A 120,625-nucleotide genomic window follows, 5' to 3' on the forward strand; every position below is an offset into this window, starting at 1 on the left:
TTTTTCCCCCCAAAGCCCCAGTGGATAGTTGTATGTCGTAGCTGCACATCCTTCTAGTTGCTGTATGTGGGACTCGGCCTCAGGATGAACGGAGAAGCGGTGCCTTGATGCGCACCCGGGATCCGAACCCGGGCCACCAGCATCGCAGCGCGCGCACTTAACCACCAAGCCACAGGGCCGGCCCATAAAGTATTTCTTGATATGTGTAAATCCAACTATGCTTTCTTCACCATATCTAATGCTGTGATATTCGTATTGTAAGTATACTTTTATAGAGTTAATAATGTTTTGAATAAATTATAATAATCATCTATCAGTGAAAAGCTTAACTTGATACTGTATAGTAAATTTTTTTTTTTTTAAGATTTTATTTATTTACTTTCCTCCCAAAGCCCCAGTAGATAGTTGTATGTCATAGTTGCACATCCTTCTAGTTGCTGTATGTGGGACACGGCCTCAGCATGGCCCGAGAAGCGGTGCGTCGGTGCGCGCCCCGGATCCGAACCCCGGCCGCCAGCAGCGGAGCGTGCACACTTAACTGCTAAGCCACGGGACTGGCCCTGTATAGTAAATTTTACAGTATATTTTTCACTACCTACTGAGTTAGCTTTCTTATGAGATTATTGTATTAAATGTTTACATGTTTTCTTTTTATAAAATTATGATCAGCCATGGTTACGGATGTATCTCTTTTTTCATAATTTATGATTAATAAAAGAAAAAGTATAGCCGCATTTGTTCTCAATATAAATACATTTTTCTGTGCAACTGCAATTCAAAACAATATTAAAAATAATCTAGGTCAGCATTAAATTTTTTATGAGATTATTTCTAATTACACACTTTGTAGAGCATTTAAAATGGAAAAGATAAATGAAGAATACTAAGATCACTTAGATTGTGTCATTGCTTTTATTTAGTTAATATAAGATCCAGTAGTATTAATAAATCTTTAACACTGGGATTTTTAATTAAGCTCAACAATATCTGCATTTGACCATCTTTGTATTCAGGCTCTCTCAAGATCCCTCTAAGTTTAATATTCTATGAGCCTCACAGTGTTATATTGCTAAAGGATTCACACCCAGTCTGCAACTGTAAGGGAACTAATAAAGTATTAAAAGCACACAGAATAGAAAATGAAAAAGTACTCAAGATAGGCATCTAAGTACATTTTCATCTATAGCTATATCTACATGGAAGGCCAACATGTAATCATAGGATTGCTTTTAAGCATGAAATCAGAGCAAAGAAAGTTAGTGGGATAATCTTGATAGCTCTGTCATTAAGCCATTTTGCTCTGGTTCATCTGGTTCCCAATAGGGAAGACCTACTGGAAGGATGATATCCACAGGCGGGGACATCTGCTCCTGTGTACATTGTTGGAGCTTTCCTATAAAATTTGGATACTGTTCTTTCTCCTATTCTCCACCCTTAAAAAATGCAGCACACAAAATCCACTAAAAGAATAGCAATTTATTAATTACCTTCTGAAATTGAGCATGGTATATTTTGACTATGCTCACTAGATTTACCCTAGATTGACCAAAGAATTAAAAAATGACAATTTTCCACAGAATTACCAGAGAAAAATCTATCAAGTTTTTTTGTTTTGTTTTGTTTGTCTTTATTGCAAACCTGAACCCCCTTCCTTCCATTATTGCAGCATAAAGGATGTAAGGGAACAGGAAAGTGGTGTTGATAACAATTTCAGTAAGAGCAAGATGTATTTAAGATGAAGCAACAGCACTCCCGCTAATCTTTCAACAAAATTCTACTCTCTAACACTGCAAGTGTGGAGGTTTCTCCTTAGTATGGACTTAAGTGCATGATGATTATGCTACTTTGATCTTGATAGTATAGTTTGAATTTGTTAATTCAAACCTGCAAATAGTCTTAAGCCCTGACTGTCTTCAACCACATCTCATCAAGGCAAAATTTGCTCATTGGTTAAAGTACTTCAGATGGCATAGATCAAATGGTGATCATGTCTATTTACACCTTTAGGCACCTTCTTTAAGTCCATTTCTGCTGATAGAAGGCTTAGGAGGATTACATACCAAGCCTAATCTGGATATCTGCAAAATCTAGGGTATTCAGAGCAGCATTAGTCTTTAAACCTCATCAACATCAGAGAAACGTGTTTTGATCTCTCAGAATTGCCATGCAATAATTGTAACCGACAGAGATAGGCCGAAATTAAATTAAAAGAGAGAGAATGAGAAGGCCAGAAAGGACATCTAACTGAGAGAACTAAGTTCAAATCCTTAATCAGTGGCAGGCTACTTATTAGCTATATGACTTTGGGAGAGTTACTAATCCTCTCTGGAATGTAGTTTCCTTAATATGTAAAATGTAGTTAACAATAGCCACTGCTCTTGTAAGGATTAATAAAGGGATATATGGCAGAAATTTAAAAAATGTTAGTTCCTACTTCTACTCTTTCCCTATGTTCTAGGCCAGTCTAGACCTTTCTTGATTATGAAGGAACAAGGAATAGGATGTAGGTCTGTTCAAAGTTTAAGATATATATTTTATGCACTATGTATTTTCTTTCTTCTGAACTCTAGTTTATTTCAATAAGAAGTAATAGTGTTTGAAAAACATTCTTCTAGGCCATCTTAAATGAGCCTAGTGACTGCAGTTAGAAGAAATAAAAACATCTTGTTTCAGGATGAGAGGTAACATTTCCATCACCATATTCTCTTTGGGTTTAAGGCTACACTTGGATATGGCATCACAAGCTAGCAAATCATTGCTATTTGACAGGTATTATCACTGAATCTAGAAGTAGCTTCTCGGGCAGGCAATCAGTCAGGTGTTAAATGAAGACAGCAAGACTTGAAAACTCTCTCTAGAACTTGATAGCATGAGTAATTAATATTTATTGAAGTTCTCTAACTTTTAATGAAAGGACTCATAAATGAATAATAGTACTAGTGTACTGAAAACAATATAGCGGAGCAGTATATTATCCAGTAACATCTGAGACCTCTATTAACTTTGCTAAAGGCAGTCCAGACATATTGTTTTGAGACGTTTTATAATCAAGAATTAGGTTTGAGGAAGTAGGTTCCTAAACACTCTGTAGTCTTATGAAGCATGGCAGCTTTGTGTACCTAGCTGTGATTACATAGCATAAAAGAAATATACGTGGTTTTTATTATGTTCCTTATTGGAATAAAAGTTTAATTTAAGATAAACATTCTGAGATCTTGATATATAGTTTTAAAAACGTCTTTGTTTAAAAGTTATTACTTTGGGCTGTAATAATCTATCTTCAGAAGGGCAGAGAGAAAGGATCTTTTGCAAACCTAATCATGTCATGATCCTGTCACTCCTGGCTCCAAACCTTCCTATTTCCCTCACAGTAAAAGCCAAAGTCCTTATCCTCGCCTACAAGGTCTGGTCTCAATCACTTCTCCTCCCCGCACCTGCACCCCTTTCCCTGCCCTCAACTCCTACTGCTCTCCAACCATCTCAATCCACCCCAGCCACTCTATTTCCCCAACATACCAGGCTCCCTCCCTTACCTCCTTTAGGTCTTTGCTCACATGTCACCTTTTCAGTGAGGCCTCCCCTGACCACCCTATTCAAAATTGCATGGAATTCTCTCCCCTCCCCCAGCACACACACCTTCTAGCCTGTCCTTGCTGTACTTTTTTCCATAGCACTTATCACCACGAGATGTATTACATATTTATTACCACTTTTTGTCTGTCTCCTTTTAGAATGTCACACCCTAAGGGTAGGAGTATTTGTCCTTGTGCACTCTTGTACCCCCAGAGCCTAGAACAGTGTTTGGCACCCAGGAAATAAATAATTTTTGATGAATGAATGAAAGAATGAACGAAGAGTAACTAGCACTATTGCCAACTGGTGTTCAGTTCTTCAAAGTGTTTTTCTTATTTATTCCACTGGTAGAAATTATTTACATGCTTATCACCACCGTTGATCTTTGATATGCAATATACAGCAGAAAGAATATCATACATATGCTTTTAAAGTTTCTTAACTTCTATTCCTCCAGTTTTGAGGAAGTAAAAGCAAAGAGGTGGTTAGGTTGTGATGTTAATGGCGGTGGTGACGGAGGGCAGGCGGGTGGGGATTTCCGTTTTTAGGGAAGATGGCAGGTAAAAGTCTTACCATGATGCTCATGGAATCCTAAGTATTGTACCTGTGGCTGCTTGATCCTTGGAGTCCAGACCTAGCCTGGTTTGGTAAGCAGCAAAGGAAGAAAACCCCAGGATATTTCCTTGAACCATCTCCTGATGCAACTGTTTACAGCTTCCCTGTCAGCACCCAGGGGGAGCTTCACGGCCACCAGACTCCCACAACGTCTATTTGCTTCCCTGAACCTGGGCTCCGGGAGGAGCACGGCGGGCTGGCGGCCCTGGCCTGCTCCTCTGGCGGCGGCCGGGTGGCACGCCCACGCCGCGCATTCCGGTTGGTCCCTGCGGCGACAGGTGAGGCGCGGCCGAGCGCCAACTCCAAGGCCAGCGGGCCCGGCGCCCTGCGCCCCCGGCGGCCGCGAGCGGCGAGAGCCCTAGAAGAGGCTCAGCGGGGAGGCGGGAACTCTCCCCGCACGGGGGCGCTGCCACCTGCCCAGGGGAGGAGCCGGAGCGGGACCTGGGTTTTTTGCCGCTCCGACGCGCTGGAGTCGGGAGTACCCATCCTGACCATGAAGGGCCGCAAAGGCATTGAGAACCCGGCTTTCGTCCCCTCCAGCCCAGACACCCCGCGCCGCTCGTCTGCATCGCCCTCTCACGTCGAGGTCTCTGCCTTGGCCACCAACACCCAGAGAGCGGATTCCCAGCCACAGGAGTCTCAGGAGCCCCAGAAGTCACCGGAGCCACTTCTGCCTCCAGCAACTCCCCCCGGCGCCCAGGAGCGGGCCGGGCCGGAGTCGCTGTCCGAGTTTGAGGAGGGGCCCTGCGGCTGGGGGAGCTTCCAACCCCGGTGTCTCCAGCGCTGCAACACTCCCCAGGGCTTTCTGCTTCACTACTGCCTCTTGGCCCTTTCGCAAGGTAATGCCCAGCGCCGGCTCCAGAGGGCGTCGGCCGAGCGGAGGGCGAGGAGGGCGCGGGGAGCTGGCGGGGAGGACGGAGCAGGTGCGCCCGGAGCCCCGGGGGGCGACGCGCCGGGCGAGACGGCCGGGGGCTTGGGACATGAAGGCGTTCCCACTGACGTCAACCAACCAGGTTTAGGCTTCCACATTTTAGCTTCTCCTTTATCGCAACATTTAAACCTTTTCTCTTTTGCTTGCTACCTTAGTTTAGCAGATTCGATTCCTCCAAGGGAGATGGAAACTACGGGAGCCTTCCTTTGGGAGTGGTTTGCCCTGGGGGAATCCCTTCTACATTACAAAAGCTTATAATTTTACTAAACCCGTTATTCAAGGGACTTTTTACATTGTTTCCGGAATGGAATGATTAATAAATTTGCAGATGAGCTTAGGGGGGTTTTCAAAAGGAGAATCTTGTTGACTATATATAGTATAGGTTAGAGATAAGCATTCAGGTTTTGTGAGTATATTTAGTGTGAGTTGTATGTAAGCTCAAGTGGAGCCCAATGAGGAAGTTAGCAAAGGCTTCAGGCATTATTGAAAGGCACTATTCAAACACGAGTTATGCATGATCTGTTTTGTTCAAGGACATCTTTTAGATTCTCATGGGAGTTACTGATAAAGTCCAGGTTTATACCCTCAGGAGTTTGCAATCTAAGCTTGGTTTGGAGGAGTGAGTGGTAGGGTAGGAGAATGGCTCCCAAGAAAGAAAGCATAGAGAAGGTAAAAGCTGCTAGGGTGTTGCATCTAATGCAGGGGATGGAAGAAATGGAAAGTTACTCTAAGGTGACAAATTGAGGAGGGGTGGGCATTAAGGTGGAACATTGAAGGACATGCTGTAGGTTAGTTAGAATTTGATGGTATGTAGATATTTTTTGGTCACTTGAGTCATGGTTTCAAAATATATATACATATATTTTCAAAATATTTTGTAAAGAGGCAATCAAGGACTGAATGGAAGAGATACAACCCAAGAAATATTGGGGGAGGGGGATTGGAAATTGCTTTTTTAAGATTAACAAAAGAACAAATCTAAATATGTCCTTCCTGTTATTCCTGGTCCCCTGTCTCAAAGAAACTCAGTGTCCCTTGCTTTGTTTTGCCCTTAGGTGCTAAGTAAATATTTGTTAATTGCAAGTCAATTGCAGCTTTTCTTTTAACAGTAGTTTTGTGCTAAAGAGTTATTTCCCTTTCCACCTTTCTTGTCCCCACCAAAGTTCACCTACTCTCAATGTCGTGATCTTAGTTGTCCAAAATCAGTGACGGTGAAGGATCTCAGTGTCAAAGGAATGCAAAGTTCAAAGAGTTGGATACAAGTAAAAAATTAATTCTTGTTTCAGTTTAAGTTTAATGACTGAAAACATTGTTACCATGTTTCTCAAACATGATCTTTGGGAAGACCATTTCCATGGTCTTTAATTTTAATAGGTGTTTAATTGGGGGAAAAAAACCCCTAAAATCTGTCCAGCATTTCTCAAAGATAAACACAATTTCTCTTAGCACTTAATTTCCTAATGTGCTTCCTGTCTTCATGCATTTATAATAAAGGGACATAGTACCCAGTATTTCATGGAATTTCTATTTTTTTTAAGCAGAGTTTTTGGAACTGTTGTAGCATAGAATTCACATTGGGATGCATAGGCTTAAAACGCTATCCTTTCATAAGAGTTTACAAATTTTCTTTCCAGAGAGGTTTACCATAAGGGCATTGAGTTCCAATGACTGACTTTTGATCAGTACGGCAAGTATGTTGGGAAGCTGATTGATTTTTGGATGGGGAAATTTTCACATTCTTAGATAACTTTGTCTCCTTATCAACATGTCGTTCCTAGGTACTTTGGATACTTTGTCTTGAAATCTCAGGAATTGTAAATTGGCTTATAGACTTAATAAACTGGCATAGAAATAAAAATCATGTTAGAACTGTTAAAACTTATGTCAATCTTCTGGAAATTTATTTCCAGTTATAGTCTTTTTTTTTTTTTTCGTGAGGAAGATCAGCCCTGAGCTAACATCCATGCTAATCCTCCTCTCTTTGCTGAGGCAGACTGGCTCTGAGCTAACATCTATTGCCAATCCTCCTCCTTTTTTTCCCCCAAAGCCCCAGTAGATAGTCGTATGTCATAGTTGCACATCCTTCTAGTTGCTGTATGTGGGACGCGGCCTCAGCATGGCCGGACAAGCAGTGCGTCAGTGCGCGCCCGGGATCCGAACCCAGGCCGTCAGTAGCGGAGCGTGCGCACTTAACCGCTAAGCCATGGGGCCGGCCCTCCAGTTATAGTCTTGATGAAGCAAAATTTGAAGAGATTGTAGAGATCTTGGCTTGTATATACTCTTTCTATGAATTAATGAATGAAAACAATCCATGGTATTCTCTTAAGTAAAATGTAACTAGTTAAGAACTTTGTAATTTGATCAGATGCTTTTTATTTTTAATGTATAGTAATGTTTAAATTCCTGTAAATTTAATCTTTATCTAGCCAGGACATTTTTGTTAAGTCAGTCAAAGCTGGATTTCCAGCTTTTCCTTGTTTAGTAGATGAAGTGTAAGTTGTTTCGCTTTTACTTTGCATATGATTTAGAATGCCAGTGGTTGAAATAAGAATCTTAGTTTATGTTTATTTTTGCTCCAGGACCTTTCAAATCATAACTTTATTGTCTAGAAGAGTGTTAGACAAAAAAAAGAGTTGAGAGCTCAGTTTCACCTTTCTTGAGACTAAGTCAAGGATCTCTTGTTATAAATAAATATATTTAAGGATTGAGTAACCTTGGGAAGCAATTGAACATTACTCTAATGACCTCTGGAGTCACTTGTACTTTTTGTACTCTTCCAGGTGAGGGCCATGGGAGTCTGCTACCCTTGGAAACTCTAGCAAACCAGCTTCATGAGACTTCACCAGTCTGACTTTTTGTTGTCATTTAGAAAAATGAAGTTAGCTACAATTTAGTATGTGATAAGCATCACTTGTATTTAACACTTGAAAATTCGCAAGTGTACAATTTAAGAGCAAACTGATTTGTAAGGAAGTATGTTTATATTTGAGTTGCCCAGCTTTGAAACTTTGAGACTTTTAAAATTGGTACATTTAAAAATATCAAGAGAAACGAACAACCAAACTTTAGTACGTTGTGTTAATAATCATAATCTATATGGTAAAGCTGGAATAATGCACATAAATTTCTTTTTTTCTCTTTTAGGCGTTGTAGTAAATGGCCTAGTAAATATCAGCATTTCCACGATTGAGAAGCGCTATGAGATGAAGAGTTCCCTGACGGGCCTGATATCATCAAGCTATGATATCTCATTCTGTTTGTTGTCTTTGTTTGTATCATTCTTTGGTGAAAGAGGACACAAACCAAGATGGCTTGCGTTTGCATCCTTTATGATAGGACTGGGAGCACTTGTATTTTCATTGCCAAAATTTTTTAGTGGAGAATACCAATTGGGATCACTTTTTGAAGGTACGTTTCTGTTGTGTTTTTGTTTTACTCTAAGAAGTAGTATGAAACTAGGCCGTTAACTCTATATTGCAACTCACTCATACAGGTAAGTAGGTTAAGAGCTTAAGTCTTTTTCACTGCTCACTGCTTTGTTGTGATGTGAATTGTGTGAAGTAGGAGATTACAGAGACAGAGTGTGTGCATTATTCATGGCTTCAGTGGTTCTCCAAGTTTTTAATCCTCTGATACTCATTCCCAGTATTACACACAGTCCTCAAAAAGTGACGACCAGTTTTCCTTTGCAGGTGTTGTGACCTCATTGGGGTTCTAAGATCTATACTTTTTCCCTTTGTGGTTTTATTTGTTGAGCTTACAGCTCTACACCCTGAACATGTTGACTCCTGATTTGAGATAAAGAGAGGTGAAGTTTATAGGAGTGGGGCTTTTCCTAAAAACTAGAGCTAGCTCTGCTTATGACTCTCTAGTTTAGAGACACAGAACTTCATGAGTTATCTAATGGGTTGCTCTGGTTGGGTGAAGAGGTATGTTATTCAAAGTCTCAAAAAGGAAATTTGATTATTTATATTTTACTTTTTTTCAAAGAATTATTTTTAATAGAAAAACAATTATGATGGAGCCAAAGGAATGTGCTAATGTAAGTAGATCTTAATATTTTTATTGTCCTTCCTGGGACTTTTAATAGCAAATATTGAAATAAAATCAGAGAGCTACAAAATCAGAAGCTTTCAGGGATTAGGTAAGTGAAGAAAAGGCTTGGAGTGGAAGAAGGGAGAATGGGAGTCTGCTGTACTATAGATATTATTTTCAAAAAGTTAAGATTGTTATATATGTGAGTATTAATATTGAAAACCAATATTAAAGTGTTAACATTTCCCAAGACCATTTCCCCAATAGTAGAATGATGACAAATAGGAAAAGCTTTTCAATAACAAAGTATATATTATGCCGCATGGTTTTAGGAGTACGCTTATTAGGTAAGCAGGCTTCATTTTGGAAATAAAAATAGAATATGCAATTATTGGACCAATAGAGGATGTTTTAAAAAATGTAGTACGGTTTGGAATGAATAAGATAAGGAGAATATGTTATGTTATCAGAAGAAAGAGCACTTATGTAGCTTCTAGTTCATTATCTAAGACTGGACAAGATTCCAGAAGGTCAACTTCACGTAATTTCACAGGGACAAGGCACACAGGAATAAGACACATAGGCTTTAGTATAACGCCTCTGAAATCTTAACAGTAAGGGAAAAGCTAATTTTAGTCTGTCACACAAGAAACATGATACTGATTCTGTGTTAGCAAAAATATTATTGTATTTATAGCATTTAGGTGGTAATCTTTGCACTGAATCTAATCCTTCACTCTTCCAGTCGATCAGATGTCCTACATGTTCTTAAAGTGTACAAACTTTAAACAAAATCCCTGACTCTCTAAACTAAAACGTAAACACCTATTCCAGTACAAAAGCCTGATCTGCCCTCAGCAATCTTCTTAGTTTCATTGCTTGCCACACACACCTTGAGTTGCAGCCAATCTGAACAATTTATATTTCCCAAAGGGAAATGGCCACAAATTAAGGTGTATGTGTGTGTGGCCAGAGATGAAGGCCAGAAGATTGCTGAAGCCAGATGATAAACTTTTAGTGTATTATTTTGTACTGTGCAAGTTTTTACGAAATTCTTATTGATCTATCTTATTGATACTTTTCATTATTTTAGTTGAAGTAGATTAGATTGAGGAACTGGCTGATCTATAAAATTTTTACTCTAAATTAAGATTCACAATTTAAATAATAGCTTATGTGTGGCAAATTAAAGAAAACCTTAGGTTACTCTTATGTTATTCTGTCATTCAGCAATGAATATTTATTGATATGGACTATACATGGTGCTGAGATAACAGTGGTGAAACAGTTTCATGCCATCTGGATTTCATGTCCTAGTGGGAAGAAATACAAAATTAATAAGCAAATAAACAAGATAATTGAAGATTGAGGTGAGTGTAGGAAGGGAACAAATAGTATGAAGTAATAGTGTACAAAAGGGAAAATATGTGGGCAAGGAAAAGCTATTGTGATAAGAATTGGAAAATGAGGAGGCTGGAGAAAAACAAGACCAAGGGCTTTGAAGCAGGGAAGAGTTTGGTAGGTTTTAGGAATTGTCAATTTTGGCCAGAATGGTCAAAGCAAGGGAGAACGTAGCGTGAGATGAACTTGGAGAGGCAGGTAGATGCCAGCATGAGGCATTTATATTTTCCTTTAAGTGCAATGGGAAGTCATGAGAGAGTTTTACACAGGGAAGTGCGTGATCTTATTTATGTTTTAAAATGGCCATTTTGGCTTCTCTTGTTCTGAAGGACAAGAGTAAATGGGAGGAATTTACCCAGGAGGTTTTTACTGTAGTCCAGGTGAGAGATAAAGGGGTTGGGACTGGGTCAGTAGCAGTAGGGATCTAGAGGAGTGACTCATTTTCAATGTATTTTAAAGGAAAAAGATAAGGCTTTCTAGTGGAGTGATTGTGAAGGAGGAATGAATAATTACTCCTTGATATTTGGCTTGACCATCTGGGGCCATTTACTAGAATGCGGAAGACTAGGAAGAACAGAAATGAGAGTGGAAATCAAGAAACCAGGTTTGGATTTAGTACGAACTGCGTATTATATATCCAAGGTTGCAATATGTATCTTCGAACATATACTTTTGTTTATGTGAATGTGCAAGTCATTCTTTAGTCTTCATTCCTAGAAGTGCAAATGCCGGGTTTGAAGGGCTTCCTCCTTCTAATTTTTGATAGATAACATCACACTGACTTTTAGGAGGGGATATACCAGTTACTTTCCCACAGTTGGTATATGAAAATGCCTAGTTGTTATTTTGAATTTTTACATTCTTTTTTTCCTGAAAGTTTTCTTTAATAGAGACGTCATTATGGTGAGTTTGTGTGTATGTGTAGGTGTTTACAATATAACAGGTACAAACTCAGGATTGAAATTGCATTACATATCTAAAGGAAATTTAGAAACAGAAGGAACGTCAGAAATTGTAAATCCCTGCTTTTACAATGTGGAACCTTAGGACAAGAGGTGAAGTGACTTTATAGTGATTTCATAGATGGTCAATAATAGCTAAAACTAACACTAGTTTAATTTTTGTTGTTTAGTGTTTAGTTTGATGTTTAATGTTTTTAGATTTTTGTTTATTACTTATAGGTTTATTAACAATAATAATTTATGTGAATTATTTTTATGAATTTAAACCATTTCTTCCTCAGTTTCAAATAGCCAGCTATAATAGTCTGTACTTTCTTGAAAACATAATAGCTTGTTTGCTCAAGTGAATTAATCCACTTTTGCAAATATGTGATCCTGTAACCAAAAATCTAAATTATTTGTCCAATGCTAAGGAGAGTGTAGAAGAAAACTGGAGATTTAAGTGGGAAAAGGAAAATGAATGAGTTGAAACTTCCTGTATCTAAATTAACAGCAAGGAAATGTACAATCTTCTTAGGTAACATAACATAAAGAACCTAACAATAAGAAATCATTTTATTAATTGAAATCATACATATAATTTAATTTGAAACTGACATTGAGAGAATTTACGTGTTCTCTTGTGTGCTTTTGTTTTGTTGTTGTTGTTTTTTGATGAGATGATCTCTGTAACAGGAGATTAAAGTAATGTAATATAGTTGGGGAGTAGAAGAAAACAAAATATGAAATATGATAAACTTGTATAATTTCCACAGGTGTTAGAATAACACGAAAGAAGGTTAAGAGTTAGCACAAGGTAGAAAAGTGTGTTTGGAAGCAGGTTTAATTTTCTATTGTTCTGTAAAAAAGTAAATTCAAGTAGGTTTGGGAAAGTATTTTTTTCAGGGAAACTTTTATGGAGACATAAGAGTTAGAGATGATTATCTAACTTTGAATGGAGATAACATTTTTCAAAGGGAAGTTTTGGTTGTTGTTATTGGATACAAAGAAAGGAAGAATTAAAATTAAGAGAAATAAATGCTTCTGGGGGCTAATTATTGTATATGTTTACCTGAAAATAGAGTAGTGTCATAAAACATTTTCAAGTAAATCATATTTGACACTCACTTTGGATATGTTTTAACATAACATTAACATACCACAACATATTTTAATATAACTTTTAAATATTTAAAAGTGTCCTAAATAAAGAAATCTTTACCACATAACATTTTATTTTCATCCAAGCCCTTTTTAATTCCTTTTGGATTAGTGTTAATTTAATGTCATTAAGCAAAATAATCTTTTTGTCTCTTTGAGACTTCGGGAGGGGGGTCATTAGTAAATACTTAGGAATTGTAGAGAAGTAATTACTAAATTCAGTAAAGCTCTTTTTCTAAATTGACCAATAGATGGATAACTTTTCCTAAATTGTATTATTTTCTTGTTTTTCTTTTCCATCCCTTTCTCTCAAAAAAAGGTAGCTCTCAACACTTTCCATTTGCTTTGGCACTAAATTTCTAATGGTTTAGATTGGTATTTCGGGGAGAACTCTACACCAAAGAAATTTGGTTACTCAGAGTGACTACTTAAAAAAGTTGAACTAGGAAAATGATTAGAAAGGGGCTCAAAGTTGGACTTAATTTTTAGTTAGTTTTGTCTTTTATCTTGTATCCTTAAGATTTTTTTTTTTAGTATAGCATGCTTGCCTAGATTGGAGAAGATATAGGGCCAAGAACCTTAAGAGTTTTTCAACCACTAATTCAACACAAGATGCTTTAATTTTGCTCGGCCTCTGAGTGTTTTTCCTTCTTGATCTTACTTCTTCCTTATGGAAATCACTTTTATTTTTCTTATATTTCAATTTTATTATAACTGAAATGGATAAAGAGGAGAGGTGATTTCTTAGGTTAGAAGATATAATGGTGTAATAAAACAAATTATCAAAAAGATTTTTAAATTTAATACACACTATAAAAGATCTAGAGCTAACTTTTAGCGATAGTCAGTGGTTCCAGATGAAACTATACACTTTAATATCAGGGGCTCTTCGTCTTCCCCAAGCTTTCTAGATAAAATGAATTGCCCTGGATGGTTGCCACCCTTATTTAATGCCCCTTGGAGATCCTGATTCAGTAGGTCTGGAGTAGGACTCAGGAATTTATATTTTTTAAAATTACCCAGATTATCTTATCAGTCTATTTTGGGAAATACATGCTCAATTTAGTCTTTAATTATTTTGTAAAGTTTCCATTGTGGGCAAAGAGAAAAAGTTTTCTTTTCATTTCAGGGTTATTGCTTTATATCTTCCTTTTAAAACAGGAGTTTCACAACCATCCTGAAATACTAGGTACCTTAATGTAGCAGTTTTGTTGAAATTCAAATGACCAAACTTCTGAAATAGAGGAAACTCACAGAGAAAAATAAGTAGGAAAGCATGTATCAATGATATGTTAGCACAAACTCAGTTCTGCTCACAGCTATGGTTTGCAGATAGGTAGAGATTTAAAAAATCCATGGCCTTGACCAAGGAAAATAATGTTCCAGCATTTCCCAACATATGCTCTGTGGAGCACAGTTTCAGAAGGAATTAAGAGCATATTAAAAATGTGTTCCATGGTTCAATGAGTTGGCGAAAAAATGAAAGTTAAGGAGATATCTCTATTGCATCATGTGAATCTTTAGTCAGGGGATATGGTATGTAGAGGTCTAAACTTATTGACCAAGGGACTCCATTGCTGTGCTTGTCCCCTTTACCCTGCTTCCACTGCTCACTCGATGTTTCCTCCTCCAGATTAGTCTTTTGGTGAACAGGCTTTGGGAAAATATGTTCTATGCTGTCTTAACACCTAAGGATGTGATTTTGAAAGTTCTTGTTGAATTTAGAAACTTCATTATGGCAGCACCTGGAAGAGCATGTGATGTATAGTAGGTGCTCAAGAAATGCTTGTTGAGTTGTCAACTGTATTAATGAGTGAATGGATCCCTTCAATGGAGGTGTATTAGGAGGCTGATGACTTGTCCTTCCACAGAAGGTGAAAAGAGTAGGTAAGGGCAGATGAAGGCAGTTTGGGATTCTTTGTTTGCATTTTCCATAAAGTTGGACTAAAGAAAAACAGGGCGTTTTCTCTTTTTTTGGCCACTGAATTGGGAAGAACTGTGTTATCGAGGCAAAATTATTAGCCGTAAAGTGATCTCTATGGGTAAGATTTGGGATCTGAAAAATTTGCAATGTGAAAAAGGAAGCTAAAATGAGAAGGATATTCAGAAATAGTAGCAAAATGTTTTGATATTCTACTTTTGGTTTTCATCTTAATTACTTGGTTAAATATTGATTTCACTACATAACTACTGTACTTCTAAGGTGGTGGGTGCTAAAATGTTGGGATTGTTTTTTGATAGACTATTAGTAGCGATTACCCTTATTAGTCTTCATGTATAAAATAAAAGGAAATGCTCTGATAGGGCATTCAGTTGGACCACAGGTATAGCTGTGTCTAACCGGATATAATGTGTGAGAGGTAATGCTTAGGCAATGCTTTTTGTAGCTTCCCCAGAAAGGTTGGTAAAAATGTGGTTTGTGGTAAGAAAGAAATGAGGAAATTCTATTTTCTTAGTCACTGTTCTTAAAAATGCACATATTAGCCAATGTGAGTTTTAATGTATTTTTTCTCTTTTATTATGCTATTAGCGTTTTACACTGAGTGCAAGTTTGCAGCAGTATATCAGGGATATTAGGGTCAGACAAAACCAGGTTTAAATTTTTGCTTGAACACTGTGTGATAAAGCTATGTGACCCTGGACAAGTTTCTTCAACTTTAAATCATGATGATGATAATAACTGCTACCTTGTAGGAGAATGTGCACATACAGTGATAAGGCAGTGCCTGGTGTGTGGTAAGTGCTCATTAAATAGTAGCAATGAATAATGATGATGTTTATGATAATTAAGTAACAGCTATACTAATGTAAAAAAACTGCCTTTCTTGGTTTGTTTGGTTATTGGCAATGGTAGTTACCAAATAATATGAACAACTAAAAATCTTTCAATATGGTACATATTTTTTTGTAGGTGCCACTAGATAGTGACATATCCCCCAAGTCTGGCCAAACACTTTCAAAGTAACATATTAGAAAAAGTTTTAATTAGATATGTTTCCAGGATTGTATTCTTCCTTCGAGATAAGGAAATAAATTTATTTGGTGTAGCTCAGATTAATCGAATCCACTTAAAATAACATATTAAAATATTGCCTTTTTAAAAAATCTTTTTATCTGTCACCGTACACATGTTCCCTTTTACTCCTTTTGCCCTCCCCCCTCATCCCCCTCCCCTGGTAACCACCAGTGCAATCTCTATATCTCTGTGTTTTGTTGTTATTTTTATCTTCTACATATGAGTGAAATATACAGTAGGTATTTTGCTTTCTCTGTCTGACTTATTTTGCTTAGCATAATACCCTCAAGTATTAGTTAATTTAAAATATTATCTTTTAAATGGCCAAGTTGCCTCTTTTTAAATATCTTTAATTTTTTTTCTAATTTTAAACATATTTCCTTTGTAAGATATTCAGAAGATAGAAAAAAATCTTTAAACTTAAAAATGTTATCATGAGGTGGTTTATAATAGAAAACATTTTAAATGTAAATATTCAACTCTATGAGAATGGTTAAAATATAAAGTGGAAAGAGAAAAATCCCTATTCATTATTATTCTTTTCTCAAGGAAAACAGCTTTGCGATTGTCTTAATGTTCTTACTGTGCCTATTTTTTACAGAGTCAATATACAGTTTTGCATAGTTTGCAACCTGTCAGCATCCTTTTCTTGCATAGCATTCCATTTTATATTTTAACCATTCTCATAGAGTTAAATATTTACATTTAAAAAGTTTTCTATTATAAATTACCTCATGATAATATTTTTATGCTTAAAGATTTTACTATATTTTGATATTTAATATTTTGACAACATTTTGGAATTGGCTTTTTTTCACTTAGAATAATTCTCTGAAGACTTAGTGAGGTTGTGTTTATCAATTGTTCATTCCTTTTTATTGCTAATTAGTAAGTATTTCATGGATTGTATGTACCACGGTTTGTTGAACCATTCACCCCATAAAGGACATCTGGGTTGATCCTAGTATTTTGTCTATTACAAATAAAGTTATGAACATTAGTGTACAGATTTTTGTGCAAACATAGTTTTCATTTCTCTGGGGTAGATGCCCAGGAGTAAAACTACTGGGTCAGATAATAGTTCTATGTTTAGGTTTTTGAGAAACTGTTCAGCTGTTTTCCAGAGTGACTACCACTTTATATTTCCATCAGCAATGTGTGAGTGATCCAGTTAATCTGCATCCTTGCCAGCATTTGGTGCTATCATTATTTTTTATTTTAGCCATTCTGATAGGCTGCAGTGAAATCTTACTGTGGTTTTCATTTTCGTTTCTCTAATGACTAATGATGTTGAGCGTCTTTGCTTGTGCTCGTTTGCCATCTGTTTATCCTCCCTGGTGTAATGTCTGTTCATATTTTTTTGCCCATTTTCTAACTGGATTGTTTATTTTTTACCGTTGAATTGTGAGAATTACTTACGTGCTCTAAGTACTACATCTTTATCAGATAGGTGGTTTGCAGATATTTTCATCCAGTCTGTAGCTTGTATTTTCATCCTCTTAACAGGGCTTGTCACAGAGGAAAAATTTTTTAATTTTGATGAAGTTCAATTTATCAATTTTTCCTTTAATGGATTATGCTTTTGTTGTTAAGTCTGAGAATTCTTTGCCTAGCCCTAGGTCCCAAAGATTTTCTCCTATTTTTTTTTCCAAAAAGTTTTATAGTTTTCCATTTTCCCTTTAAGTCTGTGATACATATTGAGTTAATTTGACTCTCTTTATATTCCCGATTAGCATTTTCTGTTTCCTTCTTTTAATAACGAAAACATATAAGAAATGTATTTGTCACAATAATCATTACCAGTTGGAAAGGGAAATACACACAGGAGTCACTGGTTCAGAGAAATCCTGAAATCCCACTGGGAAAATGTTGTGCTTGCTCCTCAAGTAAACCCTACTTCTGCTTCTTGGGAGGGGCTTCATAGTTCCTTGTTCTCTGTGGGTCCTTTTTTGTTATCATTCTTGGCTACATTTGAAGAGGGCAAATGGAGAATATACCCCTTCAGTGCTTAGAAGCTGTATTACCCCGAAGAAATTTGGGAAGTAAGGGTCATTTTAATAGTCATTCAGTCATAATCTCTCTTAGAGGAGGCTAATGGTTCATTTGGCAGTGCAAATGTTTTGAAAACTGGTTTGTTGTCTAATTGATTCAGGTATTTATGCCAATAACCATACTCATAGTTTTGCTATGTGTCTGATCTTTCTTAACCTCATGCCTCTCTCTGGACTTACTTAAGCCTATCAGACTAATGGGAGAGTCATACCCTTAAGTACTTTTCTCTGAGCCGTGTTTTCCAATTAAAAGGATTTACTTGGTGCCACCTTAATCCATTCAATGGTATTAACAATAGGTAACCTTGATTTGTCCAGGCCACAGTCTGTTTTAATTGATCTTTGTCCTCAAAGGCCTTCTGAGTTTATCTTTTATTGGATTTGGATGAGAAGCAGTTGCTTCTTCCAACTCTAAAGTCCTAGTCTTTCTAGTCCCTTTTATTCCATCCAGAATATTTGGCAAAGATCCGCTGACCACCAAAAATGCCATTACTGTCAGTTATTTGGGTTATTGGCAAGGATCAAAAAGTCAGTGTCCCATAAAGCTCTGTAGGATGTTAAAATGTTACTTAAAAAAGAGTTTTAGCACACGAGCTTGTGCTATTATTCAGTACATTATCTGGCATATAGTAGACAGTTAGTAGATATTTGTTGAGTAAGGGGAGGGATATCCTACAATGCACAGGAGAGCCCCCCACAGCAAAGAAGGGGGAGGGGAGGAAGGAACTATTTCAGAAAGTTAAGGAATAAACAAAGGATTTCTTTATTGAAATAATTCTAAGGCTCTTTAATATTAGTAAATTGTTCATAGGGTCCCTAGCAATAACGTGTGGAAAATATTTCTTTCTTGAAAAATTGGAAAAATTACCTATAGCTATGCCATTTTCTTTTTTGTAAATTCTATTTCCTATCATCTCCATATTGTTATCAATCTAGTCATTTTTCCAATTTCAGTTTTATAAAAGCAATTCATAAGTCTACAGTAAAAAGTATATTAGGGGCCAGCCCTGTGGCCTAGTGGTTAAGTTCAGTGTGCTCCACTTCAGCAGCCTGGGTTCAGTTCCCAGGAACGGACCTATACCTCTTGTCAGCAGCCATGCTGTGGCAGCGACCCACATACAAAATAGAGGAAGAATGGCAACAAAGGTTAGCTCAGGGTGAATCTTCCTCAGGAAAAAAAAAAGTATTTTACCTTTTGTCAGGATTTTTTTTTTTAAAGACTATGTGACATTAAGAAGAGGACATAACTAATAGTGTAAAATATTGGTCTTTTTGTTTTTGCTAAATATGCCATTTTTCAGGATACAATTTTTGTGACAGAATTCTGCTTACTTCAAACTGAAGTATATTCTCAAGTCCTAATGTAGCATTAAAATTTCACTTATTACGTTGCCTGGTCTATGATTTTTATCCACTCTTTTTTATATGAATCTGTTATGTTCTGACATTTTCAATTCTTTTTTTTTTGCATTTCTTCCTAATTTCCTTTTGTTTGTTTTCATTACTATATAATATTTACAGCATATAAATTTGGTATTTGTCAGGTTCTAAATTTTATAATATCAATTACCATTGTTACTATGTCAGACTGAATTTTTTTGGGAGTACTGGAGTCATAATTTGTTCAACTTTTTCAGTAGCTAAAGTATCCCTGGTTTATATTAGCTACTCTGTAAATGGTTAATAAATGGAATTAACATCCAGGGCTTTTTGCTATTGAAGATGAGGAAGACTATCCTCTACCAATCTGGCTCCTTTCTGGCTGGGCTACAAGTTAAATTGACATGAGACTGAATAGTAGGAGAAAATCAAACAAAGCTTTATAACATGTATACATGGGAGAGACCTACTGGGTAACTGAGTATCTTGACAAGATGGCGGAGGTTCTCAGCTTAAATACTACTGTCAGCTAAAGACAAAGGAGGATGTTGGGAGTGGGAGTAGTCAGCTATGGGAGATTACCAGAAAAGCACAGTACACAGGAATAAGGTTAATATGCAGATTTAAGAGATTTAAGTCCTTGCCTTCTGCACTGTTAAGAGTTTCTAGAGATAAGGTCATCCCCCCTGTTTCCTGGTACAGAGAGGGAGATACCTTTACAAATGGAGATTTCCTTACAAATCTAAATGTCTCTTACAAAGGATAATGTCTACTTTTACTTGAAATGGGCTTAGCAAGGACCCTCTCAGTCTATCCATACCCAGAGTTAAATTCTTTTAGGCAGTTAGTGGTGAAGAGAGGTCAGTTTCTTTCAGAGAAAATAATCAAGGTAAAGAGATATATTTGAAGGTGGCCAATTCTGATCCCCCACACTATCACATCTAATTTAACCTTATATTCTTATAGTAACCCTTGCTTTTCACAAATTTGGAAAGACCTATAGGATATACATTGTACTGAATAGTCTTCATGTGCCCATCCAGATCCTGGGGAGATAGAAACTAAGTGGCCATGCTAACTTTCAGAGGCAAGGTTGACTTAATTATCCAAACAAGTTACAGAGACTGAGTTGACATATATAACTAGAAAAATTGTGAGTCTCATGGTCAGAAACCCTATCTGAATCAATATGGTGCAGTTTCACAACCTTTTAACCAATTCCAGGCCTAAGCAAATTCACAGATCCAGACCTCATTACTGATAGGGAGGCTAGATCTCTTTGAAGAACTTTACAACATAGCCAGAAGTATGTTATGTTTCTCTTCCCCCAAACCCAGCCTGAAGCCTTTTATCTGAGTGCTGAGGGGAAATGGTCATATTCAGACTCACTGGAGGTGATTAGATAAGGGCTCTGAACTGATCTGATCTCTGGAGTTCTAGAATACTGCCCTAGTCTGCTGGTGAGAGAGGGACTTACAGAGTTCCAATAATAGAGGTGGTTCAAGACTTCTCTACCTCACAGTGGGTCCAGAGATACCCATCGTGTAGTTATTTCCCTAGTCTTAGGATGTAGAAGGGCTGTAGATATACTAGCTGGCAGAATCCCTCCATTGGTTGCCTGACTTGTGGATTGAGAGATATTATTGTAGGAAAAGCTAAGTAGAAGCCCCTGAATGAGATAGCAAACCAGAAATAATGCTGTGTCCTTAAGGGAATTATAGAGCTTAGTGATACCATCAAAGATTTGAAAAATACAGAGATGGTGATCCCTACTATATTCTCACCTTTTTTTTTTCATGTATTTGGTGCAAATGCAGGATAAAGTCATGGAAAATGACTTTAGATCATTGTAAACGTAATCAGGTGGTGATAGTAATTACAGCCATGGTTCCAGATTTGGTACCTTTTCTGGAGCAAATCAGCCCAGACCCTGACAGCTAATATGTAGCTGTTGATCAAGAAATGTTTTCTTTCACTTCTCAACTGCAAAGACAATCAAGATGATTTGCTTTTCTGTGGAGGAACAAGAGTACACCATCGCTATCTTATCTCAGTACTACATGCATCTTCTTGCTCTTTTTTATAATATGTTCAGGGGCAGTGGTTCTCAACTGGGGCCAATTTCCATTTCTGGAGACATTTTTGATTGTTATGACTGGGATGGAGGGTACTACTGGTGACTAGTGGGTAGAGGCCAGGGACACTGGTAAACATCCTACAAGGCACAGGAGAGCCCACCACAACAAAGAATTATCTGGCCCCAAATGTCAATAGTGCCGAGGTTGTGAACCTCTGGTCTGGAGGTACCATGATCATCTTACTATTCATAGAACATCACACTGGACTTTACATTGATGGTATTAAGTTAACTATTAAGTGTTTTAAATGCCTTAGTAAAGCATATACATGCTAGACAATAGGAGATAAACCACAACAACATTCAAGGGCCCATCATAACAGTAAAATTTCTAGGGATCCAGTGGCCCGGGCCATGTCACAATATCTGCACCTTGCACACTCTGCACTTGCACAGTGCCTGGTATACCTTTTGGGATTTGGCAGACATCATCAACCATACAATCATCAATCATACAACATCATTTGAGTACATTACTCCAGCCCATTTACTGGGTAATGCATAAGGCTGCCAGATTTGAGTGGGAACTAGAACAAGATAAAATTCTTGCAGCAGGTATGGACAGTGTTTATGGCAGACAGGGATGATGTAGGAAGCCTCTGGCAAGTCTCCATAGGGAAATCACAGTGAGGACCTGGAGATTTTTGTAGTAAGAACAAGCTTTTTTTGCCTACGCTATTCTTCATTTGAAAAGCAATGCTTGATTTGCTCCTAGATGCTGGTATGTTAGACATAAACATGATGATGAACACCAGGTGACCTGAATTCCCCATCAGGAAGTATGTGTTATCTACCGTAACAAATTGTAAAATTAGACATGTGAAGTAGCAGTCACTGTTAAATGGTAGGTACAAGTAGGTTTGGAAGGCACAAGTAACTGTATAGGCAGGCATCTCAGACTACTATGCTACTGGTTTTTATTGCTTTGCACTTTCCTCTTTTCAGATGGAGAAAGGTTATCATTATAGGCAGAAGTTAGCATGGCCTTACTACAAAAACCTAGGTGTCTTTATTCTAAGGGCCTCACAGAGTTCTCTGTGCTGGCTAACAGAGGAGGAAGAAGTGTAGCTTGATTTACCGAGGGTTTGCAAGGTATGCTGGCCCCCACCAAAAGTGGACAGCCCTCGAATAACAGCCCCAATCAGGCATGTCCCTAAAGGCAATGGTAAGTGGAAATTCACTTTTGATAGAAGAAGGCCTGAGATACAGATTTAAATTGATTCATGGACAACACTAATAGATAAGCTGACCAATCAGAAGCGTGGAAAAAACACAAATGAAAGTTGTTTACAGGTACAACGAGTTCCAGCTGAGAGATGTGCAATATGCCTCTTGGCATGGACTCAAGAATATAGATATTTTTGCCACTTGTTAATGCTCACATGAGGGCATCCTTTGTGGAAGGGGCTCTCAATCAGGAAGAAAAGATGGTCTGTTCAGTGAATGTCAATCAGTGTTTTTCCCTAGCTGCTGTGGTGCTTGTGGAATTGTCCCATGTAAAAAGTGGCCCTATAGCACAAAAGGAAGCTAAGCATGGGTTCCAAAATATGCCCTTCCCTCATCAAGGCTGGTCCAACTACCTATTTACCAACTGCAGAACGCAGTCCTGAGAGTTCCTGATATGGCAGCATTCCCCAGGGCAACCAGTATACCCCATGGCAACCAAAATATATCTATCTTGGTTGCAGTGCCCCCTGGGATAAATATATACGGTCATGCACTGTATAACGACATTTTGGTCAATGATGGACCGCATATACGATATACGATGGTGGTCCCACAAGATTAGTACCATATATAGCCCAGGTGTATAGTAGGCTATACCATCTAGGTTTGTGTAAGTACACTCTGATGTTTGCACAACGATGAAATTGCCTAGCGATGCATTTCTCAGAATGTATGCCCATCATTAAGCAATGCATGACTGTATTCTAGATAATAATTTGTTTTCACTACCTGCAGTGCTTCTACCAACACGCAGCACTGTTTGACTTACAAAATGCCTTATTCATTATTATAGCCTATACAACATCATTTCTGACCAAGAAACTCATTTGCAGCAAAATAAGTATGGTAACAAACTCCGGCTCATGAAATTCACTTGTGTGTCTTACTATGTACCCCAACACCCAGAAGCTGCTGACTTGCTAGAATGGTGTCTGTTGTGTTAGAACTTTTAAAATAAGATTTCCCTCCCTACAGAACATGGTATATGCATTAAATAAGGCAGAAATCACTCTGTTGCTGGGTCCTCTTGTAGCCAGAATGCACAGGGTAGAGAACTAGGGGGTGGCAATGGATTGGTGCCTCTTGGCAATCATTGGGAATGATTGTTCTTGGTTGAGCTTTGATATAAATTCTCCAGGAAAACCATTTCAGATAGGCTGTTTTTAGAGATAGACTTTTGATTCCCATTTCAATTTATTCCAGAATCATAGCTTCATTCAAATTTTATATCATTTATAGTCAACATTTTTATTTTAGGAGATTTTCACATTTCTTGGTATAAGAGTATGTATAGAATTTTCTAACGTCTTAAGAATTTTTTAAACATTTGTGGTCATTTCTATTATATTCATGGTATTGGATTCTGTTTTTGGGTTAATGAGTTAGTGGCTGTTTGGGTCATGGGTTTGTAATTTAGAGAAGATAAGGAGGTTGACTGTTCAGTCATTTATCAAAAATTTTTGTCTCTTTATTTTATCTTATTAGTGAGAAACCCTTAAAAAAATGTTTTGAATTCACATTCCAAATTATTTGAGTAACTGATTAATTTTACTTTATGTCACCATAAACCATGAAATGAATCTGTTAAAAATTTAGACTCTTATGTCTTAGAGATTTTGGATAAATTAATCTAATCCTGACTTTTCTCATCTGTAAAATGAGGAAAGTAATACTAGTACCTCTTCAATAGGATTTTTCTGGAGATGAGATAATGCATGCCAATGAAGGATCTTGCATAAGATAAGCACTCAGTAAATATTACTATTATTATTGCTATTAACATAAATGAAGATAAGATATAAGTAAGGCATGATAAGTGAGAACCCAGTGAGTCATACAGGCACTTAAAACTTTGGAGCTTATAATCACTGAATGAGGAAAGATACAGTGGTCCCTCCTTATCCACGGTTTCAGTTACTGGCAGTGTCAACCACAGTCCAAAAATACAGTACAATAAGATATTTTGAGAGAGAGGGAGAAACCACATTCTTCACATAACTTATTACAGTATATTGTTATAATTGTTCTATTTTATTTTTAGTTATTATTGTTAATCTCTTACTGTGCCTAACTTATAAATTAAACTTGATCATAGGTATGTATATATAGGAAAAAAACATAGTATCTATAGGGTTCGGTACTATCTGAGATTTCAGGCATCCACTGGGGGTCGTGCAACATATTCCTCATGGATGGGCGGGGGAGACTGCTGTATTTGTTTTTTTTTTTTTTTTTTTTTTTTTTTTTGACTTTAATTTTTTGTTTATTGCAGTAACATTGGTTTATAACATTGTAAAAATTTCAGGTGTACATCATTGTACTTCTATTTCTGCATGGACTACATCATGTTCACCACCAAAATACTAATTACAACCCATCACCACACACATGTACCGAATTATCCCTTTCACCCTCCTCCTCCCCCCTTCCCCTCTGGTAACCACCAATCCAATCTCTGTCCCTATGTGTTTGTTTATTGTTGTTATTATCTACTACTTAATGAAGGAAATCATACGGTATTTGACCTTCTCCCTCTGACTTATTTCACTTTGCATTATACCCTCAATGTCCATCCATGTTGTCACAAATGGCTGGATTTCGTCGTTTCTTATGGCTGAGTAGTATTCCATTGTGTATATATACCACAGCTTCTTTATCCATTCGTCCCTTGATGGGCACTTAGGTTGCTTCCAAGTCTTGGCTATCGTGAATAAGGCTGCAATGAACACAGGGGTGCATGTACCTTTGCAAATTGGTGTTTTCAAGTTCTTTGGATAAATACCCAACAGTGGAATAGCTGGATCATATGGTAGTTCTATCGTTGATTTTTGAGGAATCTCCATACTGTTTTCCATAGTGGCTGCACCAGTTTGCACTCCCACCAGCAGTGTATGAGAGTTCCCTTCTCTCCACATCCTCTCCAACACATGTTGTTTCCTGTCTTGTTAATTATAGCCATTCTGACAGGCGTGAGGTGATATCTCATTGTAGTTTTGATTTGCATTTCCCTGATAGTTAGTGATTTTGAACATCTTTTCATGTGTCTGTTGGCCATCTGTATATCTTCTCTGGAGAAATGTCTGTTCAGGTCTTTTGCCCATTTTTTAATTGGGTTGGAAGTTTTTTTGTTGTTGAGATGCATGAGTTCTTTATATATTTTGGAGATTAAGCCCTTATCAGATGTATGGTTTGCAAATATCTTCTCCCAATTGTTAGGTTGTCTTTTCGTTTTGTTGATGGTTTCCTTTGCTGTGCAGAAGCTTTTTAGTTTGATGTAGTCCCATTTGTTTATTTTTTCTATTGTTTCTCTTGCCCGGTCAGATGTGGTGTTTGAAAAGATGTTGCTAAGACTGATGTGGAAGAGCGTACTGCCTATGTTTTCTTCTAGAAGTTTCACAGTTTCAGGTCTTACATTCAAGTCTTTAATCCATTTGGAGTTAATTTTTGTGTATGGTGTAAGGTAAGGGTCTACTTTCATTTTTTTGCATATGGCTATCCAGTTTTCCCAACACCATTTGTTGAAGAGACTTTCTTTTCCCCATTGTATGTTCTTGGCTCCTTTGTCAAAGATTAGCTGTCCATAGATGTGTGGGTTTATTTCTGGGCTTTCGATTCTATTCCATTGATCTGTGTGTCTGTTTTTGTGCCAGTACCATGCTGTTTTGGTTACTATAGCTTTGTAGTATATTTTGAAATCAGGGAGTGTGATACCTCCAGCTTTGTTCTTTTCTCAGGATTCCTTTAGCTATTCGGGGTCTTTTGTTGTTCCATATAAATTTTAGGATTCTTTGTTCTATTTCTGTGAAAAATGTTGTTGGAACTTTGATAGGGATTGCATTGAATCTATAGATGGCTTTAGGAAGTATGGACATCTTAACTATGTTAATTCTTCCAATCCAAGAGCACGGAATATCTTTCCATTTCTTTGTGTCCTCTTCAATTTCTTTCAGCAATGTTTTATAGTTTTCGGTGTACAGATCTTTCACCTCTTTGGTTAAGTTTATTCCTAGGTATTTTATTCTTTTTGTTGCAATTGTAAATGGGATGGTATTCTTAATTTCTCTTTCTGCTACTTCGTTGTTAGTGTACAGAAATGCAACTGATTTTTGTATGTTGATTTTGTATCCTGCAACTTTACCATAGTCGTCTATTACTTCTAAAAGTTTTCTGGTGGATTCTTTAGGGTTTTCTATATATAAAATCATGTCATCTGCAAATAGTGACAGTTTCACTTCTTCCTTTCCAATTTGGATCCCTTTTATTTCTTTCTCTTGCCTGATTGCTCTGGCTAGGACTTCCAATACTATGTTAAATAGGAGTGGTGACAGTGGGCATCCTTGTCTGGTTCCTGTTCTTAGAGGGATAGCTTTCAGTTTTTCACCATTGAGGATGATATTAGCTGTGGGTTTCTCATATATGGTCTTTATTATGTTGAGGTACTTTCCTTCTATACCCATTTTATTCAGAGTTTTTATCATAAATGGATGCTGGATCTTGTCAAATGCTTTCTCTGCATCTATTGAGATGATCATGTGATTTTTATTCTTCATTTTATTAATGTGGTGTATTACGTTGATTGATTTGCGAATGTTAAACCATCCCTGCATCCCTGGAATAAATCCCACTTGATCATGGTGTATAATCTTTTTACGTATTGTTGTATGCGATTTGCTAGTATTTTGTTGAGGATTTTCGCATCGATGTTCATCAGTGATATTGGCCTGTAATTTTCTTTTTTTGTGTTGTCCTTGTCTGGTTTTGGTATCAGGGTAATGTCAGCTTCGTAGAATGAGTTAGGAGCTTCCCCCTCCTCAATTGTTTGGAAGAGTTTGAGAAGGATAGGTATTAACTCTTCTTTGAATGTTTGGTAGAATTCACCAGGGAAGCCATCTGGTCCTGGACTTTTATTTTTGGGGAGGTTTTTGATTACTGTTTCGATCTCCTTACTGGTGATTGGTCTATTCAAATTCTCTACTTCTTCTTGATCCAGTTTTGGAAGGTTGTATGATTCTAAGAATTTATCCATTTCTTCCAGATTGTCGAATTGGTTGGCATATAGTTTTTCATAGTATTCTCTTATAATCTTTTGTATTTCTGAGGTGTCTGTTGTAACCTCTCCTCTTTCATTTCTGATTTTACTTATTTGTGCCTTCTCTCTTTTCTTCTTGGTGAGTCTAGCTAAAGGTTTGTCAATTTTGTTTATCTTTTCAAAGAACCAGCTCTTGGTTTTATTAATTTTTCTATTGTTTTTGGTCTCTATTTCATTTATTTCTGCTCTGATTTTTATTATTTCCCTTCTTCTACTGATTTTGGGCTTTGTTTGTTCTTCTTTTTCCAGTTCCTTTAGGTGCATTGTTAGACTGTTTATTTGAGATTTTTCTTGTTTGTTGAGATAGGCCTGTATTGCTATAAACTTCCCTCTTAGAACCGCTTTTGCTGTATCCCATAAATTCTGGCATGTCGTATTTTCATTTTCATTTGTCTCCAGGTATTTTTTGATTTCTTCTTTGATTTCTTCGTTAACCCAATCGTTGTTCAGTAGCATTTTGTTTAATCTCCATGTATTTGTGGCTTTTCTGATTTTCTTCCTATAGTTGATTTCTAGTTTCATACCGTTGTGGTCCGAAAAGATGGTTGGTATTATTTCAATCTTCTTAAATTTATGGAGACTTGTTTTGTGGCCTAATATGTGATCAATCCTGGAGAATGTTCCATGTGCATTTGAAAAGAACGTGTATTCTTCGGTTTTTGGATGGAATGCTCTGTATATATCTACTAGGTCCATCTGTTCTAGTGTGTCATTTAAGGCCAGTGTTTCCTTATTGATCTTCTGTTTGGATGATCTATCCGTTGGTGTAAGTGGAGTGTTAAAGTCCCCTACTATTATTGTGTTACTGTCTATTTCTGTTTTTATGTCTGTTAATAATTGCTTTATATATTTAGGTGCACCTAGATTGGGTGCGTAGATATTTACAAGTGTTATATCCTCTTGTTGGATTGTTCCCTTGATCATTATGTAATGCCCTTCTTTGTCTCGTTTTACAGTTTTTGTTTTAAAGTCTATTTTGTCTGATATGAGTACTGCTACCCCTGCTTTCTTTTCATTGCCATTTGCGTGGAGTATCTTTTTCCATCCCTTCACTTTCAGTTTGTGAGTGTCTTTAGGTCTGAAGTGTGTCTCTTGTATGCAGCATATATATGGGTCTTGTTTTTTTATCCAGTCAGCCACCCTATGCCTTTTAATTGGAGCATTTAGTCCATTGACGATTAAAGTAGCTATTGATAAGTATGTACTTACTGCCATTTTTTAACTTTTTTTTTTTTTTTTTTTCCCTCAGTGTTTTAGTAGTCCTTCTCTGTTCCTTACTTCTTCTATACAGAATTGATGGTCACTTTAGTTTGACCTCTGTCTGAAAGCTGTACTCTTTAACTACCCTCCTCCCTCCTTTTGTTTTTGATATCATATCCAACTTCTTTTTTGTGCATTTGTATCCATTACGTTCTAATCGTGGAAATAGATAATTTTTCCTATTTGTGGTCTTCTCTTTTCCCCTTAAATCAGTCCCTTTAACATTTCTTGTAACACTGGTTTCTTGGTGACAAACTCCTTTAATTTTTGCTTGTCTGGGAAATTTTTATCTCTCCTTCCATTTTGAACGATAACCTTGCTGGGTAGAGTATTCTTGGCTGTAAGTTTTTCCTTTTAGCACTTTAAATATATCGTGCCATTCTCTTCTAGCCTGTAAGGTTTCTGCTGAGAAGTCAGCTGATAGCCTTATGGGGTTTCCTTTGTATGTAACTTGACATTCTCTTGTGGCTTTTAGGATTCTCTCTTTATCTTTAATTCTGGACATTTTGATTATGATGTGTCTTGGTGTGGGCCTCTTTGGGTTTATCTTGTTTGGGGCTCTCTGTGCCTCCTGTACCTGGATGTCTGTTTCCTTCCTTAGGTTAGGGAAGTTTTCATCTATTATTTCTTGAAATAGATTCTCTGACCCCTTGTCTCGCTCTTCTCCTTCCGGGACACCTATAACACGGATGTTAGTGCGCTTGATGTTGTCCCAGAGGTCCCTTAGACTGTCCTCACTCTTTTTAATTCTTTTCTCTTTTACCTGTTCACCTTGGGTAATTTCTTCTAGTCTTTCTTCCAGCTCACAGATCCGTTCTTCTGTATCCTCTACTCTGCTTTTGAGTCCCTCTAATGAATTTTTCATTTCCAGTATTGTATTCTTCATTTCTGATTGGTTCTTTTTTATATCTTCCATTTCTTTGTTGACATTCTCACTGAGTTCATCTATTCTTCTCCCCAGATCAGTTAGCATCCTTAACACTCTTAGTTTGAACTCTCTGTCGGGTAGGTTGCTCATTTCTGTTTCACTTAGTTCCTTTTCTGGGGTTTTGTCCTGTTCCCTTACTTGGAATGTATTCTTTTGCCTCCTCATTTTGCCTCTTTCCCTGTGCTTGTGTCTATGTATTAGGTAGGTCAGCTACGTCTCCTGCTCTTGGATAGGTGACCTTATGTAAGTGATGGCTTAGGAGGCTTCCAGTGTGCTTCCCTCAGTTCTCAATGTTCCAGGGGTGGCCCCTATGTGGGCTACGTGTGTGCTTCTATTGTGGCCTGTTAGCTCTCCCTATAGGCGCCCAAGGAGGCTGAGTTATGCTCCTGGCTAGCTGTTGTAATGCTCAGCTGCTTGTAGTTGTTGTGGGCCCTTCAGTCTCTTTATCAGGTGTGAGGAGCCCCAGCACAGTTGGCTGCAAGTTCTAATACCACATCTGTGTTGCAGTATTTCTTTTAAGTGAGTAGGCCCCCAGCGTGGCAGGTTGTTAGGCTCAGGGCCTTAGAATTGCTGTAAACCTCTAGCCTATTAGGTCTCTTGTCAGCTCTCTGAGGATTGCAGCTGGAGTGCGGCTGGCCTCAGGCACAGGAGCACCCAATTGTTTCAGGCTTTGGAAGGTGGGGCAAACCTCCTATGTGGGTCTTTGAGAAGCACAAGTCTTCTGCAGCTGACAAGCCCTGCCGCCCACAGGTCCACACACACAGTCAACACAGTCCTGCCCGTGTGGCGCCCGACCTCCCCAAGCGGACCCAGTCTCTCCACGGCGGGAGCCCCACACACTCCGCCACCACCCCACACTCTCCACCCGCTCCTTGTGCACACCCTGCCCCGCTCAAGTCAGCTCAGTTGCCAGGCTGCAGAAAATCCAGTCACCAATCTATGCAGGCCCACACGTTGCCTGAGGGTTTGTTGTTAGGTGGGGCCAGTCTCTAGGGTGGGCTGCCTGCCCTGGCTGAGCTGGATTAAATCGGTGCTCTAGCGGGTGGAGCAGACCCTGGGCTAGCAGGTCTCAGGGAAAACTCCAATGGCGTCTGTGTCAGCACGCTCACACCAGGCCACAACAATGGCCGCCGCCAATGTCCCAGTCCCTGGAGAGGTCTCACCCTCACCGAGATGCCCTCAGGGCCTATTAGGTGAGTCTCTTGTCACCAAAGCAGTGTGCACCTTTCTTTCTGGTGATTTTAGGATGCTTTCTGGAGCGGGTGAGTTTGTGCGCGGGCCCTTTAAGAGCCAGTTTTAGTTTCTTTGTGAGCCGGGTTTTCTGGGGATGCTACCCAATGCTTTAGTAGCAGCAAAGTCAGATATTATGCCGCTGGTCTCGATTGTGCTGGGTCCACACAATGCCCACAGCGGGGGCGCTCCCCGGCTCAGGGCCCCGCGCCTCCAGGGAGGCTGCGTACCTGTGAGCTGCTCCCGGCGGCCGTGAAGCTGGCGGCTTGTGAAGGCGGCGTTTTTCCTCTCCGGGAGGGAGTCTCTGCCTCTTCCACCCCAGTTAGGATTGTCCGTTGTTGCAGGAGTTCCTCTTATCCAGTTTTCAGCTCTGTCTCAGGGGTAATTTTTCCACGAGTAGTTGTAAATTGGCTGTGTCCACGGGAGGAGGTGAGTTCAGAGTCTGCCTACGCCGCCATCTTGACTCCCTCTCTGCTGTATTTGTAAATGAAGAGAGAATCTCCTTTGGGCAACTGGGAGAACTTTTATTAGAAAGTGGAATTTGAGCTGAGCTTGAACAACGGGTATGAATTCAGTAGGGAAAACATATAGTGTGGTCATTACAGACAAGGAATGTATTGTCGAATGATTTTGATGTTTTAAACTTGATGACTAGAAAATGGATGTTATAAATAGATATTGGAAAATCAGGTAGAGAAGTTGGTTTTGTGAGAAGGATGGTGAGTTTTGTTTTAGAGATTGGAGGTAGAAATTTGGCATTAGAAATATAGCTCTAGAGCATAAGGGATAGTGGAAGTTCAAAACTGAGATATGCAGTGCTCTTCGCAGTTTCTACAGCCATGACAGCGGATGTTCATTCCAAAGGAGAGAAATAGTAAGAGAGAAGGTGAAAGGCAAAATCCTAAATCTTGGCAATGGGAATCATTAAGTGATCATTGATAACACTAACCTTCTAAGATTTAAGTGTATCTATACAAGGGTTAAATTTAAAATTTTTAATTACCTAGGGTGTTTTGTTTTACTTGACACCTTTGTTACACTTCAAACCAGTATTTTTCAAAAGTGTGTTTTATAGAGCACTAGTCTGTGAGATGTTAGACATTAATGGAGAAAAAAAGTAACTTGAATATATGATAGATAATGTGTAAAATTTGATCATATTACATAGAAATGCATGCTTGTTACTCTCTAAGGGGAGAGGTACAATAGTAGAACATAGTGTTTCCCAAACTAATCTGACCCTAGAACCCTTTTGTTCATGGAAATTCTCAGAAACCTAGGGTTCCATAAAGTACACTTGAAGAAATCTTGCTTTATACCTCTTTAGATGATGGCTCAGCTCATTAAATTGTAGCTCAAAGATCATGGAGAATACATTGGAGGATCAGAAGAATAGAAATCAGATTATTGGGTTATGTTGCAAAATCTGACTATGAATAGCATTGACTTAGGGCTTCAGTTTCTTCATTTATAAAATGATTGCGCAAAGTTGTTGTAAAGATTAGGCTAGGAAATGTATGTGGAAGCTTTGAGTACTGAGAAGCGCCATAAAGTCTAACAGTATTTATTTATATAGTGTCTTTCCTCCTGAACAATATAATGTGAATAAAATAGGATACATTTCATGGTAGTTAAATGTTAGTGTGTTATTTGTCACAAGGTGTCATTCATATTTGTAACTTTAGTGTTTCTCTTTTGTATAGTCATGGTTTGATCATTGCCTTTTTTGGAATTTCCCATCCATTCTTATTCAAAGTATAATCATGCGCTGCATAACAATGTTGTTTTAGTCAATGATGCACCACATATACAACAGTGGTCCCATAAGATTAGTACCATATAGCCTAGATGTGTAGTAGGCTGTACCATCTAGGTTTGTGTAAGTACACTCCATGATGTTCACATAACGCGAAATCCCTATCGTTAAGCGACTCATGACTATACTCAATAGCCTCTGTCCACCTGTGTATTCTTTTTTTTAAAAATTTTATTTATTTATTTATTTTTCCCCCAAAGCCCTAGTAGATAGTTGTATGTCATAGCTGCACATCTTTCTAGTTGCTGTATGTGGGATGCGGCCTCAGCATGGCCGGAGAAGCAGTGTGTTGGTGCGCGCCCAGGATCCGAACCGGGGCCGCCAGTAGCAGAACGCGCGCACTTAACCGCTAAGCCATGGGGCCGGCCCCACCTGTGTATTCTAAAATCATTTGGAGGTGCTTGTGACACTTGATATACAATATACTGCTGGTATTCTCTACAAAGAATATTCTCAATAGTCCATATGTCTGTGTAATTTGGAGTGTCTCTTCAAAGTCCAGACTACGCTATGTCTTGATGATGACTGTTCATGTCATGTTTCCCTGACACCCAGTTATGCTGATTGAAGTATATAGATTTACATACATATTTTTAAATTTGGGGGTTATTTTCTTAAATTATATCTTTGAGTATTTTGTTCCATGTTAGTCTTTTTTCTTAGGTACTTCAATTATGTGTATATGTGATCTCCTTGGTCACCTTAGATATACTTAACATTTCCTCTGCTTTTTTCTTTATCCTTCATTTTACTCACTTTTCTAATTTTGATACTATATCCCTGTTACTGTGTTTTCTCAATCTGTTCATTCTTGTGCCCCTTTTGATTTTATCTTCCTTTCTATGGGGTTTAAATTTTTCCCTTTTATTTCTTTCCTGATTTCTGCCAGCACATGTTTCATCTCCTCTTTCTTTCTCTCACCACTTCTTTTCTAAGTTATTTCATTTCTGCTTTACCATCTTCCTTCATGTAAATAATTGCTTTGTTTCATGATGCAATGTATGTTGGCATATTTCATCTGCCCTATGAAAATATTTTTGTGGTCCGTGTCCTATCTTAATTTTAATAAAAGTATGTTGCTCTTTGTTCTTATAACATCTTTGTGTGGATGCTGTGATAGCTCCTTTTGAAGGTCGCTTTATTGACTCAGTTAGGTTCCCACAGGAGGTGAGTGGTCAGGCTAGCATCCTGGGCAGGTTGGTTGCACAGGCAAAGGCTCTCTCACCTTTTCAGTTCCCGCAAAGATGGAGTCCTGAATTGTCTGTGAGTTTCTTTGTGCAACCTCTTCCCACCCCACACTGTCTCTTTTTATGAACCAAAGCAGCCCAAGAAGTCCCTGCTGCCACCTGGCTCATCTGTTCCTACGTCATTTGTTGCAGGCAAGCGAAATCTGGACTTTGGAGTGTTGCTCCTCACCTTCAAGAAGAGTATTTTTCTTGCTGCTTTCTCAAATCTTCTACCACCAGCTGCCCTTAGGCCTGGGCAAGAAGGGCCCTGCCTTGAGCCCTATGCTTAGAAGGACCCATATCACAGACACTGAGACTCAAAGATAATTTGTTTTTCTCTTTAAAGTTTTGTGAGAAAGGTTTTTGAAAGACTGGTAACAGCATAAGTAAACAGAGGTTATAGGAGAGGGATGTAGGAATGAGATGCAGTCTCCAGGCCAGAAGATGCTGTTTAGACTTGGGAATAGTCAAGTTTAAACAAAAGCAACAGCTCCTTCTCTTTCTTTGGGGCAGCGGCTGGGAGATGGGAAGTGGAGCCAGGGGAAGAAAATTCCAGTCACTCCTTGGGAAGGGAGAAAGAGAGGCTGTTGCTGATTAAAGTTAGCCACCTCAGAGTACCTGATGCAGGTAATTAGGCAGATGGGGCTCCCCAGAAAACTATGCTTCTTCTCAGGAGGCATGGGCACCTCCTGGACATACTGTCAGAAGCGTGGCTGGGGGAGTGGAATCCCATCTCAGGCTGCAGCATCCTGCCCTACCCCTGGCAGCAGGATAGGCCCAAAGGAAAACCTGGTTTCTCTCTTTTTTTTTTTTTTTGTGAGGAAGATCAGCCCTGTGCTAACATTCGATGCCAATCCTCCTCTTTTTTTTTTTTGCTGAGGAAGATTGGCCCTGGGCTAACATCCGTGCCCAACTTCCTCTACTTTATATGGGACGCCGCCACAGCATGGCTTGACAAGTGGTGCATTGGTGCGCACCCGGGATCGGAACCTGCGAACCCGGGGCCCCTGAAGTGGAACTCGCGCACTTAACTGCTGTGCCACCAGGCCGGCCCTGGACCTGGTCTCTTTTAGCTCTCATTTACCTCTGTTCTGAAGGTAAATGCCTGGGGAGGAGCAGGCTGTGGGCTTTTGAGTGGGGTTGAAGGTTGGGCTGAGCTTAGTATTTAACTTCTAAATATTCTGGTATGTAGATTTTCTTTTGCCCTTTTGCCTTTGGTTCCTGCAAATGTTAGCGGACAGGACTGGAAACTGGTTTGCCCATTAAGTGAAGTTCTAAGCCTTAATTTTATTGGCAATGCTGCCCTGTTCATAAACAACATAGGAGCGCCCTCTTGTGGTGTATTGTGAAATCATGTGCTTTTAAATTAGCGTTCAAAGTATTTTGTCAGAAACTTTTTGATTTCCCATTAGAAATTGAAATTCTAGGTTTAAATAGTTTCCTCAACTAATAATACTGCAGAATTCACATAATAGGTAAATCTAGCTATTTTATAAAGCTGTGTTAGATACAATTCAATAAATTACTTAATATTGCTTATGATGAATGGTCTTCAGTTCTCCATGGCATCTCTGAATGAAGTATTTCTTGGTGGGCTGAAATGTACACTCTAGGAGGTTTTTTTTTTTTTTCTTTCAAGAAAGGCTAATTCCATAAGATTTTAAATGTGTTTAAATATTTGTCTTTTGCCTTTATATTTGAATGACAGTTTGGCTGAGCATAAAATTTGTGAGTCACATTATGTTTCATTGATCACTTTTTTATCAGTCTTTTAACTGTATGGGATAAATGTTGCTTTAGAGAATTCTGATGCCAGTGAAGTGTTTTTTATTTTCCTCTGCATAAGTGACTATCTTTTTTCCTGCATGTTTAAAGAAGTCTTTCTTCATCCATAAATACAGTAACTTTACAAGGGAATGTCTTCTTGTTGAAAGTCATACATCAAATTTTCCTGGGATGCTTTTTGCCCTTTTAAACTATAGATCAGTCTTCATTTATTTCGGGCAAGTTTCCTAAGTTTTGTCTTCGAATATATAATTTTTCTATTCTGATTGATTATGCATATGTTTGATTTCTTCTGTCTGGATCTCATTTCTATAATTTTCTCTTGAATCTTTTAAGTCTTAGTTTTTGTTTATTTAATTTTGTTCGTGTTTCTCAAGCCTATTCTGTGTGTCCTTGTAATTCTCACAGTCTCTATTCTCTCTTTTGTCTATTCTGGCATGACTTTTATTTCCATGTCTTTCCTGAGATCTTTCAGCCCATTTTTTTCTTCCCTTTCTTACCACACTTATGAGCTTATTAAATCCCTGTTTTCAGCTTTTGGTTTTAAGAAGCAATTGTTTTCATCACTTTTTTTAAAGTATGGCAATATGGTAAATTTTAAGTACATTATGGCGATATTTTTCTGCCATGTCATTTGCTTTTCCTTTTTGGTTATTATTCAACCAAAATTTGCCTTTGAGTGAGGCAAATTATTCCTTGGCCAGCTTTTTGTGAGATGTTTGTATTATTTTTCTATTGTTGCGTAACTTATTATGCAAACTTAACAACTTGAAACAGCACAAATATATTATCTTACCATCTCCATGGGTCAAGAGTCTTGACACAGCTCAGCTGGGTTCTCAGCTCAGAGTCTCAGACTCAAGGTGTCAGCTGGCTGCATTCTCATTTGAGGCTCTAGAGAAGAATTCTTTTCCAAGCTCATTAAACTGTTGGAAGTATCAGTTTCTTGGAATTGTTGAACTGAGATCCCCATTTCCTGGACGATCGTCAGTGGGAGTTGCTCTCAGCTTCTAGAAGCTCCCCACATTCCTTGGCACATGGTCCTCTCCTTCAAAGCCAGCAACGGCTCATAGAATCCCTTTGCTTCAAAATCCTGTGACTTCTGTTGCTGCTGCCAGCCAGAAAAAAACCTCTGCTTTCAAAGGGCTCATGTGATTAGATTGAGCACAGCCATATAATCTCCGTTCTGACTAATTCAAAGTCAACTGATTAATAACCTTAAATTACTCTGCAAAATCGCTTTTGCCACTGTAACATGGTCAAAGCTGTGATATTGTCATATCCACAGTCCCAGGAATTAGGATGGGGAATCTTGGGGGACCATCTTGGAGTTCTGCATAGCCTAATATTCATGCAGGAGAGGCACTGGAACCCTGTTCTGGGCAAGTGGGGATTCTCTCTGGTTGAGATGGATGTTCCTGAAGAGTAGGTTATTTAGCTTTTACTTCTTCCCACATCCGAAGATTGCTGTTCAAATTCAGGATCTTTCTCTGGCACCTTGCCTTTGTGACAAACTGTGTTCCTTGATCTGCCCCACCTTGCTTGCTTCTCTGTGATGCTAGGCAGACTGTAATCTTCATAAAGGATGTTCACATTTATTTCTAAGTGTATTTAGTTTATTTTTTCTATCATAAATTGGTTTTTTCTTCCATCATATCAGCTAACTTGTGCATGTGAAGCCTACTGAGTTTTTTGTATGTTAATTTTATATTTTACTATTTTACTAAATTCTCTTGTTTTTAAGTAGTTTTTCCATTGATTATTTTCAGTGTTCCGGAAAGGCAATAATAACTTCTGCAAATGAAGATAATTTTACCTCTTGAATGCCATATCGTAGGCCTTGAGTTCTTTTCTATTTCCCTCTAATGCAGTATTGAAAAGTTGCAGAGATAGCAAGCATCCTTGTCTTAGTTCCGATTTTACCAGTTTGTATATGTATATGCATACGTATGTGTGCATATGCATACCCGTGAACATATACACACTTATGTACCCATATATTTGATCACGTTAAAGAAATATCTATTCCTATTTTATGTTGATAATATGATTTGGTGTTGACATTTTCAAATGTTTACTGAAAATCTATGAAAGTAGGCCCAGTGGCTTAGTGGTTAGGTTCGCACGCTCCACTTTGGCGGGCGGTGTTCTTGGGTTCTGATCCAGGGGGTGGACCGGCGCACCGCTTGTCAAGCCATGCTGCGGCGGCGTCCCATATAAAGTAGAGGAAGATAGGCATGGATGTTAGCCTGGGGCCAACCTTCCTCAGTCCTCAGAGGAGGACTGGCCAATCTGCCTCACCAAAAAAAAAAAAAAAAAAAAACTATGAAAGTGATCGTGTGATTTTTATGATTAAATGAAATTTATTAAATTTTCTTAATAGATTTTCTAGTGTGCTTCTTTAAAAAGTCATGCTGTATTTTTTAATATGTTGTTGGATTTTGTTGCTAATATGTAATTTATGATTTTTTTGCATTGATATTCAGATATGAGATTGGTCTATGGGTTTCTTTTGTTGTTAATCTTTTTCATGTGTTATTATCAGTTTGTACTCAATTCATAAAAATATTTTGGTAATTTTTAATCCTTTTTCTGTGTTCTGGAATAGTTTAAGTAGATTAGGCATATTATTATTATGATTATTATAGTCATTATTTAATATTTAAAGGTTTGGTAAAATTCATCTTTGAAACTGTCTGGGCTTGGGAATTAACCATTTTACATTTTCAAATTCATTTGCTAGAAATCTGCTCTAAGTAGTCTCTTATGATTTTTTAGAAATGTCCTCTCTTTATATGTCCTTTCTTTTTTTTCACACATTATTTGTATATATGTAATTTCTCCTTTTATATTATGTTAGCTAGTAGTTTATTTTACTGATTATTTCAAAGGATTTACTTTTTGTTAATTTTATTATTTTTCATTCTGTTAATCAGATTTCTGTTCATTTATTAATTCTTCATTGTTGTAATTGTTTTATTGCTTTATAGTTTAGAGAGGCCTCTTGTTTGCCTTTTTCAATATTTTTCTCTGGGTATTCTTTTGCATGTTATTTCCTGCATAGATACTCTGTGATAAGCTCTTCTAGCTCCAGTGGTGTTAGTGTTGGGAGTAACTCATTAATGTGTGATTTATTTTTATATATTTTAAATTTTGATTTCCTTTTTTTGGTTCTTTTTCTGTTTGACTTAGATGCTGTTCCTATAAGTACTATTTTAGTTATATGTATCATATAAATTTTGATGTGTATTGTTTCTAGTATCATCATTTCTGAGAAATTTTGTAATTCCAATTTTTTTTGATCCAGGAATAATTTAATAGTGTTTCGAATTTTTAAAAATTCCAGATTCCTTTTTGTTTTTTGTTGTTATAAATTTCTAGTTTTATTTCATTTTGGTCATAGAATGTTATTCTTATTTACTCTTTGGAACGTATATAGATATTTTTGTAGCACAATGTTTGGTCAATTTTTTTAGAATTGTCCATGTGACCTAAACATGGAAGGCGCAATTTTATCAGAGAGCAGAATTTGACGTGTTTTCCTAAATTCAGTGTTACTAATTACATTGTTTAGGTCTTCTCTATCCTTGCTTATTTTTGACCATTTGCTCTCTTGGCCTGAGAAAGATGAATATTGCAGTCTGTTGTTTTACCTCTTTCTATGTATTCTTCCATCTCCGGGAGTATCTGCTTAATTAAAATTGCTGCCATATATTTTTATTTTTTATTTTTAATATTTATGAAAGTTTAAGCTTTTATTTGTAATTGATTGTTTTAGTCTATACTTTAAAAAGTTTTAGTAAAACTTGATTTTTAGAACAGTTGTAGATATACTGAAAAATTATGAAGATAGTCTAGAGAGTTTCCATACACACCACAACTATTTCTCCCTACTATGAACATCTTACTTTGTATGCTACATTTCTTATGCTTAATGAACTAATATTGGTACATCAGCTATTAATGTTTATACTTATTAACTGAGGTCCATACTTTATTCAGATTTCCTTAGTTTTTATTTAATGTCCTTTTTCTGTTCTAGGATCTGATCCAGGATACCATATTACATTGGTTGTCATGTCCCCTTGGCTCCTCCTGGCTGTGACAATTTCTCAGATTTTTCTTTTTCTTTTGATGACCTTGGCAGTTTTGAGGAGTATTGGGCAGATATTTTGTAGAATGTCCTTCAACTGGGATTTGTCTGATGTTTCTCCTGTGATTAGCCTGGGCTTATGGGTTTTGTGGGGGGAGGACCACACAGGCAAAATGCCATTTTCATCATATATCAAGGGTACATGCTATCAGCATCACTTATCACTCTTGATGATCACCTGGCTGAGGTAGTGTTTGTCAGCTTAATCCACTATGAAGTCACACTTTTTTCCCCACACTTTCCATACATATATAAAGATAGTTTTCACAAGTAGATCTAGGTCCTTGTTTATTTGGGAGAAATGATAAAATAAGATCTGATAACCATTACAGAGCCTGTCACGCGCAGTACTGTCAGATGGGTTACAGCAGGCTGAGATATTGATAACTCTCAAACCTGAGACAGCTGAAGTAATTACAAGATTATGCTGGCGAAAGACTGCAAAGATCAGTGACACAAAACCGAGCATCCAGCAGTAAACCTACACATAGCAAATTTAATAAAAGCTCTTGGGTTAATCCAACAGAAGGCTGCATCCCTATCTTTTCCCACTGAAATATATCCTAGCATTTTTGTTATTTTTTTTTAAGTCATATGTAATATGATCTACTTGTGAAAACTACTGTATCCAATACATTCCTCTTTGTATTATTTCTGAATAATTTCCTTCTATTGCTTTTATTAGAATTGATACAATAAATCACATTTCAAGCCACAGAAAGCCATGGATGAATCTTAAATGCATATTACTAAGTAAAACAATCCAGTCTGAAAAGGATAGATACTTTATGATTCCAAGTATATGCCAATCTGGAAAGGCAAAACCATAGTAATGGGAAAAAGATTAGTAGTTGCCAAGGGTTCAGACAGAAAGGAGGAGGGTTAAATAGATGGGAGCATAGGAGATTTTTTTTTAGGGTGGTAAAACTATTGTACATGACAGTTTAGTTGTGGACACATGAGACTATGTATTTGTCAAAATCCGTTGAACTTTACAACACAAAGAGTGAACTTTAACATATACAAATTTATAAAAATCGTTTAAGAGGTCAAAAGGTTTCAGATTGAAATGCAGAATGTGATAAAAGGATCTAAGTGTAATTAATACAAATGTATGAAACAATCTTACTAAAGAGGGTGGGGAAAGGGTGCTGACCTAAGTAACTCTGCAAATGAGTGCAGTCTGCAAGCCTGAAGGCAAAAGGAACTGTACATAATCACTGTATTCTGGATGATAAAGTTATTTCCCATTCTGTAATTAAAGAAACCAGGGCCCCTTGGAGAAATGGTTGATTCTAGGACTAGGGCAGGAAATATACAGGATGAACCTGGAGTATCTCACGGTGCCAGAAAATAAGGAAGTGATCAAAACAAACAAAAACATCCACAATGAGAGAAGTGTGTCAAAGGGACACAGGAAACAACTGAAAGAGTTCCAGGTAGCCAAAGCTGGAATAATCTGAGCAACAAAATAAAGTAGCATTGGATTATAACCCAAAGTATAAAATATATATCCTTGCATCCACACTGAAAGACAAATGATTGATGGGGCCTGCCCCATGGCGTAGTGGTTAATTTCGGCATGCTCCACTTTGGTGGCCTGGGTTTGCGGGTTCACATCCCAGGCACAGACCTACACCGCTCCACCACTCGTCAGCCATGCTGTGGCAGTGACCCACATACAAAATTGAGGAGGATTGGCACAGATGTTAGCTCAGAACTAATTTTCCTCAAGCAAAAAAGGAGGAAGATTGGCAACAGATGATAGTTCAGGGTAAATCTTCCTCAACCAAAAAAAAAAAAAAATAGTGAATAAATTAATATAGGAGAAGAGACAAGTCTTGAGTGCAGAAGAATTCGAAGTAATTTATGTAGATACTCCACCCTCAAAGAGGTGGCACATAACACCCCACTTCTGAAGTGTGGGGTGTGCATAGTGACGTCCTTCCAGAGAGTATAATATGGAAAGTGTGGAGAAATAAGAGTGACTTCATAGTGGATTAAGCTGACAAACACTACCTCAGCCAGGTGATCATCAAGAGTGGTAAGTGATGCTGGTAGCATGTACCCTTGATGTGATGTGATCAAAATGGCATTTTGCCTGTGTGGTCCTCTGCCACAAAACCCATAAGCCCAGGCTAATCATAGGAGAAACATCAGACAAATCCCAGTTGAAGGACATTCTACAAAATATCTGCCCAATACTCCTCAAAACTGCCAAGGTCATCCAAAAAAGAAAAAGAAAAATCTGAGAAATTGTCACAGCCAGGAGAGGCCAAGGGGGCATGACAACTAAATATAATATGGTATCCTTGATGACCATGAACCAGTTAAAGAATCTTCAAGGTTGATGCTTTGGGTGCCTTACTTATCTCCTCAATCAGGAAATAATAAATCTGGATCTGATATCAAAGAAATGAAAATAGAATTAGCTGAGGCCATTGTTAAAATGCAAATTCCTGGATACTATACCAGATTTGGTGGGAAAGGGCTGGGAATATATTTTTAACAAGCATTTTTGTTCGTTAATATTATCAAATGAGTTTAGAGAATATGGATTTACTATAATACTCAGCCTTTGAATGTGGTTTTAAAAAAGATTTTAATCAAATCTTAAAGATAATCATTTTTGCTTTGAAGGTATTCAAAAGAATATCCTATAGACCCAAAGATTGCTTTAAAAAATAAGTTTAATAAAATAGTTTGAGCTGTAAAAAAGAACTAAATATAACTTCCAAATATTACTCTAGTGAATACTGAGAATTACTGTTTTGGACAAAATATCCTATAACCTAAGTATATTTTTTAAATGTGTTTAAGATATTTATTGATAAATTCAGTATGGTAGTTATATTGTATTTATGACTTGGAAAAAAATAAAGGCTAGTTTTTTTCCTCTTAATCTGAAAACTCTCCTTCCCTGGTACCACTTGCTTCAATTGTGTTTATATTCATTTACCTGAAAATTTGTTAATTTTGATTCTTAAAGTAATATTTCTCAGTTTTGGTGTATATTTTCTAAATTTTGACATGATATTTCATAAATTTTCTTTAGTAATATATGTATTTTAAAGTAGTTTAAATATAATCAAAGCAAATGGAAGAAGTAAGGAAGGTTATCTTAGGCAAGTATAATTTGTAAGATATTTAAATTATTAGCTAAATTTCTATAAATTCACAATTTTATTTTTTTTCCCTAAAGATACTTGCTTAACAACAAGGAATAGAACCAGTTGTACCTCTTCAAGTTCTTCACTTTCTAGCTACTTGTATGTCTTCATCTTGGGACAACTATTGTTGGGTACAGGAGGAACTCCTCTGTATACCCTGGGAACAGCCTTTATTGATGATTCTGTGCCCACACACAAGTCTTCTCTCTATATAGGTAAGTTTGCTTTCTAAGGTAAATGTCTCAGTATTATTTCATCTTATTGCTTGTAAGTAAAGCATAACATATGCTTATTAAAAAGTTAGTTGTTAAGAAAACCTGAGGGGGGGTCCAAGATGGTGGCATAGGAAGACCCTAAACTCAGCTCCTCGAATGGACACACTGAATCTACACCTACATATAGAGCAGTTCCTCCTGAAGAAGAACTGAGGGCTGATTGAACAGCTTCTGCACAACAAATGATAGAGATGGGTAGGAGAGAGGGAGAACGCAGTGTGACACCTCGCACTGTTGCACCTGCAACAGGGAGGGGTATCACTGAGGGGCCCCAGTGCAGGCTTGCACGCCCTGGAGCACAGCAAAAAAACAGCGGTTTAAAGGGCACCTAGACTATATGGGAAGGAAATCCATTTACTAACCCAAAGAAGATGTACAGATGGCCAACAGGCACATGAAAAGATGCTCAGCATCACTGATCATCAGGGAAATGCAAATCAAAACCACAATGAAATACCACCTCACACCTGTCAGATGGCTATTATCAAAAAGATAAAAAATAAGTGTTGGCAAAGATGTGGAGAAAAGGGAACACTTGTACCCTATTGGTGGGAATGTAAATTGGTGCAGCCACTATGGAAAACAGTATGCAGGCTCCTCAAAAATTAAAAGTAGAAGTACTATACGAACCAGCAATTCTACTTCTGGGTGTTTATCTGAAGAAAGTAAAAATGCTAATTTGAAGAGATATATGCACCCCTATGTTCACTGCAGCATTATTTACAATAGTTAAGATATGGAAGCAACGTAAGTGTCCATTTAGAGATGAATGGATAAAGAAAATGTGGTATATATACACGATGGAATATTACTCTACCATAAAAAAGAATGAAATCTTGCTATTTGTGACAACATGGATGGACCAAGAGGGTATTATGCTAAGTGGAATAAGTCAGGCAGAGAAAGATAAATACCGTATGATTTCACTTGTATGTGGAAACTAAAAAGCAAAACAAATGAATAAACAAAACAAAACAGAAACAGACTCTTAGGAAACGAACTGGTGGTTACCAGAGGAGGGAGGAGTTGGGCGAAATAGGTGAAGGGGACAAACTTCCACTTATAATAAGTCAGGGGTGTAATGTACAGCATAGGGAATATAGTCAATAATATTGTAATAACTTTGTATGGTGACAGATTGTAACCAGACTTATCATTGTGATCATTTTGTAATGTATATAAATATCAAATCACTATGATGTACACCTGAAACTAACAGGACGTTATATGTCAATTATACTTTAAAAATAAGTTAGTTGTAATTTCATAGGTTATTCCATTAGATAAATGCAATATTACTTTTTTTGTTTATCTACTGACATCATGTCCTTCAGTTAAATGCGGTTATGACTTTTGTTGACATCCTGCTCTATTTCATGTTCTGGGCATGCCAGCCTTCCTTGAAGAGCCATCCAAGCAGTAGACTGTCTCGATTGTTTGAATTCCAGGCTGATTTATGTAGGGTGTGGAGATTGAGCTCTGCCCTTCTACGTGACTTACTACATCCTACCTGGACTTGACTAGAGTCAACAAAAGAAACTGCAAAATAGTACTCAGAAACTCTGTGGAGTTTTCCATTTCATATTAACTCTTTTTATATGTGACTCAGTTTTTTTTGTTTGTGATCTAATTCTTAGCAGCATAAGTTTCTCTTAAATTCCTTTCCTGATGTTCCTGCAAGGTAGAGCTAATTAGACTATGCATGGCCCTATATCCAATTAATGCATAGTTTATGTGCACATAAGTTTTCACTTTGTCAGTCTATTATTCTTATGTAGGGGACTGTCTTAGTCCATTTGGGCTGCCATAACAGAATACCATAGACTGGTTGGCTTATAAACAACAGAAATTTATTTTCTACAGTCCTGGAGGCTGGGAAGTCCAAGATCAGGGTGCCCACAGATTTAATATCTGTTGAGGGCCTGCTTCCTGGTTCATAGACAGCCATCTTTTTGCTCTGTTCTCAAATGCTAGCAGGGATGAGGGAGCTTTCTGAGGCCTCTTCTTATAAGGGTACTAATCCCATTTATGAAGGCTCTACTCTCATGATCTAATCACTTCCAAAGGCTCCACTGTCGTGACCTAATCACTTCCAGAGGCTTCGCATCCACGTACTAACACATGGGGGATTAGATTTCAACATCAATTTTGTGGGGGACACAAACATTCAATCTATAGCAAGGACCTATTGCCATAGTCACTGGAAATCAAGTGTGTTCATTGCAGACCTGACAGAGTATTAAATCGACTTAGGCTCATCCCAATATGGAAACCACTACACTTAATACTTGTTCTCTCTACTTATTTTACCTTGGTTTCTGCACAAGATCTGATGCTCTCTGTCTCTCCACGTTCTGGCTGATCTGTACAACTTACTATGTATTTACTAATTTAACAATTAGCTAATAGTGACGCTTTTCACTCTTCAAGTTCAACAAATTTCCTTTCTTTCTTTCTTTCTTTCTTTCTTTATTTTTGTGAGGAAGATCAGCCCTGAGCTAACATCCGTGCTAATCCTCCTCTTTTTGCTGAGGAAGACCGGCTCTGAGCTAACATCTATTGCCAATCCTCCTCTTTTTTTTCCCCAAAGCCACAGTAGATAGTTGTATGTCATAGTTGCACATCCTTCTAGTTGCTGTATGTGGGATGCGGCCTCAGCACGGCGGGAGAAGCGGTGCATTGGTGCGCACCTGGGATCCGAACCCAGGCCATCAGTAGTGGAGTGTGCGCACTTAACCGCTATGCCACGGGGCCGGCCCAACAAATTTCCTTTCTGAAGTCCTCTCCTAGTCAATACTTCTCATAAAAAAACAGTTTTAATAACACAAATAACAGTTTTAGTAACACAAAAATAGGAAGTTTTTCAAAAATTATTTAATCATGGAAAGTGGAGTGGAGGCCTGCAAGACCGTCCTAGATTTGATAATTCTGTAAGAGGACTCACAGGACTCAGCATATAATCATACTTAGGGCTATGATTTATTACAGCAAAAGGATACAAAGCAAAATCAGCAAAAGGAAGAGGTGTATGAGGTAAAGTACAGACAAAACCAGTTGCAAGCTTCCAGGAGTCTGCTCCCTCCTAGGGGAGCCATACAGGTCACAGTTAATTCTGCCAGCAACAGTTGTGACAATATGTGTGAAATGTTTTCTACCAGCTAAGTTTATTAGAGATTCAATGCCCAGGGATTCTGTTGGAGATTGATCATTTAAGGACCCTCTGTCTCACATATACCATAGTTCTAGACTCTCAGAGGGAATACAGGGGTTCAGCAAAACCACATCGTTTGTACAAACAGTTTAGGCACAGTGAGCCACCCTTGTTAGGGAATGGGGGCATCCCTCTGGATATTTAAGATCTCAATTGCCAGACAAGGGCCAACTTTGCAAGCAGGTCTTTCTGAAGGTAGCAGTCACAGACCTGCTATGTTAACTCTCTCTTGTATTGTAAGAATTCATCCAACTGTAATTTTTGAGAGTAAAGGGAAAAAACAAAAGTAACAAAACTAAGAAACTCATTTTAATTTTATCCCTTACTGTTATTTTTCTGTTAAGGAAGATATGAACACTTCTCTTAATTATAGTATCATATATATATATTTTTCAATTTCAGGTAACCAAGATTTTTCATTAGATAATTAGGTTTTGTTGAATGAAATTCCTCCTTTCTTACGCTTTTTGTATTTCTAAATTCTAAAATCTTCTAAAATCTAAAATCTTCCTACATTCTTTCTTTCTTTTAAAATAGTATTTATTATTGGCAGCATACATTCCTCTATGTGAAATGCATTTTATGCATAGCAAGGCAAAAATGGGCAAAATGGAAACAGTCAAAATTTGCTACCTATTAGAATGAAGAAGAAAAAAGTGTTAATGCAACCTCTCTATCCTCACAACATTTTCCATGATGTTCCTCCTTTATATTTGTCTTTGATGCTTTCCTTGGGTTAACAATCTTTGTCCTTTAATTGGGCTTTTTAATTCATTAATGTTATTTTGTGTTTAAATCTTTCATCTTAATATGTGCTTCCTATTTGCTGTATGTTCTTATTTCTTGCCCTTTTTTTTTCTTTTTGATAATTTAATATTTATTTCATTTCTCCCTCTATTGATTTCCTAGGTATTCACTCTTTTAGTATTCATCTACCAGTTACCTTATATGCAAACTTGATTTTATGAAATTCTAATGTTAATTGATACTTTTACCACATTCCTGATCATCACAAAGGTCTTAGAACCCTTTAACTTCACTTAGCCCCCTCCCAACATTTATTCAATTATTTCTGTGTACTTTAATCCCTTATATATTTAAATTCCTGAAATAATTATTATTAGTGTTTTATTTTGAAATATTCCTCCACTTTTACCAACATGTTTAGCTTTTTTATCGCTCTTCTTTCCTCTGCACCTCTGAGCTTCAATCTAGAATCATTTTCCTTTAACTCGAAGAATAGTCTTGAGTTAATTTACTGCAACAGTCTGCTTGTGATGAATTCTCTTAGTTTTTCATCTAAAAATAATTATTCTTACCCTTTTCCCTGATGAATATTTTCACTAGGAATAGATGACTAGTTAGTCATTAATTTTCTCTCAGTTCTTTAAAAATATCGTTCTGTTGTCTTTTCACTTCCATTGTTTCTTATGTATGTTTCTATTTTTTTAAGATTCTTTTCTCTTTTCATTTGATTGTCATCAGTTTTATTTACTATGATGTGTATAGGTGCAAAATTCCTATTTTGGATTTATATGACTTTATGAATATTTTTCTGTTGAGATTTTTCGTTGGTTTTTGGATATTTCCTATGATTATTTATTTAAATATAACTTCTGCCCTATTATTGCTCTCCTGGGACTCCAAGACTCCAATTACATGTATGCTAGACCTTTTTTTTTTTTTTTTTAATGTGTTGTCTCTTACTTTCTTTTCTATCCTTTGTTTTTTCTGTGCTTCTTGATAAATATTCACTGATTTAATGATGTGTCTTCCAATTTAGTAATCCTCAATTCAGTTTTGAGTAGTTTGCTGTGGATCTCTTTCATTTTAATTTTAACAAGTGTATTTTTTAGTTCTAGATTTTTTTTCCAAATCCAGTCTATGTGTCTTTTAATAATTTCTCAATCTCTGACATACGTGGGAACACTGCAATCTCGGATGCTCTTTATCAATTTCAGGGATTGGGTTTACTTGAAGCTAGGCTGCACTTACTCTGTGAGCAAATTTACTTCTAACTCACCCTTCTATTTAGAGTTTAGCCTCCTAGGCACCAACATAAGATGTAGGGCGGGTGAAGTTTATAAGATGTACTCTCAAGTTAGGGGTTCTGAATTGCAACTTTTGTTTTCCTACTTCTTAGAGACCAGCCAAGGACTGCTTACCCTCCCAATGCCTCTTCCAGAATCAGCAAATATACCCAGGAAAAATTGTCGCAGTTTGCTAGATATCTCTCTTCTCCAGAATCTTGACTCAGGGGTCCTTCACTATTTTTATCTCTTTGCCTTCAAGCAGATATTTAGAAATAATTTTTACAGTTTTTAGAAGTTTTCCTTAGTAGGAAATTTGTTTGGAAACACTAGTCCACCATAGTCCACCGTTGCCAGAATTTGTAATTTTGGGGTTATATCAAATTCACTTTTTTGTCACTTGAAAACTTTAAATCTTTTGCTTTCTTGATGTATTTCTTTTATGAGTGTATTTGTGAACATATACAAAGCAGTCTTTCTTGCTAAGCATGGAATAGTTGCTGAAGACTGGAAAAAGCAGATGACCTAGGCAGTGCTACTTAATGTGTGTTCCATGGACCCATGCGAACATGAAGATAAGGTAGAAAATGAAAATAAACTTTTAGAAACTTTTATAGCAGTTTTATACTTCAGCAAAACTTATAAGATATCCTTACAAATGTACCAGTCTAAACACAATTGGAAATTATTTTTAAACAAAGGTCTCTCACCGAAGGTAATTTGAGAAGTACTTATTTCCAGCATCTTTAATCATGTACTTTTATCCATAAAATTTTTTGAGCATGAATCCTTTATATATACACACTTAATTATTTATAAAGTGTATACTTAAAATTTTCTACTAATTTTTTTTACATTTTAAAATGTAACTATATATAAATCAAGTTTAAATTAACTCATATTAATTTAATTAAGTATAGATACAAACAAGCTAATTATATTATTTAAATTAATATTAGTTATAAATTATATAGTATTAATAACTCTGATATAAATATAATCATATTACAACTTAATTATATAAATTAAGGTAGTTGATAGATAAATAAAATTTCTTTTATGTTTTCAGATCATCTTGCATGACCTTTGCTTTGGAGACTTGGTCTAGTACATAAGTCATTTTTGCCATTGATGTATGCTTAGCTTTGGTATGGTATATTCCTGTTCTTTTGTGTATGAGAATGAGAATCCGGAAGGTAATAATATACTAGGATACTGATGTATGCATAAATCTTTTTGCAAAAATTAAATGTTATATATAGCACAAAATTAAATATCTGAGAGAAGTCATGTCTGTTTAATTCTGCTGCAAGTAAAAATGGAAGATTCACTAACAGTGGGGGTTTAAATTAACGGCTTACTTTTAAGAAACAGACTAATGAGCAGACCCAGGTTTTAAGATCAGCTGCTGTAGTGCAAAATAAAAAATATTTTTGGAGTAAGTACAGAGTGGAAAAAACCTTCTCATTTCACATTGTTTTCTTCCATAAGAATTGTAAACAATAGTTATTATCACCGTCCATACAGGATAATGGTAGATGTACTACCCATGCTGCCAGTTAACATAATATAACTTTCCATGGACTTATTGCAATTATTATTATAGTCTAACAACTTTTACATTGAATTATATATTTTAAGCTCATCATCTTGACAAGTGATACCTTCAAATGATATTTTTTTAGTGAAAATATGTATAATTTTGATATAATTCTAATCATTTCAATTTTTCTATAGTAAAATATTTGCCTTTCTTCACTATTGTTAGACATTCAAAGCAAAGTTGTACAGATGACCATTTTCAATCTCTTTGTTCTTTTTTTTTCTAGGAATTGGCTATTCTATGTCAATATTAGGCCCTGCTATTGGCTATGTGTTGGGAGGACAACTGCTAACCCTGTACATTGATGTTGGTATGGGAGAAAGGCAAGGCGATATCTATCTTTCTTTTATTTAAATTTATTTTATTTTAATAAGATTAGCATCATAGACAGAACATTTTCACAGTATTTCCTTAGTATAGCATGAGGGATTTTCCAGGAAACAAAACTGAATACACACAATGTTTATATAACATTTTGGCTGCATTGCTTCATAAATTAATGCCTCCACATCTATTAGTATAATGCATTTATTCATAAATAAGAGTGCTTAATGGTCACCTGGTGAAAATTTTCAAAATACACATCTAGGATCCCATGCATTTTTCAAAAAGAAGAATTTAATCAAAATTTGTTATATTTTCAGAATATTTAGCTAGAGATAGATAGCCTGAAATCTCAAGAGTCTACGATTCTCAGACTAAGTTCTATCGTAGCTCTGATAATGTCGTAGAGATCACAAGTGTGTGGTTTTAACAACGGTGACAAAGGAGGATAATAATAGGTAATGTTTATTTATCCCATACTATGTTCTAGGCAACATATGCTTTGTGTATTACCTTATTTTACATGCCATTTTATTTAATCCTCTTAATAATCCAGTAAGGTGGAGGATTGGCATACAGCTTGGTAAGTGGCCAAGGCATGAATTGAAGTAGATCTTTTTGAGTTCAAAATACCCTCTTCACCACTGAGTTGCCTTCTCCTTTTCCTGAATAGAGAAGTTAGTGACCTTTGGTGAGGCCATATTTTCTCATTTTACCACGGGGAATCATAACTACACAATCCTTTGCATGACTGTGAACATTGAATAAGAAAATGTGGTCATGGGTCTGTGATTTTTTCTTTAAGCTGTTAGTCCTAGGTTAATCTTTTTGAGATATATAAAAAGATGTGCAGAGCAAGCCCTTAAAGCAGAGAACTGGGTTTTCAAGAAAGGACATTTTAATTTCAGTGGAGAATTACGTGAGTTGTAGGAGTCATGTGTTTTTGGGAAGAGCCTGTTGATATAAAAATATGAGAAGCAGTATAGAAAACTTAATCACTTTGAGAAGAATTTTACATTTAAATGAATGCCATAATTGAAGCAGAGTGTATGGGCTTTTAACACAGGTTGGTGATTTGCTGTGAGATGTATTTAATTTAATGTAGTAGAGAAGAAAACTTGGCTAAAGAGAGATAAAAAACGTCCAGAAATTCTATGTATGCTTTCAAATATTCAGCATACTTATATTTACTTTTAAATATTTTAAACTTTTATGTTATACTTGCCATCTTGTAATACTTTGTAAACCATTTTTCTTATAGCTTTCTTTATGCCTAGCTGTTGTCTGATTTGTCACAATGGCTCCATTTAAACTTTGAATATTATAATAATATTCCTCTATATATGCATTTGAGTTATAAAGTATATAATTATCATAACTGAGTTTTAATTAACAAGATAGAGTTGACTTTTACGTCTTGTTTTTCTATCACATAGCATTGATATCGCTGAGGATGATCCGCGATGGCTGGGGGCGTGGTGGATTGGATTTCTTGTGTCTTGGCTCTTTGCTTGGTCTTTGATAATACCTTTTTCTTGCTTTCCAAAACACTTACCAGGTAAAAATGTTTTCTTTAAAACCAGGGAGTTTTATTTCAATTGTAGGCCAAGTGTTGCTTTCTATATGATTAATAAGAACCCTAGAAAATTCGGTTCGTTTTATAGAATCTCAGTTGTCTGCCCTCTATGAACTTTTGAATATCTGCCTTTATTTTAGGAAATATTGGGTAGCAATCTTAATATTCATGGTTTTTATTTATTTCCAGTTAATAATCAATAAAACTGTACATATTCACCTCCTATCTTTTAAATTATTAGTTTGTATTGTTAGTCATTAACTTCGAGAGCCAATATGCTTTAAATTATTGATGTTAATTATCTGTTGATCAAAGTACAAGTATTTTTTTTTTCCAATTGTCACTGAAGTCACACTGTAGTGTACTCATTTTTCACCATATTTCAATACCAACAGTCTGTCCAAAAAGTGAAGATTAAAAGAAAATAATATCCATTACTTTCTCTATGAGATTTTGCTTCTGTATAATCATGTAGTTCAAATACATATCTGTAGAGGCATTTTTTTCTAGGCCGAAGGTATTTAGTTGTTTCTATTGTCATATGTAATAGGATAGATGATTAACTTTTAGAAATGGGCAAAAGAGAAGTTGGCAGAATAGAGGTAGATAGACTCATTGATTTCTTTCTATCCTGGTCCCATCCAACTTGTGATTACATTAACTGTTTTCTCAGTTTTATTCACAATACCATTATTAAAAATCAAAGAGACCTGGTAATAGATGACAAATATTATTTCATCTGCAGAGCATGTTAGAATTAAAGAGAATAAAGGAAGAAAGCCTCAAACATAATTTGTTTAATGTATAAAGGATGAGAAACAGAACCATTTGGAATGAAGAAAAAGTTTTTGAGAGATTTTAAACAAAGAGAATAAATATGTGATTGGAGAAAAATTGTCTCATCTTAATTTTTAGACTGGTTGGAACTTCCTTAGCTAATGATAGTAATACTAGCTCTTAGGACTGCCAGATTACAGACATAGATATTCGTAGAATTTTATTGACAAAGAGAGGAACTGGCTTCTTATGTTATGGAATTTATATACTTGTAGAAGTGTATGTCAATTAAAAAGTAAGCATTTTTAAAAATGAAGAATGAAGTCATAGAGCAAGTACATTTACTATTTTTTTTAGGTACAGCAAAAATTCAAGATGGAAAAACTTCCCAGACTCATCAGAATAAGAGTAGTTCCTTAAAACACACAGATGAGAATTTTGGGAAAAGTTTTAAAGATTTTCCAGCAGCTCTAAAGGTAAAGTAAGACGTTACACACGCACCCCCCCACACACATACAAATATATATGTAGATACATGTATATATTACCTATACACATAAACACACATATACATATATACATACACACATTGTCATAATGCATTCTTGTTTGCTTGTTTGCTGTAATTCTAGCTCTTATAAATGACTCTTCAGATTTAATTTTATAGTGCTTTCAGTAAATGAAAACTACTCCAGAGTATAATGGTTGAAAGAAGATGAGTTATCTTATTGGCAATATCGATCTTCAGTGGTTCCTCATTAGCACCATAGCCCATTATTCCATGCCATTTCCCTTATGTAATGGATCGATCAGTTATCACTGAATTGGAAATATATATCTGAGAATGCCAAACCAATATTTTTCCCTTGTGAAAAGAAGTGTAGTTAGTGGTTACTTGATTTGAATTTGAGGTTAAAGAAACAAAAGTTTTATGGTCTATTCTGTTGGCCTCAGCAGAAAAGCATTCTTTCTATTTAGCATCATAAAGTTTTGTACATAAGCGGAGTTTATAATTTTACCTTTTCAAAATTTGAAATTTTTTACTTTTCATTATTTTTTTTCCTCCTCACATGAAAGCTTTAAAGTGTTTTTACTCCGTTCATTCCACCTTTCAACTCTTCCTCCTCTTCTCCCATATAGGCACATTCTTGTGTTTTGCTGAGATTGTTCGTAATTTTTAATTCCAACTACTATTCTTTTCTTTTATAGTAGTTCTGTTCTATTTCATATATTTCTATTTGATTTATTTTATAAATTCTTATTTATCTTACCCTCAAGAGTCATTACTCACCGCAGTTTTTTTTATCCTTAAGATCTCATGCTTCGAGATCTCGATTCTGATTCAGATCTCTGTGGATACAGCATTTTATTGCTGGTTTTCCTCAGGTAGGATACCATCTAAGTATCCTTGAATGTCAGAATGATATTTCTGACTGGATGAATACTTTTGGATGATATTTGTTTAATCCCAGTAGTCTGTGGATGTTGTTTTGCTCTTTTCTAGTTAAATGTGTTGCAGTAGAGATCTGTGTTAATGTGATTCTTACTTATTCTTTCCATTTGCAGATTTGTAAATTTTTTCATTTATCTTTGATTTCAGGAAATTTACTAGGTTATGCCTAAGTATGTGTCTTTTTTCATTAATCCTTGCTAGGAATTCATTATCTTTTTCAATCTGAAGATAAATATTTACTATTATTATTATTATTTTTTATTTGTTGCATGTCTTCATTCAGGGATTTTTTCCCCTTTTGTCACTTTGTTACTCTTACGTTAGATCATCTGGCTCTGACTTCTAAATCTCTTATCTTGTCCTTTTGTGACTCCCGTGTGTGGGTGTGGGTGTGTGCATGTATGTTTTGCACAGTTTTATGAAATTTTTTGCATTTAATATTCCAGAACTATGATTTGGTTTTCACTTTATGGTTAAATATATTGGAATAATGAATCTCTATATTCCCTTCTGATAGATTTAATAAGATTCTGATAAGTCCAGAAATGTAGACACCTATTTAAAATTGCTTAACTCCATACCTATCTAAAGTTCTTAACTACTGAGTCCTTTACTCATAGTCCTTTACTTACAATACTGCAAGTTTGGTTCTTAGAGACCGTTCTCATCTGTGCTTATAGTCAAGTTCTTCATTTACTGGACATAGGAATTCAAAACACAACAAAAATATCAAATAAGGGGTAGATATATTGTACGGAGATTTACAGTAAGACTAGGGAAGGGAACATTTCCAGGGGAGATTTTACCTCCTTTTCCTGGTCTCTTGCATATGATAAAGGCTCAGTCACCCTACCAATGAATCATCTGTCGATTCTCTAGGTGCTCCACATATAGTTTTTGCCAACATCGTATATATAAAGCTATTAATAATCCATATTTATCCTTTTGTGCTGGAGGAAATGCTGAAATTTTATAGATAATTATATTGTTTATTAAAAATTTGCCATTTCATCATGCTACCATTCTATGCTGCATTTTGCAGTATAATCATAGTTATTCATTTGGTGAACTGTATTTTTTCTTTAGAATTTGATGAGGAATACTGTCTTTATGTGTTTAGTTGTATCAACTTCTTCAGAAGCCTTAGTTACTACTGGATTTGCTACATTTTTACCTAAATTTATAGAAAATCAATTTGGATTGTCATCCAGTTTTGCAGCTACCCTTGGAGGTAAAACATTTTCTTTATTCTAACTTAATCTAGTAATTTTACTTTACTATATTAAATGCCTATTAGAATAGCTTATAATTTTGGATAGCCCTCTCCTTGAAATTTAAACTTTGTACTGATTTTGATAAAAGTTTCTGATTTTCTGACATTGAACAATCTATTATGTGAACTTGAGAGACATAGAGGCCACATAGCTAAAGAGAATATATGTTAATCTTAATATTCAAAACATTAATTTTATTAATCTCTTATTTAATATAACTATTAAGTCATTTATTCATATATTTCTAAATCACATGAGGGCTTTCATGTGTTAAAACCATATTGGTGCTTGTTTTTGATGTTTTGCAATTGTCAGTATGAGTCACTGAGTACACTTGTATGTTTTCTCACAGTCTGTGTCTTCTTTCTCATTAGGGGCTGTTTTAATTCCTGGAGCTGCTCTTGGTCAGATTTTAGGTGGTGTCCTTGTTTCTAAATTCAAAATGGCGTGTAAAAACACAATGAAGTTTGCTCTGCTTACGTCTATGGTTGCACTTGTGCTAAGTTTTGTATTTCTTTATGCCAACTGTGAAAATGAGCCATTTGCTGGTGTGTCTGAATCATATAATGGGTAAATATATCTCAATGCTTTTTGCTATTAATACCAGAATAATAAACTACGTGTGTATTTCCAAGTATACGCTTTCTTAAATAAAATGATGAGAGATTTGCTTTTTTTTTTTATTGGAAGGCTGCTCCTATGTAAGAATATATAGTCTTTATTTTTTAGTTTAAATAATTGATATCTTATTAAAAGTTGGGTATTTATTCAGAGAACATTTAAGGAGCAACTATTCTGTACTAGGTACTATGCTTAGGGATACAAAGATTAATATTATAGTATCTTTGCCCTTAGGGGATTCAACATCCTAGGGAGAATTTCACATTATATGTTTCTATTGATTTAAATTTTTAAAAATGGAGATGACTCCCCTTGGTGAACTTCTCTTATTAGGTGGGTTGAAAATAGACCAGCAGAGAAATTAAAATGAATCTAGTCCTAGGTGATACTAATCATTATTGTGTCTACTTTAGAAGTTCATGTTTATCACAGAGAAATAAATGACTTCTTGTTGTTCTGACCTGTAAATATGTTTCTCCCTATAACTGGTTTGACCATTTTACCTTTCTTTGCCTTGTTTGCTTTGCTTTGAAATCCTAAGCCACGAGTAGGAGATCAGGCAGGAGGGCATCGCACAGCTGTGTATTTTAGGGCCCACAGCACTGCTTCATTTGTCTCATTATATGGGTTTGAGGATGTATGTTGAGGGAGGTGGTACTCCTGTTCAAGGACTCCGTAATTTTATATTATATGGCATTCAGATAAACTAAATAAAATGTACTTTGTTTGGAAAAGTTTGCCAGTAACAATTATCATGATTTGTATTGCTGTTCATGTCTGTCATTCTTTTACATTAATGAGTGGCTGAGCATTCTAAAGCAGTGTTTAGTTCAGCTCCATTACATTTATTCAACATTTGTTGACTGCTTCCTCTGGCAGAACTTTAGGGCAAAAATTCCTACTCTAACGGAATTTACAATGTAGCAAGAGAGATTAGGAAACAAAACAGTGAATAAACAATGCACTAGGTAATGAGAGATAGACAAGGACTATGGAATTCAAAAGAAAGAGAGCTTTTCAATTTCCTTTGATTAGATTTAGAAACGCTGCGGCATAATAAAGAAATGGGGTTTAAATATCCTTTAAGGATACAGCTTTGAGAGAGAAAAATCTGAGAAGAGGAAAAGGCAGAGGGAATATGTTAAGCCAAGGCATAAATGCTAGATAGTGAGGCTGGGTTCAGGGACCGCTTTGAATGGAACTTAGGTCATTAGATAAATATCTGGAAATGTTGAAAGCTAGGCAGAGGTAAGTCATGCAGACCTGACTTTCACACCTATAAACTTCACCCAAACAAATCCAAAGAAACCAGTTTTTTTTGTGTGTTCCTTTTAGAAGAAAGTCTATCACCTTGACCAATGAATGATGTAGATGTGAATCCATCTGGTATTTTCTACTTTAAACAAGAGTCATCATCAGATGAGTTGTCCTTAGCTTAATCAAAAGGGAAGGCAAGTGAGATGGTGTCAGTTTGAGGGTTTTCAAAGCATGTGGGGGTTGGTCACTGAGAGAGATCAATATTTGGGACATAGAGATAGTGCTTAATGTACATACACATTCTTAGTCATGGAAAAAAACTGAAAATGAGTATACACACATACACACACACATTCACACACACAGACGTGTGTGTGTAGATATAATAGATAGAGTTTAATGTCCCAAAGGAGGTGTGACATTTCAGATCATTTTTTCTCTGTTGCCCCAAATTCTTAATTTTAGCTCTGTATCCTGCATATCAAAATGTCCATATCATTGACAGTTTAGTCAAAATAGCCTCATCTAAGAAATGTGTGTATAAGAAAAAATATATAGAAAGAAGAACAGATGAAGAAGCTCAAGAAATACCTCGTTAGTGAGTGGGAGAAAGAATTAGAGGTTGTGAAGCTGTAGGGTTTCTAGTAGAGTGGTGCAAAGAGTCTTTGCGCTTTGCCACATAACCACAGGTGGTTAAAAGAGCTTTTAAGACTATGAACTAATGAATTAGGCTTATTGATAAAAAAATTTAAAGCCCTATTTAACAATATATCCAAAAAGCTTAAGATCAATAATACTGATCATTTCAGGGGATATTTTAAATATTCATAATATTTTAAATGAATTCATTATTAAATGTTTAATATGGCACAACACTAAATTCAATTGAGAAGAGATTGTCTAAGTATATTTCTAGAAATCTATTAGTTATTAAAATTTCCCATTGTTCTTATCTTGCCTTGACAATCTATAGGATCTTTGGGTTTGTTTTGAAAATCAGTGTTGGTAATGGTGATTTGTGTTTTACTTTATACTTAGAACCTCATAAAATATGAAATACCATCGTAAGTACACACAATATTTTTTCTCTCTTGGGCCTATAGCTAGAATTTCATTGCTTATTTCAAATAGCACCTTAAAGAGGCATATCTATCAAGCTGTTGAAATAGGTTTAGGGAACTCTTTCCTTATTGTAGAGGCATAATTATAGAATAGTTTGGATTCAAATAAGAAATTAATGTTTAAATTCTACTATTTGTAATAAACATGTTTTACATATATAAACGCACACATGTGTATATATTGTTTAAATATGAAAATTTTAAAAATTTAAAATATTTTATATATTTAAAAAATAATATGTATATATTAAGACAATTTAATAAACTTAGCAGGCATTGGCTATTTTCCTAATAATAGTTTCTCCTTTACCTCATGAAGTAAATTTTTATAAAATATATAGGCTAAAGTGACTGACCCTTGATATTAAGGAATACATGCTATGTAGTTTGCATCATACTATCTTAAACTTTCATGTTCTCAGTAATCATTTATCAATAACATTAGAATTATACATTGGAAAATTTAAATTTAAAAATTATTGCATAGAAGCTATTTCTAGAGTTGCAGAGAGAGTTTTTCCCTTGTCACCTTATTTCTTTTTCTTTTTTTTTTTTGGTGAGGAAGATTGTCCCTGAGCTAACATCTGTGCCAATCTTCCTCTATTTTGTATGTGGGACACCGCCACAGCATGGCTTGATGAGCAGTGTGTAGGTCCATGCCTGGGACCCGAACCTGTGAACCCTGGGCTGCCAAAGCAGAGTGTGCAAACTTAACCACTATGCCACCAGGCTGGCCCCACCTTATTTCTGTATCTATATTGTAAACTAGTTGTGGGCAGAGACTGTAATGCTTGCTTTTGTGAATAGAATCATGCTTGTTAAAGAAATCTATCAGCAGCCCGAGGAATAGATTAGAAGAGACTCCACATAGAGTGAAGAGTGAGGAATTACTTAAAATTTACTCTTTGATCACTCTTTTCTTCAAACTTCTCACTGATTTGTTTCCAGTTTGTTTTCTATCCTTCTCTTTTTTCTTTTTGTGAGGAAGATCAGCCCTGAGCTAACACCTGATGCCAATCCTCCTCTTTTTGCTGAGGAAGATTGGCCCTGGGCTAACATCTGTGCCCATCTTCCTCTACTTTATATGGGACACTGCCACAGCATGGCTTGACAAGGGGTGCGTCGGTCCACGCCCGGGATCCGAACCTGCAAACCCTGGGCCGCTGAAGCAGAGCATGTGAACTTAACTGCTACACCACCGGACTGGCCCCTCTATCCTTCTCTTTAATCTATTTCCTTCATGAGCTTTTTGTTCTCCACCTATTCCTTAAATATCATCATTTTGCAATACAGCAATTATTATCTACTAATACTTAGATAAATCACTCATTTACTGTTTTTGATCCCCAGTGCCAGGAAGTTAGCTTCATGGTTGCAGGGGATTTAATCCTCCCTCCCTCCCTTCCTTCCTCTTCCTCCCTTCCTTCCTTTCTCTATCTTTATCTGCATCTCTATTTCTTTATTTCTTTTAGATATATTTCCACCACTTTGAGTCTAGCACATAATTGGAGCTTCCTGTGTTCATGAAATAAGTGGACACCCAAGACCTCTGTACTCTTCTCACTCTACACTTTTTATGTGGTTGATCCTATCATTCTCTTGGTTTCAGCTACATCTATATGCAAATGGATATTAAGATATCTAGCTCCAGGCCACATTTCTTCACCAAATTTGAGACTCTTTATCTCAATATGTATAAAACCATACCTCATCTCTTCCCCAAAACCAAAACACCAAGTTAGACACTAAGAGTCATTCTTTACTCTTCCATTCTGTTCTCATCTTCAATCAGTCAATCAAACACCAAATCTTACTGATTCTGCATCCAAAATATTTCTCAAATCTCTTTCCTTTAATCAAATGTTCTATTTTAGTTCTCCTATACATTGTTATAACTTACTCTCTGGGGTATTGTAACTGGTCCTCTTCCTTCAAATTCACGCTCTGTTTAACTCTAGGATTATTTCTTTAAAATGGGCTTTTGACAGTGTCACTTGCCAGTCTAAAAATACTTTGACTACCTTTTCAAAGTAGGTTAAAACCCATTATTTTTAATAAGGCCCATTAGGCCCTCAATAATCTGGTCTCTGACTCTTCTCCAGCTACATTTTCTCTCACTCTCTGCCCCAGACATCATTCATATTTCTCCATATAGGACGCTATTTCTCACCTTTATGCCTTTGTACCAGCTTCTTTGAACTACCCTTCACCTTCCCCATTTACCCAGCTAACTATTACTCATCCTTTAAGACTCATCTCAGGCGGTAGCTCCTTCAGACCCTCTTATCTAAACTTGGGCTTGTTTTAAGTCTCATTCCTCAGTGCTCATAAAATACACTTTGCGGATATCTATAACCACACTTACCATGTTAGTGTATAATTATCTGTGTCCATCTCTACTCCTAGACTGTGAAATCTTTAAGGACAGTGACTATCTTACCCAGCTTTGTATTCTTGATACCTAGCATAGGGCCTAGCACTTAATATGTATTGGTTGAATGAATGAATAAATAAGGCATTGGAGAAGTATCTTTGCTTAGGGTAACCCCTTTATATTATCAAAGATGTTGCCTCCTTATTAAGAGGCTGCATGGAACAATACTGAGCTTAGGACAAGAATGTTATATTTGGCAAAGAAAGAAAAGTAACTCAATCTCTATGGGCCTCAGTTTTCCCATTGATGAAATCAGTATGTTGAACTCCATGATTTTATTCATCCTTCCAGGTTTACAATTTTACCTGCACTCCAGGGAAATTTGGCAATACCTGGAGAGATTTTGGTTGTGATAACTAAGGGGAGGCTACTGGTGTCTAGTGGGTAGAAGCCAGTGATGCTGCTAAACATCCTACAGTTCAGAGAACCAGCTCCCCCTCACCCCTCCTCCCCAAGAAAAGAATTTTCTGGTACCAAATGAGAAACTCTGCTTTATTTACTTACTCTGCCTATTTTTCTTATTACTGATAGACATTATATTATATAATATCATTTCTACTGCCTCTCCCTTCCACAAGAAGTTAAGCTCTATGTGAAAAGGCAGCCATTTTATTTGTTTTATTCATTCAGTAATTAAATATGTGTTGAGTGAGTGAATAAATGACTGAATGGCAAGATATAATAATGCTTCTGAACTGTTCATTAAAAGTTATAACATAGATAATTTGCCTGTCTTTCGTTTCTTGTTCACAGGACAGGAGAACTGGGAAACTTGACCGCTCCTTGTAATGCTGATTGTAACTGCATGCGATCATATTATTATCCTCTCTGTGGAGGAAATGGAGTCCAATATTTTTCTCCCTGCTTTGCAGGTTGTAAAAGTTCTGTTTCAAAAAGCAAGTCAAAGGTAACTTGTGTCTGCTACTTTACCTTCATGAGGCAGTGTGTTTCTATATTTATGGATGGCCTCCTTTATCCCTCTAGTGGAATTATGCAGTGCCTGTTGCTTCCTTCCTCGCCCACCTCCTCCATTTGGAAGCCAGGCAAAAAGTTTCAGTCAAGTGAGATGAATAAACTCTAGAGATCTGCTGCACAACATTGTACCTATAGTCAACAATAATGTATTGTACAGTTAAAATTTGTTAAGATGGTAGATTTTATGTTGCGTTCTTCCCTTAATTTAAAAAAAAAGCCCACTCCCTCTGAAAAAGATTTTTCTTCCTTTATACCTCAGATGCAATTATTGTTGAAAAATCAATTTGGCAGTAACTCACGTACGTCTTTGTAACATCACTTCTGTTACAGTAGTGAAATATTATTTACCTTTTTACATTGTTTTTATTTTTTCTCAACTTTATGCCCCTAGAAGTCAGCGAACTTCTCCTATTCTTACTAAGTACAGTGTATATAAAAGAAACATAATAAATATTTGTTGTTTTTATTTGATGCATCATGGATTCATCTAAAAATATTCAAATCATTCATACATTCTCAAATACAAATTTACTTTTAATTCTGGATTAGAATGCTTATCAGTTTACCTAGATATATTGTCTTTTTAATACAGTTAAATAGTTTAAGAGAATCCAATAGATTTTTATTGTACTGCATCTGCAATCTAAAGATTTCACTTTCGCTAAATTTAAGAGCTTTGGGAACAAATAATATTCACATTACTAGTAGTACATAATGTGTTATAATTAGTATATAAGGTGATAACTTTAAAAAGACCTGAGGGAAATATGTACTATGATATGAGACCACAATGAATAAGATATGTCAGAATTATATGACAAAACAGCACAATTTTGAATATTTGAAATATAGACTAGTGAAATGGCATTCCTTTTCCGTATAAAGATAAGTTTAAGATTGCAAGAAAAGATTTCTACATAAATAAATAGAAATAATTAATCGAAATAATTTATAAAATTACTTCAAATTTCTTCTAAAACTAATATGGATGTGTGTGTGTGGTTATACACATTTGTATGTTCATATATACACACAAAAATATATGTTTTGCATATATACATATCTAATGATTTTGTGTATAATAAATACATTAAACGTTTATTTCAAGGGACTAGGATTTGATCTTCCTGCTGGGGGTAACTCAGAATGTGGGAAACAATGTACATTTTTTCATATTACCTAGCTTATGAATTTTAAAATGATCATCTAAGAATATTGAAAAATATGTCAGATAAAAATGTCTGTGGTGAATCATAGTAGACCTAAAGGACTTGAATGACATATGTGCAGTTTTAATTCTTGGAATAAAACTAATTAGATCACTACTATGAAATGCCTATGAAAGTTTAAGAAAACATCAGGAAGATTTTTAAGATCCCCAAACTGAGGGTTATCATGCCTTCAAACCAATTGGCATCTGGGATTGCTTTAGTTTTAAAAGACGTTGAGAAAATTAGGTGTTTGTGTCAGTTACAAGCAAACAAATTCCATCAGTGAGTACGATGCATGTCATAGAATCAGAACTAGCTGGAAGGTAACTATTCCTTTGAGAGGCAGAGAAGTAGGTAGCATTTTCCTGTAGATAAAATATGACCTATAGGTGCTATTGACTAACTCTAATTAGAAGATTATGACAAAGAGTTAAGTTACTGGAAGAGTTTTACTCACATATCAAAATATATAGACACAGGGGCCAGCCTGGTGGTGTAGTGGTTAAGTTCACGTGCTCCGCTTCGGCAGCCTGGGGTTCGCAGGTTTGGATCCCGGGTGCAGACCTACACACGACTTCTGAGGCCATGCTGTGGCAGGCGTCCCACATATAAAATAGAGGAAGATGGGCACAGATGTTAGCTCAGGGCCAATCTTCCTCAGCAAAAAGAGGAGGATTGGCAACAGATGTTAGCTCAAGGCTAATCTTCCTTACCAAAAAAAAAAAAAAAGATGTCTAGCCACAAATACCATTCTGCACAAGGAAACCAAAATAAATAAATAAATAAATAATTAGAAATAAAAATCTAAAACAGAGAGCACACTTAAAGTGGCATTGGTTCTTTTGGTATAGTCCATTTGATGTTTATATTTTTCACCAAATACTGTAATTGTCATTTTAAATAGTAAATTGTCTTCTAGGGATTATTTGGGAAAAGCATGTGATTTTCACTTCCAAATTTTCTATTTGTTCTGGCTTTTTAATGCCCAAGTAGTCCATGTAACAACTTATTTTTTCACAGGATTTTTTTTCTTATGGAATATTTCATATAGGCAAAATATATTGATAATAATAAATGCCTATGCACATTTGTTCACAGAAATATTAGTCTTATATTTCACACCAGTGACCCAAACTACAAAAACAGATGTTGACAAACAGCTAGCTATATTGTAGGCAAATGTATACTTTTTTATGTAAGAGAGTTGTAAGGTTTCATCAAAATAGAAAATACTGTTCTCAGTTTTCCTTCTTAAAATTTTTAAAGGCTACATTACTCCCTTATTTGATATATCTGATCGCTGAGTATATATAGTCTATTTCAGGGGTATCATCTGCATATTTAGGTTTCCTGAATCACTACCAGTGACCTTAGAGTAGCTTTAGCACCCAGAAAGTTCTCTGGCCTTCAGAGCAATAAAAGCACCACTTCGCTGTGACTTCTCTGGCTTTGCTCTGACTTGACTGAGGCCTTAAATGTGCAAAAGGATTTATAGTAAGGATGGAATTGAGATGTGAAAAACCTTTAAAAAATAATTATGCCTAACTTTTTAAATATCTGAATCCTTTCCCTACAAAAGTAAGACTCATGATTTTTTAACGTTACCTTCTAACATTTCATATTAATTTATATGTATGCGTGTATATATTCATATATATGTGTGTATGTATATTAAATAGTTAATATGTTATTTATAGATAAAATAGCCTTGAAGATAATGTAATAACTTCTAGTTTTTGATTGTCATAAATATATTATCTTAAGAGGGTTACAGTTTGCTTTTGGTGAAGCAAGTCAAAAAAGTTCAGAAAATTATAGTAACAAGGCTTAGTTGAAAGTAGCATTTTCTTTCCCAAAGTCTTGTGACATATTAATTAATTTTACTTGGCACTTTTTAAAATTATAGTATTTATTCTTTGAAACTAGTGTAGAGAGTGAGATTGTCACTATGCATGTTTTTCTTTACATCCTATAATAGAAAAGAAGAAAGCAGGAAAACTATTTGAACAATTATAGTCTATTGAAAGGAGTCTAGAATGTGCGAGATCACGTAATTATTATATTCTTGTCAATTTGTTTTATGTCATGAGTCAATAATAGATTACAAGTTAAAGTAATGGACGCAAAAGTCAAATACAGATGATTCTACCTCATAAATATGGCCCTTTGTTTTCACTTGCTTAATTTCTTCAGGGTTAATTACTCTTTCTCAGCATTATTTGTTGTGTATGGATTAAGACTGTGTAAGACTGTTTGCCATGTCTAGAGATCACCTAATTTACAATGATAAAATATGTTTTCAAGATAAGCACTTTTGGTAATTTTCATGTCTAATATTTCTAGGTATATTACAACTGTTCCTGTATTGAAAGGAAAACAGAAATAACACCTACTGCGGCAAGTTCTGGTTTTGAAGCTAAAGCTGGAAAATGTGAAACTCGATGTAAACATTTGCCCATATTCCTGGGCATTTTCTTTGTTACAGTTATTTTTACCTTTATGGCTGGTACTCCTATAACTGTGTCCATCCTAAGGTATGTATTATATTGTGAAATTTGCCATCCCTAAGGCAACATGTTGAGTGAAAAGAAAATGGACTCGGGGGTTCATTTGGGGTTTATGTTGACCATTGGTTCCAATACCAATTCAGCCCTTACAAGATCATTAGTTCAGTGACAATGGAAAAGCTACCTCATTGATCCCAGATGTATGAGGTTTAAATGAGATCATGCATGTGAACGTGTCTTCATATTGCCTACCTGGCATGTACTTGATGTTAGTTTCTCTGCTTCTTTCATGAGGCTTCAGTTGTAAGATGGAGATATGTTCAATTGTATTAGAGTATGATAGAAATACAATGTGCTCCATATATGTCAGAATCAGAATGATGTGTATTCTACCTGATACAGTAGGTGCTGTGACGTTAAACCTTGCTGTAAACAGCACTAATAGATAAGAAACTGGCTGTCACCTGGCTCTTCGCAGTGTTTTATGCTTTCAGTTGCTCTTTCTCCTTCTATACTGCTATAAAAATATTTTCTATCTACCTTTCCTTAAGCTAATCAGGCGTTCTGTATCTTTCCTAAGAAACTCTGCCTTTTCCCTCTTTAATTTTTCTTCCTTGATACTCACTCACTACTTTTTCACATACTTTTTGACAAATGGAAGTTTTAGAGAGTCTGTCTAAAAACATTACTAGTCTGTTGACATTACGTGGAAATTGGAGTGATTTAGAGAATAGAGAAAGTACTTCTAAAAATTTTATTTTTGAAAAATTATCTACGTCATCCTTCAACTACATATTTGTTTTTAAAGACTAGTTGATCTCTTTTATCTCTCATGTAACTCTCTTGTGTGCCAACATCATGTCTCATTCATCTTTGACAGTCATTATTTAAAGAATTATTGTTGAATCAGATTGAGCCTCCGCAACTGTTTTACATTGCCTCAAATTTGTACACTTATCCCCTAGGTATGATTTCTATCTCAAAGGTAGTAAGACTTAGAGTAATAATTATTTGCTTGTGACTTAAGTCATGTGATTTGTAACTTAAGCGATAGTCAAAAATAGGTCTTGTTAATGAATGTCCTTTCTCTTTTATGTTTGTTAAAATTCATACATATTCAATACATTCGTTAAAATTTATTTGACTCTTTGCAGTATTTTAGTTCAGGTAACATTTTTCTTTTTTCTTTTTTTTTTTTTTTTTTTTTGTGAGGAGGACTAGCTCTGAGCTAACGTCCGATGCCAATCCTCCCCTTTTTTTTTCTTGAGGAAGAGTGGCCCTGAGCTAACATCCATGCCCATCCTCCTCCACTCTACATGGGACGCCGCTGCAGTGTGGCCTACCAAGCGGTGCATTGGTGTGCACCCGGGATCCGAACCCGCAAACCCCAGGCCGCCGCAGAGGAGCGCACTCACTTAACCGCTTGCGCCACCGGGCTGGTCCGCATTTTTCTTCTTTTATAGTTCCAGAAGGGTAGAACTGTATGTAAATTGTTGCAAATAATTTGTTTCTTTTGTGTGCATAATATTTACTTTAATCTAGAAATGCTAAGCTGGTATAAAAATGATTTGCTCAAAGAGTGAATATACTATACAACCATTTTTGGTCTCATATGTATTTAATATCTGCAGGTGTGTTGATCAAAGGCAACGGGCTCTAGCATTGGGAATACAGTTTATGTTGCTTCGATTATTAGGTATGCCATTTTTCTTAATTCATTGGTAACTGGGTTATTTCTGTTCATTAGTATTATTGATTTACTCATTTATGGTATGTGCCAATAAAATAATTAAAAGCACTGGAAAACTCTATAATAGCTGTTGAAGAAAGCTGTTTTCCAATACTCAAGATGTAGTAATATTTATACATCACATAAGAAAATAATGACTTTACTTTTTACCTACCTGGTTGGTCAAATGACGTTTCCAATTCTGTTGCAAATATAACCTTAAAGAGTATATCATATTTATTTGAAATATCACGTATGATCATCAACACATTTCTAATAGAGCATAGTAAAAGACATAATTTTTTTCATTCATATAAAACCTATTATTAACATAAATTATGATGAAATCTCATTTATAACTACTGTAATTCCTTTTCTCACTGCATTTATCTCCATTTGGGACATGATTTTGTTGCATTAGCAATGAAAAATATGAGTTAAAATGTTTCAATAAAAACTGTGGTGTAGATATTGTGGCTAGTTAAGAATTGATGGAAGAAAGAATTTCTAGCAGATAATTTTATAAAGCTTCAAATGTAGGAAGAATAAGAAGAAAGACAGAAACCTTAAGTTATTCACATAATTGTATGTGTGTATAATTATACACACAATATTATACACATAATATTAAGATTATTTATAAAAACAAAAACCAAAAGCAGGAACATTAGAGATCACCTAGACCAACTTTCCCATTTCTCTGATGAGTAAATTAAGGCCTTGAGAGATGCAGGGATTTGCCCACAGTTTCCCAGTTAGTGGTGAAAATGAGACTAGGAAAACGGTCTCCTTACTCTCAGTCCAGTGCTCTTTTGACTCTATCATGCTGCAGGTCATGGACGAAGAGGCTGGATGTAGCTGAAATCTTTGTCTAAGAAATACCATTTTAAATCACGCATTTGATTTGTAACAATTGGAAGCTCCTTAACTATGTGGAAGTTTAATGCCTCATGACCTCATGCAGGGGAGAGTGTGTGTGTTTAAGACAGTAGTACTCCTAGGCATCTTAGTATGAATGTGTGTGTGCTTGTGTGTGTGTACACGTACACTCATGCATGCACGTACATGTCAGTGAGTGTATGTATATGTATACATATGCCCACATTAATTTATATACATGTGCACACACACATACACATAACACATATACTGTACTTCAGCAGACTTATTTTGTGCATCAATAATTTATTTTGATTTTTTAAAATTATAATAGGTAATTTCAAAGACACATTCGTCAAATTAGAAAAGCAGTGAATTAAAATATTTACTTAATGTTAACCCAATATATGCCAGAGATTTTTATTAAAATAATTTTTTTGACTTGATTAGAAATATATAATTATATATAATTATTTTAGAATGTTTTATCTGTGTTTCTTTATATTCCTATTAATTGTACATGAACTGATTGATTTGCGTATGGACATATTAATACCTCTTCTTATTTGTATAACCATGTATATAAAAATCTGTAACTATAAACTGTAATCTTTACTTATGTGTATTTCACGTATATTTATTCTAGGCACAATACCTGGACCAATTATATTTGGTGTCACCATAGACAGCACATGTATTCTCTGGGATATTAATGAATGTGGAATTAAAGGAGCTTGCTGGATGTATGATAACATCAAGATGGCCCATATGCTAGTGGCCATATGTAAGTGGTGACTTCTTGATAACTTTAGAGTAAATCAATGATGTCAAGAGAAAAAAAATCTTATTGTTAATTACTTGGGTTTTGAAATGTTCAGCCCACGCTATTGGGCTATTCCATAGTCCTGAAGCAGAGCTCAATTATCATAGCATGTTATGAAAGGCGTTAACTGGAGTCTGTAGGGCTCAGTCTAAAAAAGAGAATAACATTTTAGCTTTCATTACATCACATATCATATAATTATATTTTAACAACTTCTCTCAAACTTCTTTCAGGAAGTCTATCAAAAAGCTAAAAGAGAATTCTGAGAAATTCTCTGGAATCATTGTCATCTAGGTACCTGGGCTTTGGAAAACACATAAAGCTGAGGTCGGGAAGTATCTTTAGGCTCTAGGGCACGTTGTAAGAAACCTTTTTATAGTTTAGAAGGTTAGCCATGATGTTTAACCTCTTGCCTTTGGTAGTCTGTCTGGTATAGTCTTGGTTAAGCAATAAATGAAAATTAAGATTAAGTAGAGCAATGTATCTAGTTTGTAAGGGTAAGATAAAATTTAAAATTTAAAAAACAATGCAAGAAATTAGAATATTTAAAAATAGAGAAATCCTAGATAGAAAGATATGTGTGTATACACACACACACACACACACACACATTTACATAATGTGTGATTTTCATTGTGATTGTGATTGCAATTATTTTGGCACATGTATCAAGATAGCTTATTACTCTTACATATGCTTAAACCCAGAGTATAGTGTCTGAATTTATAGTGACAGAGTAATAAAATATCCACTGAAGAAATAAATACATAAAACCAAAAAACAGTGGGAGAGTAAATATTGACTAGAATAGGCAAAATTAATCTTCCCACCACTTTCACCTGTTAAAAAGATTTTTTTATTCAATGTGTTTTTATGTTTAAAAATTTATTTAATTAGTTATGTTTGTACTTTTTAATCAAAAGATACAGATAATGAATGGTACCTTTTCCTACTCTGTGATGAATGCGAGAATTTTTTTCCCCAAAACATGTATACCTTTAAACTTTCCAAAAACATTTTAACAGTAATACCTACGTAATTAATCTTCCTATGAATCTAGACACGCTTAGCACAATGAGCATTCCTGTTTTTCAAATACACATTTTGAGTAAAATATTAGCTATTGCAAAAACTACATTGTGAGGTCATTTAATTTATTTGACTGGCACATAAATGCTTGTACTGTGGCCAGAACTAGTTTCTCTTCAAATAGCCGAGCTCAAAATCAGAGCTCTTTAAAAACAAATCAAAGCTTGTGAAGTGAATCTTTATGTGTCATATTTTTAGTTGATACTTAAAAGTAAATTTGATTGAGTATTGAATGTGATATATTCCCATAGAGGCTTTCTCCTAAGAACTCCAAAGCCTTTTTTACTTTTAGAATTATTTTCCATCATGGACACGAAAATTTTGCAACTTACTATTCAGGTTCAAGGATGTTGTAAGCTATTTTCCTTTGTCATTGACTTTTGGTTGCTTGCAGTTTTTTATAGATATGGTATTGTGTTAATAAAGTTAGAAATGGAACATGGGCTTATTTAATTCTATACAACACTTCTGTTACAAGAATCTACAGTCATAAACAAGAATAATCATTGTACATTTTTATTGTTTAGAAAGAAAATAAAGGCTAGTTTATTGACTTGTATACAGATGTTTTATTGAAGAATATCACCTTTCTCCCTAAAGTTTTAAAAATTTAAAACAGAACTAGAATGTTTGTATCCTCCTTTTCTTTAAAGTAGGGAGTTTCTATTCATGAAGAATTTCTCAATGAGGGTTTATTTTTGTAATAATTAAAGGCCCGGATGCATGATTAATTTTTGTTTTTATATTTAGGTGTTACTTGTAAAGTTATCACCATTTCCTTCAATGGGCTTGCAGTCTTTTTGTATAAACCACCACCAGTAGGCACAAATGTGTCATTTCAGAATCAGAAAGCAGTTGTGACTGCTGTTTCATTAGAATGTGATCTCAACAAATCAAGAAGTGAAGGGTGAAATAGAAAAAGAGGAGACTATTTTACAGCTGGAAAATTCGCCTTCATTTGTAAGAATGTACAATGCCATTGCAGCATTATCTACCCAATATGGACAATCATATTTTAAAAATTGATATTTTTAAATAAATGTGTTTTCTGTAAATGTATGGACTCTTATTTATTTTTGTTTTAATGTAAGAAAGAGATGTGTGCCTTCAAAGTCTACCAAAAGCCTCAAAACACACACACTTCCCATTGTCTAGGTGTGAAATCTCCAACTAATAAACTAAAGTAGGAAAAAAAAGCCAATGATTAGTTAACAGTTGATACGTTAAAAACAAAGTGATGTTTCTATCCCTCTTACAACTTGTTTTATTTTAATAATCATTGACAGTAGTTTGGCTTATTTAGAAAATTTATGGTGTAAATATTTAAACTAATTAAATCTATGTGATGATTTTCAAGAACTATTATTGAAAGCCCATGAATTTAAAACTAGCTAAATAATATTATTTGTTTTTAAATTTACATATACTAGTCTGTCCTTTATCACAGAAAGTGACTGGACTATTAGAATATAGGTTACTTATCTTCTTTTTGTCCCAGTATAAAATGAATACAGAAATATCAGCATTGTATACACGTTATTTTCACTTGAACTCAAGAATTCCAGGAGATAATTTGTTGATATTGCTGGTTTTTAATACCTTTTGTGATTCTGTGATAGTATTATGCAACTATGTCTCCCAGCTTCAGTCAAGTGCCAATTAGACGTGAAAATATTTCTCTTTTTTTAATGGCTTAGGTGCATTTTATTGGTTTTCTTTTGAAAAGATCTCTCAATGAACTATTGATCAATGTTTATATACTCAGTATTTTAATTTTTCTCATTTTAAAAACTGATCACCTAGTATATTACTTACAGTACCTAAAATAGTGCTTTGCTCATAGTAGGCATGTATTATTGTTTGATTAAAACGTTAAACTCTACTCTTTAACTGATCCATTTATTTGAAAAATAAAGTATTTCACATATCTGATAACATTATAACACTCCATTTATTCAGGTCAGACTTAGGCCAACGATGTCTACTCAGAGTATGGAGGAAATAGATCAGTGAACATCAACAAAAATAACTTCTACCTGGTCAAGAATTTTACTGATCAGGAAAAGTGTTGAAGTTCATACCCATTTGAAATTTTCATAAAATAAGGTTGTTAATTTAATAAGATCCATTATCGGCTTTCCCCTAGGTTAGCACTTTATAAGCAGTGTGATCAGAATAACAAACTGAGAGTAAAGACCTGGTAGGAAACCAGGATCAGAAGGACCAGTAATTCACAGAGTTTAAGAGGTTACGTTTGGTGGTAATCTGTGGCCAATGAGGATTCAAGAAACTAGTAACATTTATAAATGGAAATGCAAGAAGGAATGAATTAGAGTTAGGTTAGCAAGCCCCCTTGAATATTAGAGCATTAGAGGAGCAGTGGGTCAGCAATCAGAGAGACAGATCTACTTAAACCAGGAATCTATAAACACCAGTGGTTGAAACCAGGTGGGTAGTCAAAAACCCAGGTATTTTAGTTTTTGTCTATTGAGAAGCAGGAAATTCATAGCAATCAAAGAGGCAGTGCAAGGTAGGCAGGAGAACAAACTCGCAATACCTCGATTGAGAAGCAGTCTCCCACCCAGCCAGACACATTTTAAATGCTGCTCCCACTTGAAGCCATGGCTGAAATGAGAGTTTAGGCTTTCTGTGTCTGGTATATGGAAGCAGGGAATTGAATAGAAAAGTTTTCTAGCTGTAAAATAATGGCAAATCCTCAGGAACTCATTGATAAAGATGTGAAACAACAGGGCGGCCCGGTGGCTTAGCGGTTAAGCGCGCGCGCTCTGCTACTGGCGGCCCCGGTTCGGATCCCGGGCGCGCACCGACGCACCGCTTCTCTGGCCATGCTGAGGCCGCATCCCATGTCCAGCAACTAGAAGGATGTGCAACTATGACGTACAACTATCTACTGGAGCTTTGGGGAAGGAAAAAAAAAGGAGGAGGATTGGCAATAGATGTTAGCTCAGAGCCAGTCTTCCTCAGCAAAAAGAGGAGGATTAGCACGGATGTTAGCTCAGGGCTGATCTCCCTCACACACACACAAAAATAATAATAATAATAAATAAATAAAAAAATAAAAAAATATAAGAGAAGTCTTTAAAAAAAAAAAAGATGTGAAACAACAGCAACAGAGGAAACAGAGTTTCCTCTATGTTTCTGTAGAAACGTATTAGTCTAAAGCCACTTAATTTAGAGAGAGGAAAAAATCAACAGAGGAAACAGAGTTTCCTCTATGTTTCTGTAGAAACATATTAGTCTAAAGCCACTTAATTTAGAGAGAGGAAAAAATCACCCCATACATAGAAATAGTTTGATGAGCAAGTCACTAAATAATTGGCATTCATAATGGTTTTTAGTCTTCAAAGGTTTCATTATATTCAGTGTACTCAATTTTATAAGATGATACATTTTTACAAACTTTTTAGTGAAAATGGTTAAAATGAAAATAATTTTGGAACTTGAAGGAAGTCAGACTCTTTTATTTATAATATACATATTTACATAGAATACCTCCTTTCATGATAGGGCAGTATAGACACTTGTAATTTATAAACATTTATACTTCTGGATTCACCTACATGATATGGGTTGGTATTATGCTACTTTTAGAACAAATTTTTCATAATATGTATTTTTCACAATTTGTAATGATTTTTAAGTACGCTGGAATCTAAAAGTTGATCTATGATGATTTTTGTACACAATTAGATATATGTCTTAGAACTTTTAACATTTGGATTTCCTACAATTAAGGAAATTGTACGAATTTCCTTAATTCCTACATGGAAAGAACTGTATGCAATTGATTTAGCTATGTAAATTGAATTATAATGTAAATAAAATTTTAGCTCTATTTCAAGATTTTCTTTATTGTAAACAATTATGCAAAATATATATACACGTTTTTTAAAATCAGAATGTTTGTACTAGAATGTTTTATGTGTTTAACCTTATTAAATGGCACAGATTTTGAAATTTGATTTATCTCTGTTTATGAATACAGGCATGTTTGATGGTTGGGAAAGGGAAAAATCAGTGTACTTTTTTTTTTTTTGGTGAGGAAGATTGGCTATGAGCTAACATCCATTGCCAATCTTCCTCTTTTTGCTGAGGAAGATTGGTCCTGAAAATTGTTGCTGAGTTAACATCTGTGCCCATCTTCCTCTATTTTGTATATGGGACCCCACCACAGCATGGCTTGATAAGTAGTGTGTAGCTCCGGCCTGGGATCCAAATCTGTGAACCCCGGGTTGCTGAACTGGAGCACCTGAACTTAACCACCAAGCCACCAGGCCGGCCCCTGAAGCAGTGTACTTTTGATCTTGGTGAATGTAATTTGATTAATCTGATGATTTCTGGTATCTCAATAGATGTATGTAATTCAATATAAATCACATTCATTATGAAATATATACTAAAATTCTTTCACACAATAGTTTCCACTATGACATGTGGATACAGAGGTTCCTTGCTATCTGAAAGTTCGCTTTACACTATTTTGCTTTTACGAAAGACCTACATTAATACCTAGTTTCACTAACTGAAAGAAATCCAAAGAGGATTTTCACTTCTCTGTTGAGCATTTGTTTTGCAGGGAGCCGTTATAGGGGCAGTGGGCATTCCAAGCAGCGAGAGTGGCACCGCCTGGCTCCTTCCTGGGAACCACTCTCAGCCTCTAAGTATCAAGTGGCCACAGCTTTGTTTTTTTTTTTTTGTGAGGAAGATCAGCTCTGTGCTAACATCTGCCAATCCTCCTCTTTTTCTGCTGAGGAAGACTGGCCCTGGGCTAATCTTCCTCGTGCCATCTTCCTCCACTTTATATGGGACACTGCCACAGCATGGTAATTGCTTCTTTGCTTTACTCCATTTCGGCTTAGGAAAGGTTTCAAAGGAACGCTCTACTTTCAGATAGCAGGGAAACCCATATTAGATTTACATGAGTAGGATACATGTTGCACGTGGTTGGTGGTGAAATATCTGACACCGCAAAAGTTATGCATTTTGGAAAGATTATATTTAATTTATCTTTGGTTATCAAAATACTCAGTACAATATTTTTAAAGAAATCAGATTGGACATTAATTTGAGATGTCCTTTTCCCCTCACTACAACACACTGAGGCTCCTTCAGTCTTTTTGTATCCAAAACAATAAATGTTAACTTATACATTACATTACATTACATGTGAGTGATCAAAAACAAATAAAAGACATAATCTATTTTTAAAAATTGAATCAGTAAATTAGATCAAAACATTTTAGTGTTTTGGCTAAAATTAATTTAGCTTATAAAAATTATCCTCAAAAATTGACATCCTAATTTTTTCTTTTTAGATTAATTTCTTTCTTTTTTAAACTTTATTTTGTAATAATTTTAGACATAAAAAGTTGTAAAAATAGTACGTACAATTCTCGCATAAGCTTTACTCAGCTTCTCCTAATGTTAGCATTTTACATATCCATAGGACAATTATCTAGACCAGGATATTAGCATTGGAGAAATAGTTAATACACAGCTGCAAAAGGGCGTGGCAGAACTATTTCCTGTGATAGTAAAGTTAGTGTCTTTTTTTGAATTGTTGAACTGTACATATTAAATGATGCATTTCACTACAGATAGATTATGCCCCAATAGAGTTGATTTGCAAGGAAGAAATGATATTAGAAACAACGTTAAAAAAAACAATTATTGCTGGGTGCTTCCAAGTCAAATGAGACGGCCCTAAGAGAATCGTGCTAGTGATGAGGATGTTTCTAATAAAGGAGGCTGGTATCTCCTCTTTAGTTGGATGTTTGCTGACTTCAGTCCCATCAGAATGGAGTGTGTACCTCAATATGTTGAGGGAGGAAAGGAACACAGAAGTGGGTTCCTGGCTTAATCTAGGGACCACAATACACAGAGAGGAAGGCTTACAGGAACAGCTGCACTTATAACATCTGACGGTGAGAATTTCCCATGCCGTGAGATGCCATGAAACACAACATTCTTTTTTTTTTTTTGTGAGGAGGATCAGCCCTGAGCTAACATCCATGCCAATTCTCCACTTTTGGCTGAAGAAGACGGGCCCTAAGCTAACATCTATTGCCAATCCTCCTCCTTTTTTTCCCTTTTTCTCCCCAAAGCCCCAGTAGATAGTTGCACATCCTTCTAGTTGCTGTATGTGGGACACGTCCTCAGCATGGCCGGACAAGCGGTGCGTCGGTGCGCACCCGGGATCCGAACCCAGGGCCGCCAGTAGCAGAGTGTGCGCACTTAACCGCCAAGCCATGGGGCCGGCCCCTGAAACATGACATTCTTGAGCAGTCCTGATGGGACTCTGCCCCTAAGAGCTGCCTGCTGGGAGGTCCTACTAGAGGTAGGAACTAAGGTGAGTAGGTCTGTAAGAAATCGGCTCAAGGGAGCATCAACCTGTCTGGGAATTGATCAGTTCAGAAGTCAATACGGACCCACGATTGCACTCCATAATTAAGCAGCTATCATAACGGAGGGCATGGAGGTCAGCCAGTGTTAGTGAAGAGAAAATTATTCAGGTTCTAGCGGCATAAGGTTTTGGCCTCTCTTCCTCTCCTTGCCCCCCATGCAGGAGAATATAGAAGATGAAAGTGACTGGTGAGGAACTTATCCCTCCTCCTCTTAGTAGGACCCTTGTCCGCAAGTCAGTTCTAATTTGGGGGCATGAGAGAAACGGGACTTTCTAAAACCTAAAAATGGCCTCATAGCTATGGAATTTATCCAAGTAGGTCGAGAAGGAGGTAGAATTAGCAGATCCTACAGAATGTATTTGAAGGTAGCAATGGGATAAGAATAAGGCCTTTTACAGGTGGTTTTTCATGAGTTCCATCTTTTTGAGTTACTTTACTAACTATGAATCCACCTTTTACTTATTCAGAGGAAATGAACACTATGATTTTAGTATATTTTTTCCTCTCTAACCTATGAAAATATCTATTCCTTTACTTTTTGAAATTCATTAACTAGAGTTTGGGTCGAATGGTTGGCAACAATGACAAAAATTGAAGTCACTCACGGAGCTTTAAAAATTAACAATGTTCAAGCCCCATTTGGGACAAATTAAATTCGTTTGTTAAAAATTTCCTAGGTGACTCTAAAGTGAAATGAGAGTTAGAAACTGCTGAATATAAGCTACCATTGAAGAAAATGCGAGAAGAGCATTAATCGCATTTTGTTGTCAGTGATTTAACATGTTTTCCTATTTCTTATTTTGATCTCTAAGAGAATAAAATTTGGTCTGAAAGCAAAGGAGAGAGAATGAATAATGGGGTAATTTTGAGGACTGAGATACAATTGGGGCTTCTTCTGTAAGTACAGAGCATGTGCTCTCTGGGATCAGGCAAGGTGAGTTGAGGAAGGGAGGGTGGTAGAAAGTTGGAGAGCAATGGGGAGAAATTGACCTTTTTAAAAATTATTTCCAAGGCTCTTGCTTTCAAAAATAAAAAATTAGAGAACACCACTTGGTAAATTCATTCTTTTCCTGCATTAGTGAGTTATTTCAGTAATAATGTGGGCATAATACTCACTATAGGATATTTCATGGGGAGATCCAAGAATAGTTGAGATGAGTGCATGGCATCATGTGGTCACGGTAACGTGAGAAATTCAGATAAGGAAAATGGAGCAGATTCGACATAACTAAGTGGAGATGCTAAAGACACCGACAGACAAAACAACCACATCCTGGCGCACGCTCCTCAGCTATGTTCTTGAGATCTTGCAAAGAATACAGAAACAACTCACCCCTCTGGCTTCCCAATGACGCAATACTCTGGTTTCTGCTAGTTTTCAGCAAAGCAGAGGCTCGCCCAAGAAAAGGAAAAAATAAATCACTGTATCAAATGTGTCTGGATTTTTTTCCCTTCTCCTCTCTCTTTTTCTTGTCTTACATACATCCTGCTTTTGCTTTGGTTAGATTAAATCAACCTATTATTGTCTTTCCTTTGATAGGAGTGAGTGGTGTAATGATAATTACCACATGTCTGTGACAGGCAATTTGAAAGTCTGAAAATTACAAGCAGCAAAACCTGTTGGGTAACACTGCTCATGAAAACACTTAAAAAAAACATAGCAAAGATCAAGTAATTCTAGTGAAAATGAGTGAAATGTTATTGTTTGTTGAGAATATCAGTTGTTGCCTATCTATTGGGTATGAGGAAATGTGCTAGAGGTATTCCACATTTGTACTCACTATATTCCTCTCAATTGTTTCACATGTAAGACAACTAGAGCCCAGGGAAATTAAGTTTTCAAGGCCAAAAAGCTAGCAGATGTCAGAGCAGGAACTTGAATCCGGGTATCTGTGGCTCCAAAACTCGGGCTTTTTGTTTTTTTCACTGGAATATACTGAGGATAACTACACAGATTTTTTACAAAACCCAAAGCACAACTTCTACTTTTGGGGATTATCCAATAAATCTTTTAATCCTAAAATTATATTTGACGAAGTTATAGTTAGTAAGTGATTTTGAGGCATTGGACATAAAAATGTGCTGGTCTCAATTAAGAAAAAAGTGTTAAATGTAAATCCCTTCATATTCTCTCCAGGTTTGCAATTTATGTTTCCACCGGCAGGTGGCGGTGTTGTTTTACTACCACAGTAAAGGTGCTTTGCTTTCTGAACCTTTTCCTTTTCTTGACTGAGTATTTCTGGCTCCTTGGTAAATACTGTATTTGCATTTTTTCATTGTCATTGTTCCTATCCATCTACTAATTTTGCCAGAATTCTTTTCTCATTGTAGATCATTGGAAAGATTTCCAATTAGAAGAGAAACTATTTAGTAACTAAAGAGAATGGTTCGGTGGATGCAGCTTTCGCTCTTTTGACTCCCTTTCTTGTTTAGCAATAGAACGGCACATATTTCTGATTTCACAGATTTTCTTTCCAGATATTGACTAAGAGTGAATTTTCGATATTGTTCTCTATTTAACTTTTAAATACCAAATAGCGGCCGGCTCCGTGGCTTAGCGGTTAAGTGCGCGCGCTCTGATGCTGGCGGCCCAGGTTCGGATCCCGGGCACGCCCCAAGGCACCACTTCTCCGTCCAACCCGAGGCCGAGTCCCACGTACAGCAACTAGAAGGATGTGAACCTATGACATACAACTATCTACTGGGGCTTTGGGGGGAAAAAAATGAATAAATAAAATCTTTTAAATACCAAATAGCTATTTAAATTATCTACGGTAAAAGGAATGTGATCTATAAAAAGCATAGAAAAATACCAAAAAATAATAAATTTCAAAATTTTGACCAGGTTGTCTTTTCATTGGTAAGCATGTATTCTGTACATACTAAAATGATTAACATGTTTTACTATTATACTGGCATTTCCTCTCATCAGTATCATAGATAGTATTGTAGATAGTATGTTCTCATACTTACTACATACTTGCTATTAAAAGGTGATTTCAATTGTGTTTCTAATTCTCAAACCCTTTTTGGCTGAGCAAGAAATGCATTATGTTATGTAGTTTTCTTACAAAACTGCCTCTTTCAAAGTTTTCTTTTTAAGCCAATTGGGGCTTTAATATGCAGTGTTATGACTAGAGTTACTCTGCTCAAAAACTCAGAATCTAGTTGATGAAATAAATCATAAGTATGTGAAGAGTTAACAATAAGCGATTCAAGATTTAAACAAAAAGTCAAAACATTCGGCTTCCAGAAACATTTGTTGTCCCTTTCCTTAACGCCAGGAACTGTTTTGAGCTCCAAAAATTGGAAGGATAGGGCGCGGAGAGAGAGAGGTGCTCTGTCTATACTTATTCTTTAGAGGCTCATGGACCTTTGTAAATAGAACTGTATTTAATCAATTATATTGAAATACAGTTCAATTTTATCACCAGGCATTTTTTGTAGAGGAGTTTGGCACCAAGCGTAGCACTGATAATACAGAAACGTAGCCCCTCCCCTCTTGCCCCGCCTCCCAAGCCAGTGTTTACAGTCAAATCCATAAAGAAATACAGTACGGAGTATTCAACTTATTACCAAAACACACAATGGGAGTGACTCAACGACCCTATCTGGGATTTTTATGCAGGACAGTGACAGAGGCCTGATCACAAATGACTTGCACAGCTCCATGCCCAAACTGGCTTAGTTAGAGCTATCTTCTTAATGGGACAGACATTTAGAGGCCCTGATTATGCATGCTAACCTCATTTTCCACAGGTGATAGTGCTTGTTACTTTACAGAGTAGAACGACTATTAAATAGGACTCTTCTCAGCTTCCATTTACATCTCTGTATACCCTGTTTGCAAATTAACATTTATCTATCCTTCATCCTCTCTCAGGGGAAAAGAGGTCCTTTGTTTTAAAGGTAGTCCCTTCGTTCCGTTCTGATTCCCTCTGACCTTTTTTCTCCAACCTTACTCAATTTCCCTCTGTTCTGTAGACTATATTAATCTCTTGTCTCTTCCATCTCCTTCACATTTAAAGAGTTCAAGGTTCTCCCTTCCGTAGAAAATTCTCTCTCTGCCCTCATGCCTTCCAACTCCCAACTCCAGCCCTGATCTGCAACCCCCTCCCCCCCCAATATTCAGGCTTTTAGTGGACATCTCCCATGGGTTAAATCACAGGCATCATACACTCAATTTGTCAGCAACTGAACCCACCATCTGCCCTGCCCCCACCCTCTCTGCCTCCTTTCTTACCTCTCTTGTTTTCTCCGTTTTGATTAGTGGCTGTACCCAGCTGACTCCCAGACTCCTTCTGCCTCTGTATTCTAAACCCATCAGCAATCCTATCTAAACCCATAAATGATCCCTATCTCGACAACTGACTATAAACCAGCAACAAATATTGCATGTTATGGCTATAATTTCAAGGAAAGGATAACATATAAACATAGTTTTAAATTTCTTCAATAAATATGTATTGGGTTGTATCATGTGAAAGCAGAATAAACAGAATGCCACGTCTAGATCTAGATTAAATTTTTATTTCTCCATTAGCTATATCTATTGTCAAGAAAATTGAACCAAGGAAGACTCAAGAATGATAAAATACTAAATTTAATTTCTTGGCTTAATTTTTATTTTCAAACATTATTTCTTTCTTGAATGTATGATAATTTAATAATCTGAGATATGAATCATCTGTTGATATAAACTGGAAATGGAAATGCTTATTCTCTTGAATTCTTATTTTCTAGCTCCACAACACCCAGCTGATTGGCCAGAGCCAGTGCTGGGAAAAAGCTGTGAAATAAAATTGATGATTTTGAACATTTTTTATAATTTTATCAGGCATTAGAGTGTCAAAGCAAAAATTGCACTGGGCAAGGTTAAACAGAAAAGGAAGACTTTATTCAAGGTTGTTGCAATAGGGGAGAGAGATCAGAAGTCAGTCTGAATTCAGCTCCGCAGAAACAAAAGGCCTATGGTTTTGAAGAGGTGGGATGAGGGAGAGGTCCTAGGCCACCTGTGTTTGCCCAATGGCTTTAACCAAAGGAAATGTAAACTTTTCCCGTTGAAGTTAGGCTCCTATCTTTCCACGGCAATGGGAGGAATGAGGATAGGGTGCTATCCTCCTTAGTGATGACATTTCAAAGGTATGGCTCTCAAGTCCTTGAGAAAGACATTTCTAGATTGTAAAATAGGCAAGAAGCTTTAAAAACTAGTTATATCTCAAAGGGGCAGAGAAAGAATTTACAATGACCAGTTTTCTAAACCAGTGTTCTGAGAAAAACGAGGTCAGGGGGCTAGAGTCAGGAACAAGCTTTTCTAATGTTTAGTCAAGCTGAGGGAAATGTTAAGGCTTGTCTTGGTCAAGGAGATGCAAAATCTTTGACTTCAATTTGCCCTAAAGTCTCTCTGAGCACATTTTATGCAGCATATCCTTGTGGTTGTTTGGTATTTGTTTTTGGATTTAGGGACTCTGTAATATAGCAGCCCTTCTTAAATTTTGGTCTGACTTAACCTATTATTTTTAAATTAAACAGTATGTCTGTCAATAGATTTGTATTTTTAATCAAAAGAGTATAACAGAGCAATTAGTTGCTAGAAACTGTGAAAAACTAAGCCACCGTGTCTTCAAAAGACATTGATCCTATTCTAACTCTTTTAAATTCTGATATAAGAAGAATACTCACAAAAGACTGCTGTGAACAGAACAGGCTGAGATAACACAAGCTCAGACACACTAAAGCTAATTACCTACAATAAATGGTTTGAATGCAGGCCAATAAGAGATTGGGGAGTAAGCACATTAAAGCCATGATAATAGAAGACATGAAATGAGACAAAAGAAATGAGGGATGGAAATGTAATGCGTGGAGGGAAAGTCACATGGGAGACTAAGAAAATTACATTGCTATTGTGTTTCATTCCAGCTAAAGTGAATGAACTGCGTTGGCAATGGTTCATGAACCCAGTATTTATAAGAGAACACAGAAGCATACAATGGCATACACGTTAGCTCCTTTTTGCCTTTCTCTGTTTCTTTCCTTATCTTTTTCTTGTTAATGCTTAGATAATTAGCTACATTGCAGATATAAAATCTATACGCATGAACCTTAAAGAAAGGAGACGCAATAGGCTATGCTTATCAAGCTGAAGACAAGACTCCCAACGTCATATCCTCTTCACCAGGTACAAAACTGCTGGATTTATACGTGAATAACTGTTTAATTGATGAAGTGATGTGTTATCAGAGAATTTTCCCAATTTTCAGTGAATTGCAAGGCCCAGAAAGTCTAGGCCCCTGTTGGGTAGGTGTCTCCATTTTGGTGGAAAGTCATTTTTTAATTAATTCATTCTTATGCTCATATAAATTTGAATAATGTGCTTTATTATTCCTATGACAAGACACCAGTGGACCCTGGGGATAGAAAGGAGAAACAAAACCTGAATTTGGCGCTATCTTCAATCTGTCCTAGATAAAAAGATTGTCTTAGAATCATCCCCATTCTAATGAATATGTGCTTAACTCTCAGAAGGTGGGAGGGAGCATATATCTTTCTTTCTACCATTAAAGTTATGAAGAACACAGACTGAGGTGAGCTGACTGTACTCCTCTAGGGCACAGGAGTTTTGCAGAGATTATGTCCTGGTCCAGGGCTTCCCAAATTTTCCTCAACAACCTTAGTGGCTCAGTAATTTTTACATGGGACATCTAGACCCAAAGAAATGGCTAACTGTTGTTTTTATTGACTAGATAGCTCCAAAAATTCAATAAATATTTATTTCCTAAAAGTTTAATAGTTACATGAAAAAAACAACACACATAAATAGAAAGAAAAATTATATTTTTATTTCATTGTTAAATGATCACAATTACTACTGTGTGCACCCGTGGGACAGTGCACAACGTCTAAAACCTTGGAATCAGATATGACCTTGCCATCCTTGTTTCCTATCGCACATTGATTTTCATAGGGACTTGCTTTTTATCATAGTGATTGCTAAAAACCCAGCTTTGCAAACACATGACATCATCTAAAGGAACATAGTGCAGTCAAATGTTAAGACTTTGAATTCCTCAAGCTAGTAGTTTGTACAGAGCACAACAGATACGGAGTATCGCTGTGTTCTTTTAAAAATTTTAAATATCCTCCGGAGTCTTTGTGAGTTTATGGCATCCTGAGATGTATAAGGGCAAATACAATTTAAAAACAAGAGGCTTAATTCTCCCTATGGAAAATAAGGGGAGAAACTTCTCCCTCCCTTTTCCTAGAGCATTCATTTACTTTAGAAAACATGTAATTGTAGCTACTTTCTGTTGGGGGGGAATTCTGTTTTTAATGATATTTCCCCAACCTTTTCGCCTAATTTCAGATTATGATCCTAGACGCAAAGTTTGTAATCTTCCATGTTTTGATCTGATTCAGATATTTCAAACAAGTCATGATTATTATAGATTTATACTTATAGACATTTTCACTTTTTTATATGCTGAAATTGTTTTTTATATGCTGAAAATGACCATAACCTTCTCAAAGTTAGAAGGCAGGTATCATACTTCTTTTTAAACATTGTTTTTAGAGACAATGAGCAATCTAACAGGGATTAAGTAGGTTGCCAGAAAAATGACAAGGTTAGTATGTAAACAGGGTATGATGACTATTTTTTTACATTATTTTAACAAACTTAGAGTGTGGTTTGCCAGAGAGTCAAATTCAGCATCTAAATTGTGGTATCATCTTACTTTCCATAGCCTTATGGAAAAAGCGTTTTAAAAAAACAACTGACAAAGAAGAAATACGGTTAAATTATGAGAAAAAGTCTTCCTGTGTGTTAAAATTTGTAAGACATAGGAATCTCGTGCAAATAAGGTTCTGGAACTTTCCTTTCAGGAGATTATACTTTATTGATATTTTACTGTATTTGTTAAAATTATAACATTAATATATGACTACTGAAACAAATCAAATAATCCTCCCATCCCTTCACTATTCCTTTCTCTATCTTTACACAATCTCACCACTCTAATTAACTAGTGTAACAGTGCATAGTCTTTCTAATTTTTTCCTGCTAACACAGACGCACACACATATTCACACAGAGTTTTCTTATTTATTCAGTTGTTTGTTTATTTAATTAAAAAAACTGGAAAATGCAATTGTGTTATACAGAATTCTACACTACTTTGTTCCCTCTTTCATTTACTATATCATGGACATAGTCAACATCTCTTTAGATAGATCTAACCCAGTTTTTAAACAACCTCATAGATTTCTAATGTATGAATATCATACTTCCCCATTAACTTTAGAAACAGAAATAATTTTGCATTGTATATTGTCACTTGGAAGTATTATGGAGTGTCTTTTGCAGGTGTGATTCAAACTTTGAGTCAAATTCTGCTTTTCATTTAGAACTTTCTTTTTTCAAGCACATGTCCATAGGAAATTATTTTGTGCAATACAAATGTTAAAAATATTTTTAAATTGCACTGACAATATGACAAGTGTGTGACTCAGTCTAGCATTCATGAAATGTGTCAACCTGAGGGTTTATAAGTCAATGTTGTGCCTAAATGCATCAATTGAATGTCAACATGACACCATCAAAGGAGCTCTTGATATAACTTCTAGACTTTCTGTGAAATATATTGTTTTTTATTTTATTTACTTATTATTTTCTTGTTAAAAACAACTTTATTAACAGTATTTTTAAACACTTCACTACAAACATTACAGAGTAGGTATCACTTACATTCTCTAAAATAAAACCGTGCTGAACATCTGAACATATCTGCAAGTAGCTCGTAGGGAACATCTTATTTCAAGGGCACTTAATTCAACATATGTGTTCAGAATGAGTTTAGCTTCCATTCAGTGAAACTACACTGTGCTGAATACATCTTTCAAGTAGGTTGTTAAAAACTTATTTAGGGCCAGCCTGGTGGCTTAGTGGTTAATTGCGCGCGCTCTGCTGCTGGCGGCCCAGGTTCGGATCCTGGGCGAGCACCGACGCACCGCTTCTCCGGCCATGCTGAGGACACATCCCACATACAGCAACTAGAAGGATGTGCAACTATGACGTACAGCTATCTACTGGGGCTTTGGGGGAAAAAAAGGAGGAGGATTGGCAATAGATGTTAGCTCAGAGCTGGTCTTCCTTAGCAAAAAAGAGGAGGATTAGCATGGATGTTAGCTCAGGGCTGATCTTCCTCACAAAAAAAATACAATAAAAAAAAAACTTATTTATAAGAAGTGTTCTGAAAATCTTCCCTACGAGCATTACAGAACGTGTATCACTTCCATTAACTAAAATAACGCTGTGCTGATCACATCAAGCAAGTAGCTTGTTGGAAATGTCTTTATAAAAAGTGTTTTTTACTGTTTAGAGTGTTCTTTAAATACTTTACTATAAGCATTACAGAATGGTCATCACTTTGTTTCATTTAAGTAACACGGGTAAACACATCGTGCAGTAACTTGTTAGAAAAAAGTTTAATAAACGTGTTCTTTTTTCATAAGAAAAGCTTCAGCAAGTATCTCTCGCTGGCAAGAAGGACTGGAATAACTGCTCAGGTCCCTTATAGTTTTAGATTATTCTTCTTTTTTTAAAATTATTTTATTGATGTCACATTGATTTATAATGTTGTATAAATTCCAGGTGTACATCACTATACTTTGACTTCTGTATAGACTGCATCATGTTCACCACCAAAAGTCTAGTTTCCGTCCATCACCATATATATGTGCCCCTTTACCCACTTTTCTTTTCTTTTTTTTTTTGTAAGGAAGATTGGCCCTGAGCTAATCTCTGTTGCCAATCTTCCTCTTTTTGCTGGAGTAAGATTGTCCCTGAGCTGACAGCTGTGCCAGTCTTCCTCTATTTTGTATACGGGATGTCGCCACAGCATGGCTTGATGAGCGGTGTGTAGGTCCATGATCAGGATTCGAATCTGCGAACCCCAGGCTGCCAAAGCAGAGTGCATGAACATAACCACTATGCCACTGGGCCAGCCCCCTCTTTACCCTTTTGCCTTCCCCCTACGACCTTTCCCTCTGATAACCACCAATCCGTTCTCCATATCTAGGAGTTTGTTAGTTTATCTTCCATGTATGTGTGAAATCATATGTTATTAGCCTTTCTCTGTCTGACTTATTTCGTTTAGCATAATATCCTCAAGGTCCATCCATGTTGTCGCAAATGGCATGATTTTGTCTTTTTTATGGCTGAGTAGTATTCCATTCTGTGTGTGTGTGTACATATATATACTCCACATCTTCTTTATCCATTCACCTGTTGCTGGGCACTTAGGTTGCTTCCAAGTCTTGGCTGTTGTGAATAATGCTACAGCGAACATAGGGATGCATATATCTTTATGCATTCCTGTTTTTGTGTTCTTTAGATGAATACTCAGAAGTGGAATAACTGGATCATATGGTATTTCTACTTTTAACTTTTTGCGAAATCTCCATGCTATTTTCCGTAGTGGCTGCACGGTTTGCATTCCCATCAGCAGTGCGTAAGGATTTCTTTTTCTCCACATCCTCTGTAGCAATTGTTACTTCTCATCTTTTTAATAATAGTCATTCTGATGGGTGTGAGATGATATCTCATTGTAGTTTTGATTTGCATTTCCCTAAAATTTAGTGATGTTGAACATCTTTTCATGTGCCTGTTGGCCATCTCTATTTTCTTCTTTGGAAAAATATCTGTTCATATTCTCTGCCCATTTTTTTTATTGGGTTGTTTGTTTTATTGTTGTTGAGATGTATGAGTTCTTTACATATTTTGGATATTAATCCCATATCAGATATATGGTTTGCAAATATCTTCTCCCAATTGTTAGGTTGTCTTTTCGTTTTGTTGATGGTTTCCTTTGCTGTGCAAAAGCTTTTTAGTTTGATGTAGTCCCATTTGTTTTTCTATTGTTTCTCTTGCCTGGTCAGACATGGTACTTGAAAATATGTTGAGGATGTGGAGTCAAGATGGCAGCGTAAGTGGACTCTGAACTCACCTCCTCCCGTGGACACAGCCAATTTACAACTACTCGTGGAAAAATTACCCCTGAGACAGAACTGAAAACTGGATGAGAGGAACTCCTGCAACAACGGACAATCCTAACTGAGGTGGAAGAGGCAGAGACTCCCTTCTGGAGAGGAAAAACGCCGCCTTCACAAGCCGCCAGCTTCACAGCCGCCGGGAGCAGCTCACAGGTACGCAGCCTCCCTGGAGGCGCGGGGCCCTGAGCCGGGGAGCGCCCCCGCTGTGGGCATTTTGTGGACCCAGCACAATCGAGACCAGCGGCATAATATCTGACTGTGCCTGCTACTAAAGCATTGGGGAGCACCCCCAGAAAACCCGGTTCACAAAGAAACTAAAACTGGCACTTAAAGGGCCCGCACACAAACTCACCCGTTTCAGAAAGCATCCTAAAATCACCAGAAAGAAAGGTGCACAGTGCTGTGGTGAAAAGAGACTCACCTAATAGGCCCTGAGTGCATCTCGGTGAGGGGTGAGACCTCTCCAGGGACTGGGACATTGGCGGCGGCCATTGTTGTGGCCTGGTGTGAGCGTGCTGACACAGACGCCATTGGAGTTCTCCCTGAGGCCTGCTAGCCCAGGGTCTGCCCCACCCGCTAGAGCACCGATTTAATCCAGCTCAGCCAGGGCAGGCAGCCCACCCTAGAGACTGGCCCCACCCAACAACAAGCCCTCAGGCAACTTGTGGGCCTGCATAGATTGGTGACTGGATTCTCTGCAGCCTGGCAACTGAGCCCACTTCAGTGGGGCAGGGCGTGAACAAGGAGCGGGTGGAGAGTGTGGGGCGGTGGCAGAGTGTGTGGGGCTCCTGCCGTGGAGAGAGTGGGTCCGCTTGGGGAGGTCGGGGCGCTCACAAAGGCAGGACTGTGTTGACTGCGTGTGTGGACCTGTGGGCGGCAGGGCTTGTCAGCTGCAGAAGACTTGTGCTTCTCAAAGACCCACATAGGGGGTTTGCCCCACCTTCCAAAGCCTGAAACAATTGGGTTCTCCTGTGCCTGAGGCCAGCCCCACCCAGCTGCAATCCTCAGAGAGCTGACAAGAGACCGAATAGGCTAGAGGCTTACAGCAATTGCAAGGCCCTGAGCCTAACAACCTGCCATGCTGGGGGCCTACTCAGTTAAAAGAAATACTGCAACACAAATGTGGTATTAGAACTTGCAGCCAACTGTGTTGGGGCTCCTCACACCTGATAAAGAGACTGAAGGGCCCACAACAACTACAAGCAGCTGAGCATTACAACAGCTGGCCAGGAGCATAACTCAGCCTCCCTGGGCATCTACAGGGAGAGCAAACAGGCCACAACAGAAAGACACAAGTAGCCCACATAGGGGTCACCCCTGGAACATTGAGAACTGAGGGAAGCACACTGGAAGCCTCCTAAGGCATCACTTACATAAGGTCACCTATCCAAGAGCAGGTGACGTAGCTGACCTACCTAATACGTAGACACAAGCACAGGGAAAGAGGCAAAATGAGGAGACAAAGGAATACATTCCAAGTAAGGGAACCGGACAAAACCCCAGAAAAGGAACTAAGGGAAACAGAAATGAGCAGCCTACCCGACAGAGAGTTCAAACTAAGAGTGTTAAGGATGCTCACTGATCTGGGGAGAAGAATAGATGGACTCAGTGAGAATGTCAACAAAGAAATGGAAGATATAAAAAAGAACCAATCAGAAATGAAGAATACAATACTGGAAATGAAAAATTCATTAGAGGAACTCAAAAGCAGAGTAGAGGATACAGAAGAACGGATCTGTGAGATGGATGAAAGACTAGAAGAAATTACCCAAGCTGAACAGGTCAAGGAGAAAAGAATTAAAAAGAGTGAGGACAGTCTAAGGGACCTCTGGGACAACATCAAGTGCACTAACATCCGTGTTATAGGTGTCCCGGAAGGAGAAGAGCGAGACAAGTGGGCAGGGAATCTATTTCAAGAAATAATAGATGAAAACTTCCCTAACCTAAGGAAGGAAATAGACATCCAGGTACAGGAATCACAGAGAGCCCCAAACAAGATAAACCCAAAGAGGCCCACACCAAGACACATCATAATCAAAATGTCCAGAATTAAAGATAAAGAGAGAATCCTAAAAGCCGCAAGAGAATGTCAAGTTACATACAAAGGAAACCCCATAAGGCTATCAGCTGACTTCTCAGCAGAAACCTTACAGGCTAGAAGAGAATGGCATGATATATTTAAAGTGCTAAAAGGAAAAAACTTACAGCCAAGAATAGTCTACCCAGCAAGGTTATCATTCAAAATGGAAGGAGAGATCAAAATTCTCCCAGTAAGCAAAAATTAAAGGAGTTTGTCACCAAGAAACCAGTGCTACAAGAAATGTTAAAGGGACTGATTTGAGGGGACAAGAGAAGACCACAAATAGGAAAAATTATCTATTTCCATGATTAGAACGTAATGGATACAAATGCACGAAAAAGAGGTTAGATATGATATCAAAAACATAAAAGGAGGGAGGAGGGGAGTTAGTTAAAGAGTACAGCTTCCAGACAGAGGCCAAACTAAAGTGACCATCAATTCTGTATAGAAGAAGAAAGGAACAGAGAAGGACTACTGAAACACTGAGGGGAAAAAAAAAAAAGTTAAAAAATGGCAGTAAGTATATACTTATCAATAGCTACTTTAAATGTCAATGGACTAAATGCTCCAATTAAAAGGCATAGGGTGGCTGACTGGATAAAAAAACAAGACCCATATATATGCTGCATACAAGAGACACACTTCAGACCTAAAGACACTCACAAACTGAAAGGGAAGGGATGGAAAAAGATACTCCATGCAAATGGCAATGAAAAGAAAGCTGGGGTAGCAGTACTCATATCAGAGAAAATAGACTTTAAAACAAAAACTGTAAAAAGAGACAAAGAAGGGCATTACATAATGATCAAGGGAACAATCCAACAAGAGGATATAACACTTGTAAATATCTACACACCCAATGTAGGTGCACCTAAATGTATAAAGCAATTATTAACAGACATAAAAACAGAAATAGACAGTAACACAATAATAGTAGGGGACTTTAACACTCCACTTACACCAACGGATAGATCATCCAAACAGAAGATCAATAAGGAAACATTGGCCTTAAAAGACACACTACGACAGATGGACCTAGTAGATATATACAGAACATTCCATCCAAAAACCGAAGAATACACGTTCTTTTCAAAGGCACATGGAACTTTCTCCAGGACTGATCACATATTAGGCCATGAAACAAGTCTCCATAAATTTAAGAAGATTGAAATAATACCAAGCATCTTTTCTGACCACAACAGTATGAAACTAGAAATCAACTATAGGAAGAAAATCAGAAAAACCACAAATACGTGGAGATTAAACAAAATGCTACTGAACAACGACTGGGTTAACGAAGAAATCAAAGAAGAAATCAAAAAATACCTGGAGACAAATGAAAATGAAAATACGACATGCCAGAATTTATGGGATACAGCAAAAGCGGTTCTAAGAGGGAAGTTTATAGCGATACAGGCCGATCTCCACAAGCAAGAAAAATCTCAAATAAACAATCTAACAATGCACCTAAAGGAACTGGAAAAAGAAGAACAAACCAAGCCCAAAATCAGTAGAAGAAGGGAAATAATAAAAATCAGAGCAGAAATAAATGAAATAGAGACCAAAAAAACAATAGAAAAAATTAATAAAACCAAGAGCTGGTTCTTTGAAAAGATCAACAAAGTTGACAAATCTTTAGCTAGACTCACCAAGAAAAAAAGAGAGAGGGCACAAATAAGTCAAATCAGAAATGAAAGAGAAGAGGTTACAACAGACACCTCGGAAATACAAAAGATTATAAGAGAATACTATGAAAAGCTATATGCCAACCAATTCGACAACCTGGAAGAAATGGATAAATTCTTAGAATCATACAACCTTCCAAAACTGGATCAAGAAGTAGAGAATTTGAATAGACCAATCACCAGTAAGGAGATCGAAACAGTAATCAAAAACCTCCCCAAAAATAAAAGTCCAGGACCAGACGGCTTCCCTGGTGAATTCTACCAAACATTCAAAGAAGACTTAATACCTACCCTTCTCAAACTCTTCCAAAAAATTGAGGAGTGGGAGAAGCTCCCTAACTCATTCTGCAAAGCTGACATTACCCTCATACCAAAACCAGACAAGGACAACACAAAAAAAGAAAATTACAGGCCAATATCACTGATGAACATCGATGCAAAAATCCTCAACAAAATACTAGCAAATCACATACAACAATACGTTAAAAAGATTATACACCATGATCAAGTGAGATTTATTCCAGGGATGCAGGGAAGGTTTAACATTCGCAAGTCAATCAATGTAGTACACCACATTAATAAAATGAAGAATAAAAATCACATGATCATCTCAATAGATGCAGAGAAAGCATTTGACAAGATACAGCATCCATTTATGATAAAAACTCCGAATAAAATGGATATAGAAGGGAAGTATCTCAACATAATAAAGACCCTATATGAGAAACCCACAGCTAATATCATCCTCAATGGTGAAAAACTGAAAACCATCCCTCTAAGAAGAGGAACCAGACAATGATGCCCACTGTCACCACTCCTATTTAACATAGTACTGGAAGTCCTAGCCAGAGCAATCAGGCAAGAGAAAGAAATAAAAGGGATCCAATATGGAAAGGAAGAAGTGAAACTGTCACTATTTGCAGATGACATGATTTTATATATAGAAAACCCTAAAGAATCCACCAGAAAACTTTTAGAAGTAATAAACGAATATGGTAAAGTTGCAGGATACAAAATCAACATACACAAATCAGTTGCATTTCTGTACACTAACAACGAAGTAGCAGAAAGAGAAATTAAGAATACCATCCCATTTACAATTGCAACAAAAAGAATAAAATACCTAGGAATAAACTTAACCAAAGAGGTGAAAGATCTGTACACCGAAAACTATAAAACATTGTTGAAAGAAATTGAAGAAGACACAAAGAAATGGAAAGATATTCCGTGCTCTTGGATTGGAAGAATTAACATAGTTAAGATGTCCATACTTCCTAAAGCCATCTATAGATTCAATGCAATCCCTATCAAAGTTCCAATAACATTTTTCACAGAAATAGAACAAAGAATCCTAAAATTTATATGGAACAACAAAAGACCCCGAATAGCTAAAGGAATCCTGAGAAAAAAGAACAAAGCTGGAGGTATCACACTCCCTGGTTTCAAAATATACTACAAAGCTATAGTCACCAAAACAGCATGGTTCTGGCACAAAAACAGACACACAGATCAATGGAATAGAATCGAAAGCCCAGAAATAAACCCACACATCTGTGGACAGCTAATCTTTGACAAAGGAGCCAAGAACATACAATGGGGAAAAGAAAGTCTCTTCAACAAATGGTGTTGGGAAAACTGGATAGCCATATGCAAAAAAATGAAAGTAGACCCTTACCTTACACCATACACAAAAATTAACTCCAAATGGATTAAAGACTTGAATGTAAGACCTGAAACTGTGAAACTTCTAGAAGAAAACATAGGCAGTACGCTCTTCGACATCAGTCTTAGCAACATCTTCTCAAACACCACGTCTGACCGGGCAAGAGAAACAATAGAAAAAATAAACAAATGGGACTACATCAAACTAAAAAGCTTCTGCACAGCAAAGGAAACCATCAACAAAACGAAAAAACAACCTAACAATTGGGAGAAGATATTTGCAAACCATACATCTGATAAGGGCTTGATCTCCAAAATATATAAAGAACTCATGCATCTCAACAACAAAAAAACTAACAACCCAATTAAAAAATGGGCAAAGGACCTGAACAGACATTTCTCCAAAGAAGATATACAGATGGCCAACAGACACATGAAAAGATGGTCAAAATCACTAACTCAGGGAAACGCAAATCAAAACTACAATGAGATATCACCTCACGCCCGTCAGAATGGCTATAATTAACAAGACAGGAAACAGCATGTGTTGAAGAGGATGTGGAGAGAAGGGAACTCTCATACACTGTGGTGGGAGTGCAAACTGGTGCAGCCACTATGGAAAACAGTATGGAGATTCCTCAAAAAATCTAGGATAGAACTACCATTATGATCCAGCTATTCCACTGTTGGGTATTTATCCAAAGAACTTGAAAACACCAATTTGTAAAGGTACATGCACCCCTGTGTTCATTGCAGCATTATTCACAATAGCCAAGACTTGGAAGTAACCTAAGTGCCCATCAAGGGACGAATGGATAAAGAAGCTGTGGTATATATACACAATGGAATACTACTCAGCCATAAGAAACGATGAAATCCAGCCATTTGTGACAACATGGATGGACATTGAGGGTATAATGCAAAGTGAAATAAGTCAGAGGGAGAAGGTCAAATACCGTATGATTTCCTTCATTAAGTAGTAGATAATAGCAACAATAAACAAACACATAGGGACAGAGATTGGATTGGTGGTTACCAGAGGGGAAGGGGGGAGGGAGGAGGGTGAAAGGGATAATTCGGTACATGTGTGTGGTGATGGGTTGTAAGTAGTATTTTGGTGGTGAACATGATGTAATCTATGCAGAAATAGAAGTACAATGATGTACACCTGAAATTTTTACAATGTCATAAACCAATGTTACTGCAATAAACAAAAATTAAAAAAAAAATATCATCAGTTGGAAGATCCACTATTCATTTAATAGTAGTTTTTCAGAGGAAAATAATCATGCAACATTAAAATATACACTGATTATAAACTACATCCCAATTTTGGAGTTGTTGATATTGTGCAAAACGTGCCTTAGAATTGAGGTAATCTGGTAACTTCTTTGTCAATTGTTAATAGGAATTGTTGTTGTTAAAAGGCTGAGTTTGAAAATAGTGGTGTGCAAGGCCTCCATTATTCATGTATTCATCATTCATTTTATCATTATTTTAACCGGTTAAATTGGAATTTGTATTAATTGCTTTAATGGCTGAAGGTTTGCCTCTCTAAAACCTGACACAGTGCATGCTAAACAGGTTTAAGAATGTAAATAAGCGTGGCCTCTACTGGCTTATACGTGACCAGCCTTGTTTTAATATTTTATGTTAATAAAAGTAATAAAACTGTAAGATTATAATGTCCAAAAAAAAAAAAAAAAGAAAATATGTTGCTAAGACTGATGTCAAAGAGCGTACTTCCTATGTTTTCTTCCAGAAGTTTCATGGTTTCAGGTCTTACATTCAAGTTTTTAATCCATTTTGAGTTAATTTTTGTGTATGGTGTAAGGTAATGGTCTACTTTCATTTTTTTGCATGTGTCCAGTTTTCCCAACACCATTTGTTGAAGAGACTTTCCTTTCTCCATTGTATGTTCTTGGCTCCCTTGTCCAAAATTAGCTGTCTACAGATGTGTAGTTTTATTTCTGGGCTCCCAATTCTATTCCATTGGTTTGTGTGCCTGTTTTTCTGCCAGTCCCATTCTGCTTTGATTACGATAGCTTTGTAGTATATTTTGAAATCAGGGAGTGTGATACCTCTAGCTTTGTTATTTTTTCTCAGGATTGCTTTGGCTACTTGGGGTGTTTTGTTGTTCCATATAAATTTTGGGATTCTTTCTTCTATTTCCGTGAAGAATGTCACTGGGATTCTGATTGGGATTGCACTGAATCTGTAGATTGCTTTAGGTAATATAGACATGTTAACTATGTTTATTCTTCCAATCCATGAGCATGGAATATTTTTCCATTTCTTTATGTCGTCTTCGATTTCTTTCAATAACGTCTTTTAGTTTTCAGTGTATAGGTCTTTCATCTCCTTGGTTAGGTTTATTCCTAGATATTTTCTTCTTTTTGGTGCAATTGTAAATGGGATTGTATTCTTGACTTCTTTTTCTGCTAATTCATTATTAGTGTACAGAAATGCAACTGATTTTTGTATGTTGATTTTGTATCCTGCAACTTTACTGTGTTCGTTAATTATTTCTAATTTTTTTTTGTGGATTCTTAAGCGATTTCTATATATAGAATCATGTCCTTTACAAATAGTGAAAGTTTTACTTCTTCCTTTCCAGTTTGGATCACTTTTATTTCTTTTTCTTGCCTATTTGCTCTGGCTAAGACTTCCAAAACTATGTTGAATAAAAGTGAAAAGAGGGGGCATCCTTGTTTTATTCCTGTTCTTAGAGGAATAGCTTTCAGTTTTTCACTATTGAATATGATGTTGGCTGTGAGTTTGTCATATATGGCCTTCATTATGTTGAGGTACTTTCCTTCTATACCCATTTTATTGAGAGTTTTTAATCATAAATAGATTTTGAATCTTGTCAAATGTTTTCTCTGCATCTATTGAGATGATCATATGACTTTTATTCTTCATTTTGTTAATGTAGTGTATCACATTGATTGATTTGTGGATATAGATTCATCCCTGCATCCCAGGAGTAAATCCCACTTGATTGTGGTGTATGATCCTTTTAATATATTGTTGTGTTCAATTTGCTAACATTTGTTGAGGATTTTTGCATCTATGTTCATCAGAGATATTGGCCTGCAATTTTCTTTTTTTCTATTGTCCTGGTCTGGTTTTTGTATCAGGTAATGTTGGCCTTGTAACTGAGTTAGGAAGCATCCTGCCCTCTTCAATTTTTTGGAAGGGTTTGAGAAGGATAGGTATTAAGTCTTTGAATGTTTGGTAGAATTCACCAGAGAAGCTGTCTAGTCCAGGACTTTTGTTGTGTGGGAGGTTTTTGATTACTGTTTCCATCTCTTTATTTGTGATTGGTCTATTCAGAGTCCCTATTGCTTCTTGATTAAGTTTTGGAAGGTAGTATGATTCTAAGAATTTATCCATTTCTTCTAGATTATCAGTTTTTTTGGTATATAGCTTTTTGTAGTGTTCTATTATAATCCTTTGTGTTTCTGTGGTGCCCACTGTAATTTTTCCTCTTTAATTTTTGATTTTATTTGAGCCTTCTCTCTTTTTTTCTCAGTGAGTCTAGCTAAGGATTTGTCAATTTTGTCTATCTTTTCAAAGAACCAGCTCTTAGTTTCATTGATCCTTTCTATTGCCTTTTTAGTCTCTATTTCATTTATTTCCACTCTGATTTTTATTATTTTCTTTCAGGTACTGACTTCAGGCTTCATTTGTTTTTCTTTTTGTAGTTCTTTTAAGTATAGTGTTAGATTGTTTATTCGAGATTTTTCTTGTTTGTTGAGGTAGGCCTGTACTGCTGTATACTTCCCTCTTAGTACTGTTTTTGCTATATCCCATAAGTTTTGATATGTTGTGTTTTCATTTTCACTTGTCTCCAGGTATTTTTTGATTTCTCCTTTGATTTCTTCATTGATCCAATAGTAGTTCAATAGCATGTTGGTTAGTGTCCACATATTTGTGATTTTTACAGCTTTCTTCTGGTGGTCAATTTACAGTTTCATACCATTGTGGTTGGAAAAGATGCTTGATATGACTTCAGTCTTCTTAAATTTATTAAGGCTTGTTTTGTTTTCCAACATATGGTCTACTTTTGAGAATATTTCATGTGCACTTGAGAAGAATGTGTATTCTGCTGCTTTTGGATGGAATGATCTATAGATATCTATAAAGTCCATCTGTTTCACCTAAGTCCATCTAATTTCATTTAAGGCTAATGTTTCCTTATTGACTTTCTGTCTGGATGATCTATCCATTGATGTAAGTGGGATGTTAACGTCCCCTACTATTGTTGTGTTGCTATCAATTTATCCCTTTAGGTCTGTTAATAGTTGTTTTATATACTTTGATGCTCCCATATTAGGTGTATGTATATTAATATGTGTTATATCTTCTTGGTGAAATATCCCTTTTAGCATTAAATACTGTCCTTTTTTGTCTCTTATTATCTTTTTTTGGCTTGAAGTCTATTTTGTCTGATATAACTGTGGCTACACTTGCTTTCTTTTGCTTGCTGTTTGTTTGGAGTATCATCTTTCACTCCTTCACTATAAACCTATGTTTGCTGTAGAGCTGAGATGGGTCCATTGGAGGCAGCATACTGTTGGGTCTTGTTTTTTAATCCATCTAGCCACTCTGTGTCTTTTGATTGGTGAATTCAATACACTTACCTTTAGAGTGATTATTGATATATGAAGACTTAATATTGCCATTTTATCTTCTGTTTTCTGGTTGTTCTATTTTCCGTTGTTTCTTTTACGTAGTATTTCTGTCTGCCATTTCAGTTTGGTGGTTTTCTGTGACGTTTTTCTCAGTTTTCTCTTTATTTGTGTTTTGTGACTCTACTCTGATTTTTCATTTTTTGCTTACCATGTGGTTTGTATAAAACATCTCATAGATGAGATTGTCCTTTTTCTGCTGATAGCATCTTATCTCCATTAGCCTATGCAGGTTCCATCTTTTCCTTCTTCCCTTTCTATATTTTTGTTGTCACATATTATCCTTTTTTGTGTTGTGAGTTTCTTACCAAATTGAAGTGTTTGTAGTTATTTTTGATACTTTCCCTTTTTCCTTTATGTTATAAATAAGTGTTTGCTAATCTATTCTGATATAGAGCTGCAACTTTCTGACTTTGTCTGTTTATGTCCTTGCTCAAAGCTTTGTAAACCTTGCCTTTTTGTTTCAGGTAGGAGGGCTCCTTTCAACATTTCTTGTAAGGCAGGTCTAGTGGTGATGAGCTCCCTCAGCTTTTGTTTTTCTGGAAAAACCTTTATTTATCCTTCATATCTGAAGGATAACTTTGCTGGATAGAATATTCTTGGCTGATAGTTATTGTCTTTCAATATTTTGAATACGTCATTCCACTCACTCCTAGCCTGTCAAGTTTCTGCTAAGAAATCCACTGATAGCCTGATGGGGGTTTCTTTTTAAGTTATTTTCTTCTCTCTGGCCACCCCTAATATTTTTTCTTTGTCATTACTTTGACAGTTTTAATATAATGTGCCTTGAAGAAGGATTTTTTGCTGAGATAATTAGGAGTTCTATTAGCTGCATGTACTTGTATATCCAGTTCCTTCCCCAGGTTTGGGAGGTTCTCAGCTATTATTTCTTTGAATAAGCTCTCTGCTCCTTTCCCTTCTCTTCTCCTTCTGGGGTATTCATTATACTTATGTTGCTTTTCCTAATTGAGTTGGATATTTCTCATAGAATTTCTTCATTTTAAAAAACTCTTAGTTCTCACTCCTCCTCCAACTGAATCATTTCTAGATTTCTATCTTCGAGCCCAGTAATTCTCTCTTCCACATGGTCTGCTCTATTTCCAATGCTTTCTACTTTATTTTTCATCTCATTAATTGTGTTCTTCATCTCCAAAATTTCTGTTTTTTTTTTAGAGTTTCAATCTTTTTGGTGAAGTACTCCTTCTGTTCATTAATTTTATTCCTGAGCTCATTGAACTGTCTTTCTGAGTTTTCTTGTAACCTGTGGAGTTTCTTCATGACAGCTATTTTGAATTTTCTGTCAGTTAGATTGTAATCTTCTGTGGCTTCAAGTTTGGTTTCTGGAGAATTGTCATTTTCTTTCTGTTCTACAGTGTTACTGTAGTTCTTCATGGTGCTTGATGAATTGATCATCTGCTGGCACATTTGTGGTAGTAAACATCTTTCTTATTTGGGTATAGCTTTGATTACTTTGATTCTGAACTCCTTTTGGTTAGATTTGAAAGCATTCACTTTTCACCCTCCACTGCTTCTGTGAGAGGCATTGACAGTGCCCTCCTTGTGTTGCTTGTGCCTCTGAGGTTGCTAGTGTCTTGCTGCTTATGATGTTGCTGCAGTCTCAAGCGTCACCCCTGGGCTCACCAGGCTACAAGCACTTCTGCTGCCTCCAAGGTGACCGTGGGTCTTGTGTTCCCCCACTGGCTCTCTGCGAGTTCTCCAAGGGCTCAGGTGCTGCTGCCCTCTGCACCATCTGTGTTGTTACTCTTGGGTTATCAGGGGTGCTGACCAGCACAACTGCCAGTGGCACTGGGTTCATGGGTGTCACTGACACTGCCAGGGGCCCAGGGTCTTGTATGCAGCCTGTTCTACTGGTAGGGCTGTTGTTGGGAGTACCACCACTGGGGGCTGGGTCATGGGTTCTGTTGTTACTACTGTAGCCACAGGTTGTGGGTGCCACTGCTAAAGGAGGGGCTGGGGCTAAGCTGAGAGTGCCATTGCTGCTCCTGCACCCTCTGGTTCCCACTGACAGCTTACTTCTTGAAAACTCAGGTCAGAGCCCCACTGCCACTGCTGGGGATGTCTGTGTTTTGGATCACTGCCACTGGGGAGGGGGCGGAGGCTGCTCCCCTAGTTCCACTGCCTTCCAAAGGTCTAGTCCACCCACCTTCAGAAGTATAGATGTATGGATCCCTCAGGTGCTCTGGTGTGCTGTGCAGGGAGTTCTTTGTTGGTCAATGGATGCCCTAATGTTTGTAACTTAGAGGGGAGAGACAAAGAGAACAAGACACTCTGGCACGATGCTGATGTCAGGCATATTGTTTTTTAAAAGTAAGATAGAAAAGAAGAGATAATGTGATAAAAGTGACAGAAAGTCATGGAACTAGATGGAATCTTTGGAGACTGAAATCATTTAGGCAAACCTCATTTTTTGTCTGATAAATAAATTCAGGCTCAGAGAGTTTCGATGATTTGTCCCATTAGGAATGTTTCAGATCATTTCTATTGTTTGACAATTAAAAACTAGACTGGGGAGCTTGTCCTTCTGAATCTCAACAGTAAGAGTAATCCCATTTTTAACCAGTTGCTTCAGTAGTTGGCAGAGAGGTCCTTTGGGGAAACATCACTAGAGTAACAGGAGAAGTCCCTTTATTTGTTTGGAATAGAGGGCATTTCCAGGAACGTTTTCTTATCCTGTGGGGGTGATAAGTTTAGCCAAGTATCCCAAAAATCCAGCTAACCTCTTCAAATAAAATAAAAATATCCAGTACTTATCAAGTGCCTATTATTGCCAAGATGGTGTCCAAGAGTTTCAGTTCTTCAATGACAGTGGTGGCATTTGAAAACCATTTCTTAGAACACTGTTTTCGTGATTTTGGGTGACAGTTTTAACATCTCTAAACTTCTATTTATTTATATTTAAATCAAGTAGATATCTGCCAGGTACAGTTGGAATGCATATTAAAGCTATATGTAAAACTGCTTAGCTCAGTGCCTGACACATGTTTTGCTCTGAATAAATAGTAATTCTTATTTTAGATTTCATATGTCATTCTTAAATAACTCTAAGATGCAGGTAACATAATTTCTCTTATGGATGAAGGAACTAAAACAAGTTAAGATTGTCACATGGCAATCAAACAGTGAAAGTGGGATCCATATCCAGGTTCTCGTGGCCTCAAATTTTGTACCTGGCTTGCACATGACGATGATTTATAAAATGTTGTGTCTGAGGCCTACCCCTAGAGATGTTAATTTAAATTAAGATTCTAATGTTCATGCAGGATTGACAGCTTTCTTTTTACCCAATGCTTCTCTGTGCAAAGTGCTTAGTATAGTATCTGGGAGTACATTGTAAGAACTAAGGAAAAAGTTTTTATTATTGTTGTTATTATTTTGTACACCTTTACATGCCCCCAAAATTCCTCCCATCCTCTCATGCAGAAAATCAAGCAGGTTTTTGAGAAAATGACTCGTGTAAGTTTATTAATTGAATTGGTTTAAATTTCCTGACTTGTTTCAAAACTCTTTATGTTATAATATATTCTAATAGTCTCAACTAGATATTTCAAAAATAATCAGCATAAGGGAGATAAAATCTCCAGGGAAATTTAACCAGAGAAGACCCAACTAGTCGAATGAGAGCAGAAGTGAGGATCTGAGCTGAAAATAAGGAAACAAGCAAATTCTGCATAGTAACTTGTGTGCCTAGAAAATAGAATCTAGTACACAGTGACGGATAACAGCCTGAACTTCAAAAATAAATAACATGCAAATGAAAAAATAACTGTCAGAAAAACACCACTTCTACAAATGTTGACAGGAAAAGAAACATAATTGTAATATAACATTTGGTGTAGAAACATGTGATTATACAAATAGTAAATGATAGAATAAAGGTTGGGCAAAAATTATTATAGTAGGTGGATGAGGGGAGGGTAAAATATGTGGTAGGAAATATGTTTCACCTACTACCACAAGAAGTCAATGGATAACACCTAAAATTAATGAACAAAGAACTAACTGCAAATATATTATTTAGTAACAGAGAAGTAAATAAATAAGAAACAGAAAACAGACGAGAATAATTACATCTGGTCAGTAGGATGGTGTACGTGGATGGGAATAGGGTGAAGAGGTAGGTTAATACCTACAGTATTAAGGCACACATTGCCTTATAACTCTTAAGGCACAAAACAGAAACTCTTGTTTTTATCAAGCTTTCAGCACTGTTTGACATTTCAAAGTCTGTGTATATATTATATAAAGACTAAATTAAAGTTAAAAACCTATTAATTTATAAGGGAAAACTGATTATTTTTAGGAAAAAACATTGACTCACAAAGACTTGGTGGGTTTTTCAGTGGAACGTCTAAAATTTTCCTTCAGTTACAGTTCCTTAAACTTTGATATACCTTTCGTAGCACATCCTCTTTCACTCTACTCCTCCCGTGTATTTATGAAAAAGATGCACAGAAATTGCTGGATCTCAAAGTGAAGCATATAGTTTAGGACTTCCTGAAACTTGTGATTTGTGAAATTTGTAAAATTTGGAAAAGATACTAACCCTTTGTCTGCACATGATGTTAGAATAATCAGCCAAAAAGGGAAGAATTTAGTCATTCAAGGGAAGGCAAAAAGTCTTTTGACTCATTGCCAAGTTTTTTCCATCTTGTATAGATACAAATGCAGTGCTTTCTAGAATTTATACAAAAGTGTTTAGATACACTTGCTATGGAATGGTTAAGTATAACTCCAAGCCTTTGCAGATGCACACACACATGTGTATTCTTTTTTTTTCCTTCATGGAAGGAGTCAAATTGTGTTTTTAAAAAGTTTCTTGACCACAGTAATAGAAATACATCAGAACGGAATACTTCATTTTTATGCTCAGAAGCACAACCTTACATTTTTTTAATTGAAAACTAAATACTAGCAGCTTATGGCGTGAAAACAATCAGGAGTTGGTCAAAAAGGCAAGCTCTTTGATTTGTTCACATGGGATAAATTTTAGCTCAATGTGTGCCTTAAGAGTTATGCACTCCACATGGCTTTGTTAACCAAAAATTTGTGTGTAAATAACAGTAAAACACTTTGAAAATCAAAGGAATCATTCTTTCTCCATTACTGATAAACAGCCTTAAGCTAGTAGGATGAGAAAATGAGAAATAATTTACTAAAATCATTACTGAATTTATTTAATATCTAGCTATCAGAAGCTTTAACATTAAACTAATGAAAAAAAAAAAAACCCGGTTCATTATGCTGCTAAGATACTACCATGAGAAATATTAAGCCTGAAGAACCTCCCAAATAGGACCTCATAGTCTTTTTTCTCTATCCTCCTACTAATATCTTTCCGGCGTGCTTTTACTGCATCATATTTCTCTAGTCACAAGAATGCTAGGACCTGAAGTATGACACTGATTAGGGAGCAACACTTGCATTCCCAGCAATGGCTAACTTTGCAGTGACAGTGTTATTTTAGGTTATTTCTGAGTTAGGAAACATTGAAACAGCATTTTTATTAAACAAAGGCAAAGTCACTTTGAGCAAATGACTATGTTATTATGGGGTATGTGATAATGAATACAATAACTATAGTCACAAACTAGCTTTCAACAAAATATCTTGTTCTCAGTCACTTGGAATTAACTAAAATAAAACCTAGTTTTGACTTAAGCTTTGACCTTTGTTCTCAAGCTTTCCTGAGGGTAATGTTTCTGAAAGTTGAAGAAGAATTTATTCAGCAATATTTGAAAACTGAAGTCTCGGGGAATGATGTCTACTTTTGTAAATATTAGTCTATACATTTCCTCTTATAGCCACTCCTAATCAGTGATGAATGAAACTTAATATTGCAAAACCAAATACTCTATCAACTTTTGGTACATCTCCAAATTAATGTTAGAGGCAAATTATCTCGGATAAAAACTTCTAATATTGAAAAACTAGCATAATGCTGTTAATGTCAATAAAAATAACAATTCATTAATATCTGGTGCTTCTTCAACCTTTAAGCTTATTCCTTTTTTGGGCCGCCTTCTTGCCTCCTAGATGTCAATTTTTCTCCTGTTTCCAACCCATCTTCTTGTTTATGCTATATAAGAGTTGCCCAAATCAGTTCTCAAGTCCCAGGCACACATTTCAGATTGTCCCATAAGCTTCACATACCCAGTGCTACCAAAACTGGATTTAGAGTCTACACTTTCCTCTTCTTTTTGACTATACTTATTCTATTACTTGAATCTGATTTCACAGATTCAAACTGTCTTAAACCTTTTGAACTCTTTAGCATTCCTTACTATACTAAGATGTTGTCAATGCCCAGCCACATCCCTCAGCCCATCCCAAGGAGCTTACACAAAGATAGTTGCCATACTTATTGGCATCCTGAGGCAATTCTCTGGTTATCTGAGCAGGTTTGACCCAGGTACGGAGCAGGCTGGAAGGGCCAGAAATTTGATTGCTTATAATTTAAACTAACATTTTAAGCTACTATTTAAAACATACAGATTTTGAAAATATTGAAGTTAGTCACCTAGATAAGGTTTTCTGTGATTTCACAGAGACTACATAATCACAATTTTATATACTCAGCTACTGATTTATGGAAATATTAGAGGGAAACTTGGAAAATATCTTTCAGAAAATGAAATGTCAAGGTATCCTCATAGTGCTGGCATAAAACATACATTTCTTTTATCATACTAACCATTCTTTTAAAGAAGATGTGAAAATCCCTGCCTTAAACACATCATAAAAATTATATTTCTTGTCACACAAATCTAGTGAATGGGCCTCCTATCCACCTAGTTCCATTACCAGGACATTATCTGCCAGTCATTTCTTCCATGGCATATTTATTATGAGCTTGCTGTTTTCTATGCGGCTTATCTATGACCTGTTAGTAATTTTTCCATAAGCAATAAAGCAAAGTCCTGACTAAAACGATGATGGAGCACCGTGGGTGGGGAGAAGAGAAGCATGGTGGAACTTGGTCCAGGGTGCCTTACTCAGACGCCTAGCCCAGATGACTTTAAATCTCCCTAAACTGCAGACAGTGCTGGTGTTGCTGACCAGTCAGTGCTGAAAGAGTTCTGGGCTCCCGGTAGAAAGGCTCCCCATGGCCCAGGCAGGAAGCACGTAAAACACCTTGAATAAACCATTGTCAGGGACAGAATGCTAATATGAAACAAGTTTATTGGTCATGCTTTAAGTTCTGCTCCTGACCTAGTCATGAATGTGCCTCAGATGTTTAGAGTAGAGAATGTGCCATATATATCCTTGCATGCTTTCACGTCAGTTATCTCATAGTTGGCACTTAACGAATCAATACGGTTTGGACATAGAATCTGCTGTGTTTCTGAAACCTATTCACGTATCTTCACATATATTAACTTCTTTAGTCTACACAACATTTTGGGGTGGGTTTAATAGATGAGGAAATGGAAATTTGAGAAGGTTAAATAATTGTTATTCAAACTAACTACTATAAAATGAATGAAAGAATATACTTTAGGGCTGTGTAGGCACAGTAACATGAAGACCTCACTCTTTCTTTCCTGTACACAAAAAGAAAACAACTTTTTCTTTTTGATGCAGCCTTGGATCCAGTAAATAATTGTCCTTTTTCATGCAGCCTTGGATCTATAGTAAATAATCATTCTTAACAGCTCTATAACTAAGCATAGTTCAGGAAATGAGTTTCAATACTTAGAAATAACAGCATGCATCATAAAATTTACTAACAGAAACCCTGGATAAGTAGAAGACCATAGGAAATCATCTAGATTATTTGACAATATTTGACTTTTTTTTTCCCTGATAAATGAACTGAAAGAAACAGCAATATGAAATACATCAACTGTAATCACTATTTATCTTTTGTAACTTTTACTTCTCTTCACAAGATAAATCAGAAATGAAGTTATATTGCATCAGAGATAACGAGCCCAGCATTGCCACTGTCAGGGAATCTAGAATGGAAATACGAATGCTACTTTCCCCGCCAGATGCCTCTTTATCTTCCTCTAATCTCCAATTGACCTTCTTCCCTCCCTCTCAATCCATTCTCTTGGCTTTTATCACTGCTGGCAAATATGAAGCATTGAGGAGCATTGAAAAAAGCTTAGAGATACTCTGCAGGATTGTTGTCCTCTCAGAGAGAAGAAAATTCTTCCCAATATTCTATTTCCCAATATTGAGGGTCATGACCCTCTGGAAGATGTGGCTATTTCTCTCCCCACCTCATCATACTTAAAATAATCTCTTCATTAGACTGATGTTTTTCAAAGGACAGCGGAAAGACTTGACTTCAAGAAGATTTTGTTTTCTTACCCTGCAAAACTCTCTTAGTAAGACAATACTAAAGATCTAGTTAAAGCCTTGAAGTCAGAAAAAGGTAAACTATAGAGAGTACAAATACATTGACCTGTTTTTCTTTATCCCTGAGAACAAAGTTTCTTGAAAATTCCAAATTCAAAACTTAAAGGTCTGATGATTTGTCTTTCTTTTATCATGATTAGACACATTATACTCTGTGGAATTAGGCAGTTAAAAGAAATAAATATTAGGAAATGGAGATATCAATTAAGGGTACTCTTTTATTTTAATTAACTATGCCCTTAAATAGAAGGAGCTCTTAAATGCAGTCATTATTTTTTATTTTATGGTGAGATTTAAAGGATTTGTTAAGAGCTAAGAGCCAGAGATCAGAACCTGGATTCTTGCATACCACTCACTTACCCTTCAATTAAAGTAAAGTTATGAGAAAAAATATGGATTTATATAATTAAACGTGGTATTAATTGTTACCATAATATGATACTAATTCTTTGTAATAATAACTACCATAATAATATAGTATTTATTATTTGCTTTGACTATTTGGCCCTGTTCTTTCATATACTATTAGTTACCTCTAACTTTTGAGATCCAGGGATCTTTTATTTCCATTTTGCACAATATTCTAATGGCTTAGAGAAATCAAGTCAAATCTCTGCCTTCAGGAATGAGGCTTCTCCTCATGCAGCAAAAAAATTAAGTAAGTAAATAAATAGCAGGGGTCTTTGCAAAAACTTTATTGTAGTCACAAAATAATAGAACATGGGGTTTCTGGAAAGTTCTTGACATCACTGACTCACTCTTCAAAGGAGCATCCTAATTGAAAAGCTTTAGAATTAATGAAAAAAATAAAACAAATTTCTAGCTATAAAGTACTGTCCTACTTCCAGATTCTTGCTGCTTAACTCTGTCATTGATATTTTACAAGAGTCATCTGGGAAAATGGAGCTTAATTTCTATCCTCAGTTATAATATTTTAGAAACTGGCCCATCAATGAATAGTTAGAGAAAGATTGCCTTTAAAATGATATAGATCAACTTTGTGTTTTCTTCCATAACACCACTGTGGTAAAAAGATGACATGCAATAGTCATCAGGAGCAAGGATAAGTCTTGCTTAATCTAAAAACAAGGGCAAATTGTCTTCTTAGTGCAGTGAGCAGCACATCAGTGTCATAAAAGCAAGGGCAAGCCTTGCTTTTAAAAAACCTTGCCTTTAAAAAACCCTTTTGGCCGGCCCCGTGGCTTAGCGGTTAAGTGCGTGCGCTCCGATGCAGGCTGCCCGGGTTCGGATCCCGGGTGCGCACAGACGCACTGCTTCTCCGGCCATGCTGAGGCCGCGTCCCACATACAGCAACTAGAAGAATGTGCAACTATGACTTACAACTATCGCTTGGGGCTTTAGGGGAAAAATAAAAAAAAAAAAAAAAAAAAAAAAATTTAAAAAACCCTTTTGATCATTCTTAGTATTCTCATATTTGCATTTTATCATTTGAAATTTGGAAGTAGAGAGGCTACTGTTAAGAGAAATTGAAGCAAATTCCTAACGTTACAAATAAATCCAGCTATTTGAATATTTTTTTCTTATTCTGTGGGATTGCATTATTTGTTCAGTTTTTCTCTTCCTATTAGAGTTGTATCAATCTTTGATCTAAAGGAGAAAAGTTGCATGGGGATTATTTTTCTATCTTGATATGTAGGAAGGGTGTAGAATTGTGAGGATAGGCATTGGACTGACGTCCTTTCTTCACAAAATAAATTTTCTAGGAATGAGAAATACCCTATGTGAAATCATGTAATACAGTTGAATATTTGTTTTTTTATACTTTTCTGTTCAAGTAAAAGTGTTTCTTTGCTTCCTGTAATTTATCTGATTTTCCTGACAATGCCATGACCTTGTAGGGTAGAATAGAGTTCTCATGTCTTCCCACCCCCACCTCACTATATTAATTTACAATACAGTAAGATCATTCAAATTCAGCAATTTAAACAATTTCTTTATGTAACTTGGTAACTTATTCTCTTTGGGATGGTTTGATATTTCAAAAAATTTTTTTATTTTCCCAGCAGTTTGCTAAGATGTCTTCTGGTACATATGATGTGGGGCTTATGTGACCTCATGGTGATGTCAGGAGAATCAAGTGATTTTTCTCTTGATTTTCTCTATCTCTGCTGTGGAGTGACTAGTCCTGTGTGTTCCTTGAGTTAGTGATTGCTGTGGTGGATCCATAGATGTTTGGGCTGTTAAAAGATAAACTGAGGCATATTAAAAAATTTAAGAGTTTATTTGAGCAAAAATCAAATCTAGTCAGGCAGTGCCAAACCAGAAGTTTTTAGGAGCGCTCCACCACCGACAGGAGCTCGGGGAGAGACTTTTATAGAGAAAAGGCAGAAGTAAAGTAAAGAAATTATTGACCAGCTATAGCTTCAAGCCTAGTTGGTTGTCTGTGATTGGTTGTCCTTAGGTTTCAATTTTGTAACCTTGCGGCATTTACAGGCTTAGATTTTAGTTTGCTTATGTAGGCCGCCATGGCGTGAGAGCCACTTCAGTTTAATGGCTTCCTTGTTTAATTAATTTAACAGGGCATTGTGCTGAAACTTACTATTGGAGTGCATAGATTCCACCTTTTGCCACCAATCATGAAATCCCTACAGATAGCATTCTCTTGATCCCAAACCCTCATGCTTCTGATGATCCACTGTATCTCTTTGCCAGGGTATAATAAAAGCGTTGAAGCTCCTCTACAGCCCCCATAGTTGGAGGTGACCAGAAGAGAGGGCTACTTTAGGCTATCTCTCTGATCACTTCCTTGCGCCAATACTATGTGATTCCTGACATGCCATGTTGAATGTGGCCACGTGCAAGGCTTCCCCCAGAGCAGGGGTATGTGAACTACAGCCTTAGGCCAAATCCACTTGCCACCTGATATTGTAAAGAAAGTTTTATTAGAACACAGCCACACTCATTCATTTACATGTTGTCTATGGCTGCTTTCATGCCACAAGAGCAGAGATGAGTGTTGCCACAGAGACCATATACGACACAAAGCCTAAAATCTTTAATATCTTGACTTTTACAGAAAAGATTTGCTCACTCCTGCCCTAGAGGCTTCTTGCAGCCTCCCAGAGTATCCTGGGTAAACATGTTACTATCCTTTCTCCCCCTCTCCTATTTTCAAGATCTGCCATACCCAGCAGAAATTTTCCAGAAAGGAAAAACGAGGACATAGGTTGACCTCTCTCACCACCTTTGTGTCTCTTTTTTTTATCATCTCTTGGGGACTCAGGGGGTGCTTTTCCATTCTCTTCTCCTCCCCCAGGAATTCCCTTAAGTCAATGTCTCCTTTCTGTAATGGTATTTACCCTGTTTCCATTCTTGAGATCCCAGCGGCAGGTAGGGATTGAGAGGAAGAAATGAGCTTATAAAGAGGAGACTATAAATCAGGTAATATTCAACAAACATTTTACTTGTTACACATGGCCCACTTTTATTTTCTTACTTGCATAAATAAATACCAATAAATAAGTACTTGAAAGAGTGGATTGTTACCTTGTTTTTCCTAGTAATGCTAAAATATTCACATTAGTTCTTTCTTTTTTTCTCAAATAAATTAGGTAAAACATCATGATTATGAGTGATCTAGATAAGTGAAAAATAAACAGAAAAACATTTTAAGAATAATATTGTGATATTAGCAATCTTGTGGAGAGCTCAAACTGTCTTTCTACCACACAAGTAGATCTATCAGCTTCTTTTGTTCCGTTCTTCACACATTTGGGTATATATCTATTCTATCTCTCTTTCCGTCTATCAACTCTAAATTGTATAGTGCTATACAATTTGGGATTGGACCTTCAACTACATTTAGGGTCACTTACATATAATAATATGAGAGACTTCAGTGTTGAGAGGATAGTGAACATCTTTATTCATGCCTGTTTTTGACTCAGAACATTTGGAAAATATCTGAATGAGGTTTTTCTAGTAGCCACAATATGTACTTATTTTTCCCTATAATTTTATGCTACAGTGAAGGCCAAAACCAACATTCACAAGTATTAGATCTAAGCCAAATAATTTTTTGTTGTCTCTTTAGCTAAACATGGTCAACCTTAACAATGGAATTTTAGGAATTGTGTGTAGAATTAATCATTTTAAAATTTGTAATTTATATTTTCCCATCAATCATACTTATTTACCTATTAATATACCTCCTACAAAAGTAGATTCACTGATGTTTCTATTCTTATTCATAGGGAGAAGGTTTGGTCATTGTTTTTGCACCATAAATTATTTACACAGCATCTTGTTTGTATGCTTGAAATTATATCTGTTACCTGGTTTCCAGGATTTTCATGGGTTGATTAAGAGCTGTTTCAGTTTGTCTGCCAAATGTTGTGTCTTTGTCTCCGTCATGAGAGTTCAGCTTAAAATGATTTAAAAACTTTTAGAGGGTTGTACACAGCAAATTTATGAGGATTCTCATGACCCCTAAAATCTGTGTTCATCTGTGTGTGTGCGTGTGTGTGTGCGCGTGCACGCGCATACATACAAGGAGCTGCAAGGATAGCAGGAGGTATTGATGATTCACTGAGAGGACCTGAAGCAGAGGACCACTTAACGCCCCTGCTCTTCTCTCCAGCAATTGTCCTTATCTAGCAAAACACCAACCTCTTTAAATCCAAATTTCTATCCACTCACTTACTGTACCCAACAGGATGAATGTTGCTGGGGAGAAATATCCAACTTACTGGTCTCATTTTTAACTTAAGCCCATACATCTCAAGTGAGTCCTCAGGACTGCCCAGCAAAACGGTTACCCGGTAAAGAGGTAGAAATGCAAGATGCTGAGGAGCTATGGGCTCATTACAGGAGGTTCTTGATGCGAGACGGGGTGATATCCACTAGTTACACGATGGGCAAGATTTGGGCAGAAGCACAGATCGTTCAACCATAGTTACAGAAGAGTAGGCAGTGTCCATTCACTCTCTTCCTTCCAAGAAAACTATTTCCCCCATTCTCATCTCAATCAAAACCTCTACTCACTCTACGCATTCCTAATCTCAGCTGATTATATCTCTTATTTCCCTGAGAAAATTTGAGCAATCCCAAGAAAAGTATTTTACCTTCCCACTTGCAAATCTGCATACCTACTTGCTTACTATGTTTTTGTTCTGCTCTCTCTTTTGTTGCTTTGGTTGAATAGTCTAAGCTCCTACCCAAGTCTTGCCCATCATGTGACCATTGGATATCATCCAGTCTAACTCTAAGAACCTCCTGCAATTATCCCATTACTCCTCAGCATCTTCAATTTCTCCTTCTCTACTGGGTAATTATTAGCTATATATTGTATAGCAATATATACATACGCATTAAAATAATTCCCATTAAAAATAATCCTCCTATATCCACATGGCCCTCCAGCTACTGTTGCATAATCTATTTTATAGCAAAAGTCCTCCAAAGACTTAGATATACTCATTCTCTCCCTTACTCACTTCTTAATCTCTCAGCCCACTCCAATCAGAGTTTCATTTCCACTACTCCACTAAAATTTCTCTTTGTAAAAGTGTTCTGTGATATCCATCTTTGAAACCCGATGGACAATCCACAGTGTTCCCTTACTAGACATCTTAATAACATTTAACACCATTAATCTATTTCACCTTTTTAAAATATTTTCTTCACTTGACTTCTGGGCTACAACACTCTTCAGAACCTTGAACACTTTTCCTCTTACCTCACTAGTAGCTCCTTTTCACACCTTTTTTCTGAATTCTTCTTTTCTCCTGAATCGCTAAAGATTAGAGCACCTAGTACTTGTCCCTGCATCTTTTTTTTTTTCTGTTTAGACTCATATCCTGGATGATCTGATATAACCTCATAGCTTCAAAAACCATCTCTATACCTGCAATTCCCCACTTTATATCTCAAGCACTCATTGTGTTGCGGAACTCAGACTTCAATAACTGTAAATGCCTACTTGACTTCAGTACTTGAATGTTTAATAGACCTTTCTAACCAACTTCATATATCCTAAAACCTTTTTTGCCTACAAACCTGACAGTCTCTCAGTCTCAATAAATGGCATCTTTTACGTCACAACCAAACTGTGACTAAACCATGAGCAATTCAGTCGTCTCAATATTCAAAAATATACCCTGAATTTGAGTTACTTTCACTTCTTCCACTGCTGCCACACTGGCCCCGGCCACATAGCCTCTCACCTGGGTACTGTAATAGCTCCAGCCCAGTTCAGTTAATTCACCACAAGGACTTCAAGTAACTATGCTAACTGAGGAGATCTGAGAGGGAGGTAAAAGCAGGAAAATAAACTTGGAGGGGACAGGGTCATTTGTGATGACATTTGTTAACTTCAGATGTTATATATATGAGAACTTGAAATGTAAGATTGTTTTTATGACTTGAATAACTTTAGATTGAAAACTTTTGGGTATCACCACAAACTCTAGTAGTATTTAGGACAAAAAATCCATACAATGATAATTTTCAGTGTCCTAAGTGATTTGATTTAAGTTGTAGAGTTGAGGGGAAATAATACTACTTCATTTATATTACATTTAGAAAGACAAGGCCTCCAGACTTAAATATGACAAAATGCAAAGGTAGGATGTCACTTTAAAGTTTATGTGAAGTGTGAGAAATCAATCTATACATTTAATTAATAAATTTCTACTTCTTTAGGATAACTTTCCCACTCTAAGAACTCTAGCTTCACACAATTATACTGTGTAATATCTGCATTTCATGAAAAGCTCTGACGTATCAGGCTCCCCTCCAATGACAATAATGGTTCTGATTCCATCTACTTACATGCTTATAGTTTCATACATTCCAATTTATCCTGAATGATCTGTCTCTTGACTGGAAACAAGTCAAGATAATAAGAAATACAAAGCTCTTTTTACTAGATCTCTGTTGAGCTTTTGGATTGTTGAGGTGAATCATTCTGATGTCTGGCCCCAGGCAGTGGTGGAGAAATCGGTGAAGGAGAGCTTCTGAGAATGTTGTCCTGACCACGCGCAATTCCTTCCAGGTACACAGTCTGCTCCGGGAGCACTGAGCTAAGAACTCTGACTTTCTTTCTTGACTTTATTTCCTCCTATAATCTTAAATGATGTGTCTCATTTACGTCTACTTCACGTCTCATGTATGTCTCCTTGACCTCCTTAGTTTAGAAAGTGAGAGGCAAGCAGCTATGAAAGAAATAAAACTGAAAAACAAAGTATGTGATAAGAACTGAATTGCAGGTAACAAAATAGTACTATCTCTGACATTATTAAAAATGAGGACATATTTTGCTTTAAAAACTATAGAGGAGGAAACCATTATTGAAATAGCTCATCCCTGTGGTTATTACCATGTGTACTATAAAGAGTTACTACCTTACCTCATATCTTAATATTATTTCCAATTAAGAAACTGCTTATAATCATCCTCTGTGTAGCAAAGTACTGTCCTCTTCATTCGTCCAGTAAGTACTTATGTAGAAATTATTTTATTTCACTTTAATGTTTTGTTTTATATAATTCAATACACAAGAACATTTCACTATTAAAGTAATCCAATAATAATTTATTATGGAAAATGAAGAAGTTTTTGGAAAAATATAAAGTAGCCTATTTAGTGAGTTCAGATTTTATTATTTAGAGTTTAACTCAGTAATAAAGACCATGAAAAGCTGTCAATCATTAACTCATCCATAAAAAGGAAGAATAGTGTTAATTTTTCTTTAGTGATCTTTTTATTTCGTTATTTTATTGTGGGTTCTTGTGATTTGTATGTTTAATCCTTTAGCTCATATAGACCCTCTCACATTTCTTTTTACAGTTTTTCAGTCTCAGGTTATCCCTGCCCAGAACTGTGCAAGGTTAAAGCCTCATTGAGATTTCTTTTTTTTTAAACATTCAATCTTTTTTTTTTTTTAAAGGAAGATTGGCCCTGCGCTAACATCTGTTGCTAATATTCCTCTTTTTTTTTTTTTTTCTTTTTTTTTCTTCCCAGAGCCCCACTACATAGTTGTAGAGTTGTAGCTCTTCTATCTGGGACGCCGCCTCAGCATGGCTTGATGAGTGGTGAGTCCGTGCCCAGGATCTGAACCGGGGAACCAAAGAACCAGAATATGCGAATTTAACTGTTACGCCACTGGGCCAGACCCTCGTTGAGAATTCTGAGGGCAGCCATATTCACATTTCTATATCACATTTCAGTTAAAACAAAACTCAAGAAGAATTAAATGGTAGAATGAGAAAAAAACTATAATAGTATTGTCAACAAGTCTTAAATATTTCAGTAACTGTTGCTTTCTTAGCTGAGCTACTGTCTGTTTCAGGGCTGGTTTTAGCAGTTTGTTTTTATGTCCTGTCTCTAGCGTGTCCTCCTAACTTAACTGCTGCTCGGTGTTTTTCCTTCTTCGATTTCCTTAGAAGTCCTTCCTGTCGCAGTTAGAGATGGCATGCAGCTGCCAGAAGCTGCAGTCCACTTAAAGTGGCTTAAACAAGAGAGAGGTTTTTTTCTTTCTTCATGTATAAGAAATTGGAGGTGGGCAGCCAAAGACTAGTATGTTGGTGTCATGATCATCAGGGCCCCTGACTACTTTTGCCGTTCTACTCCACCATCCTTAGCACATGGCTTTCATCCTAAGCTTGCCTTGTGGTTCAATATGGCTGTTGAGTTATCATATCTTCTTTTTAGCTGTAGAAAAAAGAAAGGGCAGGGGGCAAAATATTTCCCAGAAGCCCTACCTAATTTCCACTTTTATCTCATTGGTCACTTCTAACTGCAAAGATTGTGTCTCCTATGCTATCCTTAGCACATGTCTTTCATTAATTGAAATCCACTCCTTGGAAAGTATCTACTAGTTTCATTAACATTAAAGGAATACTTTCATTTGTAATGGTACAAGGTCTGAGGCCAGGGTTCTAAACTTCAGTCATTTTAGTACCACCTTCAAACTTTTGCCACATACAACTTGTACTGTTACTTAATACATTTATTTTATTTAAATAGCTTTGGAATTATTCTTTGCAATAATCTGCTTAATATCATGGGTTTAATATTTTATTTATGCTTTTTCAAGTATGCCTTAAAACAAATATCATACATAACTGGTTCAAAAAGTTTGTTAATGTCTCACCTAAAATAATCTATACACAATTAGTTGTTCACATACTCTTAGTGATGGTTAATATTTTGTGTCAACTTGGCTATACTATGCTGCCCAGTTGTACGGTCAAACAGTAGTCTTGATCACATTTTTTAGATGTGATTAACATTTACAATCAGTATTTGAGTAAAGCAAATTACTCTCCATATTGTAGGTGGGTCTCATCCAATTAGTTGAAGCCGTTAAGAGCCTCAAGACTGCACCATAGAAACCTTGCCTGATTTCCAGCCTGCTGGCCTGCTCTATGCATTTCAGACTGCCAGGCTGCCATAACTGGATGAGTCAATTCCTTAAAATAAATCTCTCTCTATACATACACATATCCTATTGGTTCTATTTCTCTGGAGAACCCGGACAAACACAGTGTCTTTCAGAAAACATTGCCTTAAGCCAAGAGAATAAATCTACAAAAGTAGAATCTTAAATTAATATTTTAAAATTATATTTGAAAAGGTAATATTTGTTCATAGTATAAAATTCAACTGATACATAAGGATAAAGGTAAAAAGAAAATAATCCCTCTCACTTCTCTGTCTCCAAAACATCTAATTGGTTTTTACATTATTCCATAGGCTAGATCCTTCAGTATAATATTGAGTGGAAGGGATAATAGTGGTCAGAGATGTCTCATTCACAATTTCAGTAGGCAAGCTCTCAAAATTTCACCAGTAAATCATTAAATATGACTTTGTTGTTAGAATTTAATAGATACTGTTTACGGATAGAGAAAGTTTCTTTCTTTCCATACTTTGCCAATAGTTTTCATCATGAATGAATTTTGCCAAATACTTTTTACATTTATTGACATTTATTGACATGATTATATGATTTTGAATACTTTAATCTAAGAAGATGATAAATTGTTTACTTTTGTAATTATTAACTACCCTTAATAGTTTACTTGGAATAAAATCCACTTGAAGATGAGGTATTATACTTTTTACATGTTGCTGGGTTTGAGCTGATAACATTTAAAAAATTATGTTCATAAGAAGGATGGTAATAATATAGTTCAAATCTTGTATATCTTTACTGATTTTTTTTTTGGTTTGCTTGTTCTATCAAGCTTGTTGAGATAGATGCATTTAAATCTGTAACTATGATAATGTATTTGCATTTTTCTTCATTTAGTTCTGTTCATTTTTGTTTTGTAGATTTTGAAGCTATGTTATTAGTTGCATATAAATTTGGAATGTTATATTAGCCTACTGGATCAAATCTTTTGTCATTATCTCTAGTAATATATTTTGCTTAAAGTCTGCATTATCTGATGTTATTATAGCCACAACAACTTTCAGTTATGGATAGTTTTAGCATATTATATTTTTTTCTCATCCTTCAACTTCCAATCTTTCTGTGTCTCTTATAAAACACATGTAATTTGGTTTTGTTTTAATGCCATATAATGGAAAAAAAATTTTTGGAGTGTTTAGTCTAATTATATAAAATATAATTATTGACAGAATTTGGCCTAAATTTACTCTCTTGAGATTTGTCTTATATGTTTCTCATCTGTTCTTTTATTTCTTTCTTTGTACCACTTTTCTTGTATTCTTTTGTAGTCATCAGACATTTTTACCCCATTAATCTCTTCTATAAGCATTTTTATAGTGTTTGTTTTAGGAATTAAAATATGCAGTCTTCATTTATTAAAATTTTCTTTAAATTATTACTTTTATCACTCCTAAACAATACAAGAAACTTACGAGAGTTGAACTTCATTTTTCCCCTTTCTGCTTTTTGTATTTGTTGTCCTATATCTTACTTTCACATATTTAATAAACCTCACAATACTTAGATATAAAAGTTGGTTTAGAAAATCAACATCCTTTTATATTTACACAAATATTTACTCTTTATTGTACTATATATTCCTTCCTGAAGTACTTTGCTTTTGTTAGGGATCATTTACCTTTAGGTCAAAGAAATCATTCAGTATTTCTTATAGGGTGAGTTTGCAGGGGAAATATTCCTTTAGTTTCTTTTTTGTCTGAAAACATATTCATTTTGCATTGAATATTAATAGATTTTATTCAGTACTTTTAATTAAAATTTTTTGTTTTTTTTTTTTGTGAGGTGATCAGCCCTGTGCTAATATCTGCCAATCCTCCTCTTTTTTCTGCCAAGGAAGACTGGCCCTGGGCTAACATCCATGCCCATCTTCCTCCACTTTATATGAGACACGAACACAGCATGGCTTGCCAAGGAGTGCGTCGGTGCGTGCCTGGGATCCGAACAAGTGAACCCCGGGCCACCACAGTGGAGCGCTCTCACTTAACAACTTGCGCCACCAGGCCGGCCCCTAAAATTTTTATTTTAAAATCATTGTAGATACACATGGTGTTGTAAGAGATAATATAAAAAGATTCTGTGATCCTGTGTACCTTTTACCCAATTTCCCCAAATGGTAACATCTTGCAAAACTATAGTACAACATCGTAACCAAGATTTTGACATTGATGCAATCTATCAATTTTATTCAGATTTCCTCAATTTTACTTTAGTCAATTACGTGTGTGTGTTCATGCCTATACTTAGTTCTGTGCAAATTTATTACATGTGTAGGTTTGTATATGCCTTTTTATTATTAGAGAATAACATAAGTATCAGAAAAAAGTACACCAAATGAATACACTCATGTAATTATTATCCAGGTCAAGTTACTAGAAAAGTAACACATTGTATCTTTTAACACTTTGGATTAATTTTGTAAGTTTGTGAATTTACAAAAATTAAAACATAACGTTGTTATGTCTTATTTCTTCACAATATATTTACAATATCTAGTGGTTGCATGTAGCTATAGTTCATACAGTATTCCATTATATGAATATATCATAATTTGTAAATGGACATTTTGCTTGTTTTCATGTTGGGATGATTACAGATAATGCTATTATTAATATTCTTGTTTGTGTTTTTTTATGCACATAGTTATCCATTTCTATTGGGTACATATTTTGAAGAAAAATTTTTTGGGTGTGTAGTATATGCGTGTTCATAAAATAATTACAGTTTTCCAAAATGGTTTTGTCAGTTTACTCTCCCTCAATAGTGTATGAAAGTGCAAATTTTGGTTGCATTTCATTCTTGCCAACATTTGGAAGTGCCAGTCTTGGAAGTTTTGGCCAAACTACTGGGAGTATAGTGGTATCTCTTGCTTTAATTTGCATTTTCCTGATAAATAATGAAGTTGAGCATCTTTTCAAATGCCTACTGATCATCTGTATATCTCCTTTTATAGAGTTGCTTTTTAAATCTCTTTTCATTTTTCTGTTGGATTGTCTGACATTTCATTGAATTGTAGAATATTGTTCTTATATTCAAGATTCAAGCGTTTGTATTGTAAATATCTTCTGTAAGTATGTAGTTTGCTGGTTCACTGTTTTGATGTAGTTTTTTTTTGATAAACAAAAGAAACATTTTTAATACAGTCCTACTTTATAAACTTTTTTATTTTTATGCTTTCTATGCCCCATTTGAGAAATATTTCCCTAAACCAAGATCGTGAAGATATTCTCCTCTGTTATCTTCCAGAAACTTTATTGTTTTAATTTTTATGTGTAAGTTCAACAATCATGGTGTTAAATCCTATGTACTGTTTGAGGTATGCATTAAGATTTTTTTTGCCCCATTTGGATATATGATTAACCCAACACTGTTTATTGTAAAAAAATTCCCATTATTCTACACTATGATCTTTGTAATAAAACAAGTATCAATATGCCAATTCTGTTCCATTGGTTTATTTATTCAATCTTGCACCAATACCACACACTCTTAATCACTGTATCTTAAAATTAAATCTCTGCATCTGGGAGATTAACTCCTCCACTTATTTTCCCTTCTTCAAGATATTTTGTCTAACTTTATAAGTTTTAAAATCAGCTTGTCAGTTCCTACAAAAATCCTACTGAGGTTTTGATTAGGTTTGCCCAATTTAAAGAGAATATATTTTTATAATATTGAGTTTTCTAGTCCATGAACATGTTATATACCTCCACTTATTCTTATCTAAGCCTTCGTTAATTCCTTTCAATAATATTGTATATTGTTATTATCAATATAAAATAATATATTATATTATTATAATATAATAATGCGTCTGACAATAGCATTGAGAATGTATCACTGCATTGCTCTTCATGTAATACACTTTTTTTTTATATATAAAATTTGATGAGTTTGGAGATAAGTATACACTTGTGAAACCATCACTACAATCCATGTCATAAATATATCAATCACTATAAAAGTTTCCCTCATTCTCTTTATTATTACATATCACTTATATGAGGAATATAAAATAGCAAACCTCATAGAAGCAGAAAGAAGAACGGTGGTTGCCAGGGACTGAGAGGAAGGGAAAATGGGGAGGTATTAGACAAAGGGTACAAAAGTTGAATTATATAAGATGAGTAAGTCCCAGAGATCTATAGCATAGAGCAAGATTGTACTGTATACTTAAAAATTTTCTAAGATGATAAATCTAAGGTTAAGTTTTTGATATTTGATATTAAATAGTATCTCTTTTTTTTCCAAATGCACAAATTTGATTGCTTTATTGTCACTGCTTAGTTTAGGGCTGCTATAAAACAGGATTTTAAGGAGAAAGGATATAAGACAAAACTATGTTATGTTATAATTTGATTAATTTTTTTAAATAAAATTTTTATTTTAGAGCAGGTTTAGATTTGCAGAGTTCTTGCACAAAAATATTTGCAAATAAACCAGAGTCCCCGGAGACCTTCTACCCACTTTTTTCTGTTAGTATTTTACATTATTCTAGTACATTTATCAAAATTAAAGAACTAATATTGATATGTTATTAATCACTATAATCCGTATGTTATTCAGAGTTCCTCAGTTTTGCCCAATGTCATTTTTCCCCCTCAGAATCTCATCCAATAGTTATGTTTCCTTAGGACTCTCTTGATTGTGATATTTTTTCAGAATTTCCTTATTTTAGATGACTTTGACAGTTTTGAGAATTACTGGCTGGGTATTTTGTAGAATGTCTCTCAAATGAGACTTTTCTATTGTTTTTCTCTTGATAAGACTGAAATTACTGGTTTTGGGGAGAAATACCACAGAAGTAATGTGGCATTTTCATTACATCATATCGAGGGTACACACTGCCAGGATAACTTATCACCGTTGATGTTACCCGTGATGTTATTTGTCAGGTTTCCTTTATTTTATT

At 36.1% G+C, this 120,625-nt stretch overlaps 1 protein-coding gene across 1 annotated transcript; it reads left to right on the top strand.

Annotated features, from left to right (window-relative positions):
• Positions 1-4,612: 4,612 nt before the first annotated feature.
• Positions 4,613-71,349, top strand: SLCO4C1 (solute carrier organic anion transporter family member 4C1). The gene is made up of 13 exons (XM_004420342.3): positions 4,613-5,027; positions 8,264-8,527; positions 43,158-43,340; positions 50,471-50,567; positions 52,005-52,126; positions 53,279-53,397; positions 55,461-55,605; positions 56,023-56,218; positions 61,835-61,988; positions 65,611-65,801; positions 67,406-67,470; positions 69,029-69,166; positions 71,045-71,349. The coding sequence occupies exons 1-13, from the start codon at positions 4,682-4,684 to the stop codon at positions 71,203-71,205; spliced, it is 2,181 nt and encodes a 726-aa protein (XP_004420399.2). The 5' UTR covers positions 4,613-4,681; the 3' UTR covers positions 71,206-71,349.
• Positions 71,350-120,625: the final 49,276 nt, after the last annotated feature.

The sequence above is a fragment of the Ceratotherium simum genome, chromosome 4 (assembly GCF_057802395.1).
Source record: "Ceratotherium simum simum isolate JZ-2026a chromosome 4, ASM5780239v1, whole genome shotgun sequence".
Classification (NCBI taxonomy): domain Eukaryota; kingdom Metazoa; phylum Chordata; class Mammalia; order Perissodactyla; family Rhinocerotidae; genus Ceratotherium; species Ceratotherium simum.

Bases quoted from the DNA above. Each gene is read 5' to 3' on its own strand.
- SLCO4C1 (XM_004420342.3), top strand. From the start codon at position 4,682: ATGAAGGGCCGCAAAGGCATTGAGAACCCGGCTTTCGTCCCCTCCAGC. The intron at 43,341-50,470 runs GTAAGTTTGCTT...TTTTTTTTCTAG, and splicing joins CAAGTCTTCTCTCTATATAG to GAATTGGCTATTCTATGTCA. The intron at 56,219-61,834 runs GTAAATATATCT...TCTTGTTCACAG, and splicing joins GTGTCTGAATCATATAATGG to GACAGGAGAACTGGGAAACT.